Source organism: Salvelinus alpinus, chromosome 17, assembly GCF_045679555.1.
Source record: "Salvelinus alpinus chromosome 17, SLU_Salpinus.1, whole genome shotgun sequence".
NCBI lineage: Eukaryota > Metazoa > Chordata > Actinopteri > Salmoniformes > Salmonidae > Salvelinus > Salvelinus alpinus.
In genome coordinates, this window is record NC_092102.1 from 28307226 (window position 1) to 28412413 (window position 105188).

A 105188-nucleotide genomic window follows, 5' to 3' on the forward strand; every position below is an offset into this window, starting at 1 on the left:
GCGTGAGCAACCAGCCAGGACGCGTTGTGCCAGCTCTACGCTCCAGACCTCCAGTGCGCCTCTTTGGCCCAGGATATCCTGCGCCGGCTCTGCGCACTGTGTCTCCGGTGCGCCTTCACAGCCCAGTGCGTCCTGTGCCAGCGCCCCGCAGTTGCCGGGCTAGGGTGCGCATCCAGCCAGGACGGGTTGTGCCAGCTCTGCGGTCCAGAGCTCCGGTGCGTCTCCGCGACCCAGTATATCCTGTGCCAGCTCCACGCACCCGGTCTCCTGTGCGTCTGCCCAGCCTGGTAAGCCCTGTGCCAGCTCTACGCCCCAGGCCTCCAGTGCGTCTCCCCAGCCCGGTAAGCCCTGTGCCAGCTCCACGCACCAGGCCTCCAGTGCGTCTCTCCAGCCCGGTGCGTCCTGTGCCAGCTCTACGTGCCAGATCATCGGCCTCCAGTGATGATCCATGGCCCGAAGCCTCCAGTGGTGATCCATGGCCCGAAGCCTCCAGTGATGATCCATGGCCCGAAGCCTCCAGTGATGATCCATGGCACGAAGCCTCCAGTGATGATCCATGGCACGAAGCCTCCAGTGATAATCCATGACCCGAAGCCTTCAGTGATGATCCATGGCACGAAGCCTCCAGTGATGATCCATGGCACGAAGCCTCCAGTGATGATCCATGGCACGAAGCCTCCAGTGATGATCCATGGCACGAAGCATCCAGTGATGATCCATGGCCCGGAGCCTCCAGTGATGATCCATGGCCCGGAGCCTGCAGTGATGATCCATGGCACGAAGCCTGCAGTGATGATCCATGGCACGAAGCCTCCAGTGATGATCCGCGGTCCGGAGTCTCCAGCGACGGTCTGCAGTCCAGAGTCTCCAGCGACGGTCTGCAGTCCAGAGTCTCCAGCGACAGTCTGCAGTCTAGAGCCTCCAGCGACGGTCTCCAGTCCGGAGCCTCCAGCGAGGGTCCCCAGTCCGGAGCCTCCAGCGACGGTCCCAAGTCCGGAGCCTCCAGCGAGGGCTCCCAGGCCAGAGCTTCCGGCGATGATCGGTGGTTCAGGTTTGCGGCCGGATTCTGCACCTTTGGGGGGGGGGGGTACTGTCACGCCTTGACCTTAGAGAGCCTTTTTTATTCTCTATTTGGTTAGGTCAGGGTGTGATTTGGGTGAGCAAATCTATGTTTCTATTTCTTTGTTGGCCTAGTATGGTTCCCAATCAGAGGCAGCTGTGTATCCTTGTCTCTGATTGGGGATCAGATCTTGTTTGGGATCTTGTTTTTGCATAGTTGCTGTCTAGCCCTGCAGAACGTTACGTTCGGTTTTGTATTTTGTTGTTTTGTCGGAGTTCAGTATTAAAAATCATGAACACTTTCCACGCTGCGCTTTGGTCTCATTCATCTAACGACGGACGTAACAGATGTCCATAATGGATAACTCTTGACAACAAGACCGATTGAATGATTTACTAACCGAGTTAACATTCTCTCTAGAATCAAGGAGATCCTTAGAGTCACTGAAACTGTTATCTATGGAGCAAAGATTCTCATAAAACTTAGTGGTAAAGTCTGATAACAAATCTCTATCCTCAGAGTTTACACCATTAATCTTTATTTTCCAAAGTGTGTTAAATTCCCCACTCCTCTTTAAAAAAGTATTTACTGGACCTTCTGAAGGCTCCTCTAGCTTTTTCCTCATAAAATGTATCTAGTTCTTTCTGTAAATCATTCAATTTAGCTTTCTCATTATGATTAAAATGCTCAATCTCTGTGATATCAGCAATTTTATTAGAAAGCTCAGCTACCTCACATCTCCTTTTTATTAAGGAAACTGTTTCCCATTTTACATTTCTGCAGTTCCCAATATTTCCCATATTCTGCATTAGAGGTAGCTAATTTCCAATAAACAGAAATTATATTCTTAATCATCATTAAGAAATCATCATGCAATAACAACAAGTTATTCAATTTCCAATAACAACTAGAGTATTTCTTACCATCATTACTGTACATTATTACAGACAGCCATATGACGTTATGATCCATCAGGACTGCAGGCAGTATTTTTACCTCTACAGTGTTGGGCTCAAGGCTAGAGGTTATCACCCATAAGTAAATTCTTGATTGTACTGAACAATCTCTATTACTACATGTGTACTGTTTCTCTCCAGGGTTTTTAACTCTCCATATGTCAATTAAGTCCAGGCTTTGACAGAAATTCACCAATTTGTTCACACCAATGTTAGGCCTATGGGGCAATCTATCAGTCTCATTAGAATAAACCATATTAAAATCCCACCAACTGTATTCTAACTGGATGAGTATTTTCCCAGAAGACTTTTCTCAATTTCCTATAGAAGTAAGTCATTTGCAGGACTAGAACATTATACATATACAGTACCAGTCAATGTTTGGACGCACCTACTCATCTTTATTTTTACTATTGTAGAATAATAGTTAAGACATCAAAACTATGAAATAACACATATGGTATCATGCAGTAACCAAAAAAGTATTAAACAAATCAAAATATTTTTTATATTTGAGATTCTTCAAAGAAGCCACCCTTTGCTTTGATGACAGCTTTGCATTCTCATGGCATTTTTATTTAACCTTTATTTAACTAGGCAAGTCAGAAGCATTGAGCAATCTCTCAACCAGCTTCATGAGACATGCATTTCAATTAACAGGTGTGCCTTTGTTAAATTGGAATTTCATTCCTTCATAATGCATTTGAGCCAATCAGTTGTGTTGTGACACGGTAGGGGTGGTATCCAGAAGATAGCTCTATTTGGTAAAAGACCAAGTCCATATTATGGCAAGAACAGCTCAAATAAGCAAAGAGAAATGATGATCCATCTTTACTTTAAGTCATGATGGTCAACCAATCCAGAAAATTTCAAGAACTTTGAAAGTTTCTTCAAGTGCAGTCACAAAAATCATCAAGCGCTATGATGAAACTGGCTCTCATGAGGACCGCCACAGGGATGGAAGACCCAGAGTTACCTCTGCTGCAGAGGATACGTTCATTAGAGTTACCAGCCTCAGAAATTGCAGCCCAAATAAATTCTTCACAGGGTTCAAGTAACAGACACATCTCAACATTAACTGTTCAGAGGAGACTGCATGAATCAGGCCTTCGTGGTCAAATTGTTGCAAAGAAACCAAACCTGGGCCAAGAAACACAAACAATGGAAATCTGTCCTTTGGTCTGATGAGTCCCAATTTGAGATTTTTGGTTCCAACCGCTGTGTCTTTGTGAGATGCAGAGTAGGTGAACGGATGATCTCTGCATGTGTGGTTCCCACCCTGAAGCATGGAGGAGGATGTGTGATGGTGTGGGGATGCTTTGCTGTTGACACCGTCAGTGATTTATTTAGAATTCAAGGCACACTTAACCAGCATGGCTACCCCAGCATTTTGCAGCGATACGCCATCCCATCTGGTTTGCGGTTAGTGGGACTATCATTAGTTTTTCAACAGAATAATGATCCAACACACCTCCAGGCTGTGTAAGGGCTATTTGACCAAGAAGGAGATTGATGGAGTGCTGCATCAGATAACCTGGCCTCCACAATCACCCGACCTCAACCCAGTTGAGATGGTTTGGGATGAGTTGGACTGTAGAGTGAAGGAAAACCAGCCAACAAGTGCTCAGCATATGTGGGAACTCCTTCAAGACTGTTGGAAAAGCATTCCAGGTGAAGCTGGTTGAGAGAATGCCAAGAATGTGCAAAGGTGTTATCAAGGCAAAGGGTGGCTACTTTGAAGAATCTAAAATCTAAAATATATTTTGATTTGTTTAACACTTTTTTGGTTGCTACATGATTCCATATGTGTTATATCATAGTTTTGATGTCTGCACTATTATTCTACAATGTAGAAAATAGTACGAATAAAAAACCCTTGAATGAGTAGGTGTGTCCAAACTTTGACTGGTACTGTACATTACACAACAAAAATGATATGTCCACTAGCCAATGTCCATTGGTTTCCATTTGAGTAAAAAACAACAGTTGAAATTGTGTGCTAAAATTGCAACCCCAGTTGAATGATTAATTACGTGGGCCAAGAAAATTTCACTGCCTTACTGATTTTTCCCAAAAATATAGTCCTCTTTTCATGAATGTGTCTCTTGCACGAATACAAGATCTGCATTGAAGTCCTTACAAAACATAGAAAATCTTTCCACTTCAACAAGTTTCGTATCCCCCTGGCATTGATTTACAAACTTCAAGTCCATATATACAAAATAGAAAGGAAAATCATATGCAATCTCAACTCTACCCTCTCTATAGAAAGATGCTTCATAAATGTATTAACAGAAGTCAACTTGTAAACCATAACACCACAATTCAAAACTAGAACACTAGTTTATTGTGGAGGAAGGGGCTAACTTGTAAGCCTACCAGTGGAGCAAATCACCCCCAGTCGAGCCAATCAGAGCCTTTTCCATCTGCGAAAAAGGCTCTGATTCCCTTGTAGTATCCACCCTTTCCTTGATTTCGGGCCTGTTGGACAAGAGGCCACAACTTTGCCTTTGCTGCCTTGTCTGCTGCAGTCAGGTCCTCACCACTTTCCTTTGTTTTCTTCCAAACTGCATCTGTCGCGGTGCGAAAGCAAACTGGATGAGGATCGAGCAGCTGCCGATGGCATCTTGCTTCTTCCCAATACTATGAGCGACATCCACAGCCATGTCCATATATCCTTCTGGGAAGTCCGGGGCCACACGGTTACAGATGTCACTTACTTTGCGCATCACATTCTCACCTTGGTCCTCAGGACACCTTAAAGCTGTAGCCCCCACCTTCTCCGGTATTGCTCTGCTTCTGACAACTGCTCTTGGATGATGGCAATGGTTTTCTCCTGTGCAGTACATTTATCAGAGGTTGCAGTGTTTGCAAGTTTAAGATCTTTGATACTCTCCTTTTTATGTTTTCAAGTATCATTTTCTCCAGACCATCAGCTCTTTCATTTATCTTTGCAGTGACTTCATCGATTCAATTGACCTGGAGTTCGCACAAAGACAATTCTTTGTATTTTTGGGTGCAGAACTACTGACTGGAGAATCAGAATCAACCGAATGTCCAGATTCCTCCATTTCTTCTCCTGAGGAGTCTGGTGGCGGTGTCTCTCAGGTGTATGGACTGGCGACCTGTCATTCAGGGCAGAAAATATACGGAGAGTTGCACCGTGATTGGCTCAGGGCTCTGTCATTCGTGGGGACATTACGTCACCGCCATGTCTAAAGGTAGAGCTTGAAAATTCAAGCCCCTTGGGTGCTGCCATAGAGTTACATTAGAAGTGCCCATCCAAGAAGGCTCAGGAATATTATCTGAGTGCTTTTTCACACATATTTTTCTTCCCTTTTGCCAAGTTTCAGATTAAATTAGAAGTCTACTGAGTGTTGTTCTCTGTTGTGTTAACTATAAACTGAGTTTTGTTACATTTAAGTAAGTTTGAGAAGGATAAAAGTTTAGGTTACTCGGAGTAAGATAAATTACCGTCTGCACGCATCGCCATCTTCTCTCTTCCCGGTAATTGGCTATTCTGATAGCCACGCTAGCTTCACCCTCTTGTGGGTTCTAGCAAGCTAGCTAGCATGCTAGGTAGTACTATTTATCAACAGCCAATCCAGTAGGGGCTTGAAGCTATAGTGAGCTTCGATTTGTCATTGAAAATGAATGGGCTTCTGTTGTTTCATCACCCCCCAACATGCTCTACTGATCTCGGCCATTATGCACAAGCTAGGCCTATTTGAAACATCGCCATCTCCTGGCAGAATTTACCCACCAGCTTCAGAAGCCTTTTTTTAGCTTAAAAACGCCATTAGATTTTTGCCCAAAACTAAGATGAAAAAAATACTAAAACTGAATCTAATTGATTATGGGTTTTTTTTACGTAGTTTTTCTTATTTATTTATTTAAAAAATTACCCCCTTTTCTCCCCAATTTTCGTGGTATCCAATCGCTAGTAATTACTATCTTGTCTCATCGATACAACTCCCGTACGCGCTCGGGAGAGACGAAGGTCGAAAGTCATGCGTCCTCCGAAGCACAACCCAACCAAGCCACACTGCTTCTTAACACAGCGCGCCTCCAACCCGGAAGCCAGCCGCACCAATGTGTCGGAGGAAACACCGTGCACCCGCCCCCTTGGTTAGCGCGCACTGCGCCCGGCCCGCCACAGGAGTCGCTGGAGCGCGATGAGACAAGGATATCCCTACCGGCCAAACCCTCCCTAACCCGGACGACGCTAGGCCAATTGTGCGTCGCCCCACGGACCTCCCAGTCGCCGCCGGCTGCGACAGAGCCTAGACCACTGCGCCACCGGGAGGCCTATTTTACGTAGTTTTTCAAACAGGTTTCTTAATTATTTTATGTCCATTTAAAACATATTTTTTTAATGATTAGTTTTTGTTTCAGTTTTCATTTACTACAATGACCTTGCACTACATTTTTATTAAAGCTCAGTTCTCTCCAAGTAGGATTGGTACTTACCTGGGCAAGAACAGCATTAGACATTTGGCAAAAAGCCACAAGGAGCAGGGCAATAGATATGGCAGTCTTCATCTTTCTCTTTCTCTGTGATATGTTCTGTTTCTCTGTCTAGGTTTCTCTCTTGATCACAAAATCAGTTTGTGGACTGCACTCCATCTGGGCTCTTATAAAGGATATGGTTGGTAATAATTAGAGCATGTTATCTCTAAATAGCATGTTATTGGCATATATGGTGCCATAAAGAACTTGTCCCTACTGTTACAAAACAGGAAGATAAACCAAGAGAGGTATCAGTTATGACTTTTTATTGGGTTAATAAACACGGATATTTTTCTTGTCTCTAAATAATACATAATGTACTGTACGCTGTGTTTATAAATAACAAAGTGTCAGTGTCAGAAAGATTAACTTTATTTTCCTGTTCAGCGTCATTATGAGGATTGTTTTAGGACAGAGACTCAAGTGGACACTATTTCAGAATTTCTTACAAATGAATAAATAGTGTATTAAACTTTGATTTTATTAGGAAATGTTTTGAATGAGTTCTGTTAGTCAGCCACCAACTCAATAGGGCTGACTCATTTTTACAGTGATTCAGTCATTCAGACACATGACAGGGACAAACATAGTAGTGACACTTATGGCTCAGCCTCCTCGAATGAGACAGGGGTTTCTCTAATTGCAACTTTGGGGGGGCTCTATAATTTAACCATGCTCATACTGTATTTGTTTAAAATGCAATTTTGTTGGTACAGTGGTAAATATGAAATAGCTTATTCCAAATGAAACTAACACCCCCACCACTCTGTCATGGTTTAAACCATCTTCTTTCTGTTCTGCCTGTCTGTCTCTCTCTCTGTCTGTTTTGAGCTTCCGCTAGCAAGCTTGCAACATTGTTTAAACTGGCCATTGAGCTCGGGACAGACACAGACAGCTGTATTTGCGTCCTGTATTTCAGACCCTTTTCAGGTGTCCCAACTTTTCTTTTTACAAAAAAGTTTTATTTGTCAGCAAGACGCTGATAAATTAATTCAGACTACAAGTGTGTGTCATTGCACTTTTTGGTGTAATGTCATTACACTTTTTGGTGTTTTGTAACAGATGTCTCTTTCTGTTCATCTAAGCGCAAGCGCATGCTTAAATAGGAAGTCCTGTGAAAAATATAGAGCCCCCCCGAATGTCAAGCTATAATTTACACCCTGTTCTGAAATGATACACTCGAAATTCAGGATTCCATGTTATTCCTCACCATAAAAAACAGTTCAGTGTTCAGTGTTTAACCGTTGAAGATTGGCGGCGAGCTATCCGGAGCATTTTGTAAGTGTTGAGTCCAGGGGAGTCAAATCCAGATGACACGCCCTTCTTGTTGAAATTGTAAAAGTTAAAGAGTTGCCTGTCCTGGCTCTCCAGAGACACTGACATGCTATTGACCTTCAGCTTGCAGTGGTACTCCCCATCGAACACCACCCTGAACACCCTCTCCTGCAAGAAGTCCAGCCTGATAGTCCTGTACTTGGCTGGCACTGTGGTGTCCACCTGGGACCCAAACTGCTGAATGACCAGCACCCCATCCAAGCCGCCTTGAGCTCAAAGAAGGTTGTGTTCTGGTAGTTGAAGAGGCCCATGTGGGGCGTGGGGTCGGGGGTCGGGGGTCGGGCGGCAGGGAGAGTTTGCGCTGTGCGTCTCTGAAGGTGCTTTCCATTGCAGGGATGAGGTGACTGTAGGCCTGCATGACCAGGTCCCTGTCTGCTGCTTGCGGCCTCACTCCGGCCATCAGCACCACCAGGCCCACCTTCAGCCGGAGAACCAGGGAGAAGGTGGCGGCATAGCCGTCCTGTTCTCCGTCCTTACGGACCACCTCATAGCCCTGCTGCTCATTGACCTCCCAGGGTGTGCCAGTGTAGTTGTTGAAGTAGCCCTTGTGACAGCGGAACAGAGGGGTCAGCAGGGTCTTTAGGGTGTCTTGTTAGAGGAGGGACCGGCTGTAAGCCCTCATGCTGTGGAGTACATCTGGCCAGTGATGGCAAAGCCTGTCTCCTCCATCCTCAGCTGCTCCAGGATGTTGTCAGGCACCCAGCGCTGATAGTCCGAATACGAGAATTTCTCGGCCAAGACGTTAGCCAATAAGGAAAAGGCCACGTTGTTGTAGTGACATGTAAGGGAGCAGGAGGAAACGTTGGTAATGTCTCAGTCACATGAAATCCCCACCACGCTTTACAAATATGTACTGGATAAGATGTTGACAGGAAGGGGAATTAGGTGTACCCTACTTGGTGCTTGGGTCTGCCACTAGGACATCATCCCATAACAGATCTATAGCAACCTCTGTGTCTCCACCCCACAGTAGATTTGTTGCCCGAAGCTGCCTCGGTAACCCTGAAATGGAAACACAAATTTGGGAGTCAAACGCTATGGTCAAATGAATGACAAAACTGAGTTCTGGAGTCAAAGGAATGTACAAGGGAACTTTCCTCAGGTTTAATCCAGTGAAAGTACAGCACAGTACAATACGGCACAGACAGAGGGATCTGGTCAGGAGAAAAGGCTAACAAGCCATGAGCTCATTAACCTCTAAGTATAGCCTCTCTCTTCTCTAATCACGTAATGGCCAGGGTAAGCTAGTCATGAAGAGGAAGAGTGCCTTTACAAGAGAGCTGTCCGGCCATCAGGGTGACAGAGGTTTGAGTGAGGCTGGGTATCTCTGAACCAACCTTGACATCCACATCATCCCGCCGCTTCCCCAGCAGGTTTTTGATGGTGAAGTTTGCTGCATATTTCTCCAGAGAGTCATCCAAGAAGGCCACCTTCCCTTCCTCCCATAGCTTGTACAGCATCAGTGTGGGGAAGATATTCGAGAGACTAGCGATGCTGCGGGGAAAACAATTGCCTAGTGTTATTCCTCCTGCAACCTGTGGATGGAAAATACATTCAAGTTGGTCTCCAGTTATTTTACAGATATTGCACCTCTTAAAGTATTTTCCTCAATCAAAGACTTTACCTAACTAAGCATTCCTTGGCAGATGAGGATAAAATGATTAGTGGACAAGAAGTGTCTGATTAACGCAACAGTCCCTAATATCTAGCAATACAAGCCAATAGCAATACAAACCAGAACACTGTCAATCCCAGGTGCTAATGCAATCAAATGTACTACCCATTGCTATCTACCCACACTTAATCCCAGCCGGTGATCCCTGAACGGGTGATTCTATTCCCTGTCCGCCAACTAGGGGCTGTGATGTCATAATCTGCAGAGATTCTGCTGTAAAGCCATGTTGGAGAAGGTCTAGGAGAGGAGGGAACCCTTAAGCTCAGCTCTCATGCTCAGCAATCAAATCAGTTCACGACAAACAGGGGGAGGGCAAATTGATTCACTACACAAATCAACCATCTATACCATTATCTTAATTACACTTGGGATTTAAGAGCAGACACATTGTTGGTGTGACCATTAGAGATCTATGGAGAAATACTTGTTGATGATTGTAGATGTGGTCTAATTAGAAATTGGCCATGTACGTTTGACATGTAATACTGTCTCTCTGTAACACTAATCTATCACACTGTCTCGCTCTACTTCCACCAAGCCATTAGGTTTGCCTCTGGTTGAAGTGATGTATTTACAGCATTGAGGACGAGGATTTACACCAGCTAGAGACAAATTAGAATTCACCTCTTCACGTGACAGCCACTGTAGCTGAGATTTGGTTTTGGGTGCCAAGATTACCACTGCCTGTATATGTTGCTATGGAAGAAGGATTACATTTGTATGACATATGTAATATGCACTCAATTCCAACACATATTTATTCAAGGGTAATGTTGCATCTTTCCAAACTGATTATGATAACTGGGTCACTGTATGGGCAACCAATTACTATCTTAAATATATATATATTCCCCTAACACAGATACTCCTGCTTCCATGTTGAAAATGATAACCCTGTTCAATGAGCATTGTGTTTCCTTTGATGTGCTGGTTGGAGATTTCAATTGTACCCTCAACCCAACACTGGACAAATCATCTCAAGTCCCCACCACAAACCCCAGATCGGCAAAGATGTTGAACTCTTTTATTATAGAGATGGGACTGATAGATATCTGGAGAGAGAATAATGGCTTATCTATGGACTATACATACTATTCCAATGTCCATAACACCTACTCTCGTATAGATTACATTTTTATCCCTAAGATTTTCATAAATTCTGCCACTTGTACAATCAGACCCATAGCACTTTCAGATCACGCCTTTCTCTGCCTCCGCTTTGACCTCTGTAAAAACATCCCGAGGTCAAAGAGCTGGAAATTCAACATCTCCATGCTATCAAACAAAGCGTACCATACATTTGTCACTACATGGATAGACAACTACACACAAGACAATAAAACATCTCCTGTTTCTCCAGCCACAATGTGGGGCTCTGCCAAAGCCACACTAAGAGGTCATCTGATTGCATATGCTTCCTCTAAGAAAAAAGCAATGGAAGCACACAGGTTAGATCTTGAGAAGGACCTGGAACGCTGTGAAAAAGTACATAAACAATCCCCAGACAGTGCCTCCTGGAGTCAACTTAAAACAGCCAAAGCCAAACTAAACTTGGGAGTATTCTCGAGAGATAAAAACCCCTGTTTTCTTTACTAAATAGAATACCATGACATTTACATTTAAGTCATTTAGCAGACGCTCTTATCCAGAGCGACTTACAAATTGGAAAGTTCATACATATTCATCCTGGTCCCCCCATGGGGAATGAACCCACAACCCTGGCGTTGCAAGCGCCATGCTCTACCAACTGAGCCACACGGGACCACATGAGTATAGAAATAGGCCTAAAAGATCGCTTACATACCAATTTCAAAAATGTAGTACAATCACGGCCATCAAAACAACAGATGACGGGGTCACATATGATCCAAATAAGATACATTTAACTTTTCATGATTTTTTTATGCAAATGATATATTTCTGAGAGAAAACATACAGATGCAGAGACCAACCAAGAACATCTCAACTCCCACTTACTCCTGAGAAGGTCCTAGAGGCAATTATCTCCATGCCACCTAACAAGTACCCAGGCCCAGGCAGATTTCCCAGAGAGTTCTACAAAGCCTTTTGGCCCCAGCTTAGACCTATGTACATGCCAATCCTGGAAAACGGAGCTTTGCCAAACCCTATGTACACAGCCTGCATTAGAGTGTTTCTCAAAAAGACAAGGGCCCTCTCTCCTGCTCGTCCTTCCGGCCAGTAAACTTGTTCGACTTTGACTACAAAATCATTACCGAATTGCTCACCAAAAAACTAAACACCCTTCTTCCCAAAATAATAAAGGCGGAGCAAACTGGATTTATTAGAGACACGTACTCTTCTGATAACATTCACTGTCTTTTTTATATTATTGATCAAGTAAACACACAGAAGACCCCTGTCCTGCTGGCTTCACTGGATGTTGAGAAGGAGTTCGACAGGGTGGAGTGGAGCTTTCTGTTCTCAGTCTTAGAAAAGACATTTGGCATTTCATATGCTGACTGCAGAAGGTTTATGAAAGCACTAGATATAAGTACATATGTATGAGGAAGAGTTTATGAGTTATACAAGTACAGGTATGAAGCAGATGGGTAGGAAGCTCAAATACGTAAGAGAGACAGATACAGTAGCTTCCTACATAATGTATCAGGCATGACGCATTCGAGTCATAACGCGTTCCAATCAAACCACAAGAGGGCAGTAGATACTGTGGCTATAACCAGGCTGCGGCACACTCATCACATCATGAAAGATTAAAACTGGATTTGGTAATAACAACCATGATAGCAACATTAAGCACCAGTAAGGATTGATTGGATTTCTCCTGGATCTGAGTTAAGCCAGCAACAATATTATTAGGACAATATTATTGTGTCTAACAAAACACATTTTCCTCTATTAGTTTACTCAGAGTAGGTTCTAGATATTCCATGACAGCTCTTACAAAATCTAAACTGATGTATGCTTTTAGTGCAGAAATTGAGGAGGCCTTATCAAAATAATTTAAAGTTAGAGTAACTACAGTAGTCATGTGAACTGTGTATGCTCTCCCATTGGTCAGTTTAAATGAATTGTTTCTGTGCTCTGACTGGTTCCAGGTGTGACTGTGAACAATGCACCTCCACCTGTTCTCTCAAAATGGTGGTGTATTTCCTGAAGCCAGGAGACGGCAAGCCCGGTACAGTCCTGCTGTCTCCAAAGCCCCGCTCCAGCTATAGTCCATGAACATTCCGTTTGCGGTTGACAATCCTTTTTCAGTCTGTGTTTTTTTTGTAAGGTTAAGGAAGGAAGTGCTGCTCACCAGAACAAAGGACCTCCAACTTCCTAACATAACTTTATTATTATTCGTTTGGAAGTTAATTTGTATCACAGGCAGTCGGCCATACAGTAGCTACAGACAAAACACAAAGTGAAACCAAACCCTTAGAAAAAAGGGTTCCAAAAGGGTTCTTCGGCATTCCCCATAAGACAATACTTTTGGTTCCAGGTAGAGCCCTTTTGGGTTCCATGTAGAACCAACAGGGTTCTAGCTGGAACCAAAAAGGGTTCTTCAAAGGGTTTTCCTATGGGGACAGCCGAAGAACCTTATTAGGTTCTCGATAGCTCCTTTTTTCCCATTCTGAATCCTCAGAATGGATTACTGCATGTGAGTGTAGTATGAATTCCTAAGTCTCAGAGCCTGTCTTATATTCACAATTTGTGTTAGATATGTGCTTATGTGAGTGTAACGGATGTGAAATGGCTAGCTAGTTAGCGGGTACGCGCTAATAGCATTTCAATCGGTTACGTCACTTGCTCTGAGACCTGAAGTAGGGTTTCCCCTTGCTCTGCAAGGGCCGTGGCTTTTGTGGAGCGATGGGTAACGACGCTTCGTGGGCAACTGTTGTTGACGTGTGCAGAGGGTCCCTGGTTCGCGCCCGTGTCGGGGCGAGGGGACGGTTTAAAGTTATACTGTTACATTGATGCTGTTGACCCGGATCACTGGTTGCTGCGGAAAAGGAGGAGGTTGAAAGGGGGGTGAGTGTAACGGATGTGAAATGGCTAGCTAGTTAGCGGGTACGCGCTAATAGCATTTCAATCGGTTACGTCACTTGCTCTGAGACCTGAAGTAGGGTTTCCCCTTGCTCTGCAAGGGCCGCGGCTTTTGTGGAGCGATGGGTAACGACGCTTCGTGGGTGTCAGTTGTTGATGTGTGCAGAGGGTCCCTGGTTCGCGCCCGTGTCGGGGCGAGGGGACGGTACTAAAGTTATACTGTTACATGAGTAATTATGGACTGTACCAAAATGCAAAGAGAGAGAGAGAATGCAAATTAGAGATTTTCTAGACACCTCTCCACCCTCGCTCCACAAGCCAAGCCACTTGCGGAAGGAGTGAAAAGAGGAAGATGCTATTTGCTGCTGTCCATTTCTGACCCCTCCTATCTCTGCTGTGACCTCATCACTGCAGCCAAGCAGGAGAAAGTGGAAGGTCACTGACAGACAGGACTGACAGACAGATAGACATTAACCCCATGCAGCGTGAATAGTTTCTCTTCACATTGCCATCATACAGGAGTCAAAGTGAGATGTCAGTTACAATCATCTTGACATTTATATGTTCTATATCATTCCTTAATTAATATGGACTTTTTAAATTAAGATTTTGGATTATGCAAAAATTACAGAATATAGGTTTTGGGCACAAGTCATGCACGACTGACTGCCTATTTCTGCTAGTGTCTTCTAAACAGCGTTTATGGAAAATCTCAAATAAAAAGATGGTGAATTCTCAGAAGAACAATGTCTGGCACAAGATATTAAAGTACTTTTTAACTACTGTATTTGCTTCTTCCTGCAGCTGCGAGGCAGTCTTTGTAGAGACCATTTAGCTCCGGAAATGTCTTCCAGAGCAGGCTCGTGTCACCTCCATCAGCAAGGTCAATTTTTTCAATTTAGTGCAGAGGCCTGAAAGGCCAGACGCACTTCAGTACGCATCATTATCAAGGACAAGTTCACTGGGTGCGTGGGACTGGAAATAGTCAGTGTAGTGTTTACTTACTGTACTTCTCATTTCAGAAAACAGTTAGGATTTGTGGTGGTGAAATATTGAAAAAATATATATATTGAGTATGGCATTAAGTACGGCATCCATATTAGGACCTCTTCGGATATCTTCAGACATCCACCATGTACCTTGTCACCTCTTCACCTCACGCCTCACTCTGACTTATCTCACTCTGCCCTGCACTAGTCAGGTGTCACCGAAAAGTTACCTTGACCATTTCAACCTTGTTCTTTGCAATTAATTAATTATAATAATTTTTTGTCTAGTAAATACTTATTTCCCAAGCACTGGTTTTTGCCTGGAGGCCCAATTTTTCCACATAATGATCCAATCCCTGATGTTTTTGTTTTGTCATTACAGGCAGGAAAAGGTCAGGGCTGTTGTTTGATCATAGTGTGAGTCTTCAGCATTTGCCTCGGGGAAAATCAGGGAAGTGAGTGGGTGTGTGTCTTTTCGTAATGCATGATGTAAGTCCGAAGACTATTGAATTCTATAAAAAGACCTTTATCCAAGACCACGCTAGTTGTGTAGCTCTTTGTACACCGTGTTACCATGTGTGAAAGTATCTGTCTGTGTGTGTTTGTGTGTTTGTATGTGTGTTTTATCCCTTTGTATTTGAGGGTATGAGCTGACCATGGATCAGTTTTATAACATTCTTTAAAAAATCTGTGGCCGACTTTACTTCCCTATCTAGTCAGGTTGTGTTGCTAAATTTGGCTGTGTGGCAGGATCGACATTAATTAATAAAGAAATGAGCGTTATCGGTGAAGGAAGCCAGAGAGGGAACCAGCTTCCAAGTTCAATTTATGACCCATAAATCAAGACAGATTAGACCTGACTGGATTGTTGGTGCCATGTGTGACCTACAATCTGTGCTCAGCTCGCATTGTCAGACTAGAGGGTGGCTGATCTCCCTGTGCAAAGGTTTCCATGGGAACGACCTCTGGCTCCTCTAATCTGCTGTTTTCCAGCCCTCACTCATCTTGAGACTGAGTTATGCTGGATCCCTTTATGTCAGTCCCATAATCTTCTGCTCTATTTCCTCACCCTAGACCCACTCCCTCTTTGCCACCCCCCGCCCCCCTCCTCACTTCCTCCCGCCCTCGCTGGTTGGCAGGCGCTCTGTTTTATCTTCCTTACATCTTTATCTACCGAAGCTCTACTGTGTTTTGCTGTGAATCATTCTGGTTTTCCAACTGAAATCCCAGCAGCATGTTTCACATTCATCTGCTATATAATTGAATTGAAATACCCGAAAAATATGCCAGATATCAATTTTTCCACAAAATGCATTGTATGATTAATGTATGCAAATATTCTAGATGTAAATTTGAAATACACAGAAGCGCGACTGAGATGCTTTGTCATTATTTTGTTATTTCTCTTGACATTGAGCGGATCTCAGCTGTCCACAGGCAGGACAGGAACACAGATCCAGTGCCAGCCTGCTGCGTACTCTCTGAGAGTGTACAGTGACAATAGACATGCATGTGGTTTTGATCAGCACATCAATGTGTTTGATGTGTCCCTGTGCATCAAACATGTATAATTCAGAATCCAAACAGATGTGATGTGGTAGATCCACCTAGCCGCTAAATGATGCTAGTACACCAAGGCCCATAGTATACAGTATTCAGGTAGGATCAACGTTCAAATTATTAAAGCAGTGGCCAGTGGGTGGTTTAATTGTTTTCATTCTAAATAATTTTTTCTTTGGTTGTATTAATCTGTCTTTATGCAATATGGAAACAGAAATAGCTGGTGTTTTTTTTACTACAAAATATAATCTTAAATACATATTTATTCAAGCTATTAAATTAGGACTGTATCCAACAATCTTATCATTATTTATTTTATCATAATTATTTCATCATAATAAATGTATTGATGGGCACATCTTACGTAATTAAGGTGTTGTTGGGAAATGAATGTACTGTTCTTACATTAGGGGGTTTTAAGGCTTGATATCAGGTGCCCTGCGCTCCATGTCTGTCACATTACTTTAAGTCTTGTTGATTAGAGAAATGGAAAGTGTTCATCCATGACTAAATAGGGGTTAATTCCAGGATGCGTTGCTTTGTTGATGTTCTCAGGTTAGGGTCAAAGACCAAGTGTGCACTTGACAATGAGCCACTTGTTTCTTACTGACCATACCAAATCCTAGCATTCCAATTGGATGATCCATCACACTAAGCAGACTCAGACAATAGTCTACCCTCTCTATGATTTTAAAGCCCCTGTAGTCAGTCAACCTGACTCTCAACCTCTCCAGGAACCATTATGTCTAAAAAACACAACTCATATCATGTCGTTTCTATTTCCTACTCAGGGTGGCACCCTTGTTCTTGAAGGATACTGTACATTCAGGAGAAGCGCCAAAGATGTCTGACCTTTTCATGTGAAAATAGTTGACATGCTTTTCTTTGTTTATTCACCTACAGATTATAAGTATAAATATATACATTTATAAAAATGACATTTACTGCTGAGTCATTTGAAAAGTGATAATATTTGAGCAGAGAGGTGTAATAATGTCCATGCAGCTGCTTCAAAGAGCCATTGGCTTTAGTTTTTTTCAGTTATTTAAGCACAATTTTGAAAACAGTGCCCGGTTCAGATCATTTACAAAATGGAACACTTGTCAAAACTATACACGACTCCATAAAAATAATATTTTGTTACCATACGAAACACACATTTCATATGACTGCAATCTTTTTGAACCAGTTACACTGCTGTTGCTAACCTAAAACACTTTTAGCAAGTCTAATTGTCAGTGATTAGAGTACTGTAAATGAAGTACACAGAGAAAGTGCAACTATACAAACACTACACAAGACCAATGCTGCAGACTGAGGAAAATATCATTTATTTCTCTCCATACACCCAAATCAGTCAACATGTCAACATGGAGAATCACAACAAAACATGTCCCAGTTTTCATAATACTACAGTAGTGTGCATAACACTGTTAGCTCAGCAAACAGACAAACGTAAAATACTGTATCCAGTACAGGTTACAATTACAGTAAATAACAACAAACAAAAAATAATCTGAAAAAAAACAGAAAATATTGTACCGAAAATACTACAGTAAACATACTATACATTATCTCTTCGCCTAGCTGGATCTGGCCAGAGAATTTCATCAACATCACAAGCAACATCGTCATTAGCAAGACAACGCGGGAAGAACCGTCTTGAATGTCGAATCCATCCTTGCACAGCTGCGGCGTCGACTTGGTCACAGGCGTCCTCCATGGCCTGAATGAGGGGTACCTGAGCCTGGGGCTGGAGATCGTAAACCTTCCACCGCCATGTAGAGAAACTCTTCGATAGGGTTTAGAAACGGAGAGTATGGTGGAAGGTATAGTACTGTCAACTGTGGATGGTGTTGAAACCAGTTCTGGACCAAAGCAGAGCGGTGGAATGACACATTGTCCCAGATGACCGTGTATTGCATCTGGTGCATTTCATTACCTGCTGTGACGATGTGGTGCAATCGGTCCAAAAATGCGAGAATGTGAGGTGTGTTGTAAGGGCCCATTTTGGCATGACGGAGGACAACCCCATGCTGTGAAATGGCAGCGCAAAGGGTGATGTTACCCCCACGTTGCCCTGGATTATTGATTGTAGCCCTGTGGCCAATGATATTTCTGCCTCTCCTTCTTGCTTTTGTGAGGTTGAATCCTGCCTCATCAATATATATATGAATTCATGCAGGATTTCCTCAGCATCCATCTGCAAAACTCCCTGAAATACAGTGAAAGACAAGATTGTGTAGTTCAGGATAGGTCTAGTATACAGTCAATGTAAAAAAGTCATGTGTGCAGTATGCAACATCACAGTGCTAAAGTGAACAATACAAACCTCCACATACTCATGCCGCAGCCGTTTGACCCTCTGAATTCCGCTCAAAAGGCACTCGATAAAGTTGTTTCATTTGAACCTGATGTCTTTTCAGGATGCGTGCCAGTGTTGACAGAGACCCGATGGACATTATTGAAAATGGCATGGTCACCGATAATGTTGGCTTGTAGTTCTGAGCCTGATAGCATTATTGGCCAAAACCATGTTTATTATCTCTCTCTTGTTCTTGCGTGAATATGGGCTCCCTTCCTCCTTGTCGTTCCCGACCCTCAATCCTATTTAGAGAATAATACATGTAACTTACTGTACAATGTCACAGGAAGGGGTATCACAAGTGCTGATATGGTGCATACAATAAGCGGCTGATTACTGTAACTGTAAACAGATCTTTTACCTGTTTCTGTCGAAAAGTCCTTATGACAGATGCCACTGTATATCTGCTAAGATTTGGCTGAACTCTGTCCAGCCTCCCTCAGCGTCAATCCGTGGTTCACAACATGGTCCACTAGTGTTGCACGAATGTCATTTGATAAGTTTGGTCCTCTTCTTCTTTGTGCACGTTCTCCTCCTGCTTCAGGTCTTCCTCGACCTCTGGCTCGGCCTCTGCCTCGGCCTCTGCCTCTTCCTCTACCTCCTCTTCCTCTACCTCTACCTCCTCCTCCTCTACCTCCTCCTCCTCTGTGTACTCCTCCTCTCACCCTCACTCTTCTTCTGACTCCTTCCATTTTGGTTGAAGGCAGGTGAACCTACCTGCTGCATTTTTATAGTGCTTAAACCTGATTGGTGTGTCTACAATTTAGCAATCATGTGTTTGTGCACCTGATGGCTGTGTTTAACAGATTGGCTCACGGGTGTGGTAATTTGACAGTCAGTGCTTTGGAATTGCAAGGAAGTGACATCATGATATACTTCTGTGTCTTATGTATACAAGTGTGTTTAGTGTTTTGCAAATCACTGTGTGTAATGTTTTGCAAATAGTGTGAAGCTGACAATGTGCTTACAGTTGTGCAAATCTAGCCTTGTGTTTTGCTCCTTGAGTGTAAGGTTTTGCTAATTGTGGGAAAAGTTCAATTTTAGTGTGTAAGCAATCGTAAAAAAACTGTAATGACCATTAGTTAAGAAACACTATGCAGCATCTATCTCCACTCAACAGTGTGATCCTAACATGTGTGTGTGTTTGTGTATGTGTGTGTGTGTGTGTGTGTGTGTGTGTGTGTGTGTGTGTGTGTGTGTGTGTGTGTGTGTGTGTGTGTGTGTGTGTGTGTGTGTGTGTGTGTGTGTGTGTGTGTGTGTGTGTGTTCCAAAACATGTCCTATAAAGACAGGCTCAGTCAATCAACAAAACAAACAATTGATCAACTTTATTCATATATTTTATGAATGTATGCTCTATGTAATTGTAGCTACAACTGGTGGTAGGCTATTTATAGTGGTGGTGGTAGTATTGTTGCTAGTATGTACACAAAAAAATATGAAATCCACCGTATAATAGTGTACATTGAGTTTATTTAATTACAACAATTATTAAAACCGCATATCAGAGGAATCTTGCAAAGGAAGATTGCAGCCATCTCCAAATTACAGATACACTACAAAAGTATGTGGACCCCTGCTCGTCGAGCATCACATTCCAAAATCATGGGCATTAAAATGAAGTTGATCCCCCTTTGCTGCTATAACAGCCTCCACTCTTCTGGGAAGGCTTTCCTCTAGATGTTGGAACGTGGCTGCGGGGACTTGCTTCCATTCAGCCGCAAGAGCATTAGTGAGGTCGGGCACTGATGTTTGGTGATTAAGTCTGGCTCGCAGTCAACTTTTCAAATCATCCCAAAGATGTTGGATAGGGTTGAGGTCAGGGCTCTATGCAGGCCAGTCAAGTTCTTCCACATCGATCTTGACAAACCATTTCTGTATAGACCTCGCTTTGTGCATGGGGGCATTGTCATGCTGAAACAGGAAAGGGCCTTCCCCAAACTGTGGGTCTAGAATGTCATTGTATGCTGAAGCATTAAGATTTGCCTTCACTGGAGCTAAGGGCATTAGCACGAACAATGAAAAACAGCCCAAGACCATTGTTCCTCCTCCACCAAACATTACAGTTGACACTATGCATTTGTGTAGGTAGCATTCTCCTGGCATCCGCCAAACCCAGATTCGTCTGTCGGACTGCCAGATGGTGAAGTGTGAAGATCTATTCACCACTCCAGACAACGCTTGGCATTGGGCAGGATGATCTTGCTCGGCCATGGAAACACATTTCATGAAGCTCCCAACGAACAGTTATTGTGCTGACCTTGCTTCCAGAGGCAGTTTGGAAATCGGTTGTGAGTGTTGCAACCGAGGACAGACGATTTTTACATGCTACGTGCTTCAGAACTCGGCGGTCCTGTTCTGTGAGCTTGTCTGGTTTACCGCTACGTGGCTGAGCCGTTGTTGCTCCTAGACGTTTCCACTTCACAATAACAGCACTTACAGTGACTGGGCAGCTCTGAAATTTGACGAACTGACTTGTTGGAAAGGTGGCATCCTATGATGGTGCCACGTTGAAAGTCATTGAGCTCTTCAGTACGGGCCATTCTACTGCCAATGTTCGTCTATGGAGATTGCATGGCTGTGTGCTCGATATTATACACCTTTCAGCAACGTGTGTGGCTGAAATTGCCGAATCCACTAATTCGAAGGGGTGTCCACACACTATTGGCCATGTAGTGTACATTGCCCCCTGTATGATTCACGTTGGTTTCGCCCAAACGTTTAGATTATGCGTGTTCTCCCTGCAAACGCGGTTCGTTCTAACCATTGGCTGTGTGTGGTTTTGCGCTTCTGTAGATGAATTCGCTGTCAATGGCCCGCTGGTGGACCTGTTTTCTATGAATGCCTTGGCTTCTTACAGCCAAAATGCCAAGTATTTCAGTTGTTATGGATATCTTATATTTTGTATGGATATTTCCAATGGTAGGGGCTGTCGAAGGTAAGAACGCTGCTTTTTCTTTATCTCGTCAGAATGCATAATTAAAACGTGCATGAACGACTGTCATAAGCTCTCAGCAAAAATCTATTAATTATACAGTGTCAATTATTCATTCCGTAGGCGTAAGGTATACCGCAAATACCATGTAGCCTACATACAGGAATGGTGTGGTATTCTGATAGTGTTTTTGATTGTTTAAAAAAAATGATGACAGTAAATAAAGGCTTTCTGAGGGACTGTCACATTGGAACGCCGATGTTTGTATGCATCAAAGCCTGATGAAATTCCGTTGAGAGAAAAAACTATTATATTAGATTAAATGCTCAAAAAGAAATGCAGTATATCGTTTTAGCAATGATAGGTAAAACAGTGCTACAGTCATTTTAATAGTCCAAACCACAAGTTTTGACTCATAAACGAACTATAGGCATAAATATTGTAGCAATGAACATGTTTCATAGTATATAATTATAATATGGTAGAAAATGTCGTTTAGACACCTAGCTGTGTTTGCGTGTGTGTGTGTGTGTGTGTCTGTGGAGGGGGGAGGGGAGGGGCATGCTTGTAGTGAACAAACCCTGTAACCCCATGCTCATGGCGAGGCGAGTCGTTTGTGTTATTCCTTCGATAATAGAAAGTAGAGTATGTCAAATAGACTGTCTATACACAAAACATTAAGAACACCTTCCTAATATGTAGTTGCCCTCCGAACAGCCTCAATTCGTCAGGGCATGAACTCTACAAGGTGTCAAAAGCTTTGTACAGGGATGCTGGCCCATGTTGACTCCAATGCTTCCCACAGTTTTGTCAAGTTGGCTTGATGTCCTTTGGGTGGTGGACCATTCTTGAAACACACTGGAAACTGTTAAGCGTGAAAAACCCAGCAGCGTTGCAGTTCTTGACACAAACCGGTGCACCTGGCACTTACTACCATACCCCGTTCATACCCCGGCACTTAAATCTTTTGTCTTGCCCATTCACCCTCTGAATGGCACACATACACAATCCATGTCTCAATTGTCTCAAGGCTTATTAAAAATCCTTCTTTAACTTGTCTCCTCCCCTTCATCTACACTGATTGAAGTGGATTTAACAAGTGACTTCAATAAGGGATCAGAGCTTTGACCTGGATTCACATTGCCAGTCTATGTCATGGAAAGAGCAGGTGTTCTTAATGTTTTGTATACTCAGTGTATATGTTTCTATCTCATTGGTACATCCCTCACCTATTCTGAACATTAAAACAAAATGAGAAGAAGATTTGAACTATGAATTCTCAGATGATGAATGGAAGCAAGTATTGTTTAGTGTCCATTTATTGTACATTTGTGCTACACATGTACTTGTTCATGTACCCAAACCTAAATCCTCTATGTGACCGATATTCTTAATGTTTTGTACACTCAGTGTATGTTAAATGTTATGTTGAATCATGGCCTTGCTTGCAATTCAATTACACACATGCACGCGCGCACACATACACACACACACACATACACACAGAGAGAGAGAGAGAGAGAGAGAGAGAGATACGTACAAGCATGGTAACAATGTAAAAACAAATGCAGTGTACAGAAGGGCTCCAAACCTGTGGAATGTTCATCCTAAGGAGAGCCCAGCCCATCCCCTGTTGTTGTCTGATGAATAGCATGGCAATATATCTTTATTATATAGGTATATCCTATTGTATGTACAGGTGTCATTTAAAAAAAGCAAGCATTCACTCTGAACAGCACTCCATGGGATATTTTGTTCTGGGGTTAAGTTATATGCTCCCTCGGTCATTCCACAACAGTTCAAGTTTCTTCTGTATTTAATGAAAGATGGGTTGGAAGTGGGGAAGCACAACTGACCCATGATTCCCATATCCAGCACAAAGAAATCAGATTGGTTGTGCTTGGAAAGGCTTTTTGTATTAAAAAGCTGATCTGGCCCTGTGGTGTGATTTTCAGGGTTTGAGAGTTAAAGCTACTTAGTCTGAGTTTAAAGAATATGATGGCAGAAGAACTTAAAAGATATTCAAGATTCCTTCATTTACTGCTTTGGTAACAACAGTGTAACAACTTGTGATGGCATAGACACTAACTAGATCCGTAATTTTGGGCGACCTGACCAAATGTACATAGAAATGTGAGTTATAGATGTGTCATTCTCATTCAAAGCAAGTCTAAGAAGGGGTAGATCTATTTAATGTGCTCTATTTCTGTTCTTCCCATTATTATGTTTTGTTTTTGTGTCTTTTCCTTTCGGTTTTGCACACCAGCTTCAAACAGCTGAAAATAAAATATTTTTGGTTACTGAAAATATATTTCACAGCGGTTTAGATGGTAAAATTACTCTACACTATACATTGCTTGTTTTGTCTCATAAACTGAAATGGGGCAAACTATTTGAATTTTAGCAACCAAGAAATGGCGAAGTGATTTTCGCAATTGCACCTTTAACATTGAAAGTACATTTGAAAGTTGCAGTATAGAGCCTACATGGGATAAAGGCACGTTCATGAGAAGTTTTACCTTACATGTTAAAACTTGATACATCAAGATATGCGATAAGAAATCACAGAAAATTACTAAACAAATGTGTTACTGATTAACAGTATGCCTGTCTAACTGTGTGACTGTTGTGCTTATGTGCAAAACATCAAGCATATGCCAAGCCTATTACAATGTCACCAGACTTCTGACAAAAACTGTTCTAAAATCTATAAGTCTAGATGCCTTTTAATTATTCCCCTCACCCCCTTCTTACTAAAGGATCATATTCTCTTGCTTCAGTCAGTCAATCAAAAAAATAAGAAGTTTGTATGGGGTCATGTGATATCCGTCTCTCAGCTCTCGGCCCATGTGACATCTGCTTTCTCTGCTCTCACAGCCTGCTGTCCTCTCTTGTCCCGCTGTATCATCAGTGAGACCTCCCTCCCGCCCCCTGGCTGGGCTGCACTCTCTCCCATGTTTCCAAGCCTTTATGTAAGCGGGGCAGACCCGACCGATTTCAGCCATGTCAAGAGCTATCGACTCAGCACTGGCCTGCATAGACTGCCCCCCCCCCTCTCTCTCTCTCTCTCTCCCTCTCTCTCTCCTTCTCTGCTTCTCTCTTTCTCTCTCTCTCTCTCTCTCTCTCTCTCTCTCTCTCTCTCACTCCACTTACTCTCTCTCCCCACTATGTTCTTTCACAGACATGGCTTCCTTTTTTTTATCTCACTGAGTGGGTTCTTTGTTGTGGTTGGTTACACATAACAAACAGTTAGATGCAGATGGTACCCATGTATGTGAATTTAGGTATTTTTTATCCAGAGGAGAGGAGTGCAACTGTAAATGTTTGGCATGGTAATGGCCTGGGTAATGTACCTGGGTGTCTTTGCTGTTCCACACCTGGCCTACAGGCTAGGACTGTGTGATACAGTATGTACTCGTTCACAGCAGCAGTAGGCTACAGCAGTTCGGTGGTTCTTCTTTCCATCCACCTTTTTGGTCTATCTATACACTTTTCACCATGGTCAAATAATATAGCAGATTTTTTAAGGAAAAATTAGCTCTGCAATATCACAACAAATGTGCCGCAAATAGTCATGCCATGCATTAGTCAGCGGGATATTTAGCAATGTCTTGCGACATGCACCAGGCTAAGTCCATTCTGGTTCACCTTAAGCCCAGGCCATACCTGGCCATTGGTTCCAGACAAAACACAACACTTATATTAAACATAAGTTCAATCAAATCCCTGAATCACATTTTCTTCACTTATGTATTCAGAAGAATAGCCTTTCTGCTCTATGTAGACATTTTGTTGTGCAGGACAATCAATATTCAGTGATATGCTTCTCTTCAGTGCAGTACTCTTTCCCCTTTCCCCTCTGGGAGCAGTGACAGAAAATATTGAGCATCAAAACAGCCCATGACCTACTTCTCCTTCTGCCCTATGGTGGGCTTGCAAAACTCAGAGAACATGGTTACGCTTACATGACTGAGACACTCAACAGTGAGTGATATGCAAATGTCACAAGCTATATAGGATGCCCCGCATCTGTACATGGGAGTCCTAGAAGGCTACAATGTTGAGCCTGGAAAAAAAACTTGTGACATATTTTAGGGGGGTACTTGATTCTGAAAATACTGTTACTGGAGGCAAATCTCTAATCCGTAACTCCTTGTCCGTCCATCCGGATTGTATAATGTGTGGATATCTGTAAAGAAACCCTCACCTACAGTGGGGAGAACAAGTATTTGATACACTGCCGATTTTGCAGGTTTTCCTACTTACAAAGCATGTAGAGGTCTGTAATTTTTATCCAGAAAATCACATTGTATGATTTTTAAGTAATTAATTTGCATTTTATTGCATGACATAAGTATTTGATACATCAGAAAAAGCAGAACTTAATATTTGGTACAGAAACCTTTGTTTGCAATTACAGAGATCATACGTTTCCTGTAGTTCTTGACCAGGTTTGCACACACTGCAGCAGGGATTTTGGCCCACTCCTCCATACAGACCTTCTCCAGATCCTTCAGGTTTCGGGGCTGTCGCTGGGCAAAACGGACTTTCAGCTCCCTCCAAAGATTTCCTATTGGGTTCAGGTCTGGAGACTGGCTAGGCCACTCCAGGACCTTGAGATGCTTCTTACGGAGCCACTCCTTAGTTGCCCTGGCTGTGTGTTTCGGGTCGTTGTCATGCTGGAAGACCCAGCCACGACCCATCTTCAATGCTCTTACTGATGGAAGGAGGTTGTTGGCCAAGATCTCGCGATACATGGCCCCATCCATCCTCCCCTCAATACGGTGCAGTCGTCCTGTCCCCTTTGCAGAAAAGCATCCCCAAAGAATGATGTTTCCACCTCCATGCTTCACGGTTGGGATGGTGTTCTAGGGGTTGTACTCATCCTTCTTCTTCCTCCAAACACGGCGAGTGGAGTTTAGACCAAAAAGCTCTATTTTTGTCTCATCAGACCACATGACCTTCTCCCATTCCTCCTCTGGATCATCCAGATGGTCATTGGCAAACTTCAGACGGGCCTGGACATGCGCTGGCTTGAGCAGGGGGACCTTGCGTGTGCTGCAGGATTTTAATCCATGACGGCGTAGTGTGTTACTAATGGTTTTCTTTGAGACTGTCACGTTTGTCTTCGGGAGAAAGAGAGGAGGACCAAGGCGCAGCGTGATAGTAATACATTCTTCTATTTATTTACCGAAACGAAGAACACTTGACAAACTATACAAAACAACAAACGAACGTGAAGCTATATACGAAAAGTGCAGACACAGGCAATTTACACATAGACAATAACCCACGAAATCCCTAAAGATTATGGCTGCCTAAATATGGTTCCCAATCAGAGACAATGATAAACAGCTGCCTCTAATTGAGAACCAATTTAGGCAACCATAGACATACAAAACACCTAGACTAGAAAACACCCCATAAACATACAAAACCCCTAGACAAGACAAAACACATAATTCCCCCATGTCACACCCTGACCTAACCAAAATAAGATAACTAAGGCCAGGGCGTGACAGTACCCCCCCCCCCCCCAGAGGTGCGGACTCCGGCCGCAAAACCTGACACTGAAGGGGAGGGTCCGGGTGGGCGTTCTTACGGCGGCGGCTCGGGTGCGGGACGTGGACCCCACTTCACCATAGTCATTACCCGCTTTGGTGGTGCCTCTGGAGCGGGGACCCTCGCAGCCGGTCCCGGACTGAAGACCATTGTAGAGACATCGCCACTGGACGGAGGGGCGCCTCTGGACTGAGTGTCAGCTCCGGACTGAGTGTCAGCTCCGGACTGAGGGGCAGCTCCGGACTGAGGGGCAGCTCCGGACTGAGTGGCAGCTCCGGACTGAAAGGCAGCTCTGGCGGCTCCTGACCGGCGGGCGGCTCTGGCGGCTCCTGACCGGCGGGCGGCTCTGGCGGCTCCTGACCGGCGGGCGGCTCTGGCGGCTCCTGACCGGCGGGCGGCTCTGGCAGGTCCTGACCGGCGGGCGGCTCTGGCGGCTCCTGACCGGCGGGCGGCTCTGGCGGCTCCTGACCGGCGGGCGGCTCTGACGGCTCAGGACAGACGGGCGGCGCTGGACAGACGGGCGGCTCAGGCGGCGCTGGACAGACGCGCAGCGCTGGACAGACTGGCGGCTCAGGCGGCGCTGGACAGACTGGCGGCTCAGGCGGCGCTGGACAGACTGGCGGCTCAGGCGGCGCTGGACAGACGGGCGGCTCAGGCGGCGCTAGACAGACGGGCAGCTCAGGCGGCTCTGGACAGATGGGCAGCTCAGGCTTGCCGAGGCGCACTGTAGGCCTGGTGCGTGGTGCTGGAACTGGTGGTACCGGGCTGGAGACACACACCTCAAGGCGAGTGCGGGGAGAAGGAACAGGGCATACTGGACTGCCGAGGCGCACTATAAGCCTGGTGCGTGGTGCCGGCACTGGTGGTACCGGGCTGGGGGCACGCACCTCAGGGCGAGTGCGAGGAGCAGTAACAGGGAGTACTGGACCCTGGAGACACACAGTAGGCCTGCTGCGTGGTGCCGGAACTGGTGGTACCGGGCTGGGGACATGCACCTCAAGGCTAGTGCGGGGAGCAGGAACAGGGCATACTGGACCCTGGAGGCGCACAGGAAGCCTGGTGCGTGGTGCCGGAACTGGTGGTACCGGGCTGGGAACACGCACCTCAGGGCTAGTGCGGGGAGGAGGAACAGGGCGTACAGGGCTCTGGAGACGCACAGGAAGCCTGGTGCGTGATGTTGGCACTGATGGTACTGGGCTGGGGACACGTACCTCAAGGCGAGTGCGGGGTGCTGGAACTGGAGGCCTGGTTCGTGGCGCTGGCACCGGTGGACTGGTGCGAGGGGCTGCCACAGGAGAGCTGGTGCGTGGGGCTGCCACAGGAGAGCTAGTACATGGGGCTGCCACAGGAGGTGCAGGACTAGGAAGGCGCACAGGAGGCCTGGTGCGTGGGACTGGCACTGTCATTACCAGACGGTTAGCACGCACCTCAGGACGAGTATGGAGAGCTGACTCAGGTAACATCAAATCCCGGACACGCTCCGTCGGGCGGATGTCGTGTCTCATGCACCAACACAGCAACTCCCTCATTTCACTCTCCTCCAACTTCCCCATTAATTCCTTCACAGTCTCTGTTTCACTCCCCTTGCTCACCTCCAATTCCACCCTGACTGGCTCTGGTTCCATCTTCGGCTCCTCACGGTAAGCACGGGAAGTTGGCGCAGGTCTCCTACCTGAATTCGCCACACTCCCCGTGTGCCACCCCCCAAGACATTTTTGGGGCTGCTTCTCAGGCTTCCAGCCGCGCTGCCGAGCTAGCTCCTCATAATGCCGCCTCTCGGCTTTCGCTGCCTCCAGCTCTGCCTTGGGGCGGCGATATTCACCCGGCTGTTCCCATGGTCCCTTGCCGTCTAATATTTCCTCCCAAGTCCATTGCTCCACAAAGCGCTGTTCCTTCCTTTCACGCTGCTTGGTCCGGTTGTGGTGGGTTATTCTGTCACGTTCGTCTTCGGGAGAAAGAGAGGAGGACCAAGGCGCAGCGTGATAGTAATACATTCTTCTATTTATTTACCGAAACGAAGAACACTTGACAAACTATACAAAACAACAAACGAACGTGAAGCTATATACGAAAGTGCAGACACAGGCAACTTACACATAGACAATAACCCACGAAATCCCTAAAGAATATGGCTGCCTAAATATGGTTCCCAATCAGAGACAATGATAAACAGCTGCCTCTAATTGAGAACCAATCTAGGCAACCATAGACATACAAAACACCTAGACTAGAAAACACCCCATAAACATACAAAACCTCTAGATAAGACAAAACACATAAATCCCCCATGTCACACCCTGACCTAACCAAAATAATAAAGAAAACAAAGATAACTAAGGCCAGGGCGTGACCGAGACTGTGGTCCCAGCTCTCTTCAGGTCATTGACCAGGTCCTGCTGTGTAGTTCTGGGCTGATCCCTCATCTTCCTCATGATCATTGATGCCCTACGAGGTGAGATCTTGCATGGAGCCCCAGACCGAAGGTGACTGACCGTCATCTTGAACTTCTTCCATTTTCTAATAATTGCGCCAACAGTTGTTGCCTTCTCACCAAGCTGCTTGCCTATTGTCCTGTAGCCCATCCCAGCCTTGTGCAGGTCTACAATTTTATCCCTGATGTCCTTACACAGCTCTCTGGTCTTGGCCATTGTGGAGAGGTTGGAGTCTGTTTGATTGAGTGTGTGGACAGGTGTCTTTTATACAGGTAATGAGTTCAAACAGGTGCAGTTCATACAGGTAATGAGTGGAGAACAGGAGGGCTTCTTAAAGAAAAACTAACAGGTCTGTGAGAGCCGGAATTCTTACTGGTTGGTAGGTGATCAAATACTTATGTCATGCAATAAAATGCAAATGAATTACTTAAAAATCATACAATGTGATTTTCTGGATTTTTGTTTTAGATTCCGTCTCTCACAGTTGAAGTGTACCTATGATAAAAATTACAGACCTCTACATGCTTTGTAAGTAGGAAAACCTGCAAAATCGGCAGTGTATCAAATACTTGTTCTCCCCACTGTATAACTCAGCTGGGGTAGACAGTGGTAGGCTACGTGGAAGAATGTCTTTCAAGCTGTCTACCACAGCCGAGTTATAGGTGCTGGTTTGGATAAAGATAGGCTCAGACGGTTTCTTTACAGATATCCACACATTATACAATCCGGATGGATGGACAAAGAGTTATGGATTATAGATATACCTTCAGTAAGAGGATTTTCGGGGAAAAAGTACTTCCCTAAAAGATTTTGCCAGTTATTTTCCGGGCCTCGCCTTGTAGCCTTCTAGGACTCCCATGCACAGATTCGCGGCATCCTATATAGGGCTATATACCCTAGTTATGATTATAGATTTGTTATGGGTCTATCCTTGAAACCAGGTTGAATTATAGCCTGACAACCATTCACCAGGTAAGAAGGACAAGCACATGCGCCAAAGAAGCAAATCTGCCTCTTGGACAGATTTATTAAGGGTTTGCACCTGTGGAACATTGACACATTTTGTATCTAAAAAATGTCTCTAAATTGGATAGTCCTACACCTTACCTCAATACCTTATTCCTTCTCTACGTTTCATGTTTTATTCCCTCTGGATAACAACAGGCATAACTTTTCATTGTGGCAAAGGCTTAGTAAATCATTGTCTTTATACATTAAGATTAAATGTCCAATGCAGCCGTTTTATCTCAATATCAAATAATTTCTGGGTAACAATTAATTAACTTACTGTGTATGTTTAATTAAAATGGCAAAAAAACAACAACTTCTAAGCAAAGAGCAATTTCTCAAGCAATAATTTTACTAGAACTGTCTGGGAGTGGTCTAAGTGGGGAGGGGAAAATTAAAACTAGCTGTTATTGGCAGAGAGGTATGGAACTCCCTTTCTTATTGGTCTGTTAACTAATTTACCTCCTGGTGATTTCACTAGGCAGGCCAAAACTCCATGCCACCAAAACAGGCTGAAATTTAATGTGGTCTTTTCAAACAGCTCTTACACCAAAAGGGCATCATCATTTTCACAATTTCACAGTATTATTCCAACCTTGTAGTGTGGAAATATACTGTAAATAAAACACAGGAAAATCACGTTTTTGACTGCACCTTTAAGATCACATTATTGGTCAATTATAAGGTCCAACCAAAATTTGGCTTCTGCTTTTAACCCAACTCCTCTGGGGAGCTGTTGTGGGGGGTTAAGTGCCTTGTTCAAGGGCACAACGGCAGGCAATGGCATCTAGGATTTGATACCAGCAACCCTCCTGTTGCCAGCTCGCTTTCCTCCTGATTTTTCCTGTTGGTCCAGGATTCGAACTGGCAGCCCTCCGGTTGCTGGCTTGCCTCTAACTGCTAGGCTACTTGCCTATCAGGTTTCAGGTAAGACCCAAGTGCAGACTGTGTTGAAGTAACAATGTTTATTGCAACAATAGGGGAAGGTAAACGACAGGTCAAGACAGGCAGGGGTCGATAATTCAGAGTAGTGAGGCCAAGGTACAGGATGGCAGGCAGGCCCAAGGTCAGGTCTCCTCCGATAATCTGTGCAGGAACGTTTCGAACAGCGCTTCCGGGTTCCAGGCACCCTCCGCTGCTAGCGTGCGGAAATCCACCGCATAGTCTGCCACACTGAGGGAGTCCTGCCAAAACTGAAGTAACTTCCAGGCAGCCTCTCTCCCAGACACCGGAGCCTCGCAAACCTTTCTCACCTCCGCCACAAATACCTCCAGACTGAGGCAGACAGTGGATTGTTGCTCCCACACCGCCGTGGCCCAGGCGAGTGCCCTCCCAGACATCAGCGTAATATGTATGCTATCTTCGAGCAGTCCGAGGAGAACGAAGAAGGCTGCAGCTCGAAAACGTTGGAGCACTGGGAGAGAAAGGCCCGGCAGGTTCTGGAATCTCCATCGTAGCGCTACAGGGTAGGTAAGCGGGGTTCCCGGGAAACCAGGGGTGACGGCACTTACCAGCCGGGTTACTGAGGGGCTGGGAGGTTACCGTCATGGTAGGCTGCCTAGTAGGCAACCCATGGAATTGCTCCCGCAAAGCGTAAAATACTAGGTCGTAGCGTTCGGCCACGTCCTGGAACCCTTCCATCGGACCACGAAGCATCTCCTCATGTCTACCAATGAGGGCTCCTTGGGAGGAGATAGCATTGCGGAGCTGTTCCAGGTCTGCTGGGTCAGTCATGGCCAGTTCGTACTATCAGATAAGACCCAAGTGCAGACTGTGTTGAAGTAACAATGTTTATTGCAACAACAGGGGAAGGTAAATGACAGGTCAAGGCAGGCAGGGGTCGATAATCCAGAGTAGTGGGGTCAAGGTACAGGATGGCAGGCAGGCCAAGGTCAGGTCAGGCAGAGGTCGGTAATCCAGAGTGGGGGCAAAGGCACAGGACGGCAGGCAGGCTCAGAGTCAGGACAGGCAGTGACAGAGGCAGGATAACTGTAAAGATCAGCAGAAGAACTGTAAACCTCCTTTTCATTGTACTCTTATCAACTTAAATTAACTACCATATTTCCAGAGTGGGCCTACCTGTTTGCAATTTCTATTTATCCTTTTTACGTCATTCTGTCACATGGCTCCTGAGTGGCGCAGCGGTCTAAGGCACTGCATTTCAGTGCTAGAGGCATCACTACAGACCCTGGTTTGATTCCAGACTGTATCACAACCAGACGTGATTGGGAGGCTCATAGGGCGGTGCACAATTGGCCCAGTATCTTCCAGGTTAGGGTTTGGCCGGGGTAGGCTGTCATTGTAAATAAGAATTTGTTCTTAACTGACTTGCCTAGTTAAATTTACATTTACATTTACATTTAAGTCATTTAGCAGACGCTCTTATCCAGAGCGACTTACAAGTTGGTGCATTCACCTTATGATATCCAGTGGAACAACCACTTTACAATAGTGCATCTAACTCTTTTAAGGGGGGGGGGGGGTTAGAAGGATTACTTTATCCTATCCTAGGTATTCCTTAAAGAGGTGGGGTTTCAGGTGTTTCCGGAAGGTGGTGATTGACTCCGCTGACCTGGAGTCGTGGGGGAGTTTGTTCCACCATTGGGGTGCCAGAGCAGCGAACAGTTTTGACTGGGCTGAGCGGGAACTGTACTTCCTCAGAGGTAGGGAGGCGAGCAGGCCAGATGTGGATGAACGCAGTGCCCTTGTTTGGGTGTAGGGCCTGATCCGAGCCTGAAGGTACGGAGGTGCCGTTCCCCTCACAGCTCCGTAGGCAAGCACCATGGTCTTGTAGCGGATGCGAGCTTCAACTGGAAGCCAGTGGAGAGAGCGGAGGAGCGGGGTGACGTGAGAGAACTTGGGAAGGTTGAACACCAGACGGGCTGCGGCGTTCTGGATGAGTTGTAGGGGTTTAATGGCACAGGCAGGGAGCCCAGCCAACAGCGAGTTGCAGTAATCCAGACGGGAGATGACAAGTGCCTGGATTAGGACCTGCGCCGCTTCCTGTGTGAGGCAGGGTCGTACTCTGCGAATGTTGTAGAGCATGAACCTACAGGAACGGGTCACCGCCTTGATGTTAGTTGAGAACGACAGGGTGTTGTCCAGGATCACGCCAAGGTTCTTAGCACTCTGGGAGGAGGACACAATGGAGTTGTCAACCGTGATGGCGAGATCATGGAACGGGCAGTCCTTCCCCGGGAGGAAGAGCAGCTCCGTCTTGCCGAGGTTCAGCTTGAGGTGGTGATCCGTCATCCACACTGATATGTCTGCCAGACATGCAGAGATGCGATTCGCCACCTGGTTATCAGAAGGGGGAAAGGAGAAGATTAATTGTATGTCGTCTGCATAGCAATGATAGGAGAGACCATGTGAGGATATGACAGAGCCAAGTGACTTGGTGTATAGCGAGAATAGGAGAGGGCCTAGAACAGAGCCCTGGGGGACACCAGTGGTGAGAGCACGTGGTGCGGAGACAGATTCTCGCCACGCCACCTGGTAGGAGCGACCTGTCAGGTAGGACGCAATCCAAGCGTGGGCCGCGCCGGAGATGCCCAACTCGGAGAGGGTGGAGAGGAGGATCTGATGGTTCACAGTATCAAAGGCAGCCGATAGGTCTAGAAGGATGAGAGCAGAGGAGAGAGAGTTAGCTTTAGCAGTGCGGAGCGCCTCCGTGACACAGAGAAGAGCAGTCTCAGTTGAATGACTAGTCTTGAAACCTGACTGATTTGGATCAAGAAGGTCATTCTGAGAGAGATAGCAGGAGAGCTGGCCAAGGACGGCACGTTCAAGAGTTTTGGAGAGAAAAGAAAGAAGGGATACTGGTCTGTAGTTGTTGACATCGGAGGGATCGAGTGTAGGTTTTTTCAGAAGGGGTGCAACTCTCGCTCTCTTGAAGGCGGAAGGGACGTAGCCAGCGGTCAAGGATGAGTTGATGAGCGAGGTGAGGTAAGGGAGAAGGTCTCCGGAAATGGTCTGGAGAAGAGAGGAGGGGATAGGGTCAAGCGGGCAGGTTGTTGGGCGGCCGGCCGTCACAAGACGCGAGATTTCATCTGGAGAGAGAGGGGAGAAAGAGGTCAAAGCACAGGGTAGGGCAGTGTGAGCAGAACCAGCGGTGTTGTTTGACTTAGCAAACGAGGATCGGATGTCGTCGACCTTCTTTTCAAAATGGTTGACGAAGTCATCCGCAGAGAGGGAGGAGGGGGGGGGAGGGGGAGGAGGATTCAGGAGGGAGGAGAAGGTGGCAAAGAGCTTCCTAGGGTTAGAGGCAGATGCTTGGAATTTAGAGTGGTAGAAAGTGGCTTTAGCAGCAGAGACAGAAGAGGAGAATGTAGAGAGGAGGGAGTGAAAGGATGCCAGGTCCGCAGGGAGGCGAGTTTTCCTCCATTTCCGCTCGGCTGCCCGGAGCCCTGTTCTGTGAGCTCGCAATGAGTCGTCGAGCCACGGAGCAGGAGGGGAGGACCGAGCCGGCTTGGAGGATAGGGGACATAGAGAGTTAAAGGATGCAGAAAGGGAGGAGAGGAGGGTTGAGGAGGCAGAATCAGGAGATAGGTTGGAGAAGGTTTGAGCAGAGGGAAGAGATGATAGGATGGAAGAGGAGAGAGTAGCGGGGGAGAGAGAGCGAAGGTTGGGACGGCGCGATACCATCCGAGTAGGGGCAGTGTGGGAAGTGTTGGATGAGAGCGAGAGGGAAAAGGATACAAGGTAGTGGTCGGAGACTTGGAGGGGAGTTGCAATGAGATTAGTGGAAGAACAGCATCTAGTAAAGATGAGGTCAAGCGTATTGCCTGCCTTGTGAGTAGGGGGGGAAGGTGAGAGGGTGAGGTCAAAAGAGGAGAGGAGTGGAAAGAAGGAGGCAGAGAGGAATGAGTCAAAGGTAGACGTGGGGAGGTTAAAGTCACCCAGAACTGTGAGAGGTGAGCCATCCTCAGGAAAGGAACTTATCAAGGCGTCAAGCTCATTGATGAACTCTCCAAGGGAACCTGGAGGGCGATAAATGATAAGGATGTTAAGCTTGAAAGGGCTGGTAACTGTGACAGCATGGAATTCAAAGGAGGCGATAGACAGATGGGTCAGGGGAGAAAGAGAGAATGTCCACTTGGGAGAGATGAGGATCCCAGTGCCACCACCCCGCTGACCAGAAGCTCTCGGGGTGTGCGAGAACACGTGGGCAGACGAGGAGAGAGCAGTAGGAGTAGCAGTGTTATCTGTGGTAATCCATGTTTCCGTCAGTGCCAAGAAGTCGAGGGACTGGAGGGAAGCATAGGCTGAGATGAACTCTGCCTTGTTGGCCGCAGATCGGCAGTTCCAGAGGCTGCCGGAGACCTGGAACTCCACGTGGGTCGTGCGCGCTGGGACCACCAGGTTAGAGTGGCAGCGGCCACGCGGTGTGAAGCGTTTGTATGGTCTGTGCAGAGAGGAGAGAAGAGGGATAGACAGACACATAGTTGACAGGCTACAGAAGAGGCTACGCTAATGCAAAGGAGATTGGAATGACAAGTGGACTACACGTCTCGAATGTTCAGAGAGTTAAGCTTACGTTGCAAAAAATCTTATTGACTAAAATGATACAGTGCTGCTGGCTGGTGAAGTAGGCTAGCTAGCAGTGGCTGCGTTGTTGACTTAGTTTGAAAGTGTAGCTGGCTAGGTAGCCTCGATAACTGGCTAGGTAACCTTGACAATTACTCTAAACTACACAATTATCTTGGATACAAAGACAGCAAAGACAACTATGTAGCTAGCTAACACTACACTAATCAAGTCGTTCCGTTGTAATGTAATAGTTTCTACAGTGCTGCTATTCGGTAGACGGTAGACGTTGGCTAGCTGGCTAGCTGCTGGCTAGCTAGCAGTGTTGCCTACGTTAGAAGGACGAAAATAGCTGGCTAGCTAACCTCGGTAATTACAATAATTACTCTAAACTACACAATTATCTTGGATACAAAGACAACTATGTAGCTAGCTAACACTACACTAATCAAGTCGTTCCGTTGTAATGTAATAGTTTCTACAGTGCTGCTATTCGGTAGACGGTAGACGTTGGCTAGCTGGCTAGCTGGCTAGCTGCTGGCTAGCTAGCAGTGTTGACTACGTTAGAAGGACAAAAATAGCTGGCTAGCTAACCTCGGTAATTACGATAATTACTCTAAACTACACAATTATCTTTGATACAAAGACGGCTATGTAGCTAGCTAAGATCAGACAAATCAAACCGTTGTACTGTAATGAAATGTAATACTACCTGCGGAGCGAAATGCGAAATGCGACCACTCGCTCCAACCCGGAAGTAGTAATAAATAAATAAAACATCATCCCAAGTACTGTTTATGTTACCATACAAGGACAAATACTAACTTGAGGTACTTGTGTGTGTAAACATTCAAACATAGAGTAATCTACGTCAGTCACATGGAGAACATACGATTTCAGGCCCTCAACTCATGTAGTCACAATGTTTTTTTGACTCGATGAATGTTACTGATAGGAAGGACTTGGTTTCTCTGGCAGAAAACACTTTCAGGTTTTGATACAATTTAGCCTTACATTTTGTGTTGCAATGTTAATCTGTTAACAGCTGCAACTGCAAATTAATTTGAGTTCAATGTACTTGATCCAGTGTATTGTGTCAGTGCTGTAAGCCTCATCAGTCAAGTGTTTTCCACCCCAATATTTCATCAACCCTTTCACAGTACAGAGAGACTGACAGAAATGGAGCACTTGAAAATCAATGGGTCCCAATTCTCCCATTAGACAAATTCTGTGTGAAAATGTCGATGCTGCTCCCATGAGCAGTTGCATACTAAAGAAGGTCATTAACTGGGACACTCCTTTATAAATCAGTGCATGCAGTGTCTGTCTGTCCATGGAATGGAAATTGATATACAGTACTTCAGCCTATTTTAAAAAATGTTCCCCATCCCCAACTTCTTGTTTTTTTCAGTTCACTTGACTGTACTGATTAGGTTTCCCCCCATTGGCTTAACACCTAAGACCTATACAGTATTTTGCCTCCACATACCACAAATGAAAGGATTTGAAAGAACTCAGATAAGCAAGGTGTTGTATTCACTTCCAGTTAAGTCTTTTTTTGATGCCTGGATACATTTACATCACTTACGTCATGCTTGTTTTTGTTTGCAAACTTTGTGATGGCTAGGCTTCATTCGTTATGTAGTAGTTGTTTAATCAACATTGAAGTGGGACATGGAAGCTGAAAGAAATGCTTTGTTGGGATGTCCTTTAAAGTTCATCAGATACATTTCGGGCTGGAATACGCACAAACAAAAATGGTTGATACCTGTTGACTGCATCTGGTTGTCCAAAGGAATGGAGCACCACATGGGTCTGTCAAATTCTTTACCATTACCACATTGATCATACATGCTAACTATTTGGGATGAAATGTATTCCGTTTTTCTATTCACTTCAATGTACGCATTATCACTTCTGCTACATATGCACACAACTCTTTTCCTGATGTGGCTTGGAATGGGGCAATGAAGGACATCCAATGTGCCTTTCACACAAATGCCAATACCAGAGAAGAAGAGTGAAGAAATGCTCTGCTGGTGTTCTTTTCGGTTCTAGGTCTTGACACAGTGGAATGATAGCCTTACTGAGAATATGGGCACTTGGGCAGGCAGGGAGGTGGTGAAAGCTTTTCAACTGGAGCAAGTCACTCGGATCAAGGCTATGCTGTTAATTAGTTAACCTGCCATTAATTATTCAGCAAGTTTCAAGAGCTATCCTTGAAATCTACCATTATTCCTTTTGGGAAAGTAGACAATGATCTTAAAGATGTCATATTACATAAAACTGTTTTTAAATTCACAAGCTGTGGTCTTGAGTATGCCCACTCTGAATGCAATATCACATGCTTAGATGTAATTTATTTATTTTGATATTAGAAGCTCCATTCCCTGTCTGGTAAAAATCTTCGAAACTTGTGAAAACTTGTAAACTCTAAACTGTCCAGTGCACAGTTTCACTATTTCTTACCAGCATAACCAAATTGGGTATATACATTGCCCTTTGATTCGATTGTTTGCCTTTGCAGAACATGCATGAGCCAAGATGATTTGGTCCATATAGTTGCGTTCTACAATGCAGGCGGGTGGGTCTCTGTGCATGTTATAGTGAAACATGACACAACTCTGGGAAATTCCCTTCCAGTGTTAATATAAAAGCAGCAGAAGAATCAGGGCCATAAAATGGATACATTTGAAATGTGCGACTGAGAGTTGCGGGTGCGGCGGGAGGCACAGTGACATAAAACCCAGTGAGTGAAGCCCAGGGATGTGTCCCCTGGGTTTAATCCAGTATGGCGTACAGAGCATGGCGCAGCCTGCAAGGATTATGTGTGCTGGACTAAGTTGCCCTACTCTCTCCTCCTCGTTGCCCTACTTTTTATTGAAATATGGAGAGAAAGAGAGCGAGAGAGGGATAGAGTGATTTCTATATTGGAGGAATGCAGGGACAGATGGAGTCATGTGGTGGGGAGGGGGACATGGAGAAAGAAGGAGAGGGAGAGAGAGGCAGATAGACCACCACAAATGTATTCCCCTCTCCCTCTCACATTGTTAATTCTGGTTTAAAACTACTTATTGGGCGGTAGATAATGGTGGATTTGTTTGTTACACATTACAGGTGAGTTAGCTTTGTCGTGCATAGTCTTATTTGAGCAAATACAGCTTCAAAACCTACCCTTTAACCTTACCACACATAACATAGCATTGCAATTTTAGGTATTCCGTTTTAAAAGTTTTTTTTTTTAGATAACCTCTTTATCTCTTACAGAATTTATAATACTCAGCTTTAACATAGCCTTCCATGTGTTGTGTGTAACACAATCTCTGCAACATACTGTGCACACTCAGTTGGACTGAAACTGAAGAGCCTTGATGACACATGTCTAGTCACGAAAGAAGGGCAACACGCAGTTACTAATGTCACCCCCCTTCCCCTGTCCCCTAATGCAGCTACAGTTCATCATATTGTGCATGCCTTCAGTGTTGAGCCTTGTGTGTTAGCTACTGTATGACATGGAGAGCTGTAGCTAGCATCCACGTAGACCCGTCTTTTCCCTTCTCCATCCTTTCCGCTCAGACTCCCACTCCCTTCCCTAACCCTCTTGGCTCAGTCCATGGGAATTCTTAGTAGGTCACTGCTCCTGGCCTCTTTATTCCCATTTAGCGGCAGCACCAACACCTGGCTCGCCACTTCCTCACAGCTCCTCATTAATCCACACTGATACTAACAGGAACTGAGCACCAGGAAAATGGCCTAATTGGAAGCAACAGTGGTTCCCCGTGTTCAGAACTGATTTGCAGACCAATTGTTTTGTCTGAGCTTGACTATAAAATGTTTACTGTTGTAATGTCATATACACCTATGTGAGAATGCTGTTCATTGACTGTAGCTCAGTGTTCAACGCCATAGTGCCCTTCAAGCTCATCACTAAGCTCAGGACCCTGGGACTGAACACCTTCCTCTGCAACTGGATCCAGGACTTTCTGACGGGCCTCCCCCAGAAGGTGAGGGTAGGCAACAACACTAACCCTCAACATGGGGGCCCTTAAGTGGTACGTGCTTAGTCCCCTCCTGTACTCCCTGTTCACCCACGACTGCGTGGTCGCGCACAACTCCAACACTATCATTATGTTTTCTGACGACACAACAGTGGTTGGCCTGATCACAGACGACGATGAGACAGCCTATAGGGAAGAGGTCAGAGACGCCAGGACAACAACCTCTCCCTCAACATCAGCAAGACAAAGGAGCTGATCATGGACTACAGGAAACTGAGGGTTGAGCACGCCCTCATCCACATTGACGGGGATGTAGTGGAGCGGATCGACAGCTTCAAATTACTCGGAGTCCACATCACTAAGGAATTATGATGGTCCACACACACCAACACAGTTGTGAAGAAGGCACAACAACCCCTCTTCCCCCTCAGGAGGCTGCAAAGATTTGGCATGGGCCCTCAGAACCTCTAAAAGTTCTACAGCTTCACCATTGAGAGTATCTTGACTGGCTGCATCACTGCTTGGTATTTCAACTGCTTGGCATCTGACCACAAGGCGCTACAGAGGGTAGTGTGTACGGCCCAGTACATCACTGGGGCCGAGCTCCCTGCCATCCAGGACCTCTATACCAGGTGGTGTCAGAGGAAGGCCCTAAAAATGTACTCCAGCCACCCAAGTCATAGGCTGTTGTCTCTGTTACCACACGGCAAGCAGGCCATCAGATAGTCCATTTAAATAGTTATTTAAATAGGTAACCAATAGCTACCCGGACTATCTGCATTGACCCTTTTATTATATAATTGTTTCTTTTTTTTTGTATTTAACCTTTTTTTAACTAGGCAAGTAAGTTAAGAACAAATTCTTATTTACAATGACGGCCTACCAGAAGGCAAAAGGCCTCCTGCGGGACTATCTATTTTGACTCATCACATACGCTGCTGCAACTGTTTATTATCTGTCCTGTTGCCTAGTCACTTTATCCCTACCTACATGTATATGTACATACAGTATCTACCTCAATTACCTCGTACCCCTGCACATCAACACGGTACTGGTACCCCGTGTATATAGCCAAGTTATCGTTACTCATTGTGTATTTATTCTTCATTTTATTATTTGTCTATTATTTCTCTAAGTACAGTAAGCCTTTCACTGTTGATCTACACCTGTTGTTTACGAAGCATGTGACAAATACAATTACAATTACATTTTATTTGAGGTCCTTTAGCCTCTCTGATCAGTTGATTATGGGAAGTTTTAAATCTTTTGTTGTTACTCCACTGCCTCTCTACCACAGGTGGCTTACATGAAACTGGAATCGTTGACCATTGTGGTTATTTGTGGTAATGTAATTGACACAGATATAGTAATGGACACTAGATCCTGGTTCATATTGGTCTAGTTTAATGTTTGGTGGCATATATTGCTGACATTATAACATTCTAATGTGGAATTTGTTGTGCTAATGCTGGTTACAAAGACTTTCTGGTTATTTCTGGTTATAAAAAATACACTACGTGTCCAAAAGGATGTTGACACCTGCTCGTCGAACATCTCATTCCAAAATCATGGTCGTTAATATGGAGTTGGTTCCCCCTTTGCTGTTATAACAACCTCCACTCTTCTGGGAAGGCTTTCCACTAGATGTTGGAAAGCCTTCCCAGAGGGGACTTGCTTCCATTCAGCCACAAGAGCATTAGTGAGGTCAGGCTCGTGGTCGGCATTCCAATTAATCTCAAAGGTGTTCGATGGGGTTGAGGTCAGCGCTCTGTGCAGGCCAGTCAAGTTCTTCCACGCCGATCTCGACAAACCATTTCTGTATACACCTCGCTTTGTGCTTGGGGGCATGCTGGAACAGGAAAGGGCCTTCCCCAAACTGTTGCCATGAAGTTGGAAGCACAGAATCATCTAGAATGTCATTGTATGCTGTATCGTTAAGATTTGCCTTCACTGGAACAAAGGTGCATGAACAATGAAAAACAGCCCAAGCCCATTATTCCTCCTCCACCAAACTTTACAGTTGGCACTATCCATTCGTGCAGGTAGCGTTCTCCTGGCATCCGCCAAACCCAGATTCGTCCGTCGGATTGCCAGATGGTGAAGTGTGATTCATCACTTCAGAGAACGCGTTTCTACTGCTCCAGAGTCCAATGGCGGCAAGCTTTACATCACTCCAGCCGACACTTGTCATTGTGCATGGTGATCTTAGGCTTGTGTGCGGCTGCTCGACCATGGAGACCCATTTCATGAAGCTCTCGACGAACAGTTCTTGTACTGACGTTGCTTTCAGAGGCCGTTTGGAACTCGGTTGTGAGTGTTGCAACCGAGGACAGGCAATTTTACACGCTACACGCTTCAGCACTCGGCAGTCCCGTTCTGTGAGCTTGTGTGGCCTACCACTTCGCGGCTGAGACGTTGTTGCTCTTAGATGTTTCCACTTCACAATAACAGCACTTACAGTTGACCGGGCAGCTCTAGCAGGGCAGAAATTTGACGAACTGACTTGTTGGAAACTGACTTGTTGGAAAGTCATTGAGCTCTTCAGTACGGGCCATTCTACTGCCAATGTTCGTCTATGGAGATTGCATGGTTGTGTGATCGATTTTTTTGCACCTGTCTTGTTGTTCAATGTCATGACCGAGCACTCTGAGCTGGCTCTGTTTGGCAGCCAGTAGGTTTGCCTATCTGTTTGTACTTTCACTCTGCCTCTGTGTTTTCACTATAATCAAATAGTACAGTAGGTGGTTAGCTAGGTCCATATTGATTCACATGTACTGTTAGAAGGATGTTACAAGAATCTCAGATCAATGATCATTAGACGTGATGAAGTATAGAGTAACTACATGATTTTGTGATCCATCTCTAAGAACTCAGGGTCAGCCATGGTCTTTGCCCTTTCAGCAACCAATGGTGTAACAAAGCAATCTGTCAATCAATCAAAGTCTATTTATATATCATTGTTACATCAACAATAACCCAGCCTAGATCCCAAAGACCAAGCAGCAGCACAGTGGCAAAGACAAAATAAATCTGGAGAGAAACCAGACTCAGAGGTTCCTCCAATAATGGATATCATAATGTACTATACAGTGTGTCCCATCTCTCCTCTCTGTCCATCAGTCGAGAGTTTCAGACAGAGGTGTGCTAAAGAGAGATCATCTGGGGCTGTTTTTCTCCTGAACATGTGACCTGACTGGGGGGGGGGAAATGTTTGTTTTTTAATGGTTAAAAGCAGGAGATTTTCCTGGTTGGGTTTGGTTGCCCGTGCGAAATCCTGGCCCTAGCATGGCGACTCGAGTGTCGATTCTCTAGGGTGGCAGACTGTATTTCAGTGTCCTTGTGGACTGGCCATTAATGCTCATGGCTTTCCATAATTCGTTGTCCTCAACAGCAGATATGGGGGTACCAGGCAGTGTGTTATCATGAGGATAAACACTTGATAAACAACTAACCCTTTCCCCCCAAAGTACAGTTTCCATATAGTTAAATTTTGCTAGAGAGAGAATGGTGCTCAGTCTGCATAGTCAGAGAACAACCCATGTTCTACCACTGTATAAGTATATTGTAGCCTGTCCCCCTCCCTGTATTCCCTTCCACCATATAAGGCTTAAATATATCTCTTCACTCAGCAGCACTGCACTGATAGGACCCTGTGAATAATTGAAAATGTGTCAGTCTACACAAGCAAAGTCAGTCTACACTGGGCGAATTGTGGCCTACTTGCCACAACCCCCTCCGGTGGGGGTAGTAAGATGAGAGATTATGAGCTTTACTATGTGTGTGTGTGTGTGTGTGTGTGTGTGTCTGGATACTGACGTTCAATTATTATGGATTGGTTATAGTTATAGATTGGTGGCGCTGTTTGTATGTTTTGGTGTTGCTGTGTGTGTATGTGTGTGAGGAAGAGTGAGAGAGAGGGGGGGATGAGGACAAGAGAGAGAGCAAGAGAGAGCAGATGTCACCAGGCAGAGTCATCCATGACCCTTCCTTCTGTAGCAAGTGTGGTTGAGTTGCAGCAGAATGTCCCTGTGTCCCCCTTAGCGCGACTGCACAATAGAGGTCTTCACAGGTCCAACAGGCACAAAATTCTGAGATCTAACCTGGGACTCAAGCGGGTCCGGTTCCTAAATTTAGATGTTTGTCACAATCGTTGTAATAACACTCGGACCAAAGCGCAGCGTGAAATCGGTTCGACATATTTAATTTGAAGTGAACCGCACAAAAAACAATAAAGAATAAACTACTCGTGAAGCTATGGAGTGCTCACAGGCAACTACACATAAACAAGATCCCACAAAAACCAGTGGGGAAATGGCTGCCTAAATATGATCCCCAATCAGAGACAATGCTAAACAGCTGCCTCTGATTGGGAACCATACCAGGCCAACATAGAAATAAAACAACCTAGATTACCCACCCTAGTCACACCCCGACCTAACCAAAATAGAGAATAAAAAGGCTCTCTATGGTCAGGGCGTGACAACTTTTGTCTCGGATCTGAGTCGGGTCTGATATAATTGCCATGAGTTTCGGGTATGTGCAATTAAAATAAATGTACTGACTGGACCCGATTGGACCCGTCCTCTGTTAATTTAATGTGTGTGAGTCAATGAAAACTGCGTGAGCTTGTTATCTGTGTCAGCCAATTGCAACACAATAAAACATATAGCTTATGTCCAGCTGAAACTGGTTCCGGCTGCTCACGTCACATGCACCTGCTGCTGAAGAGAGTGAGTGCGAGTGAAAGGAGCCTTGGCCTGGGCTACTGTTGATTGCGTAGATGGAGGCCATTTTTATTGAAGTAAAGCAAAAGCTAGAGGAGAAAGAGTATAGTGAAAAGCAACTTACAAAACCCCGGAGCCCAGAAGACGGTATCCCGGAGCCTATTATTTTCTCTTTGTTTGTTATTTAAATATACACTCTTGAAACCGAGCTATACAATTCTGTCCGCGTCTGATCTGTGTAAACGGCTTGACTAAACCCCCTGGTCTGCCACAAGTGGTGGAGAATGCGGGCTGATAATGTGGTCAGTTCAGGGTTGTCGTTTACGCAGCATCAGCACATACGAGTTGATAGTTCAGTTCGTCCGGGCCCAACAAGCACAACAGGCAGTTCAGGAACAAACGCTGGAGGAACAGCGCCTACAAAATGTCCACCTTGTTGAGGAAATCAGGAAGCTACAAGGAGGAGTGAAGCTCTATTAGACTCCGGGAGTGTAGTTACGCTCGTAGCCATGAGCCTGCTGGCCCAGGTGACCGAACGTGGCAGGGAGATGTCCATTTCCTGTGTCCACGGTGACACCAAGCGGTATCTGACCGTACAGGCCAACATCGTGACGCCACAAGGGAGCTGCCAGATGATGGTGGATGCCGAACTGGAGTTGCCGATACCCCTCCTCGTGGGACGAGATTGTCCCCTGTGGAGGCATGAGCTGAGGAAAAAGGTACGAGCCGGCGGTAGACGAGAGCGAGGACGACCCGTCGCCTGCACGGCCCGGAAACAAGCGGTTGACAAACCCGTATGTACAGGTTCAGAGTCTGAGGGGGCGCCAGACCCCGACCCCCCCCTGGTGAACAACTGGAGGAGGAGACCATCCTCCCCCTCCTCGATTTCGAGGGACCAGCCAAGACACCCGCCATAGGCCAACTGAGCAGACAGTTCGGGACTGCCAAGTGGGAGGATCCAAACTTGAAATCCACCGCAGTCCAAGTGATAGCGGTGGATGGCCAGCTACTTCCGGGGGTGAGTGACTGGCAATACCCCCATTTCCAAATCAAGAATAACCTTTTGTATCAGGTGTCGCGCCAACAAGGGGAACTTCGAGAGGTACTGTTGCTGCCCCGACAGTACGTGGGAACCGTTCTTCAACTGGCCCACACCCATCTGTTGGGGGTGCACCTGGGAATGGAGAAGACTCGGTAACGGATCGCCGCCCGGTTCCACTGGTCCTGGATGAGGAGGGCCGTGGAAGACTATTGTCGCAGCTGCACGGAGTGTCAAATCACTGCCCCAAAAGCCCACTTCCGAAACCCGCTGGTCCCCCTACCAATCATCGGGGTGCCCTTTGAACGCATCACCATGGACATAGTGGAACTCCTGGTAAAAACGGCACGAGGACACCGGTACATCTTGGTAATAGTAGATTATGCCATCCGGTATCCCGAGTCCATTCCCCTACGGGCGGCGGTCTCCAAGGGAATCGCCCAGGAGCTGTTCCACCTCTTTAGCTGGGTAGGCATCCCGAACGAGATCCTGACTGACCAAGGTACCGAGTTCATGTCCCACCCAATGAAAGATTTGTCTGCTCTCCTGCAGATCAAGCAGATCCGGACCACCATCTTTCACCCGCAGACGGATGGGCTCGTCGAGCGGTTCAATAAAACGCTCAATCAAATGCTGCAGAAGGTCATCGAGCAGGACGAGAAAAACTAGGACCAGCTACTACCCTACCGAATGTTCTCGGTCCGAGAAGTGCCCCAGTCATCCACCGGGTTTTCCTCTTTTAAACTCCTCTATGGGAGGAGGCTACGTGGCCTACTGGACCTCGCCAAGGAGGTATGGGAAGCCCAACCGACCCCCTGACGCAGTGTGGTAGAACACATGGAGATGACGAGGGAGCAGATGACAGCCATATGGCCAGTGGTAAGGGAACATATGGAGAAGGCCCAATGCGCCCAAGCCCAGGTCTACAATCGGGACACCCTGAGCCAATAATTCCAGGTGGGAGACAACGTGCTGGTCTTAATCCCCACGGCAGAAAGTATGTTCCTGGCAACATGGCACGGGCCGTACGAGGTGATAGAGAAGCTGGAACCCGTCAATTACCGCGTACAGCAGCCGGGGAGGCGGAAACCCCAACAGATTTACCACGTTAACCTATTGAAGAGGTGACACGAGAGGACAGCCTTGGCCGTGTTATGGTCAGGACCCAGGATGCCAACGGTACCAGTGGTGGTCACATGCAATAAGGATCTCAACCCGGCCCAGAAGCTCGTCTCAACCCGGCCCAGAGCTCGTCGATCGGAACACGGCGGTCATTGAACACCACGTCCGCACCCAGCTCGGGGGAAACGGTACGAAAGAGGCCATGTTGGATCCCCGAGGCCCGAAGGAAGGCAGTGAAGCAGGAAGTGGAGGCTATGCTGAGGATGGGGTTCATCGAAGAGTCCCACAGCACATGGTGCAGCTCCATCGTGTTGGACGGTAGCCTGTGGTTCTGTAATGACACCCATGCCGAGGGTGGACTAGCTCATCGACCGATTAGGAAAGGCCCAGTACATCAGCACCCTCGAACTGACCAAAGGATATTGGCAGGTACCGTTGGCAGCCTCCTCCCGGGACAAGACGGCGTTTTCGATACCGGAGGGCTTATATCAGTACCGGGTGCTCCCATTCGGTCTCCACGGACCCCCGCCCACGTTCCAGCGCCTGATGGACCGAGTACCCCGACCCCACCAACAGTACGCAGCGGCCTATTTGGATGATATCTACAGCCAAGGTTGGGAAGAGCACCTGACACACCTCCAGGTGGTGCTGGATGTGCTCAGGCAAGCCGGATTGACAGCGAACCCCAAGAAATGCAAACTAGTGTTCGAGGAGGTGGAGTACCTGGGGTATTTGATCGGACAGGAGGAACGTCAAGCACAAGGAGAGGAAGGCCCATGCGGTACGTGACTGGCCCGTTCCACATACCAAGACACACGTCAAGTCCTTCCTGGGAATGGCAGGATACTACAGCTGGTTTATCCCCAACTTTGCGGCTATAGCTTCCCCCCTTACCGATCTAACCAGGGTCCGCCTCCCGTAAACAGTGAAATGGACGGGTGAGACCGAAGCGGCATTCAGGCGCCTAAAGGATCTGCTGTGCTCCCATCCGATTCTCGTAACGGCCAACTTCTAGGTACCAATGTTGGTCCAGACGGACGCATGTGACACGGGACTAGGGTCCGTCCTGTCCCAGGTACACAATGGGGAGGAGCACCCCATCATGTACATAAGCTGAAAGTAATCAAGGAGCTGATTGCTCACTAGCTGGACGAGTCCCATAAAGCTGCAAGAAGGGCAGCACACGGGAGTTGGGACTGGGGGAAGAGAGAACCAGAGATAACGGAGGGAGCTCGGTTTTGTTCCCCACAGGATACAGCAAGACCCCGGAGCCCAGAAGACAGTATCCCGGAAGAGGTCTCCTGGAGGAGACCTATTCTTTTCTCTTTGTTTGTTATTTAAATAAACACCCTTGAAACCGAGCTAATACAATTCTGTCCATGTCTAATCTGTGTAAACGTCTTGACCAAACCCCCTGGTCTGCCACAATGCCTATATCTGTATAGCAGAGGTAGCCGATAAAGAAATGCATGTCGGTTCGGAAACACGGAGCCGGCATATCTTTAATCTTTCTCTGGTTGCTCTAGGACTAGGACTTAAGTTATATTTATATATTTTTTAAATGATATCATACAGTGGATGCCTAGCCCTATAGATTTATATGCATGCAATGCCTAGAGGCATTTGGTGCTCATATCTCTGGCTGGTGACCCATGAGTTGGACAATTATTGCTTTAGGAAAGTAAAAACCAATAAAACAATGGGCTATATAGCAAAAACAGGTTTTTAGAATTTTTTGCAAATGTATTAAAAATAATACATGAGATGACACTCGAAATAATGCTATGAGACTGGAAATTAAGCTCAGATGCATCCTGTTTCCATTGATCATCCTTGAGATGTTTCTACAACTTGATTGGAGTACACCTGTGGTAAATTCTATTAATTAGACATGATTTGGAAAAGCACACACCTGTCTATATAATGTCCCACAGTTGACAGTGCATGTCAGAGCAAAAACCAGGCAATGAGGTCAAAGGAATTGTCTGTAGAGCTCCGAGACAGGATTGTGTCAAGGCACAGATCTGACGAAGGGTACCAAAACATTTCTGCAGCATTGAAGTTCCCCAAGAACACAGTGACCTCCATCATTCTTAAATGGAAGAAGTTTGGAACCACCAAGACTCTTCCTAGAGCTGGCCTGCCCAGCCAAACTGAGAAATTGGGTGAGAGGACAAGTACATGAGAGTGTCTAGTTTGAGAAACAGATGCCTCAAGGCCTCAACTGGCAGCTTCATTAAATAGTACCCGCAAAACACCAGTCTCAACGTCAACAGTGAAGAGGCGACTCCGGGATGCTGGCCTTCTAGGCAGAGTTGCAAAGAAAAAGCCATATCTCAGACTGGCCCATAAAAATAAAAGATGAAGATAGGCAAAATAACACAGACACTAGACAGAGGAACTCTGCCTAGAAGGCCAGCATCCCGGAGTTGCCTCTTCACTGTTGACGTTGAGACTGGTGTTTTGCGGGTACTATTTAATGAAGCTGCCAGTTGAGGACTTGTGAGGCGTCTGTTTTTCAAATTAGACACTCTAATGTACTTGTCCTCTTGCTCAATTGTGCACCGGGGCCTCCCACTCCTCTTTCTATTCTGGTTAGAGACAGTTTGCTCTGTTCTACAGAAGGGAGTAGTACACAGCGTTGTACGAGATCTTCAGTTCCTTGGCAATTTCTCATATGGAATAGCCTTCATTTCTCAGAACAAGAATAGACTGACGAGTTTCAGAAGAAAGTTATTTGTTTCTGGCCCTTTTGAGCCTGTAATCTAACCCACAAATGCTGATGCTCCAGATACTCAACTGGTCTAAAGAAGGCCAGTTTTATTGCTTCTTTAATCAGAACAACAGTTTTTAGCTGTGCTCACATAATTACAAAAGGGTTTTCTGATGATCAATTAGCCTTTTAAAATTATAAACTTGGATTAGCTAACACAACGTGCCATTGGAACACAGGAGTGATGGTTGCTGATAATTGGCCTCTGTACGCCTATATAGATATTCCATAAAAATACAAATCTGCCGTTTCCAGCTACAATAGTCATTTACAACGTTAACAATGTCTACACTGTATTTCTGATCAATTTGATGTTATTTTAATGGCCAAAAAATGCTTTTCTTTCAAAAACAAGGAAATGTCAAAATGACCCCAAACTTTTGAACGGTAGAGTACATGTAAAGACTCCAGAGATATACAGGTAAAGACTCCAGAGATATACAGGTAAAGACTCCAGAGATATACAGGTAAAGACTCCAGAGATATACAGGTAAAGACTCCAGAGATATACAGGTAAAGACTCCAGAGATTTACAGGTAAAGACTCCAGACATTTACAGGTAAAGACTCCAGACATTTACAGGTAAAGACTCCAGACATTTACAGGTAAAGAATCCAGAGATCAAGCGAAGAGCTAGAGAAACAGACTATTTTCTCCTCACAGTATTTCACAATGACAATAACATGTCTTGCTGTATGGGGCGCCATGTTTTGCAGTTGTGCTTTTTAATAGTACATGAACTTGTAACTCTTGATTTCTCTGTAGAAATACTAATGGACTCTACGACGGCAACAGCAGAGCTGGGATGGACTATCTACCCAGCATTGGGGGTGAGTAGAACATTTTACTAACTTTTAAAACTTTTAGTAATTTTGCAGATCCATTTTTGGATCGTCTCCAGTAGCAGCAACATGAGAAGCCCAATGTAGAACAACAACAACAGTATATCATGAATTAATACTTACCTCTTTTTGTTTACCACCATGTTCATACGGCACTGTTGTTGAGAATACAATTAGGTGCAGTAATACTGTATATCAGGTCTTAGGCAGGAAAAGACCACCAAACAGCTTGTGTGAAATGCAGGTTGACATTTATTGTCATGAGTCTTGCCCTGGAGGCAGAACTGAGTGATTTCCTCTAGATCGGCCAGCTCCAAAATCAAAATTGTCTATATCGTAAAAATGAATGAAAACAAAATAATTTTGGTTTTAATTTAAGATTTGGGTTTGGCATTAGGGTCAGCAGTGTGGTTAAGGTTAGAGTTAGGTTTATAATCCAATTTTATGACTTTGTGGCTGTGCCAGCTAGTGACCACTATGTAGAGCTGCCTCCAGGCAAGATTCATGACAATAAATGCCAACCTCCCCCTGGTGTAGGGGTTAGAGTTAATCAAAATAAACTTCTAAGTCAAAGTGATTCGGGGGAAATTTGCCTACGGATGCCTTTTCTGTAAAATGGAAAGGTGGGAGTTTGAGGAATTGCAAAGTTGTTTTATTTATTATGTTGAAGGAGGATTTTCTTGTCATACTGAAATTAATCATTTATCAAGTTTGTGTGTGATGTAAGGAAGATAAACAATGTGAAAGCAGGTCAAGCCGCAAACCAAGTGATACTTCAAGGGAGTATTATTGCTTAATAATCTGACTGTCAGCTCTTTGTGCAAGCCTCCGAACAATGTAGCCCAGGAAGACAATTGTCTGACATGAAAATGTACTATTTTATGTTTGGTATCTACGGTCCACAGGAGGTTGGTGGCACCTTAATTGGGGAGGAGAGTACGTGCTAATGGCTGGAGCGGAACAGGTTGAATGGTATCAAATACATCAAACACATGGTTTGATGCCATAACATTCGCTCCGTTCCAGCCATTAAGAGCTGTCCTCCCCTCAGCAGCCTCCACTGCTACGGACTGTGTTAGTAATTTTGAAGAGGTGTGAAGTCTGGCTCATTTGCCCTTCTAATTTATTCATTTTTCACATGCAGAAAAAGTTACATAGACAAAGGTCTAAAATAAAATGCAGAAATATAGCAATCTTGTCTGATAACAATGTTATCTGACAGTTTATTCAATTGGATTTTGTAACTTAGAAACTTGTCCGAAAGTGTCCAATTGGATGATTTATGTATTTCAATTATATTTCATATCATATGGTCATATCATATTGTTACCACATTTATTGTGATAATAACCATAATATGGGTTTTGGGGGTTTCATTCCCTTGAACAGTAATACAATGACCAGTAATAAAATGACCAGTAATCAAATGTCCTGTTAAATTAATATGTTGACTGATGACTTGTTTTCACTGGTCATGGATGTTAAACTGACCTCTTGCTCTGTCTGTCCCTGGCAGTGGGAGGAGGTGAGTGGATACGACGAGAACATGAACACCATCCGCACTTACCAGGTGTGCAATGTCTTTGACAACAACCAGAACAACTGGGTACGCACCAAGTACATCAGCCGGCGAGGGGCCCAGCGCATCCACGTGGAGATGAAGTTCTCGGTGCGGGATTGCAGCTCCATCCCCAGCGTCCCCGGCTCCTGTAAGGAGACCTTTAACCTTTACTACTATGAGACGGACTCAGACACGGCCAATAAGGTGTCCCCGGCCTGGATGGAAAACCCCTGGATCAAGGTCGACACCATCGCAGCCGACGAGAGCTTCTCCCAGGTGGATCTGGGCGTCCGGGTGATGAAAATCAACACGGAGGTACGAAGCTTCGGCCCTGTGTCACGCCAAGGCTTCTATCTGGCTTTCCAGGACTATGGTGGCTGCATGTCGCTCATCGCCGTGCGCATCTTCTACAGGAAGTGCCCCCGCGTGGTCCTGAACGGCGCCGTGTTCCCCGAGACCCTGTCAGGGGCGGAGAGCACCTCCCTGGTGGCAGCGCGGGGCGTGTGTGTGCCCAACGGGGAGGAGGTGGACGTGCCCATCAAGCTCTACTGTAATGGGGACGGGGAGTGGATGGTGCCCATCGGGCGCTGCATGTGCAAGGCTGGGCACGAGGTGGTGGAGAACGGCACCGTGTGTCGAGGTGAGAGCTGCTGACATAATGTGTTTACTGCTACTGTGGGCTTTTGGCCTTAGGGTCTACTAATGTTGCAGAATGAGAAGGAAAGAAATATTGTTGTGGTCTCACTTTTATGTTTTCCAAGTTCCTCCCATATAGAAATAATCATTATCTTTACTAGTGAGACGAGTGATAAACCAGAGGATAGAGACATAAAGTGTCATGGACATAAGGACTTTGGTTTACTAACTACAGAAGTATCACTAGGGGAATGAAATTAATACCCGGAAAGATGGATCAAGAACGTACTGTAAAGGGTAGAGTGTTGATGGTAATTAGAGGTGTCTAAACCGTAGACCTGTGTCCCAGCCAGCCTGGTCTCATAGACTGGACGTGACATAGTAAATGTAAATCCTGCACACTCAAATTATACTGAACAAAAATATAAACGCAACATGCAATAATTAAAAAAATGTTACTGAGTTACAGTTCATATAAGGAAATCAGTCCTTTGAAATAAATTATTTAGGCTGAATCTATGGATTTCACATGACTGGGCAGGGGCGCAGCCATGGGTGAGCCTGGGAGGGCATAGGCCACTCCCACAGTGGGAGCCAGGGCCAGCCAATCAGAATGAGTTTTTCCCCACAAAAGGGCTTTATTACAGACAGAAATACTCCTCATTTTCATCAGCTGTCTGGGTGGCTGGTCTCAGACGATGCCGCAGGTGAAGAAGCCGGATGTGGAGGGCTGGAGTGGTTATATTTGGTCTGCGGTTGTGAGACCGGTTGGACGTACTGCCAAATTCTCGAAAACGATGTTGGAGTTAGCTTATGGTAGAAAATGAACATTCAATTCTCTAGCAAAAGCTCTGGTGAACATTCCTGCAGTCAGCATGCCAATTGCATGCTCCCTCAACATTTGAGACATCTGTGGCATTGTGTTGTGTTACACAACTACACATTTTAGTGGCCTTTTATTGTCCCCAGCACAAGGTGCACCTGTGGAATGATCATGCTGTTTAATCAGCTTCTTCAAATGCCACTCCTGTCAGGTGGATGGATTATCTTGGCAAATGAGAAAGGCTCACTAACAGGAATGTAAACAAATTTGTGCACAAAAATTGGCGAGAAATCAGCTTTTTGTGTGTATCAAAAATGTATACGATATTTCAGTTCAGCTCATGAAACATGTGACCAACACTTTACGTGTTGTGTTTATATTTTTGTTCAGTATAATATGATTGGTTACATAACCTTTTCTCAATATAGGGGGTGCTGTTTCCACTTTGGAAAATATCGTCTCCAAATTAAACTGCCTCATACTCAATTCTTGCTCGTACAATATGCATATTATTATTACTATTGGATAGAAAACAATCTCTAGTTTCTAAAACCGTTTGAATTATGTCTGTGGGTGAACCAGAACTCTTTCTGCAGCGAAATCCATGACAGGAACTGCGAAGGTCTGAAAACGAGGCTCTGTTCTCAGATCAGTTTAAAGCTCTGTATGTATCCTATGGGTCGACATGAACTGCACCCGCCTTCCCCTGGATGTCAGTAACCAATGAGAAGTGGAATGGAGTGTCTACGTAGTTCTCAGAGCTTATAAAAGGCCAAGGAACGAGGGGAGCTCTCTTTTCGTCGTTCGTCATTGCGCAAAGCAAGACCTCAGGATGGCATTTTGAAACATTTACATTTAAGTCATTTAGCAGACGCTCTTATCCAGAGCGACTTACAAATTGGAACGCTCAGTTATCGGCCTTAGCTATATCCGTCTGTAATTAAATTCGATATAGGTGTTAGAAACATCATAACGAAGTTATTTTAAACCGAGTTATATCAGTTTATGCGAGTATATTGCTATTTTCGGAATTTCCTTAGTATTGCGTTTTGAGGATTTGGGCATGTTGTGGCCACATATAGCTATTGTTAGCTGCTAATTCCGAAGTTGAAGACGACGTTTTAGAACCAAGCAACGATTCTTTTGGACAAAGGACCACTTGCCCAAGATTCTGATGGAAGCTCGTCCAAAAGTAAGAGCTATTTATGATGTTATTCCGTATTTATGTGGAAAAATGTAAACGCATTTGTCCGCCATTATTGCGGCACTAGTCTGGCTGTAACGCACACTGTATGTCTAGTAACGTTAATTTTAAAAATCTAACTCAGCGGTTGCATTAATAACTAATGCATCTTTCATTTGCTGTCCAACCTGTATTTTTTAGTCAAGTTTACGATTATTTATTGATTAGATTAGGTGCCTTTCCAAGATGGCGCCGGCCAGAATGCATGACCTGTTGCCACTGATCACATTGTATAACCACGATTTGTGCTGCTAAATATGCACATTTTCGAACAAAACCTATATGCATTGTGTAATATGATGTTACAGGACTGTCATCTGAGGAAGTATATCAAGGTTAGTCCAAAATTATATATCTTTTGCTGTATTGTTACGATCGCTAACCTGTGCTGCTGGTAAATTGCTTGTGTTTCTGGCTATTGTGCTAAGCTAATATAATGCTATATTGTGTTTTCGCTGTAAAACACTTAAAAAATCTGACATATTGGCTGGATTCACAAGATGTTGGGCTTTCATTTGCTGTACGCTGTGTATTTTTCAGAAATGTTTTAAGATGAGTAATTAGGTATTTGACGTTGGTCTCTGTAATTATTCTGGCAGCTTCGGCACTATTTCAGATTGCAGCTGCAATGTACAACTGTGATTTATACCTGAAATATGCAAATTTTTCTAAAAAAACATATGCTATACAATAAATATGTTATCAGACTGTCATCTTATGAAGTTGTTTCTTGGTTAGTGGCTATATATATCTTTATTTGGTCGAAATTGTGATAGCTACCCATGCAGGAAAAAAATGGTGGGGAAAAAAAGTTGTGTCTTTTGCTATCGTGGTTAGCTAATAGATTTACATATTGTGTCTTCCCTGTAAAACATTTTAAAAATCAGAAATGATGGCTGGATTCACAAGATGTGTATCTTTCATCTGGTGTCTTGGACTTGTGATTTAATGATATTTAGATGCTAGTATTTACTTGTGACGCTATGCTAGGCTATGCTAGTCAGCTTTTTTACTGTGGGGGGTGCTCCCGGATCCGGGATGCGTAGCAAGTAGAAGATAAGATTACTTAAGGAAAAAAACGAAAGTCGGGTGGTTGGTCAGGGTGGATGGGTCGGCAAATTATGACATTATTATTATTGGAGTGTCTCAGATTTACATTTACTATGTTACGTCTACACCTGAGTCCAGGTTGCATCCTTACTTTCAGAGAGATCTCACTGTATGCCAAGAAAGCACTATCCCTGTCTCTTCCCTTACCCCTAGTGTAGGGAGAGACAAGGAAAATGTCAGCGTCCTACTCACACTCTCACACTCTCACACACACACACACACACACACACACACACACACACACACACACACACACACACACACACACACACACACACACACACACACACACACACACACACACACACACACACACACACACACACACACCAGCGATGTAGTGTTAAAAAAAATAGGTGTGTAAACGCTGATTGCCGTTCATGGTGAGTAAAGTAACACTCCCTATACTTTCAATAAAAGTGGGTTAACACTCAGGCAAAATAAAAAGGTGCGTAACCGGTGTTTATGTGTTTATTCTCCACGGCACCACTGTCACACACACACACCGTTAGACACATCTAGACAACAGACAATTGTTACTCCTCTTTTTCTTCCTCTGTACCGGCGGATATGATTCCACTGAGTAAGAATGAAGAGAGACTTTTGGCAGCACCATCCCTGCTGCCATTGACAGACTCTAAATGGGGGGAGCTGATGGATGGAGATGGCTAACATCCTCAGCTGCCATGCGGCAGCAGTATGTCTCACTCATTTCCCCCCACAATAATCCCCTATAATTCCTTGCTTTAATGGCGGCCATAATTGACTAATTATGAGCATGGGAGGGCTCATTTTCATGTGTCCCTGGTCATTTGATTAGAAATATCAAGCACTGCTAATGAAGCCCTCGACGACCCATTCTGCTATGTTTCACGGTGTGATGGTTTGTATCTTTGGGGGGAGGAGCACTTAAATAGCCAGGGGTAGCCAATGATATCACTGCACTTTAGTCATATTGTTACACCCAGGGATACCCAGTGACATTTCGTTTAGTCCTTCAGGAAGTAATTATTCCAGAGTCCATTTGTGATTGTAATTTGACATGGCATGCCTCTTATGACAATTGAATGAAGACAGAGACTTCATATCACCAGGCACCATCATACTTACTTTTATACCTCATACTTAGCTTTTATATATAGTCCATAGCCGACTCATATATTAATAACCTACAGTGAGCTCCAAAAGTATTGGGACAGTGAAACATTTTGTTTTTGTTTTGGCTCTGTACACCAGCACTTTCAATTTGAAATTATACAATGACTATGAGGTTAAAGTGCAGACTGTCATCTTTAATTTGAGGGTGATTTTCATTCATTTCTATTGGGCACAAAATAATCAGAAACGCAACCAAAACAAACAGCAAATGCATCCAAAATGCATTTGCGTGTAATCCTTGCGTGCTAGCATATAGGAACAAATACTAAACTTTTGACTATTTTAATACACATATAAGTGAATTTGTCCCAATATGTTTGGTCCCCTAAAATTGGGGACAGTGTACAAAAGTGCTGTAATTTCTAAACGATTCACCCGATATGGATGAAAATACAGTCAAATTAAAGCTGCTAGTCTGCACTTTAAACTCATAGTTATTGTATCATTTCATCCAAAGTGCTGGAGTACAGAGACAAAACAACAAAAAAATGGTTAATGTCCCAATACTTTTGGAGATCACTGGATACTTCCAGGTTTACGTAAGCAATGTTCGGACCAGAAATGCCATATGTTTGGAGGAAAGACATGAATAGAGATTGCATTACCACAGCTCCTCAGTCCTACATCCTAAAGGTAATAGCACAGCAAATACCGTAAAATACAGTCAAACATTTGAAAAATACTGTGATATGACATTTTGGCCATATCGCCCAGCCCTACATACACCGTAGGCATACACTGTCCTGTGGGGAAGCCAGGGTTATCTCCTGCAACAGTGGATCTTGTCCTGTGAGTTTTTGCTTCTACAGAGAATTCAATGGTTATTGAGCATAATGATAGAGAGAGAAGTCACCTGCTGCCCGCAGTGTAAATCAAATGCTCAATTAGGTTCCTCTCATTCAACATCAGATTTACAACTCTTACATTGTAAATTACAATACAATTCTGTATAAAAAATTTAAAACATTTGTAGGGTTATTTGCAAAGAGTACACTATGCTTTATGTGAGAGATGTGCATGACTGCTTCTGTACATGCAACATGGCAACACCCTGTAGTGTTTACCCCTCTTTCTCCACCCAACAGACAGATGGTCATATGGAATGCTCTGCCACACTCAGATTATTTGGTGTAAAATAGTAATTTGAGGCAAGCCATTGAAAAGGAAGTCTTTCTGAGAATAAAATGTCGGACTATGTTAGGGCAGACTCCCAAGCCCAAATGTTTACTAACGGGTCAGGAGATCTGTAAATGCATGAGGGGCAAAGACTGTCGTCTCAATTCACCACCAATCCTACAAACATGGTGCATTAGACTCCCTCAGAAACTGAGTTATACACATCCCTCTTTTTCTCTTTTACTCTCTCTCTTTCTGTCCTCCCCCTCTCTCACACACACAGTTGATACAGATGCGACCAATATATTGGCACCCTTGCACAATTCACTATTTCTTCAAAATTCACTTTCTTTTATATTATTTATTTTTTGGTGCTCATGCGTATTTTGTTTGATTTTCAACTATACAGCAACAAGAAAATCTTAACTGAACTTTAGATTTTTCATTCACCAAAATGGCCTGGACTAAATTAACTTCAAATGAATGTGGTTGGAGGCAAGGGATTCTCGTTTACTGGTAATTTATCTGTGGTAAATTGCAGGAGTCTACAGGGTTAAAATAGCCATTCAACTGGTTTTGAAAAGACAAAACAGAACATTCTGCTCCATCGCACTGCATTGTAAATTTCTTGGTTGCCAATATATTTGACTATTTGACTGCATCTGTATGTTTTGACTTACCCACAAGATTCACAGGGCTGGCTATGTAGAGGAGACAGAGTGATAATGGTGGAGGTGACCTATCGGGATATTGCTTTCAGTACCCCTGCCGCTCCTGAAATCAGCTTCTCTGATACAAGTGCCTCTTCTTCGTCTCTGACAGAGCCTATTAGTGCAGACTGTGTGTTGTGTGTGCTTGCAAGTGGGCCTATTTATAGCCTATATGGTCGGGAAACACAAACAGCTTCTCGACCTATTACGAGAATGTCCCCACAGAATGTTAGCGGCATTGCATGGCACTGGCTTTTCTCTACCTGCTACTGGACCAAAGTCAGTCACTGTTTAAAAATTGACCTTTTCTACATGTCCTGTTTTGTTAAACTCTTGATAAGGGCAAAGTAAAATGTTGACTGCTCTAGAATAGGAAGCCACATCAGGTTGACTCATTCATTATTTCATTTTGTAAAGAGAAAGTGTCTAAAAGAACATGATTATTTAGGTGTTTTCAGTTAAACTTTTTACTGTAGCATCACAACACTTTTACATTTTTTTCAATCTATAGATATTTTGTAAAGTGACATGTCTATTCCCATATGGCATATACCTAATTAAGCACTTAAAATCTTATAGAGTATTTGTAGGTTACCTGCACGTATATCTCCATATCGATTCTATTTCAAAACCTAGTTCGATTTCCTCTTTCTAACTTCCAGTTCACATACAGTAGAATCTCCAGCCTAGATATCCTGTCAGTGTCTACATTTCCTGAACAGCCTGATAGGACAGAGAGCCAGACCTAATCTCTGCTGATTGGTGGCTGTTCACACAGTTGTTACTGGGGGCAACCCCTTTTGATGGAGTGCATGTGTGCCGTTGTCATCGCCGACAGACTCATTGATCAAAGGTTTCTCGAGGAGCGGAGCTGTCGTCCCTCCGGCTCCAGCTGCCTATCCAAGGATCTGCCTCGAACAGACACTTCCTGTCATTGGCGATCTCACTTCCTCCCGGCTCTCCTTTCTCTCTGCCGGGCCACGATGAGAGAAGTTGGGCACCAGAACGAGACAAAGGAGAGAGAGAAAAAACTATTTTTTTTCTCTTATCCACCCTGTAACATGCCCTGGACTCAATATTTGTAAAGCAATCATTATTTACGGTGACCTATTCATTATGAAGTGATGTACACATGATAATTACACACCCTCACCTACCAAAAGTTTATGGACGTCGTTGACCATATAGGCTAATTAATGTAGCGTGGCTGGGAATAGCCACACAGTGAAGTGGAATGTCCTTGTGTAACAGTGTCAGTAAATGACAGTGTGCTCACTGTTCTTGCACATCAACTCACACCTGCTCAGATAGGTGCTGCCAAAACCACATTGGTGGGAACAGAGGGGCACTCACACCCACAGCACATAAAGCCATTGAAGTGATAATGACAGTTGTAACAACATCAAAAACATCATAATAATGATAATACTTAGAGTGATTATCATAAATGATGCTCAAACTTAACAGAATATTGATAGTTACATGGGCGGGTTGATCACAATACATTAAGTTAGATAAAATCAAATGAAAAACCTTTCAAAGGGACTCGCAAATAGAAACAGATTTTGCATAGTTTCCCAGTAAAGAGAGTGACAGTATTTTGTAGGTTTCACCACAATAATCAGCGTTTTTGTGGCAGCTGTGGACTCCAATGAGTCAGCAGTTGTGTAAAGTAGTTAAGTACAAATACTTTAAAGTACTACTTAAGTCGTTTTTTGAGGTATCTGTACTTATACATTTTCCCTGACACCCAAAATATTTGTTTCATTTTGACAGTAAAATGGTCCAATTCATACACTTATCAAGAGAACATCCCTGGTCATCCCTACTGCATCTGATCTGGCAGACTCACTAAACACAAATTATTTGTTTGTAAATCTCTTAACAATGCTCATGTTACTAGCTCTTAACAATGCTCATGTTGAATTTATACATCTTGAATCTATTCTATCGTGCCCAGAAACCTGTCTGAGTGTGCCCATGGTGGCTATTCGTCAATAACAATAAATAAATAAAAATAATTTTAGCAATTCCATTTACTTTTGAGTATATTAAGTATATTTAAAACCAAATACCTTTTAGGCTTTTACTCAAGTAGTATTTTACTGGGTGACTTTCACTTGAGTCATTTTTTATTAAAGTGTCTTTACTTTTACTCAAGTATGACAATTGAATACTTTTTCCACCACTGTGAGTCAGTCACTAACATACTCATTGAACCTTCCTCTGGGTCTTTATGGATGGATGGTGTATTGCCTCCATAATGATCATGTCATATTCTATTCACACTATACAGTATAATACAATACGTTGGTTTACTTTATGCACTGTAGTGTATATGATTTGTCTGTTTGACTATTTAGCCTGTGTAAATAGCTTTCATTACTCCGAATTGATACTCTATTTTCTCATGTTTTGAAGGGAACCATGTTTTAACACCTACTTGCCACACCTTACTTCAGTGGGAATGCCAAAGCCTCTGTTTCTATGTCTAATATGATTTGACACCGTTCTCGTGGTCACACATTTACGGATCACTCACCCGTTAGTGTACACACCTGTACACACACACACTGTACACAATGTACACATGCATCAATACACATACACACTTACAGGCGTGCGCAGACACAGACAGACAGACTCACTCACACCACAGTACACTAGTAAGACCAAGAGATGTAAAAAACACAAGTGTTTTTTTACAATAACAGCAAAAATAAATGGGTTCTTATTACAGGTGACAAAGGAAGCAGGAAAATTACCTCTTGAGACCGGTATTTCAGGCGCCGGAGAATACTGAAATATTAAAGGCAAACACAGATGAATAGATATATGAAAAACGGAGGAGGTGTTCCCTGAATGGACAGTTAACACTACTTATTTCTTTACTCAGGGCATGAAACTGCTGAGCCATAAAAGTACAATCAGCTTGATGTTAAAGACTGCTCTATTCACAACCGTATATGGAACTGCTTTTTGTGTGTGTGCGCCGATAAGCAGAAAGGTTCTGATTAGGGCTGTTACGGTGACCGTATTACCGCCCCACCGGCGGTCACGTGTCATGTCAAATTCCACGTGACCGTTTAGTCACGGTAATTAGGCTTCTCCAAGCTCTGATGCTGCTGATGGTCATTAGTAGCCTACCAAACGTACTAACTTCCCTGGTACCCCACACTCTATTGTCCCTGTAATCGAAAATCTAATTACACACTTGATAGCCCATTGCTCAACATTTCTATAGGCGATGCAATTGTGTGAGAATACCGAGTGATGGCCGTTATTAAAAAGAGGAGGATCCCATCAGCTTTCTATAGGCTAGGCCTACTATATGTATTGCTAAAATGTCCTAATATTAAGCACATTGCTTCTCTTTACAACAGGAGTATATCCTACCTGGAGGAAAAGCATCCTCCATTTGCTATTTAAGTGCATAGACATTTTTTCCGCTGCCCCTGTTTCGAGGCAGGTGCATGATAACGGTCCATTATATATCAAAACAAATTTCACACATATATTATTTAGTATATGTAAAGACAAGATTAAATTAAGAATAGTGTGATAATATTAGCCTATCACTTGTGAATGATGCCCAGCTTAATGGAAAACGGCATGCTTCTTTTTTTTTGCAAATCATAGTCACACACCTCATGTAGCCTTTTTAAAAAATACCAAAATGTATCCCTTATTTTACCAGGTAAGTTGACTGAGAACACATTCTCATTTACAGCAACAACCTGGGGAATAGTTACAGGGGAGAGGAATGAGCCAATTATAAGCTGGGGATGATTAGGTGACCGTGATGGTATGAGGGACAGCTTGGGAATTTATCCAGGACACCAGGGTTAACACCCCTACTCTTACGGTAAGTGCCATGGGATCTTTAGTGACCACAGAGAGTCAGGACACCTGTTTAACGTCCCATCCGAAAGACAGCACCCTACACAGGGCAATGTCCCCTATCACTGCCCTGTGGAATTGGGATATTGTTTTTAGACCAGAGGAAAGGGTGCCTCCTACTGGCCCTCCAACACCACTTCCAGCAGCATCTGGTCTCCCATCCAGGGACCAACCCTTCTTAGCTTCAGAAGCAAGCAAGCCAGCAGTGGGATGCAGAGTGGTATGCTGCTGCCAAAATATTTAGATAAAATATGTATCACAATTAAAGTGGCCAAGTAACTTCATAAAATGAAGCACATTAATCTGCTTTACAACGGCTGTAGAGCCTAACTGGCATACATACACAGCGCGTGACTTTCAAGTTTGGGGAAGATCATTTCACCATAAAAATGCACCTTTATAATAAAACCATTACATGCATAATCGCATTTGTGGTCACTTTTGAGAATGGTGTTTTCCTGCTACTGGAACATACGCGCATATAGCCTACTGCCATGTGTGCATTGCTGCACTTATAATGTGAAGAAATAGCCTAATAGTTTATCAACATTTTAAGCTAAATGTTCTCATCTGTTGCACGAGGCACATTGCTTAAAACAGGTTTTTTGATGCTAGTGGTTGTATTAATTTGGGATCTATTGCATCTGACTATGGACGGAGGAATATGTATTTCTCTCACAGAATACAATAGGTCAACTTTTGTACTATGGGAGATAGTAGATTGACAGAGGCTAGTGCTTTTGCTGTTCGTTAGGCCTACTCATCTTGTTGGCTGAAAAAGTAAATGTGGACACTTATTCCAATATCTTCAGTATGCACCTCGCAATTGGATAAAATAATATAATATAATGCCATAGAACTGCTAAATGAACTAGTGTAGCCCACATCCATATGGCATAGCCAGATCAGGGCCTAACATAAGGACAACTCAGAGTATGCTAGTTTGTTCTTCTGAAATAGACATTTTCTTCATATCATGTTTCTTTAGACCTGTTTAAAATAAATAATGTATTTATTGTGAAGGTGTAGGCTATATTACATGGATTTATTAGACTTTTTAAAATGTAGATGTTCCAAAGGTCTGCATCGGTGGCTTGTAGGCTATGCGTGGAAGCCAGGAGATGCTAAATGTGTTTATATTAATTAACGGTCAATTATAGTGAGACCGGCAGTTATTTGCTTGACAATCATTGGCTGACAAAATTTCATGACCGCCATAGCCCTAGTTCTGATCGAGCCATTCAGACACATTATTTAATTATTATTGTACAATACCATTGTATTTCATAGTACTTCACCATTAAAAACACATGATTTTATTTAAGCAACTATTAATAGCTTGACATTTCGGCCTGATGATGGTTCTGATGAAGTGGCCGCCCCACCACCGTTGTTATAAGTTTTTGTTGAGGAGCGTCTCGCAGCATGGTAAAAAAAATGCAGTACATATTGTGCTCTTCTATTGCGCATGCGATAATGTCAGAAGGGGAAAAACTGTTTGGTGTTTGCACTAACTTCTTTGTCTTTGCAATATCGCAAACAGGCGTGGTTGTTTCACCATTAAGGATTACAGATTTAAATACAATTATATGTTTTTAATGGTGAGCAAGCATTGTACCTTTTCTTTTATTTGTATTTTATTATATTAGATGAGTTTATTTGTTTATTAGTCACATGCACAGGGTATTTGTAATTGCAGGGTACAGTGAAATTCTTAGAATGTCCCAGAGGGAATGTCCATAGGGGGAGCAGCAGGGAAGGATATAAGAAGTGGATGATACAAAATGTGGTTGCACCTCAGAGTTGTTGGTTGAGCCCCCTCCTCTTCTATCCATATTTTACAGTATCTGAAATTAATTTGATAGAGAGCTATGAATGCTTGGTGATACGGTACGCTCATCCATTTCTAACAGGCAAAATCAATGTTCCACCACCAGCCTCAGATGACCCATTTCAGATATGTCAGTAGCTCTCCACAAGATTTAATGATGGTTGTTATTGAGCTTTTAGTTTGCTATTCATTACTGTACTGTAGGATTCATAACACATTTGTCTCTGGAGGGTGGTGTTGTGGTAGAAATAGAATTTCATAGAAATAGAATGAGTAGAATGGGAAAAAGCACCTGAGACCACTGTAATTTGAATGCATCCTCAGTGACTTCAAAGGGGAAACCCATTCTAGTAATTATATTTCTATGGTGGTAGGATCCAAGATCCAGGGGCTGGGATGACATTGGTCCATACTATATTTGAATGTGCAACTTTCTATCTTTATTGAATGACTCTCTGTCATACAACTGTCAATCCCCTCTCATTTTCTCCCCCTTCAGTCCTCCTCTCTATCTGGGTCTAGCCATGGGGGTTCCCTGGGTCCCTCTGCCAACAGACTCTTCCTTTTGTCTCGTCACACTGGCTGTCCTTTGACCGCCTAGGATTCCTAGAGCTTCTCATTGTGGAAGTGGAAGACAGGACAGTTATTCAAATAGGGGTGATGTGAGATACCTCCCACTGGGCAGAAACTAGTTGAATCAATGATGTTTCCATGTAATTTCAACAACAAAATTCAATGTGAGGACATTGAATCAACTTGGAAAACTGATTGGAAAAAGTAATCAACTTAAGGAACTTTAAACCTAAATACAATGACAGGGGGATTTTTTGTTGTTGATTTCATATTGAATTAACGTTAGTTGAGAACTCAACCAAATGTAAATCAAAACTCGACGTTGAACTGACGTCTGTGCCCAGTGGGTTTGTTAGGGAGTGTTTAGACCTCTTGGGAAATAAGACAAAACCTAAATGAATTCAACAAGAAACATGTTTTAAAAGAGGCAAACACTCTTTCAATACAAGAGAATAATGTGGTGATAGTGGGTATAATAAATATGCTACTGTATATATTTGTTCCCACTGGCATGACACAGACTGGATAAATGCACCCCAGAGAGGTCTGGGATAGACTACCACATCTCTGCCAGTGTCAGACAGTCAGAGAATGTGTCCCAAGTGGCACCCTATCCCTTTATAGTGCACTACTCTTGACTAGAGCCCTATGGGCCCTGGTCAAAAGTAGTGTACTATATAGGGAATAAGGTGCCATTTGGGACAAAACCAGAAAGTTGAGGAACTGCCAGCCAGGCATCTAATTACTTTCACACCATCTTGATTGGATTAGCTTGCAAAGCTGGAGGCTGCAGTAACCTTTACACATTTATTTTACCCTTATTTTACCAGGTAAGTAGACTGAGAACACATTCTGATTTACAGCAACAATCTGGGGAATAGTTACAGGGGAGAGGAGGGGGGGGGGGGGGGGGGGGGTGAATGAGCCAATTGGAAGCTGGGGATGGCCAACTGACTTAGTTAAATAAAGGTTAAATAAAACAAGAAATTAAAGATCACTTACCCCTGCTTCAGACGACACACTCCATGGTTTTTGTAGGATATTGGTTAGCAGTATGTGCTGCTTGGAACAAAGGGTTCTACACAAACTACAAGTGTACAGTGAGACATTGTAGGAAATCATGGAGGAGAATATATGATGGAGAGTAGTAACCTCAGAGTAGTAGCCTCCTATGGTGGTAATATTTTGCTACCGATCCCAATAATATTTGCTACTGATCCCATTCTCTCTCTTTAAACCCTATTTCAACACAGTTGTAGAATATGTATAACCCTTATACTGGCTTTTCCACTCTATCTCCCCCTATCCCTCTCTATCCCTGTTATACACCTTTTGACTTTTATGGTATAGCCATTCAATTCCAGACCTCCAGATTTCAACGTCTCTTTGACTATGCCTCGCTCTGTTCTTCCAGAGTTTCAAATGCCATGAGACAAAAACCTGAATAGCAACAAGCCTCAGACTCCTGGATGTTATATTTTATTAACCATATGAAGAAGGACATGCCAAAGCTTATTATGTCTGTGCATTTCAAGACCAATATTTTATTATATGTCTGGAAATTTGTCTTTCTATCAACTGTGTACCTTTTTTCTCTCAAGCTGTCATGTTGTAAAATGTCTGTAGTATGCCATTTTATGTCACTTTAGTACAATAAGTTAATTCATCATCTCTAACTCTCTCTCTCTCTCTCTAACTCCCTCTGTCTTTCCCTCTCTCTCACTCTCTCTCATCTGCAGCGTGTGGCTCAGGGTTCTTTAAGTCTTCCCAGGGGGACCACCTGTGTCTCCAGTGTCCCATCAACAGTCGCACCACCAACGAGGGGGCCACCAACTGTGTGTGCCGCAACGGGTACTACCGCAGTGACTCGGATCCCCCGCAGATACCGTGCACCAGTAGGTTTCTAGTCCTTACAGTTCCACATACTCTCCATGGGTGGTACTACACAGTGTTAAGGAAAGACACAGTAGAGATTATCATACAGCAGTCTATTTAGTAGGCTTTTGTGTATATAAGAATTGTATCAAAATTCACATTTTAAATAATTAATTGACAAATGCTCCCAGGACATTATGGGCCATTATCAATTGTTGAATTGCATTTTCATTTTGTCTATGAATTTACTAACAGAATCCATCAGCTCAACCCTAGTAATGTAAATGCAGGCCTTATGTGGCATTCACTATAGAAAAGCACCTGTCAAGCAAAGACAGAATGATTCTGATATATGTTGTGCATAATGCAATGAGCACAAACAAGTGCTAACCTCAAGCCAAATCTTTTCAACTTTTACTTTTTTACCAAGACTCCAGCTCCACTCGTACATTTTCACATAAAAATGCATTATTCTAGGTGCCCAAGGGTGAAGCAAGGGTTATGTTTCATTCCAACAGCACTGAACTGTTGGAATGTCCCTTCCATTCTCTTCCAATCTCTCAGAAAATATCCTGAGAGATTTGCATAAGCCTGTCCATTATGAAGGGGGCAGCTGTTTTGAATGTGAAAATGTGGTCTCGGTCACAAATGGCACCCTTTTGCTTTTATAGTGCACTACTTTTGACCAGAGCCCTATGGATACCCTATGGGCACTGATGAAAAGTAGTGCACAAAAAAAGGCAATAGGGTGTCATTTGGGATGTAGCCAGGGCCACAATGGAGATGTGGCCCTCAGCGGTCTCTCTCTAATTGAAGAGGCAGAAATGAGCATGCAGGGGCATTCTTTGTGTCTCTCAGATTCCACCAGAACGCTAGTTAACTACCACACTGCTCTTTTCATCGCTCTCTCTTCCTTCTATAGAAAAGTTGATCTGAAGCCTGATGGACTTGAATGGAGCTCATGCAAATACTTTGGAGAATTTAGTGTCCGAATAAAAGTTACATATCACAACATTTCTATTTGAAATCTTTTGGACATCAGAGCAACCTTGAGGTAATCTTATTTGAGTCAGAAAAATATCTTCATATGATATGATATATACAACCTTGCAGAGAGCATATCCAACTGACTGTCTCTTAGGAAAAAAATATAAACATTTGAAACCAAGACTAAAAAAGAACTGATGTTGGCACAAGATGGAGGGAAAGTTAACGAAAATGTACACTTAATCCAGTATAAAGTAATGTATTGAATTTATTATACAAGATACAAAATTCACAAATTCTGCAGCACAATGACAGAGACATGTCTTAAGTGTAAAACTAATGATGACTCAATAATCCATGCTTTCTGGGAATTCTAGAAAGTTCGGAAGTTGTAGGCGGAGCTAGAAATTTGGCTGTTAGAAGTATTAACCTTTTAATCCGTCTGTCTGCATATTTTAAGACATGTCATATTGGGGTCTAGTGACATACACAATGGGTTGGACCATTCTCTTCTCAGCACTCATCTTGAAAAAACATATACTAGAAACTTTGAAATCTATCAATCTGCCATCATTATCACAAAGGAAAAATCAAATGATTTATTATTTAAATATTAAAAGTGTGTGGGCTGCAGAGAGAAACAAAATGCAGTTTCAGGCCATGTGGTTGGGAAGTGATGCATGCGCTAGAGATGGGGAGGTGTACTAGTGGGTCTGGGCAGGAGTGATGTAGTAGATGTTTGCATGTGTATGTTTTTGTATTGTTTATAAAATAACAAAAACACAAAAAATGGTGTCCGAATATTGAAATGTGGAGACTAGTTTTGTGACCTACTGTATACTACTCCAACCACACAGAGTTAATTTATTACAGAGTTAACAGGTGGTCATCAACCCTGATGCTGGAGAGCTATAGTACAGGGTGTGGGTTGGGTTGAAATCAGACGCTGAATCCCCTGTAGCTCCTTATGACCACTGTCTGGAGTATAAACCTCATCATCACTGATCCTCCCTGAACTCTTCTTTATCTCCCCCCTCTCCTCTGACAGCCATCCCCTCCGCGCCCCAGAACGTAATCTCGATCGTGAACGAGACGTCCCTGAGGTTGGAGTGGAGCGTGCCGCGCGATGGCGGCGGCCGCAAGGACGTGGTCTACAACATCATCTGTAAGAGCTGTGGAGGGGGCCGGGGAGGCTGTACACGCTGCGGGGACAACATCCAGTTCATCCCTCGCCAACTGGGCCTGACGGAGACCAGCGTCCACATCAGTGACCTGCTGGCCCACACGCAGTACACCTTTGAGATCCAGGCGGTCAACGGGGTCTCCGACCAGAGCCCCTACTCACCACACTACTCCTCAGTCAACATCACCACCAACCAGGCCGGTAAGGAAGACAGCAATTCATTCACTCTCCTCTCAAAGTACTGTGTGAAGTTCAGTGAAGAGATATTATCAGGAGTGTGTTCAGTCTGATAAGGAGTGGCACAGGAAATAATACACCTAATATGGGTTTAGATATTTTGATGGTATTTTGCAAGGGCAAGATCTGTATAAGTAAACCTATATGTTATGTAGTACCAATGAACAATGTCTGTGTAAGGATGCCTAAGCAATGTTTATGATGTCTGCATGAACAATTTAGTGACAGATGTGTGACCCTTATTAGTATTGAGTGAGTTCAATTGCATTTAGGGCACTTGAAATGCAGTATTCAGACATGATTTACAGCGTTATTTGTTGAGGTTCAAATTTCAAATAGACTGGGTGTTAGGTAGTGTTGGTATTAGGGTCAGGCTATACACTTTCTACTCTCTGCCCTTAACACTGTAGTATTTTCTCCACTGCACTAGCTGTCAGTCCTAATTACTGTCTGGGATGGGACTGTGAAAAGAGCAAACTCAGGTTCCCATGAGCCCCAGTGTTTTTACAGGGTATAAGCAAAAGCACTAATGTTACATAAACATGCCCTAATTAAGCCCTCATTAGGAAAGACCTTGTGTGTGTGTGTGTGTGTGTGTGTGTGTGTGTGTGTGTGTGTGTGTGTGTGTGTGTGTGTGTGTGTGTGTGTGTGTGTGTGTGTGTGTCTTTGCCTACTGAGTGAATATTTCACACACCAGAGTGAATACAAATACATTATTACTGTCACGTTCCTGACCTGTTTTCTCTTGTTTTGTATGTGTTTATTGGTCAGGGCGTGAGTTTTGGGTGGGCAGTCTATGTTTTCTGTTTCTATGTTGGTTTTGGGTTGCCTGGTATGGCTCTCAATCAGAGGCAGGTGTTTGACGTTTCCTCTGATTGAGAGTCATATTAAGGTAGGTTGTTCTCACTGTTTGTTTGTGGGTGGTTGTCTTCCGTGTCTGTATGTTATTTCGTACCACACGGGGCTGTTTCGGTTTGTATGTAGTCTGTTCCTGTTCGTGCGTTCTTCGTGTCTATGTAAGTTCTCATGTTTAGGTCAGTCTACGTCGTTTGTTATTTTGTATCATTTTCAAGTGTAGTTCGTGTTCGTTTTTTCGTCTTGTCAATAAATTCATTATGTATTCACAACCCGCTGCACCTTGGTTCAATCCCTGCTCCTCCTCTTCGGATGAGGAGGAGGACAGCCGTTACAATTACTATTAGTATTTTCAGTGAATGGGTGACTGTAATAATACTCAATAAACCATCTCTGATGTTCCTGGCTCTTTGTTCCTTGCTGCATCATTAGTCTTGTTCTTGATTACCAGGGGATTTGAAAGCTTCTTCCTAGTGTTGTAGTAATGTCACTAACCTTAACCCTTCTATCTCACTCACTCACTCACAGCACCATCGGCCGTGTCGATTATGCACCAGGTGAGCCGGACACCTGACAGCATCACTCTCTCCTGGTCCCAACCGGACCAGCCCAACGGCCTCATACTGGACTATGAGCTGCAGTACTATGATAAGGTAAAGTCAGTTGACAGGTTTTACTGCTGTAATTCAAACAGTGAGCAGATCCAGTCTTACACCCTTTGTGTGTGTGTCTGTGTGTTCCAGAGCATGGCAGAGTGGAACTCATCGGTGGTGCGCAGTCAGACCAACACAGCAGTCATCCGTGGCCTGAAGCCCGGAGCTATATACGTCTTCCAGGTACGGGCTCGAACCGTGGCCGGATTCGGACGATTCAGCGGAAAGATGTACTTTCAGACCATGACCGAAGGTATGCCATTCGAACCAGTGTTTTTCAAACACTTTTGAATTATCTTGCCGAGTATATGGTATAGTCCCAAAAGTTCAACATTACAGAGTAGGCCAACCTTGTAGACGTTAATAAGAGGAATGGGTATGTTTTGTTGTGTATTTGCAGAGGAGTACAAGTCCAGCTTTCAGGAGAAGCTCCCCCTCATCATTGGCTCAGCTGCTGCAGGTGTGGTCTTCATCATCGCTGTCGTCGTATTGGTCATCGTCTGCAATCGAAGAAGCTCTGAGAGAACAGAATCTGAATACACAGACAAGGTCCAGCACTACACCAGTGGCCACAGTGAGTAACATGGTTTCCAGACAACCTTCTATCCATGGGAAATGGGTTGAATAGTGGAGTGAAACATTTGTTAAGGAATAACACTACCATCCTGGGGACAGTGGTGACATTTCCATTAGATGTAGAATACTGGAAGTTAAAGGTTACTACTGTATCTAACCACCTGTATCAGGTCTAAGCCCAGGCAAAGTTCCAGCTACTGTTTTCTGTAGCCAATACGTACTCCCAGGTTGTATATTATGCATATCCTCTGTTTTTTCTCTGTTTCTCCTTCCAAGTGTCTCCAGGAATGAAGATCTATATTGACCCCTTCACCTATGAGGACCCCAACGAGGCAGTGAGGGAGTTTGCCAAAGAGATTGACACCTCCTGTGTCAAGATCGAGCAAGTCATTGGCGCAGGTAAAAAATCAACTGGTGAAGGTGAAAACCCTATATACTGTACATATACATAATAACACAGATTAAGCTTAGTCCTGGACTAAAAAGCATTCTCAATGAAGATTCTCAGTTGAAAGCACTTTTTAGTCCTTGACTAGACTTAATCTGTGTCTGGGAAACTGGCCTATAAAATGTTATATTGATATACAGTGTGGATTAAACCCAATAATACGTCTTGTAAGATTTTCTTACAGTACATTTAAGATATCCAAGTTAGTCCCATGTCATAGCACTTGGATAAATCTTACAGTGGTGTATCAGAGACCTTTGCTGATGGACAGTATATCTGAAACCTGAACCTGTTATTGTTCAGGAGAGTTTGGGGAGGTGTGCAGCGGGAACCTGCGTCTCCCAGGGAAGAGAGAGATCCTGGTGGCCATCAAGACACTGAAGGCGGGCTACACAGAGCGCCAGAGGCGGGATTTCCTGTCTGAGGCATCCATCATGGGTCAGTTTGACCACCCCAACATCATCCACCTGGAGGGCGTGGTTACCAAGAGCGCCCCCGTCATGATCATCACTGAGTTCATGGAGAACGGATCGCTGGACTCCTTCCTCAGGGTCAGTACAGATGTAGGATCTTAATTTGATTACCTTGTTACAGGAGAGGTTTCCTAGTGTATTTGAGGTTTAAAAAGGCTTCTGAAGTTTGCAATTTCCACAACATTGTTTCCACTTCATTTAAACCCCACAAATCGATGTGATGACGTTGAATCAACATGGAAAAGTAATTGGATTTGCAAAAAGTCATCAATGTAAGAGCATTTTGAACTAATCCAATGATATGGTGAAATGTTAAGTTCTTCAGTTTATTTAGTAAATATTGTCTTAACTCATTCACCTGTTTTATTCAGTGCATGTGACAAATAAAACATGTGGGCATGAAGTACCTAAATGACATGAACTACGTGCACCGGGACCTGGCTGCCCGCAACATCCTGGTCAATAGCAACCTGGTGTGTAAGGTATTTGGTTGATTTCACGTTGAATTCACGTTTGTTGACAACTCAACCAAATGTAAATCAAAACTAGATGTTGAGCTGGCGTCTGTGCCCAGTGGGGATTTTCCCTTACGAAAGATGTAGCAAACTGGCCCAAATGAAAGTCCTAGATATGTAGGTCAGTGGGCCTCAAAGTTGGGCATCTCAATACTCTGGAGAGACCTCCTCTCCTTTTCTACTTTCCTCCTTCTTCCAGACATGTATCAGGTTAAAATACATCAGGTGGCTTTCACCTGTCTTGTCTTTTGGATCAGTGCAAACAAATGGAAAGGCGACTAGATTAGGAAATTATGAGAGGAGTACCTAAAGGCTAGATCTCTGCCTAATCTCATGAGTGAATTTCAGAGATAATAGAATCAAAATTATATTTAGACGTGAAGCATTGTAGGTCATATGAAATATCACAGTAACCATACAGATTTTTCAACTATTTTCAATATCAAGAACCCAATGGATTCAAGAACACAGTGGCTGTCTCTCCTTCACATCTACACTTAATAGCTTTTTGGTTTATGATTAGCTCTGGTGGGTCCCTCCCGGGCTGGCCCAGGTGTGAGGTGTGTAGAGTGGGCTTAGTTAGATCCGGTGAGCTCACAGATCCAGGTGAGAGGATCAACCAGACGCTCAATTTTGTGTGGCTAACAATGTTAGGGGAACTAATATGAGAACCAGCCACATTTTTTGGAATGTGTAACATATCAGAGAATATAGCGTACAATATAATATAGCATTGCATAACATAGCATAACATAACATTGCTTAATATAGCTTAACATATCAATATGGCATATCATAGTATAACATAACATAGCATAGCAATATAACATTTCAGTGTTTTTTTTAAAGCAAAATGACGGGCAGTTCACGGTGATCCAGCTGGTGGGCATGCTACGTGGCATTGCGGCGGGCATGAAATACCTAAATGACATGAACTACGTGCACCGGGACCTGGCTGCCCGCAACATCCTGGTCAATAGTAACCTGGTGTGTAAGGTGTCTGACTTCGGGCTCTCGCGGTTTCTGGAGGAAGACACATCAGATCCCACCTACACCAGCGCCCTGGTGAGTGTGGCTCTGTCCCAATATCCATACTTCCATACTATATAGTATGAAGCAATGTATTTTGGGCAAGTTAGACCCCACAAACACCAGTGTCCTGGTGAGTATGGCTCTGTTCCAATCATAGGAATAGATTATATTTCTATGGTTCCAATATACACACTAGAATACCACTTATTATGAAGCAATGTATTGGGCATGCAAGTGGTATGCTAGTATGGAAATGTATCAGGTTTGAGATTATACATGCAGGATGCATCCTAATAGTCTAATGTGGCTTCCTCTTCTCGGCTCATTCCTTTCATCACCACTGATTTGCAAGCATAGGACACAGGAAAGCAATATCAGTGTCTCAACAAAGGATTTGCTTTTACCTGTCCAGTGCTATCAGATCAGTGCAGAAGAAGACAACGAAACAACGCCACTTCTTGAGACTACTGAGATCCACCCACAACCAATGCTTTATTTGCGGGCTGCAGTCTGGTTTTCTACCCTTCTCCTGAAGTGTGCACTGAAGTACTCCTTATAGATTTAAAAGAAATGGACTGGTTTAAGAAATATGGTGGAAACTAAGTCACTCTGGAGAAGATGATCTGCTTAATGACCAAAATGTAACTCCCTTCAGGCATACTTGCACCAATCCAATACTTCTAAATGCATGAGGGGAGTTGCATGAGGGGAGTGACCAAGTGCACGGTTCTGGCTGAAGGGTAGAGAATTGGTACGGAACACTTGTCTGTCTTTACAGGGAGGGAAGATCCCTATCCGATGGACCGCCCCGGAAGCCATTCAGTACAGGAAGTTCACCTCCTCCAGTGATGGGTGGAGCTACGGCATCGTAATGTGGGAGGTGATGTCATACGGAGAGAGGCCCTACTGGGACATGAGTAATCAAGATGTGAGTATCCAGGAGGAGTCATTATCATCATCGTTTCACCTACAATATTTAGTCCTAAAGCAGATTGTTGCAGTCATTTGGAGAAAACAGAGAGAAAAGGGGGGAGGCAGCAATTGAGACCTAGAGACACATTTAGAGAGAGGTAGACTGAGACAGTCTCACTATACATTTGATTCAGGCTGTATTAACCACATGGGAAGACCAACAATTTAGGCCAAGGCCTCTATTAATTTTCATATCAATCTGTGCCAATGCCCTGTAGGTGATCAATGCCATAGAGCAGGACTACCGGTTGCCCCCGCCCATGGACTGTCCTAGTGCCCTGCACCAGCTCATGCTGGACTGCTGGCAGAAGGACCGCAACAACCGGCCCAAGTTCAGCCAGATTGTCAACAACCTGGACAAGATGATCCGCAACCCCAACAGTCTGAAGGCCATGACGCCGCTGTCATCAAGGTAAGGCACTCACGGGCTGTGTCTCAGTCATCTTAAATAGTTTCCATCCTTTCCTCATCTCCTTTCCACAATGCCGACCACACATTTTAGTGGACTCTCCAGTCCAAGGAAAGGACTTAAGGAAAGGAAGCTGTAAAGGACAGACTCATGCACTGTTTCATCTGAGGCTCTTTGATTCACTGTTTCTTTCTCTTTACTCCTTTGTTTGGGTTCTCACTGGGTTCTCAATGGATTTGTTTGGGTTCTCACTGGGTTCTCAATGGATTTGTTTGGGTTCTCACTGGGTTCTCAATGGATTTGTTTGGGTTTTCAATGGGTTGTCATTGGGTTTGTTTGGGTTCTCACTGGGTTCCTCTCCTGTTTCTAGTGTTCACCTACCTCTGCTAGACCGCAGCACGCCTGACTTCTCCAGCTTCAGCACCGTGGATGAGTGGCTGGATGCCATCAGGATGGGCCAGTACAAGGAGAACTTTGCCAATGAGGAGTTCACCAGCTTCGATGTTGTCTCCCAAATGACCACAGAGTAAGTTAACTTCCCCAGACACCCTCCCCCTGCTAAATGTGTCCTAGAGTGTGTTGAATGTGTTTTAGACTAATCTTAATGTGTCATAGATTGTGCTAAATGTGTAGTAGACCTAGACTGTTAAAACTGTTCTAGACTGTGCTAACTGTGCTAAATCTGGCCTCACAGCCAGCAGCATACCACTGCTGGCTTGCTTCTGAAGCTAAGCAGGGTTGGTCCTGGTGAGTCCCTGGATGGGAGACCAGATGCTGCTGGCAGTGGTGTTGGAGGGCCAGTAGGAGGCACTCTTTCCTCTGGTCTAAAAAATATCCCAATTACCCAGGGCAGTGATTGGGGACAATGCCCTGTGTAGGGTGCTGTCTTTCGGATGGGACGTTAAACGGTTGTCCTGACTCTCTGAGGTCATGGCACTTATCGTAAGAGTAGGAGTGTTAACCCCGGTGTCCTGGCTAAATTCCCAATCCAGCCCACAAACCATCATGGTCACCTAATAATCCCCAGTTTACAATTGGCTCATTCATCCCCCTCTCCCCTGTAACTATTCCCCAGGTCGTTGCTGTAAAAGAGAATGTGTTCTCAGTCAACTTACCTGGTAAAATAACAGATAAATTAAAAAAATATTTAAAAAATAGACTGTGCTAAATGTGTCAGACTGCTGACTTGCTAAATGTGTCGTAGACTGCTGTGTTGCTGACTGCTTTCTCTCTCTCTACAGGGACATCCTCCGAGTAGGAGTGACGCTAGCAGGCCACCAAAAGAAGATCCTGAACAGTGTCCAGTCCATGCGGGCCCAGATGAACCAGATCACCTCTGTGGAGGTCTGACCTCTGACATCTAGACGGGGAGGACACCAGACTATACTGGACCCCCAGCCTGGTCTCCCTGTCAGACTGTGACCCTCCACCCCCATCAGACCCCTTTCTCTAGACCATCCTCCCATGAGTTCAGTCTGCAGCCCGTACTGTACGTTCAGTCTGGTCAGTTTGCAGCCGTGCTCAGTCCACAATCACCACCCCTCTCGTATGTTAAGTCTGTCTCTAGTGCTGAGCTTACGACTGTGTCCAGACTGTGTCCGGTCTCCAACTGCAGCCTGTCTGTGTTGAGTGCACAGCTGCAGCCCCTCAATCTGTTTGTAGTAGGATACTGTTTACAGTCTATTAGTTGGATAGGATTTCTACTAGTCCCCAGACTGAAACTCAACAACAAGACTGCCCTTTAAAAGGGCTATTAAGAGAAGGTTGGGACCAGACTTCATAGGACTTTACTCTCATCTTTCACAGTGAGGTTCTGAGGGTATCAGCAACTCCAACAATATGACCAGTACTCTGAACGCAGTGGATGGAAAAATGGCAGACTACAATACAGTTCCACAGTTCCATTTATGGATGTAAAATGAAATTACTCATCTTCTGGAAGCATCAGACTCAGCGTTCTTGTGAATAATTCTCTCTTTTGACAGTTAGAAAATTGTGGCGATTATATTTCTGTTTGCTACCTACACTTCTAATCTCTTGAAAATCCGTTTTGAACGTTTTTTTAAAAACCTTTGAACATACTACTTCCAACAGCCCAAAATAACCATAATATAAATGTAATGTACTGTGCATGTCATTGTCTGGTACATATCAGATGCACTTGACTCTCTGTCTGCAGACTATGCGCTGCACATAAGGCCCCGTGGTTGCTAGGGTTCTCAGTCGGGGTCTCAACTTATTGTGGAGAGTTAGAAAAGTAGATTACACAAGGTGCAATTTCGGAATTTGGTTGTGCATCAGCAATTCCAAAATTATTTGGGTATTAAAAAAAAAAAAAAAATGTGGTTGTTTTAGCTCTATACTCCAGCACGTTGGATTTGAAATGATACAATGCAATGATAAAGTGCAGACTGTCAACTTTATTTTGAGGGTATTTTCATCAATATCAGGTGAACCGTTTAGAAATTACAGCACTTTTTGTACATAGTCCCCCCCCATTTTAGGGGACCAAAAGTATTGGGAGAAATTCACCTATATGTTTATTAAAGCATTTGCTATTTGTTTTGGTTGTGTTTCAGATTATTTTGTGCCCAATAGAAATTTATGGTAAATAATGTATTGTGTCATTTTGGAGTCACTTTTATTGTAAATAAGAATAGAATATGTTTCTAAACACTTCTACATTAATGTGGATGATACAATGATTATAGATAGTCCTGAATGAATTGTGACTAATGATGAGTGAGAAAGTTACAGAAGCATAAATATATCTTTCTTCGAAAAATGCTAACCTCCCATGTTATATGAAATGATAAGAGGTTAGCATGTCTTGAGGGTATGATATTTGTGCGTCTAACTTTCTCACTCATTATCACTCACGATTCATTCAGGACTATCAATAATCATTGTATCATCCACATTAATGTAGAAGTGTTTAGAAACATATGAAACATACCCTCAAATGCAAGATGACAGTCTTCACTAACCTCATAGTCATTGTATCATTTCATATCCAAAAGGTTGGAGTACAGAGTCAAAACAACAAAAAAAGGTGTCACTGTCACAATATTTTGGAGGTCACTATATTGTCAGTCAGTGACAGTCACTCAATTAGCCCATGTCAGCTAACCAAATATTGTTTAGGGTCCCCAAAAGCCTAGGGGTTCTCAGTTGTTTCTCTCTCTTCTGGGAATCACAGGTTGCCATAGCCACTGAACCTTGTCGGCCATTTTCACTGTTTTGGAGTTCTTCTCCGTGCAATCTTTGCTTCAGTGACTCAGTGAGTAGTTTTTTTATGTTTCTATGTGCACCTTAATGATGAAGTAGGATGGGCGCTACCATGAATTCTTCCATTACAAAAGTGTTGTGTGCAAAGTTTAGATTACGCTTTCCTTTTGCCCTCCGCTATGTTTAAAGGATCTCATGTGAATACCAATATACTTTGGTCCTGTCATGAAAAAGCACTTGTCCTCACCTTTATGGTACATACAAAATGGCTGCCTTAGGTTATGCAGCCAAGTGTTCTATACTGTACTTAAACAAAATGGCAGCCTCTGAAGCTCCACAGGTGGGAAATGATCAGAAAAGGAGCCTGCTGGTATTTAAAAGACTTCACAGAACACTGTGCTCATTTGGTTTGTTTTTAACCAGTTTTTGTTTTTTGTTTTTATACTGCCACATATGATCACCTTTGAAAGTATGGAGCTGTGAATTGTCATGTAATCTGGGGTCATACACTGCCTGCTTCTTGACGTGTATATACTGTTGCCGTTACTATTTAAAAAGCTAGAACACGTGTTTATGAATCGTCTCAGAGAAAAGTGGGGACTTTTTAAAGAAATGGATGAAAGATTTTTAAAAAGGCGGGCTTCAGTTTTTGTTGTACTGAGAGGTAGGGTATATGTCTTCCTCCTATTGTGCCAGCACAAATCACAAGTTTACACGTTGATACTCCGTCCATAGCGTACTGAACTTGAGGTTCAGGGATCAGCAGGAACACGTTTTAAATGTTTTTGAAAAGAGTGTTGTTCTAAGCAGCCAAAACATACTAGACAAGTAAAACCAGGATATTGCAACCTCTGCCCCTTGAGTGCTACAGTGTCTGCATGCTTCCATTGTCTCAGCACTTCATGGATAAATCACAATCAGCCATTCCATAGGGCATCTCACATAGCATTTAATAGTTATAAATAAGGTACTAATTAGGAGACACCTCAATGAGACAACGGTGTTTTTAAAATGTTATACTACTGCTACCCAACCAACAAACTCTGCTTTTCTGGGGAAAAGAGACACTCCCCACTTCAATAAATAGGGATATGTTCTTCCAAATACTATCATCTGCAGTTCTTTACAGATACATTGTCCTCTTATTATGTATTAGCTGTTGTTTAGCATAGCTTCTCATCAAGGTACAGCTTGTGCGTTAATGTGTTGGAAGCTTTGCTATTTGATCATATAGGATAGCCCCAGACACTCATTTACTTTGTTTTTATAGGCCTAGCATAACAAGTGGGGAGGCAATGTACTATACAAATTCTGAATTTTGTGAATGAAGGAAGACTGTCAAATCAAACAAATCTTTATTTGTTTATTTTTTGCCTCTGTCAACAAATACACTCAGAAAGAGCCTGCCATCTCTGAGTGTGTGCCATTTGCTAACAAAAGAAACCAAAATGGATGCTTCTACTGTAACCACAGAGTTGTGCCCTCTCTATATGACCACATTTAAGTTTGTCATTCTCTGTGTGTAAAAATAACTCTCATTCCCTATGCTGGTCCCATGTTAAAACTGTCCTATTACTATACCTCTATACCGTTATAGTACCTTTTTCACATTCTTTCACTTTTGTCCTCCGTCCTTGGTCTACCAACCCCCCGCTCCCCGTCCAGTCCTAACCACTGTGATTGCATTGGGACGTTTTGTTTTCTGTATAAATGTACATTGACTGTAACCCTGTGAAGGATGTAACAATTTTAATTATTTGTAATACTGTTATTTGTCTATTTTATTTTTAAAAAAAGACAAAACAAAAGAAAACAACATCTACAACAACAAACTGAAAGCCGGTACAACTGTTTCAATAATAATAATAAAATGTTGGTTACATTCCGTCTCAAAGTACTTTTATTGTCTTCAAGAACTTTTCCCCTTTTATCTTGCATTACATTTATATTTAATCAAATAAAGATCTTATCCCTTACTATTTTCTATATTTGACCATGTCTTCTACTTGTGTGTTATCTCCACTGTAAAATAACTGGCCCTGAGACTGTAAAGAACACATTGAACACAAGAGGGAAGTAGAGACCACTCTAGGATATTTGTCCAACAATGTCAACAGTCAAGTTGCTTGTCTGTTTGTTTTTGCATTGGTGAGCATTTGCCAATGCAAAAATTACATTTCCAAATACAAGAATTAGAAGGCTTGATTCGAAGTTGTACATCAACAGTTTTCTTTCACTCACTGGGTCATTGTGTGGTCATGTGTGCTTTCTGAGAGAGTGCGGTCATTCTTTACCATCAAATGTAAACAAACTCGGCACGAATCCGGATATATACATACATCTGTCAATGTAACGGACGTGGGTGCAACTTTCTCTGCTAGATTAGAGATTTCCTCAGCTGAAGACATTTGTGATCAAGTACTTCTGGATTCCTTTATTTCAGAAACATAATCTGGGTAAGTGTATCCCATTTCTCAGAAGGCACATTGTACTACACCCTCGAAAGCCCAACTGCCCAGTGTCTGCCTGCCTGCCTGCCTGTTTGTCTGTCAAATTCCTGCAGCTCGATCCTGATTCTTAATAGTACAGAATGTAGCTAGACTTCAGTCAGATATCACAAAAGATGACTCACATAGCTGCCAACCTTGTTCAAGTCTCACAGTTGGCAGGTGTGGTGTTTGGACACACGCACGAACTCACAGAACGACTGACAGGTGGTCTCAGGTTTCTTTTTGAAGAAGAACAAGATGTCTGTCTAACTTTCCACAGTGGCACTCCCCCTAAGAGCACTAGCTCTCTGTCCTTGACTGGCACCCAGGCTGGGTACACAGCCAGCGGGCACAGTCACACCTGCCAACATGCAACTAAAGAAGTGACAGCTGGACCCCACTGTCTTGGATGCTTGGGTCACTTTGAAAATGACCGTTGGAAAGTGAGGCGCCATGCTTTTCCATGGCACCTCCCTCCCTCCCAGCCCTGTATGTGCAGCTGTTCCCGACCCAGGGTGCCACACATCAGGTTACACTGACATTTATTTACATGCTAAACCTGAACTGCATCGGGGGAAACACATTAGCCTATTTTCACTTCATAGGGCCCTAATGGCCTCTGCAGGGAAGCTCCCTACAATTACACTAAAGAATACTGGCTTATCAACTAGTCAATAACAATAATAATTTCTGTGTTGGTGCCAAGGAAATTAGTGATTAATGTTGATGCAAGCACGTGCACAGATAGGGCTCTAGGGGTGCCTGAGCATCTGCCCTGTTGCCCTCCTATAAGTGAAGTGCCCTTTCCATTTTTATTCAACTTTTAGTTTAATTTTTCTCCTGTTCTATAAAGAATTGCCCATGAAATTCGCTAATTTCACATTTTTGAATCTTGGAAAATGTCCGCTCCCCCGCTCCTCTGCCCACACGGGAGTGCTCACTCAGCTGCACTGCACACATCCTCCTACTGCTGCACAAGCAGAAACTACAACTCAGATGTTAGCAGCAGAACAAACTTCAATCACAGGTAAAGACTAATTACATTGTAACAACAGCATAGCTAACAGTTAGCTGATTTACATAATCTCCATTACTGGGATTCATTGGAATTTACCCTTCTTATAGGGACCTCCAACTCCAGGTGCACCCCCTCCCTAACGTTCAAAATTATTTTCACCTGCAGTGACTGGGGAGTTTGTCAGGATCAAAAGAAATATGAAATCAAGACATCTTTTTTTTTAGTACATTTTTTATTAAGATTTTTTTAAATATACTTTTTCTTCCACTTTGGAAATGTGGAGTACATCGGTAGGAAAAAAATCTAATTTAATACATTTTCTATTTAATTTTAAGGCTGTAAAATGTCAAGATTGTGCAAGGGGTGTGTAGACTTTTACTAGTGACTGTATATTTGTTATACCAAGGCCCGATGGCCCGGTAGCAAACTGGTGAAAAACTCACTTTTTCAAAAGAAAAACAGCTTTTTTTAAATTTATATTTAATTTTATTGATATTTTTCAGGGAGTGCTGCAGCACCCTCAGCACACCTGCTTCCCACGGTTATATCTGTGACATGCTATTCCCATCAAGCATGTTTGATGTATCAGGAAATGCTCTTGGTGGACATAGCATACATTCTGTTTCTGTAACTGCGGTCTGTGGACATGATGTCTGACTACTGTATTGTAGCATAGAGGTAAATAGCATGTAAACAACAACAGCTGGCAAATCAGCTGCCGTTGGTAAGGTAACTGCCATTGGGAACACATTGCTTAGTTTAAGGTACAGTATTTCTGAGGACCACTTGGCTTTTGCAGTGGATGTGTTAAAACTGTAGTGTGTGTACTGCATGTTTTTCTAACTGTGTATGTATTGGACATGCATTAAAGCTACAGGAGTGGATTGTATGAGACAGCCATTCAGCTTGTTGCTCAGGAAAGGCACGAGACAAACGCATCACCCCACTGTGGCAAGCTGTCATGTGATGGCGTTCCTCAATATGACACTTTTGGGATATTCGCCTGTGCTGCACAGGCAGCTTCACACCACAGTGGATGTTTAGAGCATGTTGTCATGGCAACAGAGCTGGGATGGCCGGATCGTGCAGCACAGTGAGACAGAGGACAGTTGAGGAGGAGATGTATGTGATGATGATTCCCAAGGATCACGGTCATCAGGATTATATTCCTCCTGGGATTCTGCGAGCCATGTGACATCATCACAACATGTGAGTTATCTGATGTCATTTGGACACGAGTCACTGTCGGTAGCTCCCCAGCCCATACGGTTGGATATAAATACCCATGGTTTCAGTGAGTCTAGCCTTCCAATGTTTAGATCCTCACAGTATATTCTTCTTCTGACTCACAGATGGTGTCCCTCGTTAATTGTTCTGACGAAGGAGTAATGAGACTCTGAGGGTCGACCCTCCTGCAAACTCACACCACCTTCTGGCTTACCCTATCGCCCTCCACCCCCCGTCCCCCGCTCTCCCCACTCCCAACACACACCCTCCCCAGCGCACGTCTCTGGTTTGCTAGTTTCTATTTACCCCCCCTCCCTTACTCTCTCTCTCGCTCTCTCTCTCTCACTCCCTCTCTCTCACTCCTCCCCTTATTCCCTCAAAGCCAGCAGGCTGCTTTTCGATCCAGACCGCTTGCTACATGATCTCCTTGAAAACACCGTTGCGCATCTCTCTCGCCGCTCGATGGCTTAGCCTTTGTAGACTACACAACAAGAGGAAGAGAGATGCCAGCGCCAGGACATTGACTCCTTTCTTTCTTCTGCTTCCCCCTCCCCTTCCTTAATCTCCCACCCCTTGATCTCTACCCCCTCCCCTGTGCTCTGTCCTGTCCTGTACCCCCTTCCTCCCAACCTCCTCCTCCCCTACCTAAACCCCTGCTCTCCCTCTCACCTCGCACCCCCTTGACAATGTTACCATGCATTAACTGGCTTCAGCCTTTCCTTGCCTTGCTTTCCTCCACCTTGCTCACTCGGGGCCACAACTGTCCATCCAGCTGCCTGTGTCCGGACCACCACACCGTGGACTGCCAGGGCCAAGGTCTCACCAGCCTCCCTAGCCCCATCCCCCTTGACGTCCGGCGCCTCCTGCTCTCTGACAACTGGATTCCCTGGATCCCCTCGGACTTCCTGGTTCTGTACAGCGATCTGGTCTACCTGGACCTGAGGAATAACTCCCTGTCGGTGCTGGAGCCCGGCACCCTCAGCACCTCATCTCGCCTAGTCTTCCTGGACCTGGGTAGCAACAACCTGACAGAGATCCAGTCAGGGACCTTTGTGGAGTCCCGGAGCCTGATCAAGCTGCGTCTGGGGAACAACCCCTACCTTAGCCTGGTGGAAGAGGATGCTTTCCTGGGGCTAACCTCGCTGCGGGAGCTGGAGCTGGAGAGGAACGGCCTGCAGGGGCTGGATGTGGGGGTGCTGGAGCCCCTAACCTCACTCCGGGTGCTGCGCCTGGAGGGCAACCCCTGGGTGTGCAACTGTCACTTTGCCAAACTTTTTGTGTGGCTCACGGAGAACTGCCACAAGCTTCCAATGGGTATGTAAGCTGCTTAACAGCACGTATTTGTTTTACCATCTTTGCCTGTGCTAGGACATAGAAAACCAATCTTTTGTCATAATCCAGCAGCCCACTCGTTTCTGATTCAAACAATTTATAAGCTATCAAACCTTAAGCCAATCAGTTATAGAATAATAATGTAAGACTGCACAGTACACTGAAAGACAGATAGTGTAATGCATGTAACAGTGGTTAGTATTACATTAAATATCTCTACTTGGCCCAATATCTATAAACATATCAAAATCAAATCAAACCAAATCCAAATGTATTAGTCACATGCGCCGAATACAACAGGTTACAGTGAAATGCTTACGAACCCCAACCAACAATGCAGTTTAAAAAAATACGGTTAAGAATAAGAAATAAAAGTAACAAGTAATTAAAGAGCAGCAGTAAAGTAACAATAGCGAAACTATATACAGGGGGGTACCGATACAGAGTCAATGTGCAGGGGCACCGGTTAGTTGAGTTAATATGTACATGTAGGTAGAGTTATTAAAGTGACTATGCATAGATGATAACAACAGAGAGTAGCAGCGGTGTAAAAGGGTGGGGGGGGGAAATGCAAATAGTCTGGGTAGCCATTTGATTAGATGTTCAGGAGTCTTATGGCTTGGGGGTAGAAGCTGTTTAGAAGCCTCTTGGACCTAGACTTGGTGCTCTGGTACCTCCTGCGTGCGGTAGCAGAGACAACCTGCTACGATGACTAGGGTGGCTGGAGTCTTTGACAATTGTTAGGGCCTTCCTCTGAGACCGCCTGGTATAGAGGTCCTGGATGGCAGGAAGCTTGGCCCCAGTGATGTACTGGGCTGTTCACACTACCCTCTGTAGTGCCAAGCGGTCAGAGGCCGAGCAGTTGCCATACCAGGCACTGATGCAACCAGTCAGGATGCTCTCGATGGTGCAGCTGTAGAACCTTTTGAAGATCTGAGGACCCATGCCAAATCTTTTCAGTCTCCTGAGGGGGAATAGGTTTTGTCGTGCCCTCTTCACAACTGTCTTGGTGTGCTTGGATCATGTTAGTATGTTGGTGATGTGAACACCAAGGAACTTGAAGCTCTCAACCTGCTCCACTGCAGCCCCATCGATGAGAATGGGGGCGTGCTCAGTCCTCTTTTTCCTGTAGTCCACAATCATCTCCTTTATGGTTCCTCCTCTTTGTTTTCAATTGTCTATCATTTAAACAGCTATTGGCTATCAACCTCATCTTTATTTATTTCAAGTGCAGCTTGTTGCTCATACTACTGATAATTCTGTATAGATATGGACGAGTCAATGTCGTTATGAATAAGATCACTCTGAGACATCTTGGTAAGCATGAGAAAAGCAGAAAGATAATTGTGGTAGACTAGTGGAGAGACAGATTCAAGATACCAGATTGTGTCTGAATAATGAATGAACCATATGCCTCATTAGAGTCTGTTCTCAGATTGTGTGTGTGTTTGCACGTGTGTGTGTGTGTTTGTGTGTGTGTTTGCATGTGTTTACGTGTGGGTGTGTGTTTGTGCGCACACGTTCTAAAATCACAACAAGAAGACTGTTTATTGTTTACATCCTCAAACACTGTCCGACAAAATATACAGGGAGTAGATCACGAGTAAGATCTTCAAGATGAAAAAGATATGAGGCTAGGGCATCACATTCAATAGGATCTGAATCACTTGATAGATCATAATATACCTGCATTGTTTATTTAATTACGAACAATAAGCATTTCTGATCCACTCTATGTACTGGTACAGTATGGACAGTGAGGCTATTAATGTCTATTAAGGTTTACAGAAATCTTCCTTGTTTGCAGTGCTGACAGGTCATTGCACGCATTCTATAATGCTCACTGTCATTCTCCAGAGCTACTGTAACACGTCACATTGTATGCAGGTGCACAGTGCTGAGATCTGACCTGAGCAGACATTCTATGCGTGGAAGTCCAACTGCATGCTAGCAGATACCCATAGACTTCCAGTCATTACGCCAATGCTGGTTAGCATTGGCTCGCGAAACTACCTCTAACTTCCTTCATACTGGACACACATCAAAATGGTATCTACAAGTTCATCTGACTCTGGGGAAAATGGACAAATTCCTAAAGTATCCCTTTAACTGCTTCCCAATAGAGCTTGGCTAGTGCTACTAAATACATGTTCTTACAAGTTTATTAAGGTCTGTCCAAATGAGACACATCAATATTATTTCAGCTGGAACTAGGGCCATAATTGTGTCCCAAATGGCACCCCATTCCCTTTATAGTTCACTACTTTTGACCAGGGCCCATAGGGCTCTTGTCAAAAGTAGTGCACTATATAGGGAATAGGGTGCCATGTGGGAGGCAACCTATGTTATTACAGTACGCTAATCAAAGCAACAGGATGTTCTATGGATCATATGAGTTATCAAATTGGCACATCAACAATCTTCACAGTGGATTTATTTTCAATAGCTGTGACCTGGACTCGTGGCAGAACACAATGTTATACTAACAACATTCTGTGTGGCACATTAGCGCCTAGCCTTCGGTGAGCCCAGACACATACAGCACACACACAACCACTATGGTGCTTTCTAAGTGCTCTTCTGTTCTCCTGAAACCCAGCTATTTATTTTTGTCCTCTCTAGTGGACATCAGTTCTTGGTCTGTGTCTCTGAGGCCATATTAATTCCTGCTGTCCCTTTGAGAGGACATTTTGGACTTTTCAATGATATCACGTGTAGGGGTGTGACCTTGACAACATTATCTTCCTGGTTCTTTAAAAGATGGCTGCCGTTAAAATTAGCACATTTTATGGAAATGTGAAAAGTGTGTGTAATTATTAATTATAATTTTTGTGAGTTTGATATTCAAATGTTTTCTAGTAAGTGAGTATTTCAGCAATAGTTAAGTGAGTTGTCAGGACTTTGTCATATTTTTTTCACATTAAATAAGAGCTAAATTAGAGCTTATCAAGAAATGTCCTCTGTAGTGGACACCCGGATGCCACAACTATGTTTTTCACCTACAGTACTGTACCCATTGACTATAATATTAATTTGTGTATATTTACATCCTAATGACCACTACAGAGGACAATTTTGCACTTACAATAAAAATAACAATATTTGTTCCCACATTTTTTGTAGTTACATATATTTTTCACCCCAAACACTTATGTTATAGAAAAAATATTGAAATCCCAAACACATTTTTTTCAGGTCTCAGAAGGCTATATGCCTTATCAACTTTAGGCTCCTTGCTAAGTAGGGCTCACCCTAGAAAACCTCTACTGTATGTTACCCTAAAGGACATGTGGATGTACAGTATATTTTACATTTAGGCAGACTTAATCTTTCCCATTGCCTTGGGGACAAACTAGTTTCATGCCATGATAATCTTGTCATCATTCAGACAAGGCAGCAGACTAGAAACATGGATCGGAGTGTATATTCATTAATAAGAAATTAAGATTTGATGGATTAAACAAGCCCTTTACTCGCTTATTACTAAATTACTGACCCTCTGAGGCTTAATCACAATCAATGTGTGAACTAGAACTGTGAACAAACTGGGGGCTGGAGGGCGCAGGATAATGGATCACTTGCTGTCCGGGACGCTTCCACAGAACCATTCAATCAAGCGCAGTCACTTTGTGGAATAAGTCAAAAACTAAATTTGCTCTTGGACACTGTAATTTCACTGACCCAAACAGTAACATCTTTCTTTTACCCACTTTGCTATCTAGCATCAGGGGCATTGCTCTGTCAGTTCCTGATTGAGATTATATTGATCTGTATAGCATCTGAGAACATAAATAGACATTTACAAACTATTGAGCTTTACTCATTGAGTTTGTGAGTGCTGGTTTCACATACACATTGTAGCCTGCTCTCAGGTACTGTATCATCAAGATGCAACAAAGCTCAGTAATAGCGTCAATCTGCGATTGGGACAGCTTAAAAAAAAAAAGATATATACTCATTGATTCTTGAAGAATATAACCACTTTGTTGTTTGAACTGCAGATTGTCCCTTTAAAACACAGTAGCTGAGGATATTTCACAATGGTGCCTTTAGGTGAATGTGTGTGAATGATTCAAAGCGGTAACCTGTATAATCATACTATAGAGTGCTGTTCTCTAGTGCTGTTGAGTCAAGGATGAACAATCAGCATACATGTTTTACTACACTTCATTTAATACTGACGACAGCTTACCATTGACACTGATATTGTCTAGACCAGGGATGGGCAACTGTAGGCCCGCGGATCACCCCCCCCCCCCCCCAAAAAAACAACAACCTGGGACTCAACTTACTGTTGAGAGTTAGAATAGTACAGTACACAAGGTGCAATTTAGAAATGTGGTTGTGCATCAGCAGTTTCACTTTTTATGTGAGTCACTGATAGTCAGTCAATTAGCCCATGTCAGCTAAAATGTTTTGATTGTTGAGTTAGTCTAGCCAGCTATCTAAACTTGTAGTTATCATGGTCAAATTACCGACTGGGGGGCCCCCATTGATTTTTTTAGTCACCCTCAATCAGATATCATATTCATAATTGCTAACATTTCTCTCCACCCAATAGCAAAATGAGTCGAATTAGCTGTAAAATTGCAAATTCTTCTCTCTGCTCCATGGCAAAATGAGTAGAATTGCATGAAATTAGTTATACAATTGCAAAATCTTCTCTTTGTCCCCATGGCAAAATGTGTAGAATTGCAGCAAATTTTCTTTAAAACCGCAACATTTTCTCTACGCCCATGGCAAAATGGCTAAAATTGCAGGAAATTAACTCTAAAACGTAATTTCTTTCTTTCCGCTGTCAAGAGGGGGGCCGTTAAAATGTTTGGTCGCAAGGTGGGGGTGCTCCCCAACCAAATTTCACTTAGGTCCCCAAAAGTCTACAGCCAGCTCAGACTGCATGTGTGGGTATGGATGAGGGTATGCAGACCAACGAGTCACTGTGGCCCATCATAGTGAGTTCAGATTTTTTTGTGGACCCCAGCCACATCGAAGTTGCACATCCCTGGTCTAGACTAATGTTTCCTCACAGTATTGCTCTAAGAGTGACACACACACAAACGTATACATAAACAAACACACACAAAAGTACATGAACCCATGGATGCAGACAAGCACGCATGTACAGTGGGGAGAACAAGTATTTGATACACTGCCGATTTTGAAGGTTTTCCTACTTACAAAGCATGTAGAGGTCTGTAATTTTTATCATAGGTACACTTCAACTGTGAGAGACGGAATCTAAAACAAAAATCCAGAAAATCACATTGTATGATTTTTAAGTAATTAATTTGCATTTTATTGCGTGACATAAGTATTTGATCACCTACCAACCAGTAAGAATTCCGGCTCTCACAGACCTGTTAGTTTTTCTTTTAGAAGCCCTCCTGTTCTCCACTCATTACCTGTATTAACTGCACCTGTTTGAACTTGTTACCTGTATAAAAGACACCTGTACACACACTCAATCAAACAGACTCCAATCTCTCCACAATGGCCAAGACCAGAGAGCTGTGTAAGGACATCAGGGATAAAATTGTAGACCTGCACAAGGCTGGGATGGGCTACAGGACAATAGGCAAGCAGCTTGGTGAGAAGGCAACAACTGTTGGCGCAATTATTAGAAAATGGAAGATGTTCAAGATGACGGTCAATCACCCTCGGTCTGGGGCTCCATGCAAGATCTCACCTCGTGGGGCATCAATGATCATGAGGAATGTGAGGGATCAGCCCAGAACTACACGGCAGGACCTGGTCAATGACCTGAAGAGAGCTGGGACCACAGTCTCAAAGAAAACCATTAGTAACACACTACGCCGTCATGGATTAAAATCCTGCAGCGCACGCAAGGTCCCCCTGCTCAAGCCAGCGCATGTCCAGGCCCGTCTGAAGTTTGCCAATGACCATCTGGATGATCCAGAGGAGGAATGGGAGAAGGTCATGTGGTCTGATGAGACAAAAATAGAGCTTTTTGCTCTAAACTCCACTCGCCGTGTTTGGAGGAATAGAAGGATGAGTACAACCCCAAGAACACCATCCCAACCGTGAAGCATGGAGGTGGAAACATCATTCTTTGGGGATGCTTTTCTGCAAAGGGGACAGGACGACTGCACCGTATTGAAGGGAGGATGGATGGGGCCATGTATCGCGAGATCTTGACCAACAACCTCCTTCCCTCAGTAAGAGCATTGAAGATGGGTCGTGGCTGGGTCTTCCAGCATGACAACGACCCGAAACACACAGCCAGGGCAACTAAGGAGTGGCTCCGTAAGAAGCATCTCAAGGTCCTGGAGTGGCCTAGCCAGTCTCCAGACCTGAACCCAATAGAAAATCTTTGGAGGGAGCCGAAAGTCCGTATTGCCCAGCGACAGCCCCGAAACCTGAAGGATCTGGAGAAGGTCTGTATGGAGGAGTGGGCCAAAATCCCTGCTGCAGTGTGTGCAAACCTGGTCAAGAACTACAGGAAACGTATGATCTCTGTAATTGCAAACTAAGGTTTCTGTACCAAATATTCAGTTCTGCTTTTCTGACGTATCAAATACTTATGTCATGCAATAAAATGCAAATTAATTAATTAAAAATCATACAATGTGATTTTCTGGATTTTTGTTTTAGATTCCTTCTCTCACAGTTGAAGTGTACCTATGATAAAAATTACAGACCTCTACATGCTTTGTAAGTAGGAAAACCTGCAAAATTGTCAGTGTATCAAATACTTGTTCTCCCCACTGTACATATGCAGGTAAGCACTAGAACGCACAGGCACAAACTAAAATATAATTCCAACTATATAGCAGCATGGCAGCTGATATATATATATATATATACAGTGCCTTCAGAAAGTGCTCAGGCCCATTGACTTTTTCCACATTTTGTTAGGTTACAGCGTTATTATAACATTTAAAAAATCCTCAGCAATCTACACACAATACCCCATGATGACAAAGTGAAAACAGGTTTTTAGAAATTTTTACAAATTTTTGATACTAAAAATCAAAAACAGAAATACCTTATTTATATAAGTTTTCAGACCCTTTCTATGAGACTCAAAATTGAGTTCAGGTGCATCCTGTTTCCATTGATCATCCTTGAGATGTTTCTACAACTTGATTGGAGTCCACCTGTGGTAAATTCAATTGATTGGACATGATTTGGAAAGGCACACACCTGTCTATATAGGGTCTCACAGTTGACAGTGCATGTCAGAGCATAAACCAAGCCATGAGGTTGAAGGAATTGTCCGTAGAGCGCCGAGACAGGATTGTGTTAAGGCACAGATCTGGAGAAGGGTACCAAAAAATGTCTGTCGCATTGAAGGTCTCCAAGAACACAGTGTCCTCTATCATTCTTAAATGGAAGAAGTTTGGAACCACCAAGACTCTTCCTAGAACTGGCTGCCCGGCCAAACTGAGCAATTGGGAGAGAAGGGCCTTGGTCAGGGAGGTGATCAATAACCTGATGGTCACTCTGACAGAGCTCTAGAGTTCCTCTGTGGCGATGGGAGAACCTTCCAGAAGGACAACCATCTCTGCAGCACTCCACCGATCAGGCCTTCATGGCAGAGTGGCCAGACGGAAGCCACTCCTCAGTAAAAGGCACATGACAGCCCGCTTGGAGATTGCCAAAAGGCACCTAAAGACTCTCAGACCATGAGAAACAAGAATCTCTGGTCTGATAAAACCAAGATTGAACTCTCTGGCCTGAATGCCAAGCATCACGTCTGGAGGAAATCTGGCCCTACGGTGAAGCATGGTCATGCTTTGGGGACACCATCATGCTTTGGGGATGTTTTTCAGCTGCAGGAACTGGGAGATTAGTCAGGATCGAGGCAAAGATGAACAGTGCAAAGTGTAGAGAGATCCTTGATGAAAACCTGCTCCAGAGCGCTCAGGACCTCAGACTGGGGAGAAGGTTCACCTTCCAACAGGACAACGTCCCTAAGCACACAGTCAAAACAACGCAGGAGTGGCGTAAGGACAAGTTTCTGAATGTCCTTGAGAGGCCCAGCCAGAGCCCGGACTTGAACCCGATCGAACATCTCTGGAGAGACCTGAAAATAGCTGTGCAGTAACGCTCCCCATCCAAGCTGACAGATCTTGAGAGGATCTGCAGAGAAGAATGGGAGAAACTCCCCAAATACAGATGTGCCAAGCTTGTAGCGTCATACCGAAGAAGACTCAATGCTGTCATCGCTGCCAAAGGTGCTTCAACAAAGTACTGCGTAAACGGTCAGAAAACTTATGCAAATTAGATTTTTCCGTTAGATTTTAGATTTTTAATCATTTTAATAAATTCGATTTTTAATAATTTAACAAAAAAACATGTGTTTTTGCTACGTCATTATGAGGTATTGTGTGTAGATTGATGAAGAAAAAAACGATTTAATATATTTTAGAATAAGGTTGTAACGTAACAAAATGTGGAAAAAGTCAAGGGGTCTGAATACTTTCCGAAGGCACTGTATATAACACATCAATATAGGAAACTATGCATACTCATGTCAAATATGATGCAGTGATTTTGTTGACGATGTTAAGTCTATAGGCAGCATCAGACAATGTAGGCATACTCAACCCTTCCCCACCCCCACATCCATCACCACCAACACCGAAACCATGCGGACTCTGTCCATCAATTTACAATGTAGTATTCTGGTCCTCTCCATACCAAGACACTATGGCTGTGGCGTGCAGAGACAGGAATAGATCCAGAGACAGAGCCAGAGACAGAGAGAGAGAGAGCACTGCATATATACATAATATGACATTTGAAATGTCTTTATTGTTTTGGAACTTTTGTGAGTGTAATGTTTACTGTTCATTTTTTGTTTATTTCACCTTTGTTCATTATCTATTTCACTTGCTTTGGCAATGTAAACATATGTTTCCCATGCCAATAAAGCCCTTAAATTGAATTGAGAGCAGAAGAGACAGTGTCTGGGCTGAGCTTTGCTTGTTGTGCTGCGCGGTGAGGAGGAGAGGAGAACCACGTGACTGGAATTTCACCGAGCGATGAGGTCACTGAGTCCCTCCGCATGTGGAAAACCCCTTCTGGTCTAACTGTGACTCACCACACATATACACTTACACACACACATACATACACATGCACACACACACACACACACACACACACACACACACACTTGATAATGATGTCTACTGACTGCTGGCCACAGCAGCTACAGACACAGGCAGGATAAAATGGAAGCGCCCCAAACTGCTTTTTATTATAACATGACTGAGGTACACCATATGTGCTTTTAGATTACGTAATGTTTTATTCAAATACTTCTTTCAAAAACAGTGAATACTGATTGAAAATTTAACAAATATTTAACACTTCATATTAGTAGAATAGATTGGGTTAGTTTACAAGCAAACCAGTCTCATTGATGCCCCTTGTCATTATAAGTCAAATCATTCACAGTATAATCTATCTATCCTCACAATTTGACGATATAATTTGGTGCTGTTACATTCTTATCTGTTATAGTGTATTACTGTATCTTATTACGATATTATCAAATCACCAGAGCGCAAATATCAGTCTCGTCCTTGTTCTGCACACTTCTGTTATTCTCATGCAGTAAGAAATCATGTGACTGTATATTTTCATCCTCTCAAATTAGGGTAGGCTGCTATAATACTCATACTTTATGCTCTGCTTATGCATTCTTACACGTCATATAGCAACTGAACACAAAACAATAACAAAACCTTTTGAACCCTAACTTATAAGTGAAGTGTCACGTTCTGACCATAGTTCTTATGTGTTTTGCTTCTTTTAGTGTTGGTCAGGACGTGAGCTGGGTGGGCATTCTATGTTGTGTGTCTAGTTTGTCTGTTGCTATGTTTGGCCTAATATGGTTCTCAATCAGAGGCAGATGTTTTGTGTTGTCTCTGATTGGGAATCATATATAGGTGGCTTGTTTTGTGTTGGGATTTTGTGGGTGGTTGTTTCCTGTCTCTGTGTTTTCTCTGCACCAGCTAGGACTGTATCGGTAAGCCACTTTTGTTGTTTTGTAAGTGTTCACAGTTTCGTCTTGTTTATTAAAAATATGTTGAACACGAGCTATGCTGCGTCTTGGTCCGATCCCTGCTACACCTCCTCTTCAGACGAAGAGGAGTAAGGCTGCCGTTACATGAATAGTTTATTTCCAAAACGCTATTGCCACCAATCTTTCACATTTGTGTGTTTTCGTCAGAAATGATTGCTTATGGGTACCTTCATCTGTGTATAAAATATTATTGTTCTCAAATTTCATTATTCATAGATTTTAGGTGTATGAAAATGTTTTTTTGTTTTTTGCAAAACGCTAGCTAAAAATCCATTGTTTAGCTGGAATGGACTGTTCGCATCCTGTGTATTTGACTATGATATGTGGTAGTCTCACCTAGCTATCTTAAGATAAATGCACTTACTCTTATCCAGAGCTTGTTTCAGTATCTGCTAAATGACTAAAATGTCAAATGTAAATGTTTTACATACAGATCTGGTTTAACATGTTTTAAATGTTGATGTCACAGATGTATCATTTGCACAGTTCTTTATTCAAATTTAGTTATTTTGTACATTTGTCTGTGAAACCTAGCAGGACTACTTATAGCATTTAGCAAAAAACAACATTATTATTTGTCTCTCTGAAATGAAACCATCAAGTGATACATTTTAAACAAATACATGTCTGTCATTGAACAACCCCATTACATAATTAGATAGTGAAGAAAACACACCAATGTCTTTCAGAATGTATTTAAACAATAAAAGCTAATTTACCAACATTTCTGAAAATGGATATATAGCATTTTGTAATTAAACTCTTCAAGTGTTGTGATGGTTTTTCTCCAAAACAGACAAGATAACAATGGACAAAGAATTTAATCTGAGTAGTGTTCTTCTCAAGCACTAATGCATCTGTCTCTGTTGTATTAATACCCAGGGGTTGTTCCCCTTTAAATCTGTCATCTGGTGTCTGCTAGTAACACACTGGTTGGAGCAGAGATTACTCTCCTTCTTCTGTGAAAAGCAGATCTAATCGCAAAGTAGAAATTTCACAAATTAATGTTTGCCTCGGAGGGGTGAAAAATGCAAAGTTGGAGGGATCCAAGGTCATATCAAGAAATTACGTAATAGGGGTGATGTGTGTGTCTGTGACAGGTGTTCAGCGAAGCCTCGTAGATCAGACCAATCTCCGACACCAGGAATGTAGCTTGGCACTAAACACATGTATTTATGACTGTTAAAAGCATTGTGTTATCGCCTAGCTATAGCAGAGATGTGTTAAGACCACACACTTCTCTAGATGCATTAGGCCTTTCAGCTCTGTGTGTGTTACTGTACATGTAGGTCAGAGTTTCCCAAACTCGGTCCTCGGGAGCCCAAGGGGTGCATGTTTTGGTTTTTGCACCAACACTATACAGCTGATTCAAATTATCAAAGCTTGATGATTATTTGGATCAGCTGTGTAGTGCTAGGGCAAAAAAACAAAACGTGTACCCTTTGGGGTCCCCATGACCAAGTTTGGGAAACCCTGATGTAGGTGTTGATGTATGGTAATGCAGTCACTTGATACTGCCAAGAGACAAGCTTTTCGTAATCGTTATATTCTTTAAGTGGGAAAACTAAACAAATGATCAAATGGATGGGTTTTTTAGACTTGATGTGACTCAATGTGTGGGAAATGGTGAGACACATGAACAGGCACAGTAGCTACTACTGTAGGCGTACTGGGCTATAGCTAATATATCAAACAACTCTGAGGCAAAACAATGGCACCCAACTGTTCCCTCAGTGTCCTCACTTACTGTAAATTGTTACAGTAAGATGATATCACGGACGAGACATTTTTAGTGGATTTCAACCACAGTGCCATTCCAAACTGTATGGTCAGCATGCTTTTCAACAGTTGAAAGTGACATTGAGTGACACAGTACTGTGAGCAGGCAGGACAGCTAATCCCCTGTGTATTTATTCAGTCATCTGAGGGGAGGTCAGCTCCACCATGCATTAGATCTGAAAGGACTGGATAGAAGAATGAAGCTGTTACCTTCACTGCTACCTGTTAAGCTGTTACTTATACATTTCTAATCATTTTAGATCTACACTGTAGATCTAAAATGTAGATCTCAATTGCATTGATTTGAGTTGATTTGAGATTAGTCCATAGAGTGACTGTGTTCAAGACTGATGACATCATATCCTGCTCTCTCTCTCTCTTTCTCAGGTATGGAGGGGTTGCAGTGTTCCCTCCCCATGGATGGGAGTCTTATGTCCCTGAGCCTGCTCTCTGAGGCCAGTTTCCGGGAGTGCCGGGGCTACCTCTCTCTTACGGACATCCTCATTGTCATCTTCTCGGGCATCTCAGTCTCTGTGGTGGCCATTATAGCCAGCTTCTTCCTGGCCTCCATGGTCCACTGCTTCCAGCGACTGGGCAAAGCTGGTCAGGCGGACGAGGAGGAGGGCAACGACTGAGGTGAAGAAAAAGCATGATCTGGGACCAGATTCAGTATCACTGCAGACATAGCAGACCCGACTAGGTGCCTCAGAGTGCCAGGAAGAAGGGCAGGACAATGGGAGAGCAAGGCATGGACAACAAGGAGGGAGTATATGGCCTAGGAATTGTGCAAGAAAGCTCTTACCATGTGAATTCCTGTGCGCTGCATTGGTGGCAGTCAGCAGCACACCAGGAGGGGTTAAACCATGTTCGGAAAGATTGTGTTAAATAACCTTGAATGATACACGTTTTCTTATCACTGAAGTACGAAATGTACCACACTCTTAGAAAAAAGGGTTCCAAAAGGGTTCTTCGGCTGTCCCCATAGGATAACCTGTTTTGGTTCCAGGTAGAACCCTTTTGGCTTCCATGTAAAACCCTCTGTGGAAAGGGTTTGACATGGAACCCAAAAGAGTTCTACCTGGAACCAAAAAGGGTTCTTCAAAGGGTTCTTCTATGAGGACAGCTGAAGAACCCTTTTAGGTTTCTAAGAGTGTACGTTTCATTGATTGAACACAGCCTTACTACAGATGTAGGATTTTCATTTGACCTACACTATATTGTCACAGCAAAATAATCCTGCAGCTACAGGATTTGAACATTTAGTCCATAATGTTGCTTGATCGGTGGTTAGGCTATTAGCTGGCCAAAAGTAGGCTACATGAAAAGTGCAATACTGTTAATATAACTGTGTTACTTTGGGTCTTTAGTGAATTTATGTATATATCAAAGCTCATCTGCATTTCCTGCAGTGCAGGAAAAATCTTAGTAACAAAAGAGTGATCAAATTATGATCATAAATCTGTACCTTACTTTGGAGAGATCATTCAGCATTCTCTTGAAATCGTAGTTGTTCTATATTTGGCCTACAAACACCACCCTTTCAAAGAGGACTATTCCTCTGCTGCCAGGGGGTTCTTTAAGATCTGACTTGAGCTGGGAGGTAAAAGGACAGAGGAGGACAAGGGACCGGCACACAGCAGTCTAATGCACACTTATGTCAATTTCATTGATTTGAGTAGCAACCTACGTAACCTTTGTTAACCAAAGAACAGTCCGAATGAGAAGATTCTATTGTTACAATATAGAACACAGAAATGGGATCGCATTGATGTTACACTAAACTTTGACACAAACTCAAAAAATGCAAAAAACTAGTAAATATGGAGGGCATTGTTACAATATCTGTTTTTGGAGCACAAATGTAGCCTGACAATGTTTGGTGTTACAACACCCAAAGGAGTAGGCAAGAGAGCAGAAACTGACTGGCACTCAGGCTAGCATAAATGTGTTCTTGGCTAAAAAACAGTCACACGTTAGGTACAGTATACTATATAGAACAATATGCTAAAATATCCTGCCAATTATCACCCATAAATGTAATTATGGAAATCATTATATTATACACCTGTAAATGGACCAATGTATTTCCTTGTTTCAGGCATAATGTAACTTATTTTACATTTGACACTTATTTTACATATTAATACAGATTTTGTATTTTTTTAAACAAATTAAGTATCTTGTTTGTATGGGGATTTTACATCCGATGTGAGCGAAGTCTCTAATTCCAAGCTAACAGGGCTAAGGTTAAAATCTGTTAATTGTTTCAATATCTTGATCATCCTTGATGTTTGGGCCTAGCGGTCCTTTCCTATGTCGGCCTTTATTACGACTGGGTACTGGAGCCAACCTCAATAGACCAGCAGCTAGTAGCAGCCAGGTGAAATTGATGAATGAATGCTATAGGTCAATGATGGCATGTGTATTGTTTGGCTTCCTGAAACGACTGGGAGATCATAAATGAAAACCAGCATACTCACAGATGCTTCAAGACCTGAGTTTTGAGAGGTTGTCTGTCAAACTATATCTGTCTCTGGCGCTTGTAACCTACCAATGAGATTTGAGATCCCAAAAACAGATTAAAGGGCTTTTTTTTCTGATGCACCATAACAAAAACACATTAAAAATATAAACACGGGGTTGCAAAGTGCAATGTTACAAAATGTAAGAGAGAGAAAATGAAGCAGTAAAATAAACACATTATGCTCTGGAACTTTGCTTTTAGAACTTTTATTTCACATAACCTTTTTGTTTCTTTGAATGAGGATGTACAGTACACTGCCGACAGTGTTCAAATCATTAGGAACATCTGCTCTTTCCATGACAGACTGACCAGGTGTATCCAGGTGAAAGCTATGATCCTTTATTGATTTCACCTTAATCCACTTCAATCAGTGTAGATGAAGGGGAGGAGACATGTTAAAGGTTTTTTAAGCCTTGAGACAATTGAGACATGGTTTGTGTATGTGTGCCATTCAGAAGGTGAATGGGAAAGACAAAACATTTAAGTGCCTTTGAACGGGGGGTGGTAGTACAGTAGGTGCCAGGTGCACCAGTTTGAGTGTGTAAAGAATTGCAACACTGCTTGGTTTTTCACCTCAACAGTTTCCCCGTGTGTATCAAAAATGGTCCACCACCAAAAGGACATCCAGCCATTTTGACAACTGTGGAATGCTTTTGACACCTTGTAGAGTCCATGCCCCGACGAATGGAGGCTGTTCGGCGGTCAAAAGGGGGGTGCAACTCAATATTAGGAAGGTGTTCCTAATGTTTTATACACTCAGGGTATGTAGAATATTTGTATTTGATTGATTTAACCCTTATATAACAAGGTGTGTAAAGAACCAATTCTCATTTGCAATAACAACCCGGCTAATAAGTACACTTTGGAACCAACATTGTATACTAAACAAAATATAAATGCAACATGTAAAGTATTGGTCACGTTTCATGAACTGAAATAAAAAATCCCAGAAATTGTCTATACACACAAAAAGCGTATTTCTCTCAAATGTTGTGAACAAATGTGTTTACATCCCTGTTAGTGAGCATTTCTCCTTTGCCAAGATAATCCATCCACCTGACAGGTGTGGCATATCAAAAAGCTGATTAAACAGCATGATGCAACAGGTGCAGCTTGTGCTAGGGACAATAAAAGGCCACTAAAATGTGCAGTTTTGTCACACAACACAATGCCACAGATGTCTCAAGTTTTGAGGGAGCGTGCAATTGGCATCCTGACTGCAGGAATTTCCGTTTTAGAGAATTTGGCAGTAAGTCCAACCGGCCTCACAACCACAGACCACTTGTAATGACGCCAACCCAGGATCTCCACATCCGGCTACTTCACCTGCGGGATCGTCTGAGACCAGCCACCTGGACACCTGATGAAACTGTGGGTTTGTACAACCAAATCATTTCTGCACAAACTGACAGAAACCCTCTCAGGGAAGCTCATCTGCGTGCTCATCGTCCTCACCAGGGTCTTGACCTGACTGCAGTTTGGCGTCGTAACTGACTTCAGTGAGCAAATGCTTACCTTCGATGGCCACTGGGATGCTGGAGAAGTGTGCTTTTCGTGGATGAATCTCGGTTTCAACTGTACCGGGCAGACAGCGTGTATGGCGTTGTGTGAGCGAGCGGTTTGCTGATGTAAACGTTGTGAACAGAGTGCCCCATGGTGGCGGTGGAGGTATGTTATGGGCAGGCATTTTATCGATGACTATTTGAATGCACAGAGATACTGTGACGAGATCCTAATGCCCATTGTTGTGCTATTCATCCGCCATAACCTCATGTTTCAGCATGATAATGCACAGCTTCTGAAAAGTGTCTCAGTTCTTCTTCCTGCATACTCACCAGATATGTCACTCATTGAGCATATTTGGGATGTTTGTGATGCTCTGGATCATGTACTGTACAACAGCACGTTCCAGTTCCTGCCAAAATCCAGCAACTCAGTAAAATCTTTGAAATTGTTGCATGTTGCATTTATATATTTGTTCAGTGTATAATACAATTATATTTTTCTCTGTTAAACAAAACAAGTAAAAACAATCAATGTATGAAAATTGTTGACACTTATTGCTTGAAATAGTGGCCCACACTTTTCCATTATTGCTTTAGTCCAGGCTCCTGGATGTACACAAACATTTCAATGTGAGGAGCTGCTGTCACTGTCCAACCAAAGGACCCATATGGGTGCCCTTGACACTCAATTAAATCTGTTTCTTCGGTCCAATAATCACAGGTGCCATAATGCTAAAGCTGGCATCCACATCACACGCCACAGAACAGAGAGACATAGAAGTTTGTGGTGTTTTTGAACACTAGCTGTTCAATTTCATTTTGAAGAGCTGCCAAGGATGTTTTAATTTCCATTCAGGGCCAGGTCTTATTCCCATGTCATAACAGTACAGTAACAATTCTAGATTAACTGTACATAAAAGATTTAGTGATCATCACTTAATATAAATACAAACATTAACTATAGGTGTAACGGCTGTCGTAGTCGTTCTCCTCCTCAGACGAGGAGGAGCATGGATCGGACCAAGATGCGGATTGGTAAGTATTCATATTTTAATGGGAAAACAACAAACACTACAAAATACAACAACCAACAAACGTGACTAACCTGAAACAGTCCTGTGTGGCCCAAACACTGACACAGGAACAAACACCCACAAAACACAGGTGAAACCCAGGCTGCCTAAGTATGATTCTCAATCAGGGACAACGATTGACAGCTGTCTCTGATTGAGAATCATACCAGGCCGAACACAAAATCCCAACATAGAAAATCAAACCTAGACCAACCCACCCAACTCACGCCCTGACCAACTAAAACAAATACAAAACAAAGGAAAACAGGTCAGGAACGTGACAATAGGCCTATCATTTTCTAGGTTTTGTTTAACCCAATAACACAATCGTGTATATTGCTCTGAAGATAATGTTTGTAAAATTTCTCATTTCGTGGTATCTAACTCATAACATCATAAAAATAACATATATTCATCAAGTCTTATGCTCCATCTTGATGTTACAGTATTATACACACGGAAATAGTGCATCATGCACTGGGAGTCAGCGTGCTGTTAGAGAATCTTTGCGAAGGGAGATGTGCTGTAAAACAACTGGACGGAGTACAGTTGTACCCTGTGGGCATGGACACAAACAAAACAAATGGATCAACAGTGGGGTGTGATGTCAGAACAGACCTCCGACCAACACGCCACTGATGAAGATGAGAGTGGAGGGAGGGTGAGCCTTCCTGCCAGTGCCATGCAGCTAGCTGAGTCACCATACAGAATGGATAGAAGTAGGATGAGAGAGGAGGGGGGAAAGAACAGCAGAACATTTGGATTTTCCCGCATCCTCTGAATTCCTGTTGTCACCATGGTTACATGGCTGGAGGCCAGTTCGGAAGCCGAAACTACCACTGAGGAAGAGCTTTCAAAATTGCTACGTCACTGCCCCCCCACTGTAGCTTACACCGCAGGGTTAATTGCAGAGAAAATTGGAAGTAATGCTACACCTTTAGTGAGTTGAACAGTATAAATAATTTCTCTAAGGTCCATAAAAGGGATTGAAGTGACTTGAGGTTCAGGACACTGTAACAAAAGCCATGACAAGATTGACTGCCATAGCACCATGTCACGATCGTTATAATGATTGTACCAAAGCGCAGCGTGATCTGGGTTCCACATCTTTTTATTTCTAGGTGAAACTCACAGCAAAACAAAAAACAATAAATCTCAAAACAGAACCTGACGCTAACAATAGGGCTAACAGGCAACTATACATAGACAAGATCCCACAAAACACAAAGGGGAAATGGCTGCCTAAATATGATCCCCAATCAGAGACAACGATAAACAGCTGCCTCTGATTGGGAACCATACCAGGCCAACATAGAAATATAATTACCTAGATGACCCACCCTAGTCACACCCCGACCGAACCAACATAGAGAATAAAAGGCTCTCTATGGTCAGGGCGTGACACACCAATAAGTGACAAACTACTTAGAACCAGTTTAAGTTTAAAATCCGGTGATAATGATATTGATCCAGTACGGTGTTAATGATTGAAATCAGCGGTTAGAACAAGAAGGAAGCACGATGCCAGAGCCCACACAACCTGCATGATCTTCTTTCCTATGCTATACATTGCCAATATTTCTGATACACCTCTGTGTACACGCAATCCCATGTTAAAGTGTGATTAATGGAGCAACAGGTTGCATACATTCAAGCCTGTTATGTGCTGAAAGGGAACTTCTGCCTGTTGTAAGCTTTAGGCTTTTGTTGCACATCCATTGGAGGTGGAGGTTTTTGGGGGCGGACTGTGGGGGGTCTTGGATAGTTGAGCGGCTTCAATGCAGGTGGATTGTGTTTTTAAAAAAGGTTTTCAAGAATGCTGTTCATTGACCACAGCTCAGCATTCAACACCATAGTCCCTTCCAAGCTCATCACCAAGCTCAGGACCCTGGGACTGACCATCTCCCTCTGCAACTGGATCCTGGACTTCCTGGACTCCCTTGCGGGTCGCCCCCAGGTGATGAGGGTAGGCAACAACACATCCGCCACGCTAACTATCAGCACTGAGACCCGCCAGGGGTGTGTGCTTAGTCCCCTCCTGTACTCTCTGTTCACCCACGACTGCATGGCCGCGTACGACTCGAACACCATCGTCAAGTTTGCTGACGACACGACGTGGTAGGACTGATCACCGATGACAATGAGGCAGCCTATAGGGAGGAAGTCAGAGACCTGGCAGCGTGGCGCCAGGGCAACACCCTCTCCCTCAACGTCAGCAAGACAAAGGAGCTGATCGTTGACTACAGGAAACAGAGGGGCGAGCACACCCCCATTGAGAGCATCTTGACTGGCTGCATGACTGCTTGGTACGGCAACTACAAGGCACCCAATCACAGGGCGCTACAGAGTGTCACGCCCTGACCATAGAGAGCCCTTGGGGTTCTCTATGGTGCAATAGGTCAGAGTGTGACCAGGGGGTGTTCTAGTCTTGTATTTCTATGTTGGTGTGAGTATGGTTCCCAATTGGAGGCAGCTGATGATCTTTGCCTCTAATTGGGGATCATACTTAGTGTGGTCCTTTCCCACCTGCGTTTGTGGGATATTGTTTCGTTTTGGTTTAGTGCTATGTGCGCTACGAACTTCATGTTCGTTTATTCTTTGTTGTTTTTTGAAGGTTCACTTTAATAAATATGTGGAACTCTACTCACGCTGCGCCTTGGCCCGCTCATTATGTATACGACGAACGTGACACAGAGGGTGGTGAGTACGGCCCAGTACATCTCTGGACCGAGCCCCTTGCCATCCAGGACCTCTATACCAGGCCCAAAAAATTAACAAAGACTCTAGCCACACAAGCCATAGACTGTTCTTTCTTCTACCGCATGGCAAGCGATACCAGTGCACCAAGTCTGAAACCAAAATGACCCTGAACATCTTCTACCTCCAAGCCATAAGACTGCTAAACAAGACTGCTAGATAGCTAATCAAATGGCTACCCAGACTACCTGCATTGACCCTTTTTTGCACTAACTCTCTTGCACTGACTCTATGCACACATAATGGACTCTACCCACACACTCACATACTGACACTAACACCCCAATACACACAAACACACTACATACGCCAACACACATAACTTGCACACATGCATACTGATGCCTCACACACACATTCACACTCGCCACATGCGCTGCTGCTACTGTCTATTATCTATCCTGTTGCCTAGTCACTTTACCCCTACCTATATGTACATAGCTACCTCAATTACCTTTTACCCCTGCAGATTGACTCGGTAATGGTACTTCCTGTATACAGTCATGCTATTTATACTCATTATTGTTATTCGTTATTCACTGTGTATTTATTCCTCTATTTCAATTTTTAGAATATAATTTTTTATCTTTAAGTCTGCGTTGTTGGAAAAGGACGCGCAAGTAAGTATTTCACTGTTAGTCTACACCTGTTATTTACAAAGCATGTGACTAATAAAATGTGATTTGATTTGATTTTAACATGGTCCACACACACCGACACAGTCGTAAAGAGGGCGCCTCTTCCCCCTCTGGAGGCTGAAAAGATTTGCCATGGGCCCTCGTATCCTCAAAAAGTTCTACAGCGGCACCATCAAGTGCGTTTTGACTAGCTGCATCACCGCTTGGTATGGCAAATTCACCACCCTCGACAGCAAAGCGCTACAGAGGATGGTGTGGACAGCCC

At 43.7% G+C, this 105188-nt stretch overlaps 2 protein-coding genes and 1 pseudogene across 3 annotated transcripts; 2 read left to right on the forward strand and 1 right to left on the reverse strand.

Moving 5' to 3' along the window:
* Positions 1–7755: 7755 nt before the first annotated feature.
* Positions 7756–11545, reverse strand: LOC139541852 (putative beta-lactamase-like 1; annotated as a pseudogene).
* Positions 11546–21215: 9670 nt separating this feature from the next.
* LOC139542686 (ephrin type-B receptor 2-like) lies at positions 21216–80406 on the forward strand. Of its 2 annotated transcripts, XM_071348432.1 has the most exons (15): positions 21217–21397; positions 50344–50408; positions 51937–52621; positions 66821–66976; positions 68992–69327; positions 70747–70871; positions 70962–71124; positions 71272–71445; positions 71724–71846; positions 72199–72446; positions 73733–73948; positions 74694–74843; positions 75106–75299; positions 75667–75822; positions 76538–80406. In XM_071348432.1, exons 1-15 carry the CDS (start codon positions 21301–21303, stop codon positions 76644–76646), a joined length of 2997 nt encoding a protein of 998 aa, XP_071204533.1. In that variant the 5' UTR covers positions 21217–21300; the 3' UTR covers positions 76647–80406. The 2 variants fall into 2 exon arrangements, with proteins under 2 accessions (XP_071204534.1, XP_071204533.1); XM_071348433.1 differs by lacking the exon at positions 73733–73948 and having other exon boundaries at positions 21216–21397.
* A 2262-nt stretch (positions 80407–82668) lies between these two features.
* Positions 82669–99920, forward strand: LOC139542668 (leucine-rich repeat-containing protein 38-like). The gene is made up of 2 exons (XM_071348384.1): positions 82669–84572; positions 96814–99920. Exons 1-2 carry the CDS (start codon positions 83945–83947, stop codon positions 97059–97061), a joined length of 876 nt encoding a protein of 291 aa, XP_071204485.1. The 5' UTR covers positions 82669–83944; the 3' UTR covers positions 97062–99920.
* The last annotated feature ends 5268 nt before the right edge of the window (positions 99921–105188 follow it).

Bases quoted from the DNA above. Each gene is read 5' to 3' on its own strand.
- LOC139542668 (XM_071348384.1), top strand. From the start codon at position 83,945: ATGTTACCATGCATTAACTGGCTTCAGCCTTTCCTTGCCTTGCTTTCC. The intron at 84,573-96,813 runs GTATGTAAGCTG...TCTCTTTCTCAG, and splicing joins CTGCCACAAGCTTCCAATGG to GTATGGAGGGGTTGCAGTGT.
- LOC139542686 (XM_071348432.1), top strand. From the start codon at position 21,301: ATGCCTTGGCTTCTTACAGCCAAAATGCCAAGTATTTCAGTTGTTATG. The intron at 71,446-71,723 runs GTGAGTAACATG...TCTCCTTCCAAG, and splicing joins GCACTACACCAGTGGCCACA to TGTCTCCAGGAATGAAGATC. The intron at 72,447-73,732 runs GTCAGTACAGAT...TTTTTTTTAAAG, and splicing joins CGCTGGACTCCTTCCTCAGG to CAAAATGACGGGCAGTTCAC.